This window comes from Leptodactylus fuscus, chromosome 3 (genome assembly GCF_031893055.1).
Source record: "Leptodactylus fuscus isolate aLepFus1 chromosome 3, aLepFus1.hap2, whole genome shotgun sequence".
Taxonomy (NCBI): domain Eukaryota; kingdom Metazoa; phylum Chordata; class Amphibia; order Anura; family Leptodactylidae; genus Leptodactylus; species Leptodactylus fuscus.
Genome location: NC_134267.1, coordinates 181228263 through 181372441, shown reverse-complemented (window position 1 = coordinate 181372441; position 144179 = coordinate 181228263). Strand labels below are relative to the sequence as shown.

Below are 144179 nucleotides of genomic sequence, written 5' to 3'. Positions count from 1 at the left end.
CATTGTGGTCATAAAGAGATGGACATGGTCAGCAACAATACTCAGGTAGGCTTTGGCGTTGCAACGATGCTCAATTGGTACCAAGGGGCCCAAAGAGTGCCAAGAAAATATTCCCCACACCATGACACCACCACCACCAGCCTGAACCGTTGATACAAGGCAGGATGGATCCATGCTTTCATGTTGTTGACGCCAAATTCTGACCCTACCATCCGAATGTCGCAGTAGAAATTGAGACTCATCAGACCAGGCAACGTTTTTCCAATCTTCAATTGTCCAATTTCGATGAGCTTGTGCAAATTGTAGCCTCAGTTTCCTGTTCTTAGCTGAAAGGAGTGGCACCCGGTGTGGTCTTCTGCTGCTGTAGCCCATCTGCCTCAAAGTTCGACGTACTGTGCGTTCAGAGATGCTCTTCTGGCTACCTTGGTTGTAACGGGTGGCTATTTGAGTCACTGTTGCCTTTCTATCAGCTCGAACCAGTCTGGCCATTCTCCTCTGACCTCTGGCATCAACAACGCATTTCCGCCCACAGAACTGCCGCTCACTGGATGTTTTTTCTTTTTCGGACCATTCTCTGTAAACCCTAGAGATGGTTGTGCGTGAAAATCCCAGTAGATCAGCAGTTTCTGAAATACTCAGACCAGCCCTTCTGGCACCAACAACCATGCCACGTTCAAAGGCACTCAAATCACCTTTCTTCCCCATACTGATGCTCGGTTTGAACTGCAGGAGATTGTCTTGACCATGTCTACATGCCTAAATGCACTGAGTTGCCGCCATGTGATTGGCTGATTAGAAATTAAGTGTTAACGAGCAGTTGGACAGGTGTACCTAATAAAGTGGCCGGTGAGTGTATGTATTGCATTTTATGCAAAAATGCATAAAATCTGTAAATATTTACATGATGGCCATTATATAATGTGGCTTATGTGCTGTACATTCAGTCATCCTGCAACTATCAGTTGGATTTTGCTTTGCACATAAGCCTATGCACACTAGCTTTATTTTCTCACAATGCAATAAAGGGAATGATGTGTCTTTGGACAATTGCAGAAAATAGAGCACAAAGGCATCCCATGTGAACATGGTTAAAAGTGGAGATTGCTAATACCATCATTAGACTTGATCCCAAGGTAAGTGCACTGACAGATGGCAATACTAACCACTATGTGGCCAACCTCTGATAGACACGTATTCACAGGTATTGCCGTCTACCTGAAAACATGTAAGAATATTAAATAAGACTCCTACAATATATGGAAAAATCTAAGAGAACGTGTTATCTGTTCTATGTCTCCAAGTAGGAAGAGACATTTGTTCCCAAGGTGCTGTTACTAGAATAGAGACTTGGAAGTAATTGCTACACTAACCATTTTATGTGTCTCTGTTTGGCCACAGATAGAGCCGATGTCCCTACACTGGCGAGCAAGAGAGAGAAAGAGGCTGGAAGCAGCTGGAGAAATACAAAGAGAAACAAGTGAAGCTTGAAGCATCTGATGTGTTTCCCTGCATGCTGCCTGATGTCTTTCCTTCTATTAGAAAAGGAGGCAAACAGACAAAATGATGGGGGGAGGGGACAGTGATATCGGAAAGGGGATTAGGGAAAAGGATTATAACATAAGGTTATGGAAGGAAGAGAAAGAAAAGATATGGTAAGTTATGTCCGGATCAAGATGAAAAGAAGATTGGTAGATTGTACAAATGATAAGATGGGAAGAATATAGAAGTCAAATTGCAGATAAAACCACTGGAGAGACGATACGACGATGAAGCCACAAGATACAGCAAATCCCAAGAAGATAAACAAGATAAATAAAACCCAATCATTATTTTACACAAAGCTAAGGACACACTGTTTCCATTAAAGTGCAGACATGCTTTTCCCGTATTGTCTCATTGTCTTTGTTAGAACAGGAATGGAGGACAATAGGATAGTGTACATTAGGGGCTTCATGTCCATTATATGGATTCTATCAGGTCCAACCTGTCCAACCCAGCCTGTAATAAGAGCAGAAATATAACCCTTGTGGTCACAAACCGATGAAGCAATGCTGAGATCTTTTATGGGTATATAAGTCAGGCTGGAGGGATGGGCCAGATCTGGGTACAGACAGCCTGGAAACCGCAACACTACTAAATAGAGAGAGCAGGAACACTGGTGGAAATCTCAAGGCAAATCAGGCTGGTCCCAGATATACCAATATGCAGAGCCATAAAAACATGATTTTCTCTGTATTCCTTTGTCTGTTTGTGGCCACAAATATATATGTTTCTATTCTTATTAAAGTCCTCTACATGTCACTGTGTTTGGTTTGAGAGGCAATTTGGACCTGATAAGCTTCCTTTGATACTTCACGGGTCAAAAAAAAATCCTCAAGCCTCGTCCTTTCCTCCAATATTTTATGTTACGTTCTTTGCTACAAGAATGGTACGTACATATTTACATACAATGAGTTAGAAAACTTGTATATGAAAATGAAACTTAGACTCACCACTTGTATTTTACGCCTGGCAGGGGGTGCACGATCTTGTAATCCTCCGGACCCACGAGGTGGCGTTTTTTACTACTATGTACACCTTATACTTTTCCTAACTTTATTCACTGTATGGACTTTCTTTCTATGGAATATGTATTGGTCTTAAATTAATCATTAAAAGCTAAATTATAACGAGCTTGGAGGGCTGCGGATCTACTTCAAACAATGAGTTAGGCTGGTTGCACACAACCTTGTGCTAGCTGCTTGCCGTGATTGAACAACATGGCCGGTGCACAGCCATCACCCCGTTTATTCAATGAGCTGGAGCTGCAGAAGCACTGCCACAAAATCGAACAGGAACCTTGTCGGCCCGCACACATAATTCACGGTTGTGTGCATGGGCCAACACTGACGCACGCCACAATCATCTGCAATGGGCTTATCCATCATATTGTTCACAGTGCCTGTGAGTTTGTTACTGTAATTGGGCCTGAAAAACACTTTTTTAAAATTTATTTTAGGATATTTTGCTAATTCTGAGGTTTACCTCTTGGGATTCCAAATTAACTCACATTAGTCTTGAAATACCCAACAAAGTTATGTAACTCAAAAGCTATATATAGTTTATAGGATATTGTGTTATCTGTAAGATAAATTGCTGACGAGTGAAGTTTGACCCTCCGGTGTCCAATGTCGTATGACTTTTTTTCAGTAATCTATAGTAAAGTAGCTTGTGGTGACTTTCTCCCTTACAGTCTATATAGTCAAGTCCTCCATAGATTCCCAAAGTATGTTCCCTCTGGTAGTACATATTCCCTATACACAGGTCAATTCAGTTTAACTGCTTGAACATAACGGGATCATAGGAATGGTCCCATATATGAATGGAGTGGTCGTGCTCATGTGTGGTCAGTGCCATTCCTATATTCAGTTCTCTGGAAGTGACAGAACTTGTGATATCCATCAGTCCCACAAAATGGAATAGAATGGTGGTTTAGCACCACAAATCCATTCACACAGGGGGCTCGGGGCCTTCATGATCACTAAGTGCCTTAGAAATTGGACCCCAGTGATCAGACACTTATTCCTTATCCCCAGATAGGTGAATGTGTCATGAGTGGGAAACCATACTTATTCCAAAGAGTAGAACATATGTTTATACTGCATGCTCCTTCTCTTTTCCTCAGCCATTGTAAATGTCTTTCGATAGAATACTCCTTAAGGGTATGTTCACATGGCGGAAAATGGCTTCCACATGTGGACATACCGTGCGGCTAGCCGTGACTGAATGCCAATGCAGTGCACCCACATCCTGATGCAGCATTCCGCTCTATATTAGGCCTGAAGAATGGGCCTAATCGGGAGGGAGTCTCACGCCGCAAACTGAGTCAGCCGCAGAATCCGCAGCAAGATTGGGCAGCTTGCTTCTTTTTTCCGCTACTAGCTAGCAAAAAAGAAGCAAGCAGCTCCCATTGAAGTCAATGGGAGCCATTTTTGGCATCGGATTCCACGTCAATATCTGCTGCCAAAAAACACTGTGTGAACAGACCCTTAAGGTTCTAAAGGATCTAGTCAGGAACAACACATTTATGAGGAGAAGATAGAAAGAAGAAAAATAAAGAAAATTCCATACAGAAAATGTGGGATTCCTAATACACCTATGAACTTCACCTGTCAATGTTTCAGTCACAACTTCCTGAATATACAAGATGGTGTCTACTTTATTGGGTTTTTTTTCTATAAGCTGTGGATGCAGATTTTGTAAAAAGTAATAAATAGGAAATTTTGAGACAAAATGAGCATAACATAAAATCATCTATCGACCATAGAAAATTTCATTTCTATTTTTTGCTTCAATTTTCTTGATTTATTTTTGCTTCTTCAGTTTAGTATATCATATATTTATATAGATTCTCTTTAGTACATAGCATTGTTGCCAGCCAATATGATGAGATATGAGGGTTGAAAATAATTTGGTCTATTGATTTCAGATTCTAGTTGCAATTTCTGCTTGACAATGTCAGATTCAATGCTATGGGCAACAATGCAAGTTTTTAGTGCACTTGTCTTTATAACATATCTATGTCTGTATCCATACATTACCAACAAGGGTGTTCTGCGATGTGACGGTTGATGCCAGATGGATCAGGTTAATCATGGAATCCATGTATGGTTGTACAAAAATGTGTTAATCCTGATAGTAAACATCTTCACTCATAGTCAGAATTCCAGAAAAAAATGAGTTTATTACAAACATATGGGATTATTTTTCACTGACAGATCCAATCATGAGCTGCGATACTGCATTGTCTCATAATTTATGGAATATTTATAAAGGATTTTCTGGCCAATGGTAATTAAAATTCATAAATCATTTGTTTTCTGCCACAACCTTCCAGCTTTCAAATGAAAAATGAGAATTAAATTATATTTCTTCTGTGGTCCAGATCATGGATTTGGCAGTGTATTGATTTGGCAAATGAGAATAGAGATTGCTTAAAGCCAAGAAATTTGTTTAAAAGTTTTTTGATGCAATTTTCAATTTCACGTGATGCTGCAGAACTCTTCTAAATTATTTTTGGATATTTTGTGTTTCCAGAACTGTAATTTTGCACTGTGCAGCCTTTGTTTCTAGTGATAATCCCTCTGGGATTCAGGGACAGAATGGATCATTAATCCCTACAGTTTTCTTTGTCTACATATCACTTTTCAATTCCCCAAATGATGATATTCATTAACCACAGCATCTGCTTGAACTTGTCTATCAACTGATAAAGTGCTGATCTATGTAATAATAATGAACACAGCCGAACAAATCTATAAAATGCAACTCAAGGGTCTGTATTATACATTTGTTTTGTCACTAAGAAATCCTGACACTCTTCGTGGAAGGCGAGCATGAAGGCATGTAAGAAATCTACTGTATCCATTAGGGATGTTATTGCTTGAAATTCGTTATATAGACTCATTATATGTTCCAAAAATCAAATGTCAAGTGCAAAGTAATATCAATATATCATAGTAGAGACCAAGTCTGGAATATTATGATTTTTGTTCCATAAATTAGCAGTAGATACAGTATATAAAATACACAAATAAGAAGAATTCCGTAACAATTGAGTTCTAGGAATTTGGTCTGTTAACAAACTTGCAATGAAGGGATCTAGTTGTCTTTTCTAAGTGTTCCATATGCATTATTATGATACCTTCGTCATGGGGGACCAAGGACAAGACCCCCAATAATCACATTAATGGCCTGTCCTAGGAGTAGACCGTCAATGTGTTTTCCTGGAAGAGACATGTTAAAAGATTTGGTAAATGTATTCTTACAGAGATTTTGACCATTTCCTGTATATTTTCACAATAGAAAACTGGCTTGAGATAGAATAAGTACTCAGTCCAGTCAAATTAATGTGACCACCTGTCAAAATCCAGAGTAACCACCTTTGGCAGAGCGGACCACTGTGAGATGTGCAGGAAGAGAGGGGATGTTGTGATGATGTTCACTGGGATGTTAAGCCATGCCAACTCCAGTGCCGTGGCCAGTTGTGCTAGGTTACGCAGTTGAGCATCCATGGCGCAAATAACACGATCTGGTCCCACGGATTCTCGATTGGGTTCAAGTCTGGGGAATTTGCTGGGCAAGGGAATATGATAAACTCATCCTAGTGCTCCTCGAACCACACACGTACACTGCGAGCTTTATGACACGTCGCATTGTCCTGCTGGTAGATGCCATCATCCTGAGGAAAAACAATTTGCATGTAGGGGTGAACATGGTCCGCAAGGATAGATGCATACTTGTATTGACCCATCGTGCCTTCCACAATGATGAGTGCACCCAGATGGCTGATGACACGTGCCTTCTGCGATTGGTTATTTAACATTGACGTCAAATGTAGGCAGTGGTCACATTAATGTGACTGGACTGTGTATGTTGGGACAAGATTAACCCGTCCCGCCTTCAAAAAAAATGTGCACCACAGAAAACTGGTGTAGATGGGATAATGAATTCCCCCATTATGGTTGTGCTTCATGTTACCCAAAAATGGTCGCCAAAGCCATAGTAGAAAATTGTCAATACATCTGTAATTTAAAAAATGAATAATATATTACTCATTGTTCTAAACAATTAATATATAGCAATGACTCATATGGAAAGTTTACACACGACGTACACACTGTGGTTCAGGGCTCGTTCACATCTGCTTTGTGAACTCCGTTCTGCAGGTTTCCGTTTCCTGCCTAAAACAGAGGCAGGAGACGGAAACCTGCAGGAGCTCTCTCACCCATTCATTTGAATGGGTGAGAGAGATGTCCGGCCGTGAGCGGCAGTGAGCGTTTTATGCTCTCCGCCGCGAAACCGGGTTTTATAATCCGGACACAGAGTCGGACATGCAGTACTCTGTGTCCGGATAAAAAAATCCGGTTTCGCGGCGGAGAGCATAAAACGCTCACCGCCGCTCACGGCCGGACCCGGTCTGAGCTTTCCGTTCTGAGCTGAAGACGGAAAGCTCAGAACGGAAAGGTGAACGCTAGTGTGAACCTAGCGTTACACTCTGCAGACTTGCCATTGGTTACATACACATCTCATCCATGAACAAATTGATTCTCAGATCAGAAAACTAGCAGCAATCATGAGTCCTTAATGTTATAAAATGCATCTTCTCTGTATAATACTGATCTGGGCACATGCAAGGTGTATATAGATATATCTATGTCTTCCTGGTTCACACAAAAGCATACAACCATTTCTTGGTTTCAGCAATGCTATAAATACATTACCACGCTCTTAAGTGAATTCAATTAATGAATATTATTGTTTTCATAATAATAACAAAGCTATAAATATAAATGAAAACAAACACCTTCTGAATTAAATGAAAAGTGGAGAGGGTTTAGGAGGAGAGAAGAGATGGGGCATTGGGTATAGGGGTGGGGGAGGCCGGGTAAAGAGCAAAGCAGTTTATAGACCCATCAGTCCTTGGAGGGGGGCAAACCATGCATGTCTGTTGGGTTTTTAACTGCAATATCAGAGAGTTCAGGAAGGGAGGTTATTCCAGCAATCCCAAGAAACATTTTTTTTTAAGAAGTCCATAAGGTACAAACATCAACTCCATGCCATATCTTATCTTCAAGATATAGCTATGGATCTAATATAAGAGTAAGGGGAGCATAATGTGGGAAGATAAGGAAAGGGAGGGAGGGGACTTGAGGACATGCAGGCCAACAACCTCCAAAGCCGCCTTGAGTTCCATACACATGCTGGGGAGAATCATAGGCTTAGGGGTTCCTGCCTCATAAGATTCTGTTCCAAATTCCACGTAGTGGATCAGAAGCAGTCTTTAATTTTCTGTTTAATATGAACAGGTAGCAGCCTATCTTTTTCTCCCTTGCTTCCTTTTGTCGTAAAGTGTCTACCCAGTCCATTTGCAGACAAAAAAATAGCTTTTCCAACAACAATTTGTAGCTGTCTTTGGTGCCAACCAGATGTGTAGGATGATGGTGTTACATATAGTGGCACATATACAATAAGATAGTCTTTTGATTTGTGAAGGAACATGTGGATCCACTTGCAGAAAGGTAGTTAAAGTGGGCCCACGCAGGAGTAAGTAGTGGGTGTAGAGCTGTGAATCAGCGGAGGAAAGTTGCCAAAACAGTTGTATTTTGTGGGCACTCCCAAAGGCAATGCTAGTGATCCGCAATCAGCTCGCTACATCTGGAACATCCTGGGTCAGTTACCTCTGCCATGAAGAAAGTAATGTGGAGTTATGTATCCGCTGTAAGCAATTTTTAAGCATATCTCCTAGTAGGAGACTGCAGGTATATATTTGAAGGAATTGTGTATAATAGATGAGATATCTGTCATTAAATCTGTATTGTTATGTGTCCCGTTAGTAATTTCCGAGGTCATGGGTTGTAGGTTTAATTCTGGATACAGAAACAAGTAGTAATTACAACTCTGTCTCCATGTGTCAGTCAAGGTCAATAGTCTTTGGCATAAATTGTCATCCCAATCACCCTCCCCCAGGGCCCTAAGGACCACAGTGCATACCCATGCAGATGCATATAATGGAACGAGTGACTATAATAAAGGGATATCAAGGTCAAGCTTTGTTAAAGGTGAAAACTCATCATGAGATATTTACAATATCAGCTACTACGGCCAGATCACCTGATCTCCACTTAGCGAAGATCTGATGGTGTTAACCATGTTGAAACTCCGAGTTGGCACAGAATGTCTTATATAGAGAGAGGTGGAGGAGTGATACCGACAGTTGATGCCAAACAGTGTACCATGAGTACCATATAGCCATCAAGAAAGGCTTGACCATTGTGTTTCTGTAAGCGCAGAGTACAGGGAATATAAAAAGTTCTGCCAAGATTGGCCCAAGTTTATAAAGGATTCTAAATGAAAAGGGGTGTATTATATCACAGTTCTGAACCAGTGGCATAACTACTGGGATAGAAGCGGTAGCGGCTGCCACAGAGCCTGGGACATTAATTTTTTTTATTTTTTTTTTAATAGGCCCTATTTACTTACCAATTCTCACTCCTGCTCACGGCCACCTGCACTTCCCCTTCTGCAGAGGTTGCTGTGAACAGGAGCCGGGATTGGTAAGTGAGAGCGCGGGCCTACGAACCCCACAAACACTGCTACCATTATACTCTGGTGTCTTTTCAGGGAACAGGGTGAGGGAAGATAAAAAAAATCCACTGTTACTTACCTCTCCTGGTGCTTTGTGCCTACTTGGTGATATCACAGATGTCATGTGGGCCAGGCTTATAAGAGTATAATAATTGTACATGGGTAGTTCACAATGGGGCATAATACTGTGTGCAAGGGCCACTATGTGGCATAATACTGTGTGCAGGAGCCACTATGGGGCATAACACTGAGAGCAAGGACCACTATGCAGCATAATACTGTGTGCAAGGGCCACTATGTGGCAAAATACTATGTGCAGTAGCCACTATGTGGTATAAAACTGTGTGCAGGAGCCAGTCGGTGGTCTTCAGGAGGGGTCTGTTGGGGGGAAGTCAGTCAGTCGGGAGGGGGGGCATGTCAAATGTTTGTCTTGGGGCCCCGTCATTCCTAGTTATACCACTGTTCTGAACCTGTCTTGCATAGGTCATAAGTTGTGTACAAGATTATATATCCTGGAAATTTACCCCTATGTTAAATCTGTGCAGCATTAAAAGATGGGGGCCTATGTGGGGCTTCTTGCCCTGCCATATAAAAGATTGAAAAAGAACAGTAATTTCCTGCTCATCCTAAATACATGGAGAGACAAAACATTCAATAAATATAGCAAAAAGCAAAATATCATCTTCAGGAGGTTAGCCCATCCCAAAAATTATAACGGGAGCTTGACGGCATTAGTGCAAATTGGTATAGTTGGGTCTGTCAAAAGTTGAGCCTCTGATTTGCCTATGTTAATTTTAAAGCCCAGGACTGCCCCTTCTCTTCAATCTCCTGTAGAATTGTGGCCAAGATATTTTGTGGTTTGGAAATAAAAAAAAGTAGGTCATCTGCTAAGGTTTGTCCTCAGTTGGGCCAAAACCAATGCCTGGAGATAGCACAAAAACGGGCCAGGGCCGAATTAAATAGTATAGGGAAAAGAGGCCATATCTGTCTGGCGCAAATGAATTTTTTTTTCTAATCTGTTTTTATTTTCAGTTTATAGATGTATTATTTTACTACGCTTCTCTGCTACAATGTTAACAACATTTAGTGATTAAGCATACAGCTATTTCATGGTCATACACAGAAATGGGCTGGAACTCATTGAGTACTATGGAAGAGTGTTAAGCTTTGACATAATCTATTGACAGCAATGGATGTAATGATGAGTATTATATGATGTTATCTATAGCCCTGTTAACTTCTATTGTAATACTGTCTGTTTTGTCACTGATGTAAATGAAGTGACTATTACAAAGGAAATCCCTACAGAATTGCAAAATCTTAGTCTATTATCAGGCTTAGTGGTCAGAGTGATAATTGAAGGATATAGTGTTTAAAAAAAAAAAAAAAAAAAGATTAGTGATAAGGAAAATGCAAAAAAGATATCAAAAAATCATATAAAAAATTAAAAAATTCATATAAAAAGCAAGTAATAAAAAATTTTAAGTACCGACTATTATTCTTTAACCTTTAAGAAATAGTATTGTATTTGTGAGTTATCCACTCCTGTCTGGTCTTCAGCTGTATTACACGACTATAAATCGTTACATGACAAGATTCCCATGCACCCAAGAAGATTGGTCAGTCAAGGCAAATAGGATAGATAAGAGGCGTTTGACAGCCATAGCAATACATATGTGATGCAGCAAGGAATAAAATACTGTGCTTTAATTTTAGCACCTCATGACATCTTTACAACCCATAGATAAAGTGTTTCCCATATTTCAGCATTAAAATAGAATTGTGAGACAAATGTTCCACAATGAAAGAAAAGGCAACTCATCTATTGAAAGATAATGCCAATGCTCTGAAATAACAAATGAAATGAGTACAAGGAAAGGGCTTTCCCATCTAATAAAATATGTAAAGTTCTTAGAATTGATGAGTCCCCCCGAACATAATATTATCTTTGCAATATCCCATCACTTTATGAGCTGGAAATCTCCCTTTAACCAGTATATTATATCTCTATATTATAGTATTATAGTGTTATAGTATATTATACATTCAGGTTGAAACAGTAGGCTGGTTGTTACATAGTTACATATTTGATGAGGTTGGATAAAGACATCTGTCCATCAAGTCCAACCTATAACCCTACATTCCCTACAGTGTTGATCCAGGGGAAGGCAAAAAACCCCATGAGGCTCATGCCAATTGCCCTATTTCAGGGGAAAAAATTCCTTCCCGACTCCAAATCTGGCAGTCAGTATAGAAACCCTGGATCAATGGGTCCTTTAAATCTAGAGTCCATAACCTAATCTAGAGTCCATAATGTCACTGCGTGTTTGATGTTGGGCCACTCTTGAAGGCTTTGTCTATGCTTCCCTGGTCTTTACCCCTATACTGGGATCTAGACTTCACTGCAGAGAGATCACTGTTTGAGTGGTCCTGGTATAGGTGATTGCTGGCCTTGGACCATGAGACACCGGTGCAAAGCTCCAGGGGTCAGGAAAGAGAATGATCAGAAATGGGTCAAGGTCAGGAACTAACACATTTCATTCAGGGTTCTGTCATCAGGCAGTAGGATGGGATGTACGGCACAGATTTGTTGGTCAGATATAAGATAGATGCAAGGAGATGCAAGAAGAATAGATAGCAGAGATGAGATCTGGTAGAAAGCTGGAGTTAACACGCAGAAAAGAGAACAGTTGATACAGAGAACATCTTAGGGAGGTTTGCTCAGCTCCATGCTGAGGGCACAATAGAAAAAAAATAGGAGGGGAAGGCTAGAAATGGATGGGCACAGAATACCTGGTACGTGCACTAGCTCCTTGAAAAACATAAAGTGTCTGTAAGTACATTCTCTGGACAGATATTGAAGCAGAAGAAGAGGAGAGAAGATGTGGATGGCATTGGTGGAAGGAGTTGTATCAAAGGACATGGAGATAAACTGGCTGCTGTTGTCGCCATTGGAAGAGCAGAACTCAAGCGGCACAATGAAGCCACCATTACACTATCCTTATATAGTTATATAGATGGTAGAAATGATTAGGCAATGAATGTTTACCAGGCTTAGTTCACCAATTAATTACCAAGATTTTATTTCTTTTTTTACATCTAAACTTTATTGATTTACTGTCTAATGCATAATCGGAATGTGTTTATCATGTTAAAGGGAGACTGTCAGGTGGTTTTTATGTCTCTATCATGTGTAAGATTAAGTAATTTCTTTTCCATTGGTCTGCATTGTAATCTTTCTGTTGCAAAAAATTGAAGTTAGGGTGGGTTCACACAAGCAGGTTTCCATTTTCTGTCAGAAAATGACATTCAGTGTCCGCCCGGGAGCGCCTTCTGCTCTCCGTGGCGAAACCGTTTTTTTTTTAACCGGACACAAAGTTCTGCATATCTGACTTTGTGTCCAGTTAAAAAAAAAATGGTTTCACCGTGAAAAGCGGAAGATGCTCACAGATGCTCACGGGCGGACACTTTGCAAATGCATTCAAATGAATGAGTTTGAAAACTGCCTGCCAGTTTCTGTCCCCTGTCCAGTTTCTCAGGCAGGAAACGGAAACCTGTGAAATGGAGATCGGGTGCAGGTGTGAACCCACCATTATAAGTTTTTGAAAGCATAGTCACAGTGGGCGGGGTGAAGCTTCAGCCTAGTCATGCCATCCGCTTGCTAATCATAACTTGTGGGTATGACTTACAATATCCTGACTAGAAATACGGACATTGTGACTAGGCTGAAACTACCCCCCTTCCCCCACTACTTAGGGTCATTCACATATGACTTTTCATGCTTCCAAACATTTATAACTTAATTTTTCTACAACAAAAATATTACAGAGGGAACCAATGGAAAGAGAATTACAGCATCTGTAAATCATGGCAGTGCACAGAATATCAACTGCTCATGCATGTGGTCTAAAGCCCCTTGCAGACGACAATATGAATGGTCAGTGTGCTGTCCACGTTTTCCCCAGATAGTACACTGACCCCTTCATTTCTATGGGCCCTTACATATTACCGTGAATTACATGGTCCTATGTGCAGGCTAACAATGTGGACTACAAAATATGGAACAGGTCCTATTCCTGTCCAATTTTGCAGTCCTCCTTCCATGGCTCCTATTCACTGAATGAAAGAGGTCGTGAAAGCATGATGCATGGGTGGCAGACAGATGACATCCTTGTGTCACCCGTGCACCGTCCGTGCCATTCATTCACAGCCGCTAACTCATAGAAATTACTAGGATTCTTTGACAGATCTGTAAGGGCATGTTTGTTTTCTTTACATGTAAAAAAACATAAAACACTCACCGCTGCTCACGGCGGGACAGCTTTCTCACCCATTCAAATGAATGGGTGAGAAAGAGTCCTGCAGGTTTCCGTATCCTGCCTCTGTTTTGTGCAGGAAACAGAAACCTGCAGAACGGAGACCGGGCGCAGATGTGAACGAGCCCTTACACAGTTCCGTACACTGAAATATAAAAAAGTTACAGATTTCCGAATATGGTAATTGAAATAATTTTTTCCTCAAAATTTTGAATTTTAGTAAAGTTATTAAAACATAAAAAACTATATAAGGGGGAATTCACACGTAGTGTTAAGCGCAATCTGGCACATTTACAGCGTGTCAGCAGTTTGCGCGCTCAAAAACATCCCATTGATTTCAATGGGAGTTACGAGCATATAAGCCGCGTAATTTTGCGCCCGTAATTTTTCGGGCAAAATTACGCGCCGTATACGCTCATAACTCCCATTGAAATCAAGGGGATCTTTTTGAGCGTGCAAACTCAAACACGCCGTATACGTGCCAGATCGCGCTCCACTTTACTACGTGTGAATTCCCCCTAAATTTGGTATCACTGCAATCATATAGACCTTTTTTTTTTTTTTCAATTCCACCTCATTCTGAATTCTTTTCCCACTTTCCAGTACATTGTACAGAATATAAATGGTACTCTTTTGGAGTACAACTTGTCATGCAAAAATCAAGCCCTACGTAAACAGAAAAATGAAAAGATTTGGCTTTTGGTATGCAGGGAATAAAAAACAATTAAATGTGTGTGTCGCTTAAGGGTTAAAAATGCCAGACTGACTGATACCAACAAAAGACTTTCCTTTGACATCCATCATCATTGACTTCAAAGGTTAAATAAAAATGGAAGTTATTAGAATTAAAAATTCTTTTATCTGCTCTTTGCTTTATTAGATGATATAAAAGTGCATTGTGGGTTTTTTCATCCATCAAAAAAGAAAATCCACCAATGGCAACTCTGTGTTTTTATCTATGACGTAAGATGGGCTCTGGTATGCACTCAATACAGTAACTTTTGTTCTGGTGGTTCTGGTACGTATCCAGGCAGCGTCAGATCATCTTAATAAGATTAAAGTGCCTTGGGCCCATGATAGTGCCCCTTCCCCCACCTATCAGGTATCATTTATTACATCAGTGTCTTCTTCTGTAGTAGATGGTCTTTTAAGTTCCATCAAGCATCAGGGCCTGGATGTGACTTCTACATCTGCCACCCTTTAGCTATGTCCCAGGCTTGTTAAATATGTCAAAGTGTTTTTACTTGTACTTCCTTGAAAACTGGTTTACAATATAAATTGGACTAGTCTTTGTACCGGCTGTAGCTCTAGCTAATAGTACAAAGTCTTTTATATTTCTCTGCTTCTTGATAGTAGTCCCACGGGATTCTGTCACTCAACTTCTATTTGTCTACAGTTGTAACTTCTGCTGAATAGAGATCAATAGAATAATTTAACTCTCTTACAACCATTTTCACACATTTGACCTCGAATAGGATGTATTGGGCGCCGTTTATGCATCTAATAAACCTAAGGTCACTCAATGGGTTCTCGATATATAAGCATAACCCGTTTCAGACACATGACTGATCCCACTCATGTATATGAGCTTTTGTTCATCATACGATCTGAACCGAGAAATACTCTAGGTGATTGTACCAAAGAGTTTTATCCATATAAAAGTTCTGTCTCACTTTTATAATAAGTCAATAAAAAGAACAAAGCCGTAGATGCATAGAACTTCTGCACAAGGAAAAAAAATAAATTTTTATATTCCGTCATATGTTCACAGTAAAAAAAATAAAAAAAATCCTTAAAAATATTGGCAGTTATGTAAAACGCAAACAGAAAAATATTGTCTATTGCATTTGTGATTTTCATGAATATTTTTCACACAATGCCCAAGCACTACAGAGAGATGGGATATGCTTCAGATTTCACTGCAATTCCCTAGAGGAAATACCAGTAAAATACAAGTAACAGCCTGGGATTGTGCTGGAAATGAATAAATGCTTCATATAAGATGCTGTCTTACTGTTGCAACTTTATTCAACATCAACTTCCAGATGGGAACTATTTTCCATGCTTCATAAAGCTAAATCCAGCTGTTACATTTGGACCTACATAAGGAATCCACATTTTATTGCTTTAACAGTGCATACACGACAATTGCTATTGTTTGACTTGGTTGCTCACCTCCAAGCACTCGACGCATTCAGAAACGAGGGCTGATTTTGAGAGTCGATTAATAAGCTCTGTTCTGTAACAGGACTCTAGTTTTTACAACATTTACCAGATAGCTCACATAACTGGCAGATAAACTCTCCACAAACAAAGACGCTCTATGCCTTCAGCACGGAGCTGCTAATTCGACCACAGCCTGAACAATGTCCCATGTTCAGAGCACAATGGAAAGTTTCAGAGTTAGGCAATGACTGTAATAATATTAAAATCAGAAGCGTTATTATGAAGCTCACGTTTCTATTGCCATTGACACAAAATGAGCTTTATGTAGCAATTATATGTTTATTACTCGAGTCCCTACAAGTGGGTGCATTTGGATAATTGAATATTTAGGCTCAATGCAGTATCCTTGGGGTTTCCCAATCAGCTACTCATAGGCAAGTTATACAGTATCTCTCCCTGAATGGGGGGCCTCAGATTTAGTAACATCAGTGATAAGGTTGGATAAAGACACAAGTCCAGTCTTTAGACCTACCATGTGGATCCAGAGGAAGGTAAAAAAAAAAATACAATTGCCCCATTAGGGTAAAAAAATTCCTTCCCAACTCTAAATATGGCAATAAGAATACATTTTCTTGTGTTTTTTTCCCTCAAAAGCTCGAAACCTGGGGTGTACCCTGATATACACTGGCACAGCTTCCTGCCACAGCCCCAGTGGCGCAACTACCGTGGTAGCAGTGGTAGCGGCTGTCACAGGGCCCGGGACATTAGGGGGCCCAGTGACAGCCACTACCGCTGCGCTTTTTTGTTTGTTTTGGTTTTTTTAATAGGCCTGTGTCCCGGGTCATGTGACGTTCAACATCATTGAAGAAGGAGACGGGGGACAGGTAAGTAACAGTAGTTTTTTATGTTTTTATTCCCCTGGGTCTCTGATTATTATATTCTGGGGTCTGAAAAGACCCCAGAGTATAATAATTGTTTATGGGTGTCCACAGTGGGACATAATAGTGTGTGCAGGGGCAACTATGGGACATAAAACTGTGTGCAGGGGCCAATAAGGGAAATAATACTGTGTGCAGGGGCTACTAAGGGACATAATAGAGCACGCAGGAATGCGTAGGAGGGGGTCGGTCGAGGTCTTCGGCGTCGGTGTCGGTTGGGGGGGCTATGTCAAAAGTTTGCCACGGGCCCCGCCATTCCTAGTTACGCCACTGCACAGCCCGTTTTGTCCTAATGATTTGTCAACTTCGGGGGGTTTGTTTTCACAGCAATATGAGGGCTTGTTTTTTTGGGGGTTGAGATACATTTTGTAATGATATTATTTTGGGGTGCCTATAAATTATTGCATATTATTTATTAACTATCTCTTGGTGGATTAAAAAAACAAAACAAAACATGACATTGCTTTTTTGCAGCGTACACCATAAGTACCATGTTATCTTTATTCAATAGCTTGGTACGATTACAGCGATATCTAAATTTCATAGTTTTTTCTACTTTACTAATTCTGCAGAATAAAAATATTCTTGCAATGCCATCTTCTCAGGCGGATAATATTTTTATTTTTCTGTTGACAGAGATGATTGAGCACTTATTTTTTGCTTTCACTTTTTGTGATACGTATGACTTGTTGATCACTTTTTATGCCATATTTTGTGAGATGAAATAGTAATAAATCGTTACTTCCAGCATTTTATGTTTGGGGGGGAGGGGTTTACAATGTATACCGTGCAGGTTAAATAATGTTTCGGATTTTTTCTATGGTTTGTTAAATAGAAGGCAATACCAAATATGTATTGATTTTGTTATTTTTTTGTTTCTTTTTGCATAACTCATTTTATATAGGAAAGGGGCATTTTTGTGGCTTTATTCATGTACTTTATTATACCTTTTCATTTAGTTTTTTTACATTGTTTTACATTTTGTTTTATGTCCCACTAGGGTACTTGAACTAGTGATCTTCTGATTGCTACTTCAGTAGTATACACTAATCCACAAGTATTGCAGGTGTATATAGGAAGTCAGCCTAGACAGACACATAGGCTGACTTCCTCACTTCCAGGCAGGATCAAGCAGGTATGTGGCTGTAGCAGTACCTGGTCACTGAACAGACCCGAAGCTGCCAAAAAATGCATAATGACACCCCTGAAAAATGCCACAGGGGCAGCATAATAACAAAGCCCCATATGACTGCAGCATCCAAGGAGTTAAAACCCCTAAATGGAGCTCAGCATTGCTCAAAGCTAGTACACTATACATGGTGAGAAGCAGGGTGCAGCTCTTATTAGAGAAGTAAGGAAAAAAAAAAAAAAAAGAAATTCAGTATTTCACAGAAATAAGCCTAAATTTGTTACTAAAGTGTATTAAAAAATTATTAATGACAGAAATGCTGCCAGAAAATCAAAATATATTCCTTTAGGTTAAGGCCCCAATGGACGATTTGCAGCAATAAAGCGCTGCAGGAAAAACCGCAGTGGCAACGCATCGTGACTCTTCCTGCAGCGCTTTAAACAGAAAGTTTGCAGAGTTTTTGTTAATATTATACCTATGGGGAAACCGCTGGCATTTCCTTAGGTATAATTGACATGCTGTGATTTCCAAAACCGCGCGTGTCCACACGGCAGTTTTTACCACAAAGTGGGCACGGGATTTGTTAGAATACCATCCACTTTTCCAGTATTATAAAACGACGCGGCGTTTCCGTCCCGTTGGGCCCCAGTCCTACAGAAGCAAATTTCTGCACCAAGACATCAATATTGAAAGAAGCAATGGGGGTTAGGTTGAACAAGATGGAGTACCCATAGAAAATGGGCCAGCTCCAGCCACCAGTCTAATCTGCAGGCACAGAAGTCTACAGGGTCAAAGTTATATGCCAGAGTAAACAGTCAAAGTATGACTGTACCTGGTTGTACCTAGTTGTGCACAAATGGGCTGCACAAAGGGGATGGAGTCAGTACTAGCACCTGGCCTTGTTGCACTTGTGGACTACGACCATTGTCACTATGATTAACCCTTATGTTGTTCTCACTGCATGATAATGTCCTCCAAACTACTAATGTTATGCATCTGGAGAAAATGTTTAAACCGATGAAACCACTACTGGAATCTTTAGATCTGAATGACAAAACTAGAAGCTGAAGCTGAATCTGCACTAGTTTTCACAATGGGCCTGCACAATAGATTCACAGTAGCCACCTTTAAATGAGTTCACACACTGATCTTATCACAAATCCAAGCCAATCCTACAACAAAGTCTACGTGTTAAGCTCCCTTCACACGGAGTAATGGCGGGCTTGTAAAAATCCTCATTCACAGTCGTACACGCGAGCGCTGCGGACGGCTCCCGAACACTTTCCATTCACTTCAATGGGAGTGCTCGTAACGCCGGCTTTACGAGCGCTCCCATTGAAGTGAATGGGAAGTGTTCAGGAGCCTTCCGCAGCGCTCGCGTGTACGGCTGTGAATGAGGATTTTTACAAGCCCGGCGTTACTCCGTGTGAAGGCAGCCTTACATTTGGAATTTGCAATTTCAATTTTCACACTGTAGATTTCCACAACATATTATTGTGTATGTTTATTTATCTACTTGTGTATTTTTTTTTATTTTTTTTTTTGCGACATGTGGATTGGGTTTTAAAAAACTTTATTCAGGCCTATTATACTGTAAATTGTTATGTATTTGTGTATTTCTAAGCTTCTATGGGACTAGAAAAAGTGTAAAAAAGGTTCTCATTCTTAAGATCATTTTTAAAATCCAAAAATAGACTGAACTGCTTTTTTTTTTCTTCCTTAGAAATCAAGGGACTTGAAAATTTAAATATTTTTGCTGCTTTTCTGATCCTACAAGGATAAATTATGAGATGGTGTCAAGGTCAAACAATCCTCACCTTAAAAAAATTGTGTGAAAGTAGGCACAACTCTAATGCTTATAAATAATAGAAGATGTAACCAATTTCAATCCCTCAGTGCTCAGGTGTCAACCTTGGAGGTGGAATTCCTTAGGACAGATAAAACAAACATTTGTTGTTCCCGCCATTCGCCCAGGAAAAATCAGCATTTTACAGTACAGGTAGAGTGGATGGGATTCAAGTGAATCCCATGCCTACTGTGCGGTAAAAACCGCGGTGTGGACAATCTGCGATTTCAAAAAACAGCACGGTTTTGGAAATCACAGCAAATGCCAGCGGTTATCCCATAAATATAATTGTAACATGCAGTCTGTGAAGGAAAACTCTGCAAACTTTCTATTTAAAGCACTGCGGGAAGAACCGCAAAGCATTGCCGCCGCTGTTTTTCCCGTAGCGTTATTTGGCTGCGGGTTATCCCGTGGGGCCTTAGCCTAACGATGGAAATCTGTATCTTCAGAAACTCGTTGTCCTATGAGACTATCTATACAGTAAAGATTTATTCAACCCCTTCCCGACATCCGCCGTAATAGTACGGCGCTGTCGGGAAGGACTTCTCGCAAACTGCCGTAGTACTACAGCGGCTGCATGGTCCGCACACAGAAACTGTGGGCGCACCATGCCCTGCTTGTGTTAGCCGTAACATACGGCTGGCACTGCCTACATACGGCTGGCACTGCCTTGTAACACCCGCAGTCAGAACAGGGTCCGATCGCGGGTGTTAACCCCTGAGATGCCAAACATGATCAAACATGACTGCCGGCATCTCAGTGGTTTCGGTTTTGATCGGTCCCAATCGGCAGCCCCCGCGGCTGTTCCAAAAATAGGTTTTGGAAATTTCTTGAAAATTTTGAATATTGTTGTTTCACTTGTAAACCTTATAATGTCCGTAAAAAATAAAAGGGTGACTAAAGTTTGATGCCGACATAAAGCAGAGATCTGGGACATGAGATTTATGATATAATTTTGGCGGTCTGACTATCTGTATGCAATGCATATCATTTCAAACTTTATAAAATGCATATTTTTCAAAATTTCCACCAAATTTCCTATTTTTTCATAATTAAACACAAAACATATCAACCAAAATTTACCACTAACATGAAGTACAATGTGTTACGAAAAAACAATCTCAAAATCGCTTTGGTAAGTTAAAGCATTCCAAAGTTATTGCCACATAAAGTGACACATGTCAGTTTTGAAAAATCGAGCTTGGTCAGGAAGTCAAAAAGTGCCATCGGCAGGAAGCGGTTAGTATCTTTGTCTGGTGATGGTGTTGTGCCTGGATGGTGCCTTTAGGTGGAGTCCTGTTTTGTTTTATTGTTAGGTTTATAGGCATTCATCAGAAAACGGACATAATTTTTTGGCATCAGCATCGCTATATAAGGTCTTGTTTTTTGCAAGACAGGCTGTACTTTTAAGTACTTTTTTCTATACATAAATAAGTATTTTGTTAAATCTTAAACAGAAGCAATTGCACCATATCTTTTAAGACTGTTTACCAATCACAATACGTAAGGTGTTCTCTGTATTGTACTAGATGTTATGATTATGTAGCTGTAAAATGTTTAACATTTACTATTTTTTTTATGTTTATTTAACCCCTTTTTACTTTTCCATTCACATAGCTGTTTGAGGGCTTGTTTTCTGAGGGAGAACTTGAATTTTATAATCACATAATTACATTTTTCTTATAATGTTTTATGAAATAGTAAAAAATTATTTGTGGAGGTGGAATTGAAAAAAAAACTGCAATTATGCAGTTTTACAGGTCTCATTTTTACAGTATTCATTATAATTCACGCTGGTTTCGGCCTCAGATCCTCCTCATAAATCACTCATTCTGTACACCAGCCAGGCCCTTTATTAAAACTGATGTATTGTACACCAATCTAAATAAATCTTCCCCATTTTGTCTAATATATTTAGTTAGTTAGTTACGTGAAATTGAGGTGCATAGAATTCTTAATCCTTTTCTTATTTAAATATTTTTTAAAAACCTTTTATTATTTAATTCTATTTAAGTTTCTCTAGGGGACTTAAATGTTCAACAATTTTACTGCTTTAAAGAAGTTGTCCAGGATAAAAGATTTTTCTTTTATATTAGAGAAGGTGAAAATACCCATACTCACCTGTTCTCGGTACTCCCGTGTCTCCTAGCGTGGTCCACTCCTGTTGATCCATTGTTTCCCTGTGGCACAAGTCTCTTTTCTTAGGCCATTGATTGGATTTAGTGGTCACATGACCACTAAGGACGATCAGCAACCTAAGGAAAAGACATGAAGAAGACACCAGAGCACCAGGGACAGGTGAATATGTTTATTTGTTTTTTTCCATCTTCCCCAGTGTAATAGATTAAAAAAATAAAAAATATCTTGGACAACCCATTTAAGAAGATTCTACACTACTTTGGAGTATCTACTGTGTAATATAATCAATAGGGTTGAGCAGATCTTGAGATTGCAGGATCGTTTTTAAAATCCGATTTGCTATCATTTTCACGTCTCCCCTCCCAGTACCCGCCCACACTCTGCTAAGCCACAAGCCCTGCCTGCTTCCTAGGTCTGTAACACCAACCTGGGAGGCAGGGGCGCTCACGGCGCTCTGAAAGCCTGTAAATGAGAGAGAACCGGACCGAGAAGAATAGGGAGTGACAGCGGCAGCGGATCTGTGCAGGTAAGTTGAGCGATCGGGATCGGAATTCCGTTCCCGATCTATTTTAGGCAGGATCGGAACCCGATCGCGATCGTGAAATTTACTCAATCGCCGATCAGGATCCGATCTTTTCCGATCCGATCACTTAACCATAATAATCAACACTAAGATGTTGTGAAGGGGATAATAACGTGTATTATAAATGTATTTGTTGTAATTGTTTCTGTGCAATTATTTTAGTATCTTTTCAGATCTAAGTTTTATTTGTTTATCTTCCCTTCTACCTATAATGTACTGGTATATGGAGATGTGCAATTGCTTACTAGGAGAAATTCCATTCAGGCACCTCAGCCTGTGATGTACTGCTTGCATTTCCACCTTCCATACACTTTGTAGTAAGTTTTGGTTTTGAGACCCAGGGCCAGGTAGAATTTGGTGATAGAAGATATTTAATAAAAGTTAATATATAAAGGCAGAGAGAGGGCCCCTTTTCCAATAACTGTGCGGCAGAAGCCATACAGGACCTACGAGAATGCAGCATTGTTCTGTGCAGTTATTCATACTAGTTTGTAAAAGAGAAACCAAATATGCAGATATGAAGAAGAAAGCAGAAATCTGTCGTCCTCCCTCCCCATGAAGCCTGGTTTTAATAGATACAAAGCAAACATAGAGCAAGTGAATTAACTTGTGTTCTTTTACTGCACTTACGGAACACAATAAATTAGCTATGGTAAGCAGCAAATATTCATCTTAAATATTTATAGAAATCATAAAAATCTCAAGTCAATGTCAGTCATATTAATTATTTTTACTTTAGACTTTTTAGGATGTAAACGCTTTAAACTCTTTACGCGCCAGACCTTTAATTTTCTATGTTTGTTTCTTCTTTTTGGTCATATCTTCAATAACTAAAACATAATATCCTATTATTAATAATACAATGAATCTGGAAATGAAAGATATACCGTAAAAGTATGGTGTGGTATGTGTGTGACATAATCACTTTATTAAGTGACATATAGGTGAAAAATAGAGATGAGCAAATACTATTTGATCAAATACCTCCATTTGCATGGTTATTGGTGTACTCTGTCGAATACCACGCGCAAATGCGGGAAATATTCGATTCCCCTCCAACCTCCCCTGGCGCTTTTTTTTTTACACCAATATCTATGAAGGGGAGGTATTCGATCGAATATATTCACTCATCTCTAGTGAAGCTGGTAGGAAGACAAAAAAGAAAGTGGGCTCAGCCTTACATTTCAAGGATTTCAATATTAAGGACTTTAGTTATCTTGCCTATATAAACTAACATTAGGGGAAAATACATACGGTGGAATTTGGCAAATTCTGCCTTAAAACTGGTTCCAAATTACACCCTCATTTTGTCTCCCATTGTTTTCAGTGAGGGGAAAAAAATCAAAGCAGGATGATGATGTTGCATACTACTCCACTGGTTAGGCTCATTCAGCAAAACCTAATCTACATGGACAAGCCATCATGAAAGGCCAAAACTCTACTGTAGCAAGAGAGGTGGAAATGAAGGAGGTGAAAGTCTGCCTCAAGCTGTTCTTCCATGTCTGCCGTCTGCATACTCTAATAGTACTAGTACGCTAATTGAGTTTATTAGGAAATATAATCCAAAAAAGGGTAGGTTTGTATGGGAACTTTGGCACATCTCAGCTTCTGTAGACGGTGGGTGGGGCGGGCATATAGGTGGGCTGGGGCAGGGATGCTCGAGTCCGCCAGATTTACTATAACTCTAGTAATAAAATTGGTGAGACTGCATGCGGGCACCGGCGGTTACCTTCAAAAACCCATTCAAATGAATCGGTTTTAAAGCTGATCACCGGGAAGCCATCCTCTGTCCAGTTTCGCCTGGGCTGAGGACGGAAACCCGGTGGAATGACACAGGGTGGACACGGGCGCAAGTGTAAACACCCTCTGAGTTGTATCACAAATCTAGGCCAGTTTCTGACTGGTGTACAATTGTGATTAGGCTCTTATATATGCACTAGAATTACTAAGAAGCCGTAGCCTATTAGTAATTGTGTCAATTTATACAGGAACAAATTAAAATAGAAAACTAAGACCTACATTAAGTTTTGTCTTGTGCTGTACATCGACCAACAAAGAATTGAAAAAGCACAATATTATATACTGTAAAAATGAGGGTACATCTACAATAAGGTAGAATGGCCACTAAATAAGACAAAAACATTGTTAAAAGGAGTTGAAAAAAGACCAGTTTTCATCAGAGCACTGCCATGTGTGAGCTCAATTCATTTGCATTTCTAACTCTTTTAAGGGCTAGTTCCCATAGGGGTTCTGTGTGTGCACATATTGACGCGGCTGCCGTGACGGGATGCCAGTGCAGTGCGCCGGCATCCCATCGCAGCTTTCCGCTCTGGATTAGGCCCAAATGAATGGGCCTAGTCCGGAGGGTGCTGTCACAAGACAGACGCCTGAAGAAAGGGTAACTTCTTTATTCTGTGAGCGGAAACCAACCGCTAGCGGAAAAAAGAACGCTGTCTACATAGACCTCTATTGTGAGGGGGTGGGTTTTGATGTGGATTCTGCGCCAAAATCCGCCCCCTCTTGCCCCGTGTGAACTAGCCCTAAAGGCAGAAGTATTGAAAGACTACTGACTAAAGTTTGTGACTACTTACTTTCTATGTGTATAACAAACACTGCTCAGCTTACCAATTAGGCTTTCTTGTCATGTTGCAAATAGCGTTCACACTGAGTATTTTGGCCAGGAATTTGGTCAGGAAACTGACTCAAATTCCTCCTCCTAAAAATGCCTCACCATAGGACTGTATGGTGAGACGTTTTTTGAAGGAGGAATTTGATTCAGTTTCCTGACCAAAAAACTTCATGTGAATGCATTATAGTTGCAACATAAGGGCCCCCTCACACGGCATAAGCGCTCGACTCATTCCGAGCCATACACGCGAGCGCTTCTAAACACTTCCCATTCACTTCAATGGGAGCGTGCGTAAAGCCGGCTTTACGAGCGCTCCCGTTGAAGTGAATGGGAAGTGTTTAGAAGAGCTCGTGTGTACGGCTCGGAATAAGCTGAGCACTTACGCCATGTGAAGGGGCCCTAACAAGAAAGGTTGTGTGATGAAGATGTGTCCACATTTCCAGGTGAAAACAATTCTGAATCTAAACCCTCTTTCAGTACGTGTTTAACAAAATTGAATTTCATTGAACTTCTTCTTAAAAAGCACCTAAGGCAACTGAGCAGATGATTAAGGAATTATGCACAATATGCATATTATACAGATATAACATGACTACAGGGCAGTGAGGACTTTCTGAATTAAGTGCAAAAGAAGGAAATCTGTTCTAGTATAGACAAAATTTTTATGGTGGTAGCAGATCTAATAATGGATGGGAACGTATGTATTCATTACATATGTAGAATATGTATACATGGATATTATTTCTTCATCAAGAACTAGACACTCAAAAACATTTTCTCAAAATAATAGCTGAGCAGTTCACCTTATGAACCTCATCCACAATATATGGTCAGTTCATACCCTAAGGCCGGGTTCACACAGGGTATTTTGGACCGGAATTTGATGTGGAGGCCACCTCAGATTCCGTTCCAAAAAACGGGTAGCCACGATTGGATGCTGGTGCAGTGCAGTACTCCGCTTCGGATTAGGCCCAAATGAATAGGCCTAGTTAAGTAGGAGTGTCTTCAGGCGGACGTCCGGCCATGGCATCCACCTGAAGAATGAATATGCCGCTTCTTTTCTCCAGGAGCGGCAACAAACCGCTTGCGGAAAAAAGAAATGACCAGCTCCCATTGATTTCAATGGGAGATGTTTTTTTGGTCAGGATTTTGAGGCGGATTCCACCTCAAAATCCTGACCAAAAAAACCCCGTCTGAACTCAGCCTTACACCCAGCCACAATCAGGTATTTTTGCTCATAGATATATATCTGAATGCAGTGGCATAAATACTGGGGTTGCAGCGGTAGCAGCTGTCACAGGGCCTGGGTCATTAGGGGTCCTGCGGGTCCCTGATGTTTTTTGTTTTTTGTTTTTTTTTAATAGGCCGTTACCTGCTGGGGTTACTCCAGCAGGTAAAAGGCCCTATTTACTTACCGATCCCGGCTCCTGCTCACGGCCCCCCTGAATCCGGGATTTTTTTGGTCAGGATTTTGACACGGAATTCGCACCAAATCCACCTCTAAAACCGCCTCACAATAGAGTCCTATGGAATCCGCTAGTGTTTTTATTTTCCGCTAGCAGAAAAAAGAAGCGACATGACCTTTCTTCAAGCGGATTCCACCTGAAAAAAACAACGGGAGCCAATGGGAGACATAAAACCGCTAGCGGTTATTGAAGTGGTTTTTGACGCAAAAAACGCTACAAAAAACGCCTCATGTAAAAAACGGCTTCAAAAAACCATTTCCTAATTCCTGAAGCGGATTTTTTCCTCTCCAAAATCTTCTCCAAAAAACTCTGTGTGAACTCAGCCTTAGCGTAACTTACTCTTAGATGAGATTTAACACCCGAGTTTCACTCATGAAATTCGGTCTGTTTGTGTGCCAGGTATACCAGCCTGAACCCCATGCCTGAGAGGGACTCCTAGCATAATAGATATGATTTTGTGGTCATGTTGTATCAATGGTTCATCTGTTTTTCATGTCAATGAAAGAGATCAACTATTTTTTAAAAAATATGTTATACTTTGTATTGAGTTTGATCTGTGAATAAAGGACAGGACAATTTTTTTTTTCATTCCTTTTATTATTTACCACTGCTTGTTCTTCAGCCCTCTCATTAACCTCTTCTCGCCACAGGCTTTTTTTTTTATTTTCTTTTTTGACTCTCCTTCCCCTTTTAACCCCATAACACTTTTATTTTTCCATTCACAGAGTCATATGAGGGCTTAATATTTGCGGGATAAATTGTATTTTATTATTCTGTACGATGTAAACAAAATTCAGATTGGGGTGGATTTGAAGAAAACTGCATTTGTGCAACTTTTTTATAGGCTTTGTTTTCGCGGCATTTGCTATACAGCCAAAATGTCACCTGTATTCTATGGGTCAGTACGATTCCAGGGATACCATTTAGTTTAATTTATGTTTTAACCCCTTAAAAAAATCCAGTACTTTGCGAAAAAATGTTTACCTTGGAGTCACCATATTCTGACACCTGTAACTTGTTTCTATTTCTGTGTAAAGGGATGCATAAGGCGTAGTTTTTTTGGCAGGGCCAGATGTACATTTTAGCGATATCTCTTTGGGGAATGTCTATTTCTTTGATCACTTTTCGTTCAAATTTTGACAGATTAAACAGCAAAAAAAAGAATGTTAGTTCTGCTTGATTTTTTTTCCGACTATGGCATTCACCATATGGGAAAAATATCTTTAGATGTTTGTAAACTGGGTGTTTTCAGACAAAGGGATACCTAACTTGTTTCATAGTATTTTGTTTAGTTTTATATATGTTATAGGCAGATTACTGATCTGTGACTAACAAGCTGTTCACCTGTGTGTTCATCACATGACCATAGACTGTATATCACATGACCATGGACTGTATAGCCCATGACCATAGACTGTATATCACATGACCATAGACTGTATATCACATGACCATAGACTGTATAGCACATGACCTTGGTCTGAATTTTATCCTTTGGATGTAAACAACGTATGACAAAAAGCAGAGACCTAGAAAGCCGTGAGGAATTCATATAGAAAATATATTGAAAAAATATACAACTTTTCATTATACAAACAATAACATTTATTTACTGAAACTAAACCACCATCTTATTACCATTATTGATGAGGTCTAAAAAGTGCATAGAGAAGAGACTCTTATATTTTATCATTAATAACTCAAATACCTCAAATATATCTTCAGTAGAAAAGGTTAAAGGGGTTGGCCACTTTCAGACCAATATTGACAAACAAATGTACAATAAAAAGATGCACAATTTTCCAATATACTTTCTGTATCAATTCCTCACGGTTTTCTAGATCTCTGCTCGCTGTCATTCATTCTGTTATTACAGAGGATAAAACTCTGACCATGGTCATGTGATTAGCACACAGGTGCACAGCTGATTACCAGGCAGATGTCTAATTTCTGTGCTGTGACTGTAACGAGTAGTTTAGTATGCTAACGGAACAAGAATATTAGATATTAGTAGAGATGGTGTGTATATGGGGATAGCTATTAGTACAGACACTAGGTGTATATGGGGATAGCTATTAGTAGAGATGCTGTGTATATGGGGATAGCTATTAGTACAGACACTGTGTATATGGGGATAGCTATTAGTAGAGATGGTGTGTATATGGGGATAGCTATTAGTACAGACACTAGGTGTATATGGGGATAGCTATTAGTAGAGATGCTGTGTATATGGGGATAGCTATTAGTACAGACACTGTGTATATGGGGATAGCTATTAGTACAGACACTGTGTATATGGGGATAGCTATTAGTACAGACACTAGGTGTATATCGGGATAGCTATTAGTAGAGATACTGTGTATATGGGGATAGCTATTAGTACAGACACTGTGTGTATATGGGGATAGCTATTAGTACAGACACTAGGTGTATATGGGGATAGCTATTAGTACAGACACTGTGTATATGGGGATAGCTATTAGTACAGACACTAGGTGTATATGGGGATAGCTATTAGTACAGACACTGTGTATATGGGGATAGCTGTTAGTACAGACACTAGGTGTATATGGGGATAGCTATTAGTAGAGATACTGTGTATATGGGAATAGCTATTAGTACAGACACTGTGTATATGGGGATAGCTATTAGTACAGACACTGTGTATATGGGGATAGCTATTAGTACAGACACTGTGTATATGGGGATAGCTATTAGTAGAGATGGTGTGTATATGGGGATAGCTATTAGTACAGACACTAGCTGTATATGGGGATAGCTATTAGTAGAGATACTGTGTATATGGGGATAGCTGTTAGTACAGACACTGTGTATATGGGGATAGCTATTAGTACAGACACTGTGTATATGGGGATAGCTATTAGTACAGACACTGTGTATATGGGGATAGCTATTAGTAGAGATGGTGTGTATATGGGGATAGCTATTAGTACAGACACTAGGTGTATATGGGGATAGCTATTAGTAGAGATGCTGTGTATATGGGGATAGCTATTAGTACAGACACTGTGTATATGGGGATAGCTATTAGTACAGACACTAGGTGTATATGGGGATAGCTATTAGTACAGACACTGTGTATATGAGGATAGCTATTAGTACAGATACTGTGTATATGGGGATAGCTATTAGTAGAGATGCTGTGTATATGGGGATAGCTATTAGTACAGACACTAGGTGTATATGGGGATAGCTATTAGTAGAGATGCTGTGTATATGGGGATAGCTATTAGTACAGACACTGTGTATATGGGGCTAGCTATTAGTACAGACACTGTGTATATGGGGATAGCTATTAGTACAGACACTGGGTGTATATGGGGATAGCTATTAGTAGAGATGCTGTGTATATGGGGATAGCTATTAGTACAGACACTGTGTATATGGGGATAGCTATTAGTACAGACACTGTGTATATGGGGATAGCTATTAGTACAGACATTAGGTGTATATGGGGATAGCTATTAGTACAGACACTGTGTATATGGGGATAGCTATTAGTACAGACACTAGGTGTATATGGGAATAGCTATTAATACAGACACTGTGTACATGGGGATAGCTATTAGTACAAACACTGTGTATATGGGGATAGCTATTAGTAGAGATGCTGTGTATATGGGGATAGCTATTAGTACAGACACTGTGTATATGGGGATAGCTATTAGTACAGACACTAGGTGTATATGGGGATAGCTATTAGTAGAGATGCTGTGTATATGGGGATAGCTATTAGTACAGACACTGTGTATATGGGGATAGCTATTAGTACAGACACTGTGTATATGGGGATAGCTATTAGTACAGACACTAGGTATATATGGGGATAGCTATTAGTACAGACACTGTGTATATGAGGATAGCTATTAGTACAGATACTGTGTATATGGGGATAGCTATTAGTACAGACACTAGGTGTATATGGGGATAGCTATTAGTAGAGATGCTGTGTATATGGGGATAGCTATTAGTACAGACACTGTGTATATGGGGATAGCTATTAGTACAGACACTAGGTGTATATGGGGATAGCTATTAGTACAGACACTGTGTATATGGGGATAGCTATTAGTACAGACACTAGGTGTATATGGGGATAGCTATTAGTACAGACACTGTGTATATGGGGATAGCTGTTAGTACAGACACTAGGTGTATATGGGGATAGCTATTAGTAGAGATACTGTGTATATGGGAATAGCTATTAGTACAGACACTGTGTATATGGGGATAGCTATTAGTACAGACACTGTGTATATGGGGATAGCTATTAGTACAGACACTGTGTATATGGGGATAGCTATTAGTAGAGATGGTGTGTATATGGGGATAGCTATTAGTACAGACACTAGGTGTATATGGGGATAGCTATTAGTAGAGATACTGTGTATATGGGGATAGCTGTTAGTACAGACACTGTGTATATGGGGATAGCTATTAGTACAGACACTGTGTATATGGGGATAGCTATTAGTACAGACACTGTGTATATGGGGATAGCTATTAGTAGAGATGGTGTGTATATGGGGATAGCTATTAGTACAGACACTAGGTGTATATGGGGATAGCTATTAGTAGAGATGCTGTGTATATGGGGATAGCTATTAGTACAGACACTGTGTATATGGGGATAGCTATTAGTACAGACACTGTGGATATGGGGATAGCTATTAGTACAGACACTAGGTGTATATGGGGATAGCTATTAGTACAGACACTGTGTATATGAGGATAGCTATTAGTACAGATACTGTGTATATGGGGATAGCTATTAGTAGAGATGCTGTGTATATGGGGATAGCTATTAGTACAGACACTAGGTGTATATGGGGATAGCTATTAGTAGAGATGCTGTGTATATGGGGATAGCTATTAGTACAGACACTGTGTATATGGGGCTAGCTATTACTACAGACACTGTGTATATGGGGATAGCTATTAGTACAGACACTGTGTATATGGGGATAGCTATTAGTACAGACACTGGGTGTATATGGGGATAGCTATTAGTAGAGATGCTGTGTATATGGGGATAGCTATTAGTACAGACACTGTGTATATGGGGATAGCTATTAGTACAGACACTGTGTATATGGGGATAGCTATTAGTACAGACACTGTGTATATGGGGATAGCTATTAGTACAGACATTAGGTGTATATGGGGATAGCTATTAGTACAGACACTGTGTATATGGGGATAGCTATTAGTACAGACACTAGGTGTATATGGGAATAGCTATTAATACAGACACTGTGTACATGGGGATAGCTATTAGTACAAACACTGTGTATATGGGGATAGCTATTAGTACAGACACTATGTGTATATGGGGATAGCTATTAGTAAAGACACTGTGTATATGGGGATAGCTATTAGTACAGACACTGTGTATATGGGGATAGCTATTAGTACAGACACTAGGTGTATATGGGGATAGCTATTAGTACAGATACCGTGTATATGGGGATAGCTATTAATACAGACACTGTGTATATGGGGATAGCTATTAGTACAGATACCGTGTATATGGGGATAGCTATTAGTACAGACACTAGGTGTATATGGGGGTAGCTATTAGTACAGACACTGTGTATATGGGGATAGCTATTAGTACAGACACTGTGTATATGGGGATAGCTATTAGTACAGACACTGTGTATATGGGGATAGCTATTAGTACAGACACTGTGTATATGGGGATAGCTATTAGTACAGACACTAGGTGTATATCAGGATAGCTATTAGTACAGACACTGTGTATATGGGAATAGCTATTAGTACAGACACTAGGTGTATATCGGGATAGCTATTAGTACAGACACCGTGTATATGGGGATAGCTATTAGTACAGACTCTGTGTATATGGGGATAGCTATTAGTACAGACACTGTGTATATGGGAATAGCTATTAATACAGACACTAGGTGTATATCGGGACAGCTATTAGTACAGACACTGTGTATATGGGGATAGCTATTAGTACAGACACTATGTGTATATGGGGATAGCTATTAGTACAGACACTGTGTATATGGGGATAGCTATTAGTACAGACACTGTGTATATGGGGATAGCTATTAGTACAGACAGTAGGTGTATATGGGGATAGCTATTAGTACAGATACCATGTATATGGGGATAGCTATTAATACAGACACTGTGTATATGGGGATAGCTATTAGTACAGATACCGTGTATATGGGGATAGCTATTAGTACAGACACTAGGTGTATATGGGGATAGCTATTAGTACAGACACTGTTTATATGGGGATAGCTATTAGTACAGACACTAGGTGTATATGGGGGTAGCTATTAGTACAGACACTGTGTATATGGGGATAGCTATTAGTACAGACACCGTGTATATGGGGATAGCTATTAGTACAGACATCGTGTATATGGGGATAGCTATTAGTACAGACACTGTGTATATGGGGATAGCTATTAGTACAGACACTGTGTATATGGGGATAGCTATTAGTACAGACACTGTGTATATGGGAATAGCTATTAGTACAGACACTAGGTGTATATCGGGATAGCTATTAGTACACACACCGTGTATATGGGGATAGCTATTAGTACAGACACCGTGTATATGGGGATAGCTATTAGTACAGACACTAGGTGTATATGGGAATAGCTATTAATACAGACACTGTGTATATGGGGATAGCTATTAATACAGACACTGTGTATATGGGGATAGCTATTAGTACAGACACTATGTGTATATGGGGATAGCTATTAGTACAGACACTGTGTATATGGGGATAGCTATTAGTACAGACACTGTGTATATGGGGTTAGGTATTAGTACAGACACTAGGTGTATATGGGGATAGCTATTAGTACAGATACCGTGTATATGGGGATAGCTATTAGTACAGACACTGTGTTTATGGGGGTAGCTATTAATACAGACACTGTGTATATGGGGATAGCTATTAGTACAGATACCGTGTATATGGGGATAGCTATTAGTACAGACACTAGGTGTATATGGGGATAGCTATTAGTACAGACACTGTTTATATGGGGATAGCTATTAGTACAGACACTAGGTGTATATGGGGGTAGCTATTAGTACAGACACTGTTTATATGGGGATAGCTATTAGTACAGACACTAGGTGTATATGGGGATAGCTATTAGTACAGACACTGTGTATATGGGGATAGCTATTAGTACAGACACTGTGTATATGGGAATAGCTATTAGTACAGACACCGTGTATATGGGGATAGCTATTAGTACAGACACCGTGTATATGGGGATAGCTATTAGTACAGACACCATGTATATGGGGATAGCTATTAGTACAGACACTGTGTATATGGGGATAGCTATTAGTACAGACATTAGGTGTATATGGGGATAGCTATTAGTACAGACACTGTGTATATGGGGATAGCTATTAGTACAGACACTAGGTGTATATGGGAATAGCTATTAATACAGAGACTGTGTATATGGGGATAGCTATTAGTACAGACACTATGTGTATATGGGGATAGCTATTAGTACAGACATTGTGTATATGGGGATAGCTATTAGTACAGACACCGTGTATATGGGGATAGCTATTAGTACAGACACTGTGTATATGGGGATAGCTATTAGTACAGACACTGTGTATATGGGGATAGCTATTAGTACAGACACTGTGTATATGGGGATAGCTATTAGTACAGACACCGTGTATATGGGGATAGCTATTAGTACAGACACTGTGTATATGGGGATAGCTATTAGTACAGACACTGTGTATATGGGGATAGCTATTAGTACAGACACTGTGTATATGGGAATAGCTATTAGTACAGACACTAGGTGTATATCGGGATAGCTATTAGTACAGACACCGTGTATATGGGGATAGCTATTAGTACAGACACCGTGTATATGGGGATAGCTATTAGTACAGACACCGTGTATATGGGGATAGCTATTAGTACAGACACTGTGTATATGGGGATAGCTATTAGTACAGACACCATGTATATGGGGATAGCTATTAGTACAGACACTAGGTGTATATGGGGGTAGCTATTAGTACAGATACTGTGTATATGGGGATAGCTATTAGTACAGACATTAGGTGTATATGGGGATAGCTATTAGTACAGACACTGTGTATATGGGGATAGCTATTAGTACAGACACTAGGTGTATATGGGGGTAGCTATTAGTACAGATACTGTGTATATGGGGATAGCTATTAGTACAGACATTAGGTGTATATGGGGATAGCTATTAGTACAGACACTGTGTATATGGGGATAGCTATTAGTACAGACACTAGATGTATATGGGAATAGCTATTAATACAGACACTGTGTATATGGGGATAGCTATTAGTACAGACACTATGTGTATATGGGGATAGCTATTAGTACAGACACTAGGTGTATATGGGGATAGCTATTAGTACAGATACCGTGTATATGGGGATAGCTATTAATACAGACACTGTGTATATGGGGATAGCTATTAGTACAGATACCGTGTATATGGGGATAGCTATTAGTACAGACACTAGGTGTATATGGGGATAGCTATTAGTACAGACACTGTTTATATGGGGATAGCTATTAGTACAGACACTAGGTGTATATGGGGGTAGCTATTAGTACAGACACCGTGTATATGGGGATAGCTATTAGTACAGACACTGTGTTTATGGGGGTAGCTATTAGTACAGACACTGTGTATATGGAGATAGCTATTAGTACAGACACCGTGTATATGGTGGGGCGGGTGTATTGGGATAAATATAATAGTCCATGGAGTCTCATCTTCCTCTTATTTGGTGACAGCTGGACACGTATTGGGCAGCGATCTCCACAGTGGCCTCTTCTTCTCCCAGTAGGATGTAGAGTTTCCTCTTCTCGTCTGCAGATATGAAGTCTGGGATGTGGGCAGAGAGTCTTTGGTAGTAGACGGCCCTCACAGCTGAGTATTTGGTGCAGTGTAGCAGGAAGTGGGTCTCGTCTTCTAGGGCCCCCTGGTCACAGTGCTGGCACAGTCTGTTCTCCCGTGGCTTGTACGTCTGCCTGTATCGCCCCGTCTCTATCTCTAGGTTGTGGGCGCTCAGTCTGTACCGGCTCAGGGACTGTCTGTGCTTGGGGTGGCGTATTCTCTCTCGACACTGTGTATATGTGGGGAGCTATTAGTATAGACACCGTGTATATGGGGATAGCTATTAGTACAGACACTGTGTATATGGGGATAGTTATGAGAACAGACACTGTGTATATGGGGATAGCTATTAGTACAGACACTGTGTATATGGGGATAGCTATTAGTACAGACACTGTGTATATGGGGATAGTTATGAGAACAGACACTGTGTATATGGGGATAGCTATTAGTACAGACACTGTGTATATGGGGATAGCTATTAGTACAGACACTGTGTATATGGGGATAGCTGTTCCGGGAATGTAGCAGCACTGGTTAGTTCAAACACATTGGGTGTATAATGCTAGCTTTTCCTAAAATCTAGCAGCAGTTCAGCCAAAGCTAATTGTAAAGCTCAGATCCTGATAGAAATAAAAGATATTGAGTCTAGCAGGCTAAAGCAGCTCAAATACATAGCTCATTAGCTCAACACGTTAACACGTTTCCTCTCCCTATTATCTGGTAGATTCATCAGGAGCCATAAAGGAATGAGGATAGGAGAAGGCTAAGTATATACTTAATGCCGATAATCAATCCTCTAAAGCCTTTCATGTATGGACATAAATGAATATATGCAGTTCCCGGGGCCCTAATAGTGATCCCCGATACTTCAGAATAGCCGACAGTGGTGACCCTGGAGCATATGACATCAGCAAGGAGGCCAGAAGAGGACGCAGAGGGAATGCTGCCTTCTAGGAGAATGCCTAGGAGAGGTGATACAAGGTTTACTATGCTACTACCCCTCCCCCCGGGGCCTCTACTTATTGTAATCTAAGGTCTTAATAGAACCCAGAGTATAATAATAGCCATTCTGGTTCGTGATGAACAAATTCAGTTTCAAACAAACAAGAGGGCTGAACCTCACAAATATTTGTTGAAATAAATCTCATGGGGTTCATCCATATTTACTAATGAGATGTACCCGGGGTAAATAGCACAGATTACTTCTGTCCTCTATTAAAAACACATGTAGGCCCATCTGAGCCAAGTGTGCCTGTCTGTAGGATGTTCAATAGGAGTAACTGTCTGCAGATTGCATTGGACAACACATATCCAACGTATATGACCATCTTTAGTGGATCAATTTGGTATTATCAATGCCAAACCAAAGACATAGACATGCTGAATCTCCTTCAGGTCCTTGGATAATAAGAAACCTCTTCTTTCCCTCTCCAATAAGACTGACAAAGTTGAACAGCATTTCCAGTCATAGTATATATCCCAAAGGCCTGTTTTCTTGCAGAACATTACCTACTGTATACAGTAAGACAATAATAAGAAACCACTGGCTTAGTAACCGAGCTCTCAGAGCATCTACATCCTGACATATGTTGTAAAGTGATAGATTAAGCGCCAGCAGTTCAGAACTTCATTTGTTTTGTCGTTTAACCCATTACTTCCTCCAATCTGACTGTGACAGACTAGGCTTAAGCACAAACCACCCAGTCTCGGTTCTGGGTTGCATAATCGTGCAGCACTTGAACACAGCTCAGGGAGCTTAAGTGCTTTGGCTTCACATATAGATTAAATGTACAGTATATTAAAAATCGAGGTTATCTCTTGTTGGAAAAATAAAACTGTACAAGTGTAACACAATAAATGTAATATAAAGCACTGTTAATGCATGACTCGGCAGTGGAGTTTGTAAAGAACTGGGAGGCACTTGCTAAAGTGAACCACTGGATAATCCCCATCCTGCTGAGGGCTTCCCTAGAGGTCTGATACAGTGCCAAAGCCTCTTACGCATATTGAGACAAAGCTTATTTTAACCCGAATTCAGCGCTCACATCCACCATACTGCTTCCTGACAGCCTCCAATTGCCGTGCCTGTGTATTTGTGTTTCCTGCTGTTTGTATTTACTTCTTCCCAAAGCCACAACAGCTACAAAAACAAATAGTTCTTATTGCATTTCTTTTGTATCAATTCAGGTAACGCGTTTCATTTCCCTTGTTGGTTTGCGTACATGGTACAAATAGGCTGCTTATACCTCGGAGAGACTAATTTGATGATTATAACTGTTCAGAGTCACATGTTTAACAACTGGTCACATAATTCCTTTTATTTATCTCGGTACACAAGCGCTAGTCTATAAATTCCCTCAATGCATTCACTGTGACAATACCGTAAATTTTACAAAGGCGCGTTCACCGAGCACTGGAGGAGTGTGGCGCCTATTTAAGAGAACTCAACAAGCTGCTAGTGGATGGAAAGGGACAAAACTATGATGTAAATTCAAATTATTTTTATAAGTTTGCTCTGCTTAAAACTAAAGTCACATAGGGAGTAGAGATGAGCGAGTAGTATTCGATCGAATATCGAATAACATTATAGTCTATGGGAAAAAACAGGAATGTTGTTCCGATTTCCATGGAATCCAAAGTTCGACACATTGTATCCTCCAAGTTCTGGAAGTAGCAGGACGAGGAGCACGAGGAGGTTTTTGCATTGAATTCAATGGAATTTTCCCGCTTGGTATTTGACCAATACGAGTATGTGATCGAATAGTCGTATTCGATCGAATACTCCTTGCTCATCTCTAATAGGGAGTAATGGCAGCGGGTTAGCGAATGAGAACTCACGTACCGAGATCTACTCTAGCAGCATAGTGAATGAAATTTAAACACATCGCATCCACATGTGGCAAGTTTCCAAAAATCTTGGGTTTGGTGGGACCTGACATTTTTAGGGTTCAATACCCATTTTATTATTACACTTGAGGGTCTTTTTAGACCCCAGAGTATAATAAGTGAAGGCCCAGAGGAGGGATGGAAAATGAATAAACCTAATCTCCCTCTATCACCTTCCTGGGCTTTCTCACAGCATCCTACATTCCTTCATGGGTATCTTTAGTCCTCTACCTCCCTCCTGAGTGACCCCAAACGCTGAAGTCATCATAGGGCTCAGCAATCGTGTGGGACACATCAGTGTTATGATATTTTGAGAGAAACCTTTACAACATCAAAGATGCCTACGAAGGAGCCCAATCGAGGCTGCTGTGCTGCTGTGAACCCAGCATCAGCATCAGTTAGTGTCCGTTTTTTTTATACTGTCCGTTTTTTTTTTTTGCTGTTTACGCTTTTTGAGCATGCACAGAAAATAAACGGACACAAAATAATAGACAGTAACTGATGGCTTTCAGTTACTGTCCGTTATAAGTCCATTGCCCATAGACCTCAACGTTAAAAAAATAACGGACTCTCGCTGTCTGTTTTTTCAAACGGACAGAAAAGTCCCACATGTAGGATTTTTTTGTCCGCTTGAAAAAACGGACATGGTGTAAATAGACACAAACGGACACAAGATAAATTCCCATTGAAATGAATGGAAATTTCAGACGGCCCAGCTAGTGTCCGTTGCTAATATCTTGTAACGGACAATAGCCACAGATGCTGCTGACGGAATCCAAAAGTAGTGTGAATGCCCCCTAATAATGGTTTACTATAAGAAATAGTTTACTGTATATTCATCCAATAGCTCTCATTCGCTCGAGCCCTCCAGTTGTCCTGCAGTCATGATGCCACATACATCATTCACATTAACATTGCAGCCTGTCGAAGGCTTCAGCAATCACACGCCATTCATGCAAGCATTATTTCAGAGGACATTGATTGAGGTGACCCCCAAAGCAAAGTAGATACATTGGGGTAGACTTACTAATTCTATCTAATATTTAGGCAGCATAAGCTTAGTCCAGGCAGTCTACATGGCTCATGCTGAATCATAAATCTTGCCCAACTTTGATATTTTTGTCTAACTTTACATCCCCTATTGGTTGGTTTAATTTTCACCACCATTTTGATCCATTACATTTCCTGCTAAGCTTCGCCACCTTATCAAAGAGGAACACAAATTGTCTAAAACTCATAACCAAGAAAGTGTAAAGCAGGTCCTGCAGTTTTTATTGGTGTATGTGGTATATTTAGCTTGGTAAATAGACCCCATCCTTTTTAAAAGAACATCCAGTACACACCTTTATCAATGAACGAAGCAATGGCATACATAATAATGGCATAATGTGTTTTTATTTAAGAAAACAAAAAACCTTCCTGATCTTCTCACTAAAGGTAACAGCACTGCATAACTGCAGGTGCTTCAGCAGCCTACAAGATACTATTTATGGCAGCCTTCATTCATTTAAAGATGACAGGACCTGTCAACACATCAGAACACCCTCTACCAACTTCACATTATGGGTGCAGACTGGCTTCAACATATGAGTATTCTGCTGACAGTGGAGAATTTACCAACGGCTTTAGTTGCTATTTACCGAATATACTCGAGTATAAGCCGATCCGAGTATAAGACAAGGCCCCTAATTTTACCTAAAAAAAACTAGGAAAACTTATTGACTCGAGTATAAGCCTGGGGGGGGGGGGGGAATGCAGCAGCTACTGGAAAATTTCAAGAATTAAAATGGCCGGAGTTTTTGGGTACAGTAGATGCTGGGTGCTGGGGAAGGGGAGGGGGTGTTTTGGTTGTCTGTCTGCCCCTTCCCTGAGCTTGAGGACTGGGTTTTTTTCCTCCACTTGGAATTCAGCCTGGCTGAATATAGGGTATCTGCAGTGCTCCTATTAACCCCTTCTCGACGGAATTGGAGCACTGCACATACCCTATATTCAGCCTGGATGTAGTCCGGCTGAATTCCAAGTGGGGGGGGGGGGACCCAGTCCCAGGGAAGGGGCAGTTAGACAACTTTTTTACCTGCTACAGTGTTTACCGTACAGGAAAAATGTTTTTATAGATTTGTAGAGTGGGTGTTTTCGGACACAGGGATACCTAACGTCTATGTGTTTTACAGTATTAGTTATTAATTATATGTGTTCTAGGGAAAGGGGGAGGATTTGAATTTTTAATACTTTATTTTTTTATTTTTTACTTTAAAAAAAAAATTTGTATTTATTAGATCCCCTAGGGGTCGTGAACCCCAGGGGGTTTGATTACTAATGCAATGCATTGCAATGCTAATGCATTGCAATACATTGCAAAAATCGTCAGAAGCGCTGAGGGAAATGCCCGGCAGGAGTGCTGAGGGGCGGACCTGAATGAGAACCTCGGCTGGATGGACCTGAAGGGGAACTGCAGCTGGCCGCTGGCAGAAGCGCTGAGGGGAATCCCTGGCAGGAGTGCTGAGAGGATTCCCCAGCTGCCAGGGATTCCCCTCCAGCCAGCCACAGTTCCCCTTCAGGTCCGGCGGCCGAGGTCTTTTATTCATATGCTAATTAGCATATCAATAAAAAAGGGCTCGTTCAAAAACCACTGAGGCAATTTACATACTAAAGGTAGGTGTGGAATAGCCTTTCTAAAGGCTCTGCAAGTGTGTGCTTAGTTAAAAATGACTTTTCCCAATGATAGAGCCCCTTTAAGATGCATGCACCTCTTACTAAATGTGGCACATTAAACTACAGCTCGTTTCAGTTTGATACCCATCTATGAAACACCAGTCCACCAACTGGGTGTTAGTAGATGGAGATATGTCCCTCTTCAGTTTAACACTGTCCAAACAGTGCAGGGACAAGTCCCCTTTGCCAGAAGAATGAGAATATCCAGTTGTCAACATATTCGTATATTTCAGGAGGAATAACAGAGGAACAGCACAAAACACAATTCTAACAAAGAATGCTTTGCATCTTAAAGACAATATCAGTACTGCAGGTGATGGGAAGAAGCCGTGCACAATAGCTACTTAAATAGATGTTGACATCTAGGAAAGTTTCTTGAATGTATAGCATCACTATAGGTACATTTATTAAACTAGGGTCAAGGGAGAACATTTAACCTTCAGGGTCAATGTACTGACACTTGCTGGGTAATAGAGGTATTTACTAATGGAGACATGCCAGCAGAGGTGATGAGTCCTGCCTAATGCTGTAAAGGCAGGTAACCAGCATAACTAGTGAGAGCACAGCCATTGGTATAAGAGCTAGACAGATCAGCCCGGCTAATATCACTTATTAGAGAGTTACAGTATTCCAGGTGAGAAATTATTAGAACAAATTACTGCAGACATCGCAATTGTTATGCAACACCAACAAATGCAAATAAGAACCAATGTATCTGTGTATCAATCTTAATCGTTCCTTTAGGTCCTTAAAAGTGACTGTGTTTCTGTTAAGATCTTCTGTTTTTAATTTTTATTAATAAGATAAGCAAATAACTTTCAGCTTCCTCAGCAGGAGACACAGTTTGTAGCGACATGGGAAGGAAATTCACTGTTAGGGATGTAATCAATGCATTAATTATTGAGGAGGAGAATTACAGACAACGGGCGATAGAGGCATTCTGCATCTTAAAGACAATATCAGTACTGCAGGTGATGGGAAGAGGCCGTGCACAATAGCTACTTAAATAGATGTTGACATCTAGGAAAGTTTCATGAATGTATAGCATCACTATAGGAACATTTATTAAACTAGGGTCAAGGGAGAACATTTAACCTTCAGGGTCAATGTATTGACACTTTCATTTTTCATTTTGGAATGCAATACTTTAGTGCATTAAAGCAACACTTAAGATTTTTTTTTCTCTCATTCTATATTTATTGCCTCAAAATATATACTGTATAAGTCAACTATTCATTTAGTTATTTGTTTTAATGTCTGTGCATTATGGGGTTGGAGGGCAAGTAAGTGGTCTTATCAGTGATTCTCAGTCTTCATTGTATGGCTAAGGGTACATGGTGAACTTGGTCGATACTCCAATCCAAAGATCACTGGGACACCTACACTATGTAAGTAAATGGAGTCGGATTGTAACACTGAGGGTGTATGAATTTTGAATACTAGTAGGAATAAATGAACGATCTCCAATCTTTTTGCAACTAGAGGTCTCCTGCTGTCACACCCTTGGGGTTGCAGTCAAAGATGCAGCCCCAGTGTATAAGTGTGCATGTAGAAATATCTCTTAAGCACTGAGTAAGACGACCCACTGGACTCCTAAGCCCAGGATGTAAATGAATGTATAATGAATAGAGATGAGCGAACAGTAAAATGTTCGAGATTCGAGATTCGAGATTCGTTTCGAGTAGCCCCTGAATATTCGACTACTCGAATCGAATATCGAACCCTATTATAGTCTATGGGGGGAAAATGCTCGTTTCAGGGGTAGGCAACATTCGATCAAATTATACTTACCAAGTCCATGAGTGAGGGTCGGGCTGGATCCTCCGAGAAGTCTTCTCCGTGCAGCGTCCCCGCGGCATCTTCCGGCTCTGAATTCACTCTGCCAGCCATCGGGCCTGGGCAGAGCTGACTGCGCATGCCCGCACTACAAGCGGTTTGCGCAGTCGGCTCTGCCCAGGCCCTATGCCTGGCAGAGTGAATGAAGAGCCGGAAGACGCCGCGGGGAAGCTGCACGGAGAAGACTTCTAAAGGTAGGAGAAGAATCAGCGTTGATTGGCCGACAGTATAGCATTCAGCCAATCAATGCTGGTTCTGCACCGAACTTTTCCATTCGAATAGCGAGTGGTACTCGATCGAGTGTGAGTATTTCGAATACCTTAGTATTCGATCAAATACTCGCTTATCTCTAATAATGAAATAAATCTATATATCCATTTGCTCCGCTCCTCCTGCTCTATAGCAAGTTGTCTACATATTAGGCTGCATTTCCAATGTGACAGGTTCCTAATAATAGTCCATTCCCACATATCCCACTAATAATACAATCCAGAGACTTTATGGCTGTCCTCCACTGTCTGCTCTATTACTGCACAGGGATCCTACCAACATAAAGAAAATGTGAACATTTCTTGTGATATCAGATCCTCAGTTATTGTCTTAACCTTACTCCAGATCTAAAATTATGATGGGTTAAAACAAAGGACAAAAACATGTTTTTAATGTAATTCATACTTTTGCCTGGGAAAGTGTTGGATAGAAATGCAAAACCAGTCTTGTTATTTCAGATAATAAAGTTACAGTGGAACAATCCCATATTATGTTATCTTGTACATGCTTAGGAAGAACAACATTTTAACAGATGTATATTACATGTACATGACCATGTTCTAATTCGATGGTGCCCAAGTGAGGCCTAAGATGGTTTTAGCTAAATGAAATATGTGGTGAGAATACCACATACATATATAGCTATATAAATATATAGCTATATATAATCACATTTGTGTGGCCATCCTTATCTTCCTGTGTAGTGTCAAAGACTGGGTCAGGTTAAGGAGGTATTCATGCAGAATATCTGGTTGTAATTAAATAATGTAAGTCATTACTACAATTAATAAAGCTTTGCTAGTTCTGGGCAAAATTTGCAAAAAACTAAACATCTGATCTCATGAAAACCTCTGGGATACTTTGGAGAGGAGTTTAGGTGCATAGTTAGATTTAAGAGAGCCTACCACCTCCCCAAACATATTCAGCTCTCACCCCATGTTAGAGAGATGATACACAATATATATCTGTTATCTATGCCACTTTGGTAGATTTGGAGAAAAAAACTTTGAAGTCTTATGCAAAAGAGGCAGTTAATGCACTGGAGGCAAAAGCAGTGCTCTAGGAAGCTAAAGGCCCACCCCCAGTGCACCAATTGCCTCATTTGGATAAGACTTGAAAGTTTTTTTTTTCTCCAAATCTACAAAAGTGACATACACAATAAAGGTATGTAGGTTATCACTGTAATGTGCTCTGTAACACAGTGATGACAATATGTTTGGGGGAGGTGGTCTATTGCCTTTAAATAGGTTGTGTCCTGAAGACAACTTCTTCTTTGTTTGATCCTGCTGTTGTAGGGAAGTTGCAGCCAGCTATACAATTTTTCTCACAGAAACCTGTGCCAAATATAATATTGGACCACCCGGGCAATATCAGCTCTAAGTGAGTTCCATCAATCCATATGCCCTAAAGTTGGATATACACTATAAAATATCTGTTGGCCATATTCATCTGACAGATCTTCCTCTCAAATTCTCCCATACACTAGGTCAATCATACAGAGATATCTTTGGCACCAGTTTTTTTTTTCCCTTGAGAACAAAAGATGAAGTGGGTTAAAATTCAACATGCCAATTCCACTTTACCCCCAACATGTGACAATGGGGAAAGTTGAGAAAGTAACCATACACATTAGATGGTCAGGTTGAGTGGTGTAATTTGAGAGGGCGGAGAGGAAACAGTCACACTGGGGCCCAGGAGTCTTAAGAGGCCCATAAGCACTGGCATCAGTATTGAGATTACAGCTTCCATCTGGCCCATAAGCCAAGGAGACCCACAGATTACCCTAACCACACTAAGGGCAATTAAACTCCTTAGCACCCGTTTCTAAGCAACCATCAAGAATTTGCTTTAGGGATAAGGTAGGGGGCCCCTGACAAAAGATTGTACCCAGGCCCACATTACTTTAGTTGCGCAACTGGTCAGACTGTCTTGCGAAAATCAAAGGGTTCAGCTGACAGTCGTGTAATGTGTATGGCTACCTTAAAGGGGGTTGTCCAGGAAAAATGGATGCCCAAATAACTTTTTTAATATGCCCAGGGGTGGTGAAACAAATACAGAAAAATCATACTCACCTGCAGCTCCGTTATTGTCTTCCCTGGATGTACCTGCCGCACGTGACTGCTGAGGCCAATCAGCGGCCTCAGTGGAAGGGAAGCGGTATGTGACAGACACCGAAAATTCCACAGCTACAAGACAGCCGAGCTGTAGGACAAGACTGCCTTGGGAGGACATTAGAGGACTGGGGACAGGCGAATATGATTTTTTTTTTTCACCTCTTCGGCCTATTTTAAAAATAATTGATTGCCCGGACAACCTCTTTAATAGGATACTGACAGCTAATAGGCTAAGGCTCCACATTGTGGATTCCATCCACAAGGCAGAAAAGCTGTGTTTTTCTTCATGGGGACTTAGCCTTATAGTTCATATTTTGGCTTTTGCCTGTCATTTAAAAAGCAAAAAGCAACAACATTTTATCAGAAACTAGCTGAATGTCAAATAACTATCTATGACTCTTTTAATAACATTTAAACTTATTTTTGTGTATTTCTAAATGATAAATAAGGATTTCGTTTTTTCTAACTTTTGCAAAAAGTATTTATTTTAATTTATTTTATTATTTTGGTAGCATTTTTAGAAAATATTTTATTATAAATTTTATTGTATACATTTATATTTGTTTGTCAGCTTTAATTTTTGTCAAAAATTGTATAGTGAATATTATCATCATATATTTGCACACTCCAGTTATCAGAGAGAATTATGTCAAAAACACAGTTGACACAGTCAAAACTGTGCTAGGTCTAGTTATATCCCCCCGGTTCCATTACATCATCACTGCCCTAGGATCACATGGAAGATTTAGAAAAAAGACTTGTAGCAAAACTCTAATATCTACTGTATGGGTATCCCAGTACAAGAGATGTAATTCTGTGCCACGTGTCTGAAATGCAATTGTCTTTGGGAGCCTCAGGTGCTAAGCATCTACAGTCACTATCTGAAAAACTGTTATATGTTACAGCAACAGAACGCTGCAATGTGATATATTGGAATCTGACCTAACAATATCTCATGTCACTATTCTTGTATTAATATTAACACATTCTGAAGCTACTTCTGCTGTTCTGGAGACTCTCAAAGCATTTCACACCTTTCTCCCTACCAGAGAAATAATCTAACACAGGACATTTTTCCAGTGAACAAGCCTAGGTGAGGGTTTGCTTCGTGAGCCTAGCTAGCCTGCATTCTCTGTGATATACTTCACTATTTCTATGTAAAGCCTCATGGAATTAAACAGCATATATAGTAAGGATATAATATATATATAGAGAGAGAGAGAGAGGGGAAGTTAGCTCAGTAGAAGCAGTAGTGCAGACCTAAACAGTCAAGACAGGGACACAAAATATGCAGCAAACTGGTATATTAAAAAAAAAAAAGAAGAAGAAAATAAATAAACCTTGATTTGAAGCACAAAATGAGCAAAACACAATACAGTCCTTAACTTCAGGCAAAAGCAAATAAAAAAACCCCTGCTTATCTGAGCAACTAACTAAACAGAACTGATAACCTAACTATCTTCCAGCTTACTTCCAGCCACACGAACAAAACAAGCTCAATATAGTCTCACCAGACTCAGGGTTACAGGACAGAACCACACACCTCCTTTCACCTCATGGAACTGCACTGCAATGCAGGATCTGCAGCCTTTTCTGGCCCAGTAATGATCCCAGGATCTACTCAAGATCCGCCCTGGACTACACATATATCAGAAACCTGGGGCTGATATATCTAGACTCCAGAACCCTGCCTGTCACCTTCTCGCAATATATATATATATATATATAATCATTTACTGGTCAAATACCAACAGAAGAATAGCTTAGTACTGTAGGATCGAAAGGCAAATACACCATAACTATAACAGAGAGTATTGTGGGCCCCTAATGTACCAGGTCCCAGGTGCTACGGTGATCTCTGCTCCGGTTTAATTTTGCCTCTGGGCTTCAGAATAGAGACAGGCACTCTCTAATGCCCAGAAAAACTAAATCTGTTGGGATTTATATTGTTTTAGATCTCAAGGTATTATTTTGGCAATGTCAATGGTCTATTGTACCAAATGTCTGCGAACATGCTTTATGTTGTCAAACAATAAAAAAAAATCCAGCTCCAAGCAAATATCCAAGAAATTTAACTTTTAATGATCCTCATAAAAAAATCAAGCAAAGGGAAGAAATGGTTCGTGTTTCAAGGAAAAAATCCTCTTAGTCTTAGATTTTTTTCCTCAAAACACGTAAGCATTTCTTCCCCTTGTATTTTTAAGGTATCATTTAGAGATGAGCGAACAGTAAAATGTTCGAGGTTCGATATTCGTTTTGAATAGCCCCTCAATATTTGACTACTCGAATCGAATATCGAACCCTATTATAGTCTATGGGGGGAAAATGTTCGTTTCAGGGGTAGGCAACATTCGATCAAATTGTACTTACCAAGTCTAAGAGTGAGGGTCGGGCTAGATCCGCCGAGAAGTCTTCTCCGTGCAGCGTCCCCGCGGCGATATCCGGCTCTTCATTCACTCTGTCAGGCATCGGGCCTGGGCACTACAAGTGGACATGCGCAGTCGGCTCTGCCCAGGCCCGATGCCTGGCAGAGTGAATGAAGAGCCAAAAGAGCCGGAAGACGCCGCGGGGAGGCTGCACGGAGAAGACTTCTAAAGGTAGGAGAAGAACCAGCGTTGATTGGCCGACTGTATAGCATTCGGCCAATCAATGCTGGTTCTGCACCGAACTTTTACATTCGAACAGCAAGTGGTACTCGATCGAGTACGAGTATTTTGAATACCGTAGTATTCGATCGAATACCTACTCGATTGAGTATTACTCGCTCATCTCTAGTATCATTAAAAGTAAAATTTTGTGGATATTCACTTGGAGTTGGAATTTTTTTTCTTTTTTATTGTTTGGCAACTTCAGCTGATCGCTGTCTCAGAGTCCAAGGCCGGGGCAGCACGAGCCGGAAATGCAGCATTTTGCCCATGGCAGAAACACCATGGGGAAAAATTGCAGTGTTTTACAATACAGGCAAATTGTGGTAAATTTGTAGTAAAAACTGCCGCGTGGACACACGGTTTTGGAAATTGCAGCATGTCAATTATATCTATGGAAATGCCAGCGGTTTCCCCATAGATATTATTTGAACAGAAAGTCTGCAAGGGAAAACTCAGCGAACTTTTATGTAAAGCGCTGCGGGGAGAACCGCAATGCATTGCCTCCGTGGTTTTTCCCACAGTGCCTTATTGCTGCAGATCTCCCCATGGGGCCTTAGCCCAAGACACACTTCTTTTTTTTCTTTAGATTGTGAGCCCCATATAGGGATCACAACATACATATTTTTTTTTTCTATCAATATTTCTTTGTAGAATGGAAGGAAATCCACACAAACATGGGGAGAACATACAAACGCCTTGCAGATGTTGCTCCTGGTGGTATTCAAACCCAGGACTCCAGTACTGCAAGGCTGCAGTATTAACCACTGAGCCACCGTGTTGCCCTGCACAAGACACTTTTCTGTGCACCAAGCAAGGTGTAACCCCACTATGGGCTTGTATAGCTATACATATGTAAAAGAAATCCAAGCAGTAGCATAAGCAGTATTATAACATACAAACAGACATATTGACTTGACATGTATTGTAAGTACAAATAGGAGGCCCCATATGGGATAAAGTGTATACTTGTGACAGTTCTTTTAGTTAAACAAAACACCAAATTATAGTTTCAAAAATTTGCAGTTACTGGCAGATGGCTGCCTATTTGTGGCAATGAATTTAGCTAATGGCAGGGCAATAATAGGACATTTCGTTCTGCAAACTAAGCATTTCATGGAAGAGTTCCCTGGTAGGAAACATGCAGTTAAAAGAAAGCCTAGAGTCACCCAGCATTAGTCATGTGAGTATAAGATAACATATGGCATCTGTATTACCGGCAATGGCTGCTTCAGCGTTTAGTGCTTGGGATTAGGTAACTTTATTTCTACATCTCTCCATTGTAGTCCATAGTAAAACTAGAGGTTACTGCAAGCTATGATTTCTGGTCTATGACATATTCATTTGGGTTTTGGCACCAATATAGATCCCCTGCACTGTATCATAGCAGCCTTGTTATTGTTTAGGGGGGGTTTGGGTGAGACCTTAATTTAGGTAAATGTGTATGACCCATAAAATCAATATTATGAATGACCTTATGTTGTTGTTGCTGTGTTTTTTGGTTTTTGTTGTTTTTTTAACTTTTATTACATGTTATTCCCCCTTGAAATACATAGAGGGAATGTCAGAAAAATACATATTTTTTTTAAGCTTCTGTTATAAACTCACAAAGATGCAAACACAGTTCAATTTTCCCAGTAACCTTCGGAGCACGGACAATGGGCTGATGTTTTCTGTATAACAATAATGTTTAACTTTTGTACCAAACAAGCCTGGGGGCCGAACCACACGAATAGGGTTGAGCGATCGGGATTGGAAAAGATCAGATTTCGATCGGCGATCGAGTAAATTTCACGATTGCGATCGGAATTCCGACCCGATCTTTCCCAGCGGGATCGAGATCGGGGGTTATCTCAAGATCGGCTCAACCCCAAAAGTGACTTTTCCCATAGAAAAGCATTGACTAGGGTTGAGGATCGGGATCGGAAAAGATCGGATTCCAATCGGCGATCGAGCAAATTTCACGATCAAGATCGGGATCGAGATCGGCTGGAAAATGATCGAAAATCGGATTTTAAAATCGATCTTGAAATCTCAAGATCGGCTCAACCCTACTCACGAACATTCATAAAATGAATCTCGTGAGGTTGGCCCATCTCTAGATATAATACAGATTATACTAACGCTATTATTCCCTAGAGACTTTGCCATCTGACCCCGCAGCTGAAATACAATGCAGAGGAAATAAGGAAGATACTGTAGGAAGGCCAATGGAATGACAATTGGATCAAACTGCGAACTTGGATGATTTTCATAGTAACCGTATACACAAAGCTGGCATATTTTAATAAAGGTTATCTGCAGTTACCCATTCACATCACAATTTTTACAACAATTTAACAGATGCGAAAAACTGATTAAGGCTGAAGCCCCACATTGCAGAAATGCAGTTTTTTTTGTTGCAGATTTTGTTGCGATTTTTGTAAGCCAAAACCAAGTATGACTGCAAAAACAATGGGAAATATATAGGAAGCTCTTATACTTCTGCTCAATTCAATCTTGGCTTTGGCTCAAAATAAAACGCAACAAATCTGTAACAAAAAAGCTGCATTTCTGCAATGTGGGGCTTTAGCCTAAAAAAAGGACACAAGAACGTATGCAAACAGATGGCATTTTTTTAGACGGACGCAAAAGTAGGATAAAAGTGGCGTTTACACTTGCGCCTGTGTCCACCTGCCGAATCTCCATTCTATTCTCCGGGGATAGGGGACAGCTTTCCAGTGGTCAGTTTTAAAACCCATTATTTGAATGGGTTTTTAAAGTAAGCCTCTGATGTGCGTATGCAGCCTCTCTGCGGGGAAACCGTTTTCTGTTTGTTTGTTTTTTGCACAGAAACAAAGTTCTGTATGTCCGACTTTGTGTCTGTGCAAAAAAAAAAAAAAACGGTTTCCCCGCAGAGAGGCTGCATACGGACACTGGCAATTTGCTTTAAAAACCTATTCAAGTGAATGAGCTTTAAAACTGACCCCCAGAAAGCCGTCCCCTATCCAGTTTTCCTGGGGAAAAGGACAGTGGACTGACATGGGCACAAGTGTAAACGCCCCCATACTACGTTTTTGTGTCCTTTAAAAGAATTTTAAAAAATGGACAGTGATGGATCTGTTTTTTTTAACCTTGATGTCTATGGAAATGGATGGTCATCTGTTTGTATCTATTTGCGTTTGTTTTTGTGTCCATTTTTTAATTTGTTTTTTTGGCATGTAAAAAATGTGATCTGGATGGACCCTAATACATTATAGAAATATTATTATTATATTGTGTTAAAGTTTGTTTTAAGTTAAAAATATCTACCGCCATACATTTTGCTTTCCATAATTAAAGTTTTACAATTTTACCAAATTACAAATAAAATTTACTGAAAAAAAATCTGCTTGTCAATTCTAAAATTTTAGCAAATAAAGTTCCATTGAAAATACTGAAAAATCTAGTCTCTTTGTCGAACTGAACTTTCTTTACACGTATGCAACAATGTTATATTATCCAGCAACTCTTTTACGCTCCCGCCCCCAAATTTGTTTTATGAAAGAATACATCAATTTAACTTCAATGAACACATTGTTTCTGTTTTTCTGTGTTTATTCCTCACAATAGATAATTACCAGTGTAATCATTATTGGTCATTGGCCATTAATTTGTTTTAGAGTATATACCTCGGTGGGCAGTAATTACTTCACAGCCTTTGATAAGATATCATTAACAAAATGAGAAGACCAGAGAAAATATGTTAATTACTCTAAGTGCTCCATTGCTTTCTCTATGGAATAAACAAGTTGAACAATTAAGATTTCACATACTTTGTGCCAGGCTAACTGCACAGCTAAATAGAAAAAAAACATCTCCATAATGACATTCATAAAGCTAATAAATACACATCAGAATTGTAAACAGATGTGCAATGGATCTTTCCAAAAAAAGACATGAATAAATAAGTCTAGTCAAAAATCAAAGAAGGGAATATATCCACTTAGAAATGACATCTATTGATTTTGTATACACATGTACATGTTTACAATAAGAGCTCTCTGGTGCATCGTACCATCGCGCCAAACATAATGAGTTATTTGTATACATGTTACCAATGGGTATTTTAATGGAACGTGTTGTAATATTTACAATCGATAGAAAATTAATTATGTTATTATTACTGCTTTTTTGGAAGTAATAAGCATCACATTTTTCTCAGCCACTTTCTAGCCATATAGCCAAAGGCACAACCATAACGTGTCAAGCCAGGGTAGTGATGTTGTTATCACATTTTATTGCAATTGTAAAGTTGTAGAGATGGGCAAACCTCAGAAGATTCGTTTTGATGAATATTTCTTAGGTTTGGTGTTCTGGTTCACTTTGGACCAAAATTGTACAAACCCTATTTTGACTCTAGAGTATAATAAGTGGACACCCAAAGGTGGCACAGTGCCACCTTTTACCCTACATATATGGTCACAGCACAGTGCCACCTTTTACCCTACATATATGGTCATGGCACAGTGCCACCTTTTACCCTACATATATGGTCACAGCACAGTGCCACCTTTTACCCTACATATATGGTCACAGCACAGTGCCACCTTTTATCCTACATATATGGTCACGGCACAGTGCCACCTTTTACCCTACATATATGGTCACGGCACAGTGCCACCTTTTACCCTACATATATGGTCACAGCACAGTGCCACCTTTTACCCTACATATATGGTCACAGCACAGTGCCACCTTTTATCCTACATATATGCTCACGGCACAGTGCCACCTTTTACCCTACATATATGGTCACGGCACAGTGCCATCTTTTACCCTACATATATGGTAGTAGTAATAGTCATAGATACTATCAACTTGCATGTGGTAAGTACCAAATTACAGATCCAGAATGAAGTATAGTGGGGTAAGAAAGATTGGACTGGGAGAGAAGAGTTGATATTGGACAATGGAGTATTATGGTCCATTCACACAGAGTAAATGTGCGCTCATTTTGGTAAAATACACGTGTAAAGAATACACGTGTAAAAATAAGACTCCCATTGACTTCAATTACATTTTTTACACGTGTAAAAAAAAAGTGCCAAAAAATGCGTCAAAAATGCGCATTTTTTTGCACGTGTAAAAAATGTCATTGAGGGCCCGTGCACAAGGAGTTAACGCTAGCGCATTTTAGCATAATACACGTGTATAGAATACACGTGTAAAAATAACACTCTCATTAACTTTAATGAAATTTTTACACGTGTAAAAAATTTCATTGAAGTCAATGGGAGTGTTACAGTATTTTTACAAGTGTATTCTATACACGTGTATTATGCTAAAATGCGCTTGCATTAACTCCGTGTGTACGGGCCCGAAGTCAATGGGAGTCTTATTTTTACACGTGTTTTCTTTACAAGTGTATTTTGCCAAAATGAGCATGTTTACTCTGTGTGAATGGACTCTAAGAAGTAAAAAAACATGGAAACATGTTCTGCCATTCTAAGACATGAATAAACAATTTTAATGTTCCACCCAAATTCCATTATGTTTTATGGTCAGTGGTTCTTGTTTTGTGGTTCTGAAACCACAAGTGAAACATTGTAATCATGCGGTCATTGGCCGTGGTGGATTGTATTCACTTTCTTTAGATGTTGCCAACTGTGCCTGTTTACGCAACCCTTTTGTGAATTGACATATTTTATATTTGCTTTTTTATATCTTTAAAGGAAATCCATGATTTCAATTAAACCACCGAACCACTACCAGACCTCATAGGACATCTGGGGTTCGGGAAGGGGGAGTTCATTTGAGCTGATAAATGTGATGCAAAAGCTTTAGAATCGAATAAAGAAATAAAAGAAGCAATATTCACTTCACAGCTTCCGTATCACAGTGCTCATGCATCTCGCAACTCCACTACCTGACACCTTTAAACTAGAAGTAAATGCTTCATTTCCTGTGTGTCAAAGTGGTCAGGAAGTAGAGACCATGTGGAACCCAGACAGTGGATTCGGGAGGTGAATGTTTGTAGCCAATCCTTTTGTAAAAAGATCAAATGGAAAACTTATTTAGGCTAAGGCCACACGGGCCGTAATCACAGTGCTAAAGTGCTGCAGAAAGAACCGCGGCGTGAATCCCACCGCGGCATGAATCCCATCCACTTTGCCTGCACTGTACAACGCCGCAATATTTCCCGTAGCATCTCCTCTGCGGGCAAATCGCGGCGTTTACATCCCGTGGGGCCCTGACCTTAAAGAGAATCTTTCATATCCTTGGGCACATGTGGATTTATATACCGCTAGAAAGGCGACAGCAACTTTCGTCTTTCCCATTATGTGCAGCAGGACAAGACATGTTGGTGCCATTAACCGATACCTCTTCACTGTCAGAAGGGCATTCCTGACAGTCTAGCTGGGCTGTGAGGAACGCCCCTCCTGACAGTACTTGTCCATATCCCTGTACTGTCAGAGGGGGCGTTCCTTACTGCCCCACTATGACACTAAGCAATGAGGAACGCCCCTTCCCTCTCCTGACCGTACTCATCCATAGACACACCGATGCACAGCTCCTTATAGTCACAGCACAGTAATCAGATATCTGCCTGGTAATGAGCTGTGCACCTAATACCTCTACTACCTCCTAAAGTGGAGTAAATCCCCCCTAAAAAGTTAACAGATTTTTCTGGATTACAAAGGACCGGACTGAGAAATAGCTTACATTTTAGGATCCGTCGGCGCTCCTGAAATGTCTGCTTTAACAAAATGTATTCCATATGAAAGAACAATTCTAAGGCACCTTTTCTCATTACTTTGAGCTGTGCATTTCCTCTGAATTTCTCCTGGGATTGTATGAATAATTTGACAATTGTGAGTTACCATTCCATTTGTAATAGGGGTGTAGCCTTCACAGTTTGACATCGCTGATTCGATAGTGAAACAGGGTAGAGACCGATCCTAAACTAGTAATACCCATCTAACAATTTACTACAAACTTTCCCGTGTCTAGAAATAACAGAGGGATTGCGTAATACAGTGATCTAAGAAAAGACGCTCCTGAAATGTCTTATTACATGTGTTTCCTAAAAATAACATGTTAGTAGAGGCGAAATAAAAAGATATCAGCACTCAACATAAGGTATGATGGTAAAACCAATATAAGAGGGCTGAATACTTTTGCAAGACACTGTATATCTTTGATGATTTATTGCATTTGGGTGAATTATTCAGATTAATTAATAAGATTGTAGTGCTAATCAATGAAACGTTGTGATACTATGTTGTAGCACTTCTCTATGACATAATCTGATATTAATATTTGCAGATATACTGAAATGTTATTGTGATACCACAATAGTGTATGGAAACAATTATAGATCAATGTGCTAAAAATAACCCGCAAGTATTCTGCATGTGTCTATCAGTAAAATTACACATTGCATCAAGACTGAGAGTTATTGTTCATAGTCACAGAACATTGTATTGGAAAATGTGCATAATGGAGGCTCTGGCATTTATACAAAGAAAAAGTTTTATAGAGGGCAGAGTAATAACTAACTACAATGACCACATCAGAATAATGCACAATAAAGCCAAATAACTACAATCACTGGTAGAAGTGGTTTTAATAATACATACCCTTAATACGTACAAATTGCATTTAGACACAAATAAGAAAAATACTATGTTATGCGGTATACCACTTATTTGCCATTGTGAAACAACCTGTTCCTCGCTGCATGTGCAAAACCTGAACCAGATTTCCTGCTATATAGAAGCAAAACGTGGTGTCAATATTCCAAAAAACAATAAAAGTTCAGAAATCTCATGTGCAGGAGTTATAATGGCAAGAAATAGAGAATAAAGAGAATTAAATAGAATAAAGGAGAGAAAAAGGGGAAAGAGGGAGCAAAAGCAAGAAATTACAGGTCATACAGAGTAAAGGAGATTCTGCTCCCTGTCTCTCCCCTAACTCAGCTCCAGAAGCAGTGAGATAAAAGGTAGTGATTAGAGATGAGCGAACACTGTTCGGATCAGCCGTTCCGAACAGCACGCTCCCATAGAAATGAATGGAAGCACCTGGCACGGCGACCGGCCGCCGGCAAAGTGTACGTGCCAGGTGCTTCCATTCATTTCTATGGGAGCGTGCTGTTCGGAACGGCTGATCCGAACAGTGTTCGCTCATCTCTAGTAGTGATCAGAGCAGGAGGCAAAAGGATGGGGGTTTGGAGTGAGGGGATTCATTCATTGTCTTGGACAAAAAAAATCCAATAAAATGTGTGAATGTAATAATGACGTATATAAGTGATTACAATGTCAGAAAAAGTTTGTTGGAGAAAACTGCACATTTAAAATGAGGCTCTATCACCCTCGAGCCAGGATACAAGAGGAGACACAGTTGGGAATGAAGACACGCCGGTTCTCTATGCTATTCTCTGGCATTCTTTCCCACAAATATTGTAGGTGGGCCTGTAGCTCATGTGGAAGAAAAGGACCAGCTTCCAAAGGAATAGCCAAGGACCAAGTGCTTAATAAAGTTTATTGTATTGTGAATGGGTCCTTGGCTATTCCTTTGGAGGCTGGTCCTTTTCTTCCACATGTCCTGACGTCCCAATGACGGTTACCTGCAGCTGCCCTCTACACATATTTGGTTGATGTTCAGTGGTTGTTGTGCAATACACAACCATACCAGGTGAGCAATTGGCAATTGGCAATAAGTCTGGTAAACAGGCAGACCAAAGAAGTCAATGATATTCCTAGAAAACCCTTGCTGTGTGTGTGAGCATTATACTCCTGAAGAATGCCAGTTGGGAGCCCGCCATGACAGGCCACACATGGTCACAGGCTCCATGCACATATCATTGAGCTATTAGTGCCCCTAGTGACCAACTGTTGTGTGCAATAGCTCTCCAGATCATCATAAAAGCAGTTGGAACAGTATGTCCCCCCCACAGCAAAAGCCGGATATCGGCGTACACTATGGGGTCTCCATACTCAAACTCAACTATCGTCAGATCACTGACCCTGGATTCATCACTAAAGACGATATGGTTCTAGTCCATCATAGCAGTCCAGGCTTCTCATTCATAACACCAATGAAAACAAAGGCAACGATGGCAGGTTATTAGTGGCAGGAGACAGAATGGTCACTTTAGCACCAAATTTCTTTCTTCTAAGTGCCTTAAAATGGTCCAGGCAGAGAAAGGGATATTTAATGACAGTGCCACCTGTGGACATGGAGAAGTAAACTATGGAAGCTGCTCATGCATGTTGGCAGATCAAGCAATCCTCTCTGCTGGTGATCTGTCTGGGCCTTCTGAGCTTTTCACTGTGTCTGTGTAACTCGACATGTGTTACCACTACACCCAACAACTACTGCTATTATTCTCTAGGTCAGAATGACATAGATATAGGACAATTCATCAAAACTACCAACCTGCTTTTCTCAGTCAGTAACGTACTGCAGTGTTTTCGCTTCTAAGGCCCCTCACTGCAGAAATGCAGCTTCTTTGGTTGCAGTTTTTGCTGCGGTTTTTTGAGCCAAAGTCAAGAGTCGCTTCAAAAATGAATGGGAAATATAATGGAAATATTTTTCCCTTCTGTTAAAAAAATCAGCTAGAGGAAAAAATCTGCCAAACTCCCATTGAAGTGAATGGGAGATTTGGGAGATGTTTTTTATGAGGTGGATTGCATCAATTTACATGCAAAAAACTTCATGTGAACTTACCCTTTGCTAGACTATCGGCAGAAATAAATAAATATAAATAATATAACTCCATATATTTAATAATTGCAAATCAAATATTTTAAATGTAGAATCAATTCATGAGAGGTAAAAATATACTCAGCAAAAGTAAATAAGAAAATCATGAAAAATTATATAAAATTTGGAGAATATTACCGTATTTTTCAGACTATAAGACGCACTTTTTTTCCCCAAAATTTCGGAGGAAAATGAGGGTGCGTCTTATAGTCCGAATGTGGAATTTGCAGCATGGCCGCGCTACTGCCACCGCTGGTTTTCTTCAGCGGCAGGAGTGTGACAATACTGCAGGCCCCGGCAGCTAAGACACTCCCCAGCATCCGCCGGTCTATTACAGCAGATGCCGGGGACTGTCTTAGCTGCCGGGGCCTGCAGATTGCCACGCTCCTGCCGCTGAAGAAAACCAGCGGTGGCAGTAGCGCGGCCATGCTGCAAATCTGCTCCTCCTCCACAGGTCCCGGCAGTCAGTTAGCCCCGGGGCCGGTCCCCACCGTCCACATACCTTTAGTGATGCAGGCCGGCTCCTGCACGGCGAGGCCGCAGGAGCCGACCTGTTCCGATGACAGCTGGGAGCCTAATGAAGGCTCCCAGGCCTGTCATAGATATATATTACTATCGCGGCTGGTCTATGACACTCCGCGATAGTAATGTATAGAATCTCCCATAGACGGCAATACAATTGTATTGCCGTCTATGGGACTTGCAATCAAATGATTGCAGGTTCAAGCCCCCTAGGCGGGGGATAATAAAATAGTAAAAAAAAAAAAAACACTTAAAAAAAATATAATAAAAAATAAAATAAATAAAAGTTCACCTCCTTTCCCTAGAATACATATAAAAGTATAACATTACTGTGAAACATACACATTAGGTATCCCTGTGTCTGAAAATGCCCGGTCTACTAATATTTTTATGTACAGTGAACGTCAAAATCAAGAGTACTAAACCGCCGGGTTTTTCTCTCTATTTTGCCTCTGAATTAAATAAAAGGTGATCTAAGCAATAAACATTTCCCAAAATGGTATATCTAAAAAGTACACCTGGCCCCACAAAAAAAACGCCCTATACATCCCCGTACAGCTGCAGGGTCACCTGTCAATGTGGCCTTGCAGCTGTTCCAAAACTACAACTCCCATATATTAAATATTTTACCATTTTTTGCCTGAAATTTTTTTTCCCTATTTTTCTCCTCTAAAACCTGGGTGCGTCTTATAGTCCGAAAAATACGGTAATTTATTCTGCTTTATATATTTTATGTGTATTTATTAAATATCGGGTGTTACATTATTTTGATTTATTTATTTCAAGATTGTTTTTATTTATACCAACAGTCTAGAGGGCAAGCCAAGAGAATACATTGGCACAACAATATTTGTTATCCCGTAAGTATGGGATTAGTTACAGCGCTCGGTTCTCTAGTCAGTTGTAGCAGTTTGCATTACAATTATTATCTAGTTTTACACTTTACACAGTGGCCTTATGTAAAGTAATAGTGCCAATTATTTTGTAGAATGTTTTTGAATTGTAAAGAATTAAATCATATTTCTTCCTTACCCTTGGTTCACATCTTTGGTAATCTGTTCAGGGAGTCCACATTGGGACCCCCCTAACGGACTACCGAATGCATTTGCAATCGGTGTGCAGTGAAAGCACACATATCTCATAGACTACAATGGGAACATACATGCTTGCCACGGAATATGCGGACAGGATAGTAGATTGTGAAGTACTTTCCTGTCCACATGTTCCCTGCGGAGATCTAGCGGCAAGCACACGGACCCCATTATAGTCTATAGGTCCATGTGCTTTCACTAGCTTTCACCTTGCTTTAGTATTCCATTCGAGGGGTCCCCATGCGGACTCCCCTTAACGGATTACCAACGCAGATATGAACGAGACCCTAGGTAGCTGTAGGTGTATATTAGATGTAGTTCCGCCAGAAATGGTAGAGAAGAAGCCAACTTCTAATAAAATATATTACAAAGTTTCATTTAGTTACATGTACTGTTTATACGACAATGGCAGAGTACAAGTAACACACTAATCCAAGGAGTAATTAAATTTATGAAATATTTTCTGCAGTTCGGTCACACTTTCCAGTATTTAATAGAATAAGGGCTAGTTCACACGTGAGTGTAAGGGGAGGTTTTTGACAGCGGATTTCGCGTCCAAAACCTCCCCTTATAATGGTGGTCTATGGAGACCACCAGGCTTCTGTTCTCCGCTAGCGGCGAGCTGCTGCTAGCGGAGAAAAGAAAGGACATGTCCTTTCTTCAGGCGGAAGCCGCGCTGTCTCAGTTGCGCGGCTTCCGCCCCCCGCAGCTCCCTCCTATGTCGGCTCATTCATTTGAGCCAACAGCAGAGGGTTAAGCCGCGACAGCGATGGTCGGCCCGCCGCGTCTCTCTCTGTGTCAAAACCCGCGCGGGCAGTTCACGTGTGAACTAGCCCTAAAGTAGCAGGAGAAGTGTCTGTACTTCCAGGAGGACAGAATCTCAAAACTTCATGCCTTCTCGTCTGACTCCTATGCAGCGCTCATAATAGCACAATTCAGTTTAGGAGCGGCTAAATATAAATATGTTATGAAGTGTGAACGCTCAGTATTAGATAAACACCACTGTGTAGTAAATCTCTAGTAATTCATTCCTCACAAGCACACACGCTAGTTTGAGTTGTGTATTTTAATATAGGCAAAGTAGCAAAGTTAGAGGCAAAAATAAATCTGGAATTGTGTCCATGGGGTACAACCTACAGGGAAATATAGTTCCTTTTCTTGATTCATTCTAATTGTTACATAAAATTTTTTTACTAGAAAAAGCTAAACAACAAATATGCTTCATGGTGTCCATATGGAATGATGATAGCTTTGCATGAGGGTATTGACATACATGGAAAAATAAAAAAAATAATTTAAAATGAATCGTATAGTTTTAACATCTGTCAAGGATCTCCATGAAAAACAAGTGTTGCATAGATAGAGGATTGAACCTACCACCTGTACACAATAGGACGATGTTGACAGCAAATGTCAATGTAGTGCAGGGAGATGGACAGAGCATAGAAGACACTCTACATACTACTATTCCCTCCTCAGACTTCAAAGGACTTCAGAGAACCTTCTAGTCATTTGGCGTCTGACATGAAGAGGAAAGAATTCAAAGCTGCAAAAACAAAATCATGACTGTAAATTGCAATATAAAGTGTACGGTAAGCATCTGGGAAAGCAAAAGGCACTGGAGATAGAATGGACTGTTTACAGAAGAACGCAGCCAAATATTAGTGAATAGAGTACAATATGGTAACTATGTTCCTGAAGATACTGGAATTTTGGCAATAAGATGAATGTAACTGCAACCATATTGGTTGTCACTAGAGATGAGCGAGTAGTGAAATATTCGAGATTCGATATTCGTTTCGAGTAGACCCTCAATATTCGTCTACTCAATCGAATATCGAATCCCATTGTAGTCTAAGGGAAAAAATGCTCGTTTCAGGGGAAAACCACTATTCGACTAAAGGAGAGTCACCAAGTCCACGAGTAGCAGGAGAAGAGTGTTTAGGAGGAGCGCTGTGCAGCTAAAGCACCTCATACACTATAGCGGGTCCGTGTGCTTGCAGCGCACTGCCCACATGAATGATTTGTGCGGGCAGTGTGCGGCAAGCACAAGGACCCCATTATAGTCTATGGGGTCCGTGCGCTTTAACTGCACAGCGCTTGCAGTTTCTCTGATATTCCGTTCAGGGGGGGGTCCTCCTGCGGACTCCTTCTGGACGGGAGGCAAGCGCTAATGTGAACCGGCCCTTACTCGTCCTGCAGAACCATCATTGATTGGCCGAATGCTATACATATATATATACGAGGCGGAGTCTAAGATTGGACCACAGCAGTCTTCATTGTGGTCCAATCTTAGACTCCGCCTTGTCACAGACGAGCCTCCGGCAGAACCAGCGTTGATTAGCCGAATGCTGCACACTGTATAGCATTCGGCCAATCAACGCTGGTCAATGTATTCCTATGATAAAAAGTAAGTTCCCACATAACAACAAGCTTCCAGCTCTCCCGACTAGCAAAGAAGAGCCTGCTGCAGAACCAGCGTTGACTTGCTGAATGCTATACTGTATAGCATTCAGCCAATCAACGCTGGTTCTGAATTGAATCTTTACTGCGAATAGCGAGTAGTATTCAAACAAGTACGAGTATTTCAAATAACATAGTATTTTATCGAATACCTACTTGATTGAATACTACTTGTTCATCTCTAGTTGTCACATTTGATCAACTGATTACATGGTGACTTTTTTAAAACCAATATTGATGCACTACTGACATGTTTTGAAAAAAAAATAGCTGTAAATTCTAATTAAAATACAGTACCGTGCAAAAGTTTTAGCAAATGTGGGAAAATTCCGCAAAAACTGTTTTCAAAAACAAAAATGAATGAACAAAACAGAAATTTAAATCAATAGCTTGTGTAACCGCCCTTTGGAGGAGGAGTCCTAGAAGGGATGATATGGCCCCCACAGAGCCATCATCTCAATATTATCCAGTCTGTCTGGGATTTGAATGTTTGATGACACCTTTCACATACTGTTGTGGAGACTCTGATTGGATAAACTATATATTACATTAAATGGGAGTTTTTGATACATGCTATTGGCCAGTTGATGCTATAGGCCTCTACTGGCCGTTTACGTGAGCGTACTGTGCAAGTGGCCACAAGAAATTGGCCACAGGCATGTGCAGTTGGTTCTGCCCAATGGCAGAGCCGAATGCGCACGTGTGCCATCTAAAGCCATAAAAAGCTATTGGAAGAACACGTAGCAGAGAGAGGCATTCCAGAGGAAGAAGAGGTCGTCGCTGGAAAGTTTGCGCTAGGGACCGCCCGCAGTGCTGCGAGAAAACTCAATTGCATACCGATGAAAACCCGGATATCTACAGAACGGCGGCGCAGAGAAGACTTCTAAAGGCATGAGAAGAATAGCCTTTCTTAAAGGTATTCCTACGTGTTAGGGAGAAAAATTCAGTTTTAATGATTGAATCCCTTTAAAACATTGGCACAATGCTGTATATATTTTATGCTTTGAGCTGAAATCCACTTAACATCTTATTGATCAGCAAACTGAAGTGGACTAGACAGTCTAGGAAGCTTCAGCCAAAAAAATATTTTGCCTACAATCCAGGTCATGAATGTTGTCGGCTGAATAGTTGGAATACTAACAAGATGTGCCAAATACATCACACAGTATTGTCTCAGTATAAGCCATTGTGATGTATTAGATGTATCTTCTGACTGTCTCATTTAGGTTTATGCAGTCTAAAATTTGGATGGGATTAGGAAATCTACTCTACTCTTGAAGGTGAACATCAAAAATCCAAGTCAAAGATGACACAGTAAAACCGTAGAAAATAGTTGAATACATATAGCATTAACAGCTTTCAATATGAAGCCTGAGAGTAGCCCAAATAATATTTCAGTTTCAGCAAATAAATGTAATTCATAATTTAACTGAAGTTACTCAATATACGTTATTGTATAGTATAATGCAAAATTGGATGACTTCTCGTCAAGGCACTACATCTATTTTCTGAGCCTTTATTTCTAGGCATTTCCTGTGAATTGAGGTGATATGCAGAAAATAGAGACGAGCCGAAGAGCGGACAGTGGCAGAGAGTGTGAGTATCCATTTCTTTATTTTATTCTCATGATGAGCCTGCTTTTATCAGTTACACAGTTATATGCCATCCAGTTTCTCATCGGTTATACTTTCTTCCACGTTATCACTGTAGGTTGCTTGTCCAAATTGGCTGCTGTGTTGTAGAGAGCCATCCTCAATGTTATGACTCCAACTTCATTTCCTGATGAAAAAAGCATAGTAAGATAGATAGATAGATAGATAGATCGATAGATTGTGTCTGATCTTTGCCATACGCTATGCATGTATAATGTAATGCGGGTATCGTGGTTTTGGAAACACTTAGCTGTGGTTTAGAGCTGTTTACAAGATTGTCTTTCAAGGAACACAGGAAAACACCTATGAGCAACATGTAGAACATCCCATGTTTGATGGCACATTGGTGCAGAGAGAGTCTCACTCACCTCCCACACATGGTCTCCTGGGATTACCTAGATAATTCTTCGGAGACAGCATATATGGCTAAGGTTACTTAACTGAACAGCTTAACTGACCTTGTCATTCAACAGTACACAACAGTAGTCCTTGGCTAAGCAGTTATACAGTCTCTGGTTTCACAATAATGTACATGGATGCTTTGCACACAATGTATCAACGTTAAGGTTAGACTTGTTACTGACTCTCTTAACTCCTCTCTGCTCATGGTATGCAAAGTCCCTAACACACCGAAAGAGCTACCTTAGGTCAGGGAGGAACCTAGCCTCTCTGCTCCCTAAGGTGAACTATAGAAAGTCGCCCCCCCCCCCAAAAAAAAAGAAAAAAAAAATAGATACCCACCCCGGCTATCCCTGGTTATGCGATGAGGCCCTCCTAATTAGGACATGCCCACATTAGTAGATCAAAAAATCCCCTTATTTGGCTACCATAACACCCCCATTCTTTGGACTCCCACACCATATACAACCCCCTTTTCAGATACACCATACAGTTTATGCCCCCCCTTTTTTAGCCCAACACATGGTATATGACATCCTTTTTTTGCCACACACACACACACACACACACACACACACTATATGATCCTACTTTTTATGGCTCCATACAGTATTTAACCCCTTTTTATGGCCCCACACAATATATGACCCCTTTTTATGTGCCAACATAGTATATGACAATTGCAATAACACAATAAGTAGCGGCTGATTAAAAAAAAAATGCTATCCCCAGTTGATTCCATGAGGTGCCGCCTGAGGCCATGACTTTAGGTCACCTCATGGAAGGTGCAATCTTGCCTCAGGTTCCCTGAGTTCAATTGTGTGGGATATTCATTGGTTACTTTCTTTGTAGTACTCAAAATCTGATCTCTGAAGACTACTCAATTCTTGGGGAGCTCTGTAGCTCTGACCCACTGACCACTCTATCGTCCTTCTCTATCAAGAATCAAGAATTCACTGTAGTGATGAGGTAGGGGGTAAAAGATTGCACCAGGGCCAACAAGTCTTTAGTTACACCACTGCATGTCCATGGTTAAAAGGCACTGCACATAGGTGATATCTGTGTGTCACCCATGCCCATTCATTCTTGTAGTGAGCCCAGCCAGAGATAAGACCTGTCCTAAGTTTTGTGCCCAGGCTCACGGCCCCATGATAAGACATGGGTGTGAGTATGGAGCCATAGGCAATAATGGGCCAGTGTTCTAGCTGTTAAGAATACGTCTAGCACATTGACATCTGGAGCCTAAGGGTCTAATTAACATATTATCACATTTACATATAAATACACACTACATTTACTTATAGGTTTCTGGCTCTGTTGACAAGGCCTCACTGGCATTCCAGAGGGCTCAAGAATTTTTTTTGTGGGAATGATCTCTAGTCCCAGTCACATCAGAACCTATGGGGCTAACAGTGGGGCCTATTGCTGATACCATATATTATGCCTTTTACTTACTTCATATATGAGTTATTAGTCTTTGATATGGACTATCGGTGTACATAGAATCTAATTAAGAGGCGACCTGCTCTGTTCAGCTTAGTGGTGTGCCAAGGGTCTGATATGGCCTGTGTACCTATATTTCGATTTCTATATTATCTATCTCTTTATCCAATCTTTGTGTCCATAATAATTGTTTTTGCTACGTTTTTTAGTCCTCAGCATAGCACCGCTTAGCGAACTGCGCCAATAATCTTAAGCAGCGGAATTTCTAAAAACCATTACAGCAAATGTCGATAAACTTCAAACATGTACATTTCTTGTCAGCACAAAAGATTCCTTTATTTTAATTTTTGTTTTTAATTAAGCTACATTTTCTCAAGTTTTTTCTTCTTCCACTGCACGGAGCGAGCATATGGAAATATAAAGTCTGAAGGCTTCCTGATTTATTTTGATGTTGGGGCATTTTGCTCTTGCGTAAACACTTTCAGTGACAAGAATATGGATATTTTTACATTTCAGAAGTGCTCATTACAAAAGGTAGCATATGTTTTTGACTCCTGAACCATGAGTGAAATGAGAACACCCAGCTTGCCAAACAGTAAATTATAAACAGTTGGTACAGCCCTAAGCAAAGACGGAAATAATCACTGTATCTATTCTTTTAAGTAGCCAGTTCTGTCTCTGGTTTCTCATGTTAGTTTTTGTTGGGGGGAGGGGGTTGCTTTTTTTCTGTTCTCTGATTTAATGGATTTCTGCATGGTTGCAAAGTATATATGTGTTTGGGCCTGCAGCATAACAATTTTGGAAGAACAGATGTCACCTGTGATGTATATGGCATCTGTAGGACTGAAGCACTTGCGCTGAGCATTACGTAGTCGGAATATAGGCAGCCAATTTGATCAGGAGTCAATAACCGTAGTATTCGGATAGATTACTGAGCCAAAATGTAATCACTTCTTATGTTAAAGCTTTGAAGAATACTTTATTGAGAGGCTAAATGAGCAAATGTTATTACCTCATCTGTTTTCTATTGCTGTTCATGTGCAGCATTAAAAAATGATCCTCGCCATTTTAAAGTCCTGTAAAACTGGTACTGACCCATATGATTCCAATATCACTCCCGAGTGCCTTCATAATAAGCCATTGTAAGGAGAATGTCTGCTCTGCTACATGCAACACAATATTATCTGCAATAAAAAGTACTGAACATAAGACTAAATCTGCATACAGTACAGAGTGCCATCTTGTGCATACACTACCCAGTTCTGAAAACACACAGATATTATTCTTATCTTACATAGGCTCTGTTCACATCACATGATGTGCTATATTAGCCTGCCACGCTATACCATGCAATAAACTTGACAACAGTAGCAAAATTGCCAAGATTGTCCCAACAATCCTGAAAAATTCCTGTCTTTTAAAGGTGAGGGGCCTACAAGAAACCTGCAAAGTAGATGGGATTCTGGCTATTCCCATCCACACTTTGCAGAAAAAACTGCAATGGGAAAGCATTTTTGAAAATTGGCACATGTCCATGATATCTGCAGAAACAATGTATATTAGGCATAATGGGGGCAGAGTGAGGGAAAATAGCAAACACATATACTAACGCTAGGTTCACACCTGCGTTCAGCAGTCCGTTCTGTGGTTTCTGTCTTCTGCATGCAAGAAGACGGAAACCACAGACCGGGTCCGGCCGTGAGCGGTGGTGAGCGTTTTATGCTCTCCGCCGCGAAACAGTTTTTTTTTAATCCGGACACAGAGTACTGCATGTCCGACTCTGTGTCCGGATTAAAAAACCCGGTTTCGCGGCGGAGAGCATAAAACGCTCACCGCTGCTCACGGCCGGACATCTTTCTCACCCACTCAAATTAATGGGTGATGAAGAATCCTGCAGGTTTCCGACTCCTGCTCTGTTTTATGCAGGAAACGGAAACCTGCAGAACGGAGTGCCAGGCGCAGATGTGAACGAGCCCTTAGGGCTCATTCACACGGTGTAACGTGCCGCGTGATGTGGCACGTGTACGCCGCGTGACCCTATGCGTGCCGTACACGCTCCCATTCATTTCAATGGGAGCGGGGATCGTATGCGCCACGCTAGTTTGCGGGCGTGAATAAATGCACGGCCGCAAACTGGCGCGGCGCATACGATCCCCGCTCCCATTGAAATGAATGGGAGCGTGTACGGCACGCAAAGGGTCACACGGCGTACACGTGCCACATCACGCGGCACGTTACACCGTGTGAACGAGCCCTTACTTTGCTTCACCTCTCCTAGGTTGTGCTTCTGCAGCCTATTCAGGCCTCTTCCAGCCTCCAGCTGACATCATGTGTCCCATGGTAATGGCTGAGGCCTCAGTGGTCATATGAGCAGTCAAGCAGCATGATGTCAAACAGAGGCTGGAAGAGGCCTGAAGCGGACACAGGTATCAGCATCCAGTTGCAAAATAGAAATTGGTTTATTTTTTTCTTATGATTTCTGCTACGTGTCCTAAAATAAGATGTCTGGTCTGGTTACAAATTCTCAGTGTTTGTGAAACAGGGCCTGGGTATATTTTGGCTAGCAACAAGCAAAGGTGACTCCACTGGGCCTGTATGCTCTGTCACATATGTAGAATGAAATACTAAAAGGGGAAAACCAAGTGCCGATATAGTGTAATAATTTAAATAGTAGGATGGAGTAAGGGCTCATTCACATCTGTGCCCGGTCTCCATTCTGCAGGTTTCCGTTTCCTGCACAAAACAGAGGCAGGAGACGGAAACCTGCAGGACTCTTTCATTTGAATGGGTTTGAAAGATGTCCGGCCGTGAGCGGCTGTGAGCGTTTTATGCTCTCCGCCGCAAAACGTTTTTTTTTAAATCGGACACAGAGTCGGACATGCAGTATTTTGTGCCCGATTTTTTAAAAAATGGTTTCGCGGCGGAGAGCAAAAAACGCTCACCACCGCTCATGGCCGGACCCAGTCTGACAGCTTTCCGTCTTCTGCATGCAGAAGACGGAAAGCTGAGAACGGAGATCGAACGCTAGTGTGAACCTAGCGTAAGTCTTGACATAAATGGCCTCCTACCTTTTGGTGTTGTGATAGGTCACAACACCACAACAGCATATAATGAGCCTAAGAATGGTGGCAGCAACTTTCCCCTTAACACTAACCAAGAGAGGTGTGATTGTCAATGTAAAGAGCCTTCAGGGTGCTGGACCAATCGGCTAGGGAGGACTATGGGTAAAGCAAGCACAAATCTAATCTTTCTCAGGAATACTTCAAAAACTTTAATGTGTTTCGAGCACAATGCGTTTAGGGTCGAGTCTTTTGTCCAGTGCATTTTAAAACTGGCTGGTAATTGCACTTGACAAAGGACTCAGTCCGAAATGTGTTGTGATCAATATACATTAAAGTTTTTGAAAGATTCCTGAGAAAGATTGGATTTGTACGCGCTTTACCCATAGTCCTCCCTACTCAATCGGTCCAGTACCCTGAAGACTCTTTACATATGTAGAATGGTCAAGTTCTTACAGTACTTCTTGTGCTCTGAGTAATGGAAGATGACTGTGGGGCCCTAGCAGGGAAGGGTTTTAGTATATTATGGATTGCATTTAATGTCGTGTCAATCAACACTTTCAATTTAGAATCAAAGTTTTCCAGATTGAAAAGGGTGGCATAAGGTTGGGTAGCCACAGCTCATATCAGATGTTATGTTGTCCTCTTTGGCATGGCATGTTGAGCTGCTTTCTGATGTAGCCGGCTGAGGCTGCCAAATACTGTGGTGTGATTAGCTATAATGTAGTAATAAGACACAGTAGCACTTAAAGCAAACTAATATTTCCAGGTCTGCACGTAGCGTGTCCTGTGGGCTAGGGGTTGGGAAGATTATACTAGAGCAGCTATTATTTATATTATATGAAGTTACATTGTGAGTCCACAAACAGATTTCTGAACATGTTTGCAACATTTAGAAATTGCATATGTTTGGAAAACCAAGACTTCAGGGCAAAATGCGCCTCCTGACACTGATAAAGCATCTGTAATGTTATTCTTCTGCAGCACAAGTTTTCTGGCATCACTATCAGTCTAACTAAACAATTAAAGGTACTAAATAAAAGATGCTCATTATGCCTCTACAATATCTAATTGATTTGTTTCTATGGACATTCTGAGAGTCGATATTTACAGATTGTGCAATTTAGAGACATGCCTTTTGCCATAAAATTTGGTAAATATGTATGATATGGCCATACACAGCCACATTTAGTTTCTCAGACCATAAACTCTGCTTATGATGTGGAACCAGGCAGGGCCACCCATTGAGTTTCTGGACCCATGATATGATAATTCATTCTCATCCATTCTCCTTCCTTAATACTAGGAGACAAATGAAAAAAATATATATTTGGCAAGTCCAGTAAGGCTTTATATATGGGGAAAAAAAGCAAGGTACGGGTTTTCTGTGCCACCAAGCTTTGTATACTTTATTTTGCATTCTGAACAAAAAAATAAAATGAATAGCAATTTAATGATGCTTTATATCGACTAGGCCCTAACACAGTGCCAAAAAAATTACAACTCATCTCACAAAACACAAGCACTCTAAGGCTGAGGTCTCATGTTGCGGAAACGCAGCCTTTATTTGTTGCAGATTTTGCTGCATTTTTTGAGCCAAAGCCAAGAATGGCCATAAAACGAACGGAAATGATATAGGAAGCTCTTACACTTCTCCCTTCTTCTCAATCTACTCCTGGCTTTGGCTTAAAAAAAACTACAACAAAATATGCCACAAAGAAAGATGGGGTTTTAGGCCTACAATAACATCAACAGAACTTTGATAATGGGGTGAGTCAAGAATGGAAATCCTTGGCACTATGCACGTGATGTTAAAGGGGTTTCCTGGGCTTCAACTTTTTATAACCTATCAATAAATACCTGATCAGTGGGGGACTTGCAGCCAGCCCCCCCCCCCCCCCCCTTGGAAGATAAGCCTCTAGCGCACATCCTATTTTCTATACAGGACCAGAAGTAGAAAGCTTCACTGCATCTCCCCTCCCCCTGACTTCAATGGGAGGTGAGCTGCAATTATTGTGTCCAGAGACTATATAGGGGAACTTTCTATTTACAGCCCTTTGTAGTGTATAGGATGGGCACTGGAAGTGGCTACTTACAGCTGATCAGTCTAGGGGCTGGCTGTCCACCACCCCACCTATAAAGTATATGTGGCCTATCCTGAAGCTAGACCATAAAAAGATTAAGCTCTGACAACCCCTTTAATGGTTAGAGGTGTTTTCCAATTGAATACATTATTTTAGAAACCATGTAGAATGAGCTTAGACAAAACTAAAAAAAAAAAAATAACATTACTTACCAATTCTCCACTACTGTGATTCCAATTTTTCCATGATCCCTCACTGCTTTCTATTTCCTGTTCCCTCTTGATACACAGGAAGTTGCTGCTTAGCCAATCACTGATCACACTGGTAATGTATCTCAGGCACTGATTGGCTGAGCAGTATTTAGTAAATGTCTAGAGGGACATTTTGGCGAGGAGTTGGTGAAGTGAATAATGCTTATTTCATTCTGCCCTTTTTCTAAAAAACTATATTATATATACCCATTTCATGCATATTACAGCCAATGGACCATATTGTCCTGAATTGTTCTATGCTCTGTTTTGATATGAGTGGCCAACAACAAATAAGACAGAAGATCACAGATGGTTTGTGTTCTAGAAGAGTTGTAGGACTCCAGGATGTCCCACTGAATTTGAGACATTTGATTTGCTTAACATGTGGTTATTCAGCCAGGAGCCATGGAAAATAGCCCTGAAATCTATATGTGGATATGTATTATAGTGAGTGACACCGCTGTATGTCGACCAGCCAATGGAGGAAACATGTTACTTGATGGCAGTAGTGCCGAGTCGTATCTAGGCATTGAGTAGGAACTAGAGTACTTTTACAATGTATCTTTAAGAAATGAACAACAATAACAGAGCAACAAGCAACAAAACATTACGGTAAATTCCATGTGGTTACTTCCCATTGATTAATGGATGTTGCCCTGTTGTACGTTGTTGTACATAGTAAGATTTATTGTATATTATGACAAATTAGAGTTTTTGGACTAAACAGAGCGAAAGCTTTCCATCATTCCAAGACTTTTCCAGCCACGTCTGAGAACGATATTTATGGAGAAGAACTGTCATAAAGTGGAATAATTATAATGAAGTGGAAGTGTGACAGTGGAATGTAACACAGAAGAAAGGACCTTCCTGTTTCAGAATACATACTTATATTTTTCCCATCTGGAGTTGATGTGAAACCACGCAGCTTTGGATCCTACAAAGGAAGTCATTTATGAAGGTTAAGAAATGATCGATGAGTCAACTTATGCAACATTCTTTTGTCATATTTTATTCATTTACAGCTAGAGAGCATAGCACTTTTGGATCATCTCAAGTCCTCAATTAGGTCACAGTAGTATTTATGCAAATCCAGAATATTTATGTTAGCACACATCTTCCATGCACACAGTATGTTCAGTGTATTAACACATAAACACGGTTGGATACATATTTATAAACATACCCTGGATATTATAGATTTATTTGTATATAATGATTACTTTCTTTGCTTTGTTTTCATGTGTACTAAGCAGTCTCAGTCTATGCCTTGGTTAGGTTGTAAATCGGTAGATGGCTTCGATGACAATTGAAGATCAATGGATTTGTGCTGCTGAATGTTGAGTTGCATTCATACGATTTGCACACCTCTAGTTAAAGTCCATGTTTTACTATTCTTTGCACAACACTCTCATGAAAGTTGCATGTACAATATAGCATGTATACCTACTTGTCTATGACCTAGCTATAGACTGTGACTGCTACATGTGTTGCTCTATTACAATTCTATATGCAGCCTCAGACTATGCATGAGCTAATGATCTGCTCATTACAAACTCATTACAGTAAGAAGAAATATGGATTAAATTAAGGAAAGAGGGAGAAACTGAGAACCCTGATGAATCAGAAAACATTATGCCCTTCCCCACCTCCATATACCATCATCAATGGTAAGACTAGCTTTAATGGTGTCCATGTCACCCATACTCAGGGCTGTAGCTATAGAGGGATGAAGAGGTAACAATTACTATCAGGCCCTGGAATCTGTGAGGGCCCCAAAGGTACTTCTACCACATAAAATATACCACAATTCTAAATAGCCCAAAATATGTACAAGCCCCATTACAGATTTTACATTGGGTCCCAGAAGTTTCAGGTTACACCTCTGTCCATACTTGTCAACAATTCCAGAAAAATGATTTCAAAGAAGCTAGTTTTATTCAAATCTAGTCCAAAGTGGTCATTTTGGGGTTTTCTGGCTTCTCCGAGAGCAGTTATGGAGGTAGGTGTTGAATGTCATGAATTTGGAGTTCTAAATGTTAGTAAGTATGGATACTAAATCATGTAGTCCATGTAACTGCAGAAGACCACAGCTCAGAGCCTATACTTCTGATTTATTTATTTATTTGTTTGTTTGTTTGTTTGTTTTGGTAGGGGGCTATAAATTATTATAGCAATTGAAGTCCTAAGTTCAAGTCTGGATATTTTGGTTTCCTCCAAACTCAAAAAAAGTTAATTATCTTTCTATGACATTGGCCTTCCATTGAATATGCACATTAGAATTAGATAGTTGTCCTTCCCGACATGCATGCTGTACTTGACTGAGCATATATGTTCTCATTACAGAAGAAAAGTAATTTCCAGACACATCCATTGGCATCTTAATTTAAAAAGCAATGTTGAAACCAACTTCCCAAACCTTCACTCTACCGAATTCTATAGTCGGTATATGTCCAGACACAAAGTCCTGCCAATATCAGGTAGCTCACCCAACAATATTGTGTACGGCAACTTTAGTGTATGGTATAGGACTTAGATTATGAGAAGTGATGAGCCAGTAGTATTCGATGGATTAGGTATTCGATTGAATATTATGGTATTCGAAATATTCATACTCGATCGAATACCACTCTGTAAAAGCAGTAAAAATTTGTTTCCCCTCCCACCTTCCCTGGCACTTTTTTTTACACCAAAAACTATGCAGGGGAGGTGGGATAGGAAGCCGGAAAACGTAGGCATCTAAAAATAATGGGAAAAGGTCTGGCTAAATCATCTGACTTTGAATTTATAAGAATAGTGGGTGTCAGATCGATTGTGAATTAGACAGGGATAGATTTTCTGGCAGGGTTAGCTAGTAATTAGTATTATTTAGGTAGGAATCTTACTCCAACAGCAATTATAAGAGCTAAACTTAGATCTACCACTGCTTGTAGATTGTATATACAGCTTTTGTATATATACACCATCTGTATATACAATCTTTTTGCAACTAATTTTACCAAAAGCCCTTGTTAGGGCTCCAATTGCGTACCACCTTTCCCCCCCAATATACCTTGCCCATCTCCTGTTATATACCTGTTTTGAGCTCAGTATATACTTCTAACATACAGAGAATTTTGGGCTCTATATACCTTGCCTGTTATATACCTGTTTTGAGCTCAGTATATACTTCTAACATACAGAGATTTCCCCCTTGCCTGTCGTCTGTGGTTGTCATGGGCAACGTGATTTAAAGGGGTGCATGCTAATGTTTCTTTAGCTTAAAATTTGTCTTTCTGTCCATATTAATGTAGAGGAAAGAAGGTTTCCAAGAATTTTTTCACTTTCCATAGAGGTTATATTGAGTTTGGAGTGTCCAGTTGATAGGCTGTGATAGTGGGGTAATACTGGGACTTGGGCATTTTAGATGCCCCCAGACATGCTTCCCCTGCTGTCCCAGTTGCATTCCAAGGTGTTGGCATTTCCTGAGGTGTCATTGTGGACTTGGTGACTCCAATTGGTCGAAGTTTGGTTTCCCTGAAGCAAGCATTGTTTCCCCATAGACTATAATGGGATTCGATATTCGATCGTATAGGTCTACTCGATTCGAATTTTGAATTTTCAACTATTTCACTACTCGCTCATCTCTAATTATGATCCCCATTCAGATAGGGAATGATGTGAGCCATGACAATCTCTCTACAGTGCGGCAGAATAAAAACAAGTAAAAAGGTATTTCTCAAGATGGAGGAAGAAAAAGGCCACGACTTGGTTAATTTACGTATATATACCATTATTAGTAATCCTGCTCCTATGGCATTGTCATCAAACATTCATCTTAGGATCTGAGCTCTTTATGGTTAAACACTCAAAAGGCCTGTCATGTACATTGTACCCTCGCCTGTGACAGCTCCTGCAACTTTATCACTGTTCACTTTATTTCAGAGCCGATACAAGGGAGAGAAAGAAGATTTTTTTTACGTTTTACTGAAGCTTAAGAAATGTGATAAAGGTTGATGTATTCATTTCAGTAGACTGCATTACAATATATAATGGATGAGTCTCTTTGATGTCTGAATGAATTCATTGGAGAAATGTAAAAAATAGTGATAGAACTGTGCATTCAACCGCAGTGATGTTGACAGACTGAATGTGGCTTGGTGATGGGTAAAGGAAGGTATAAGAAAAGGACATCATACAGTATCATCGAATTTGGGTAATATAAGAAGCTAGTCTCTCAAGACTTTAATCATATTGGTTGTTTTGTCTTAAGGAAACTTTTGTGGAAAAACACAGGCTAAGGCCCCATGTAGCAGGCCGCAGCACAAACGCGCTGCAGGAAAAACTACAGCGCCGACGCATTGCGGTTTTTCACACAGCACTATGGACAGAACGTTTGCAGGGGTCTCCTATGTGGACTTTCTGCTTGAATTATACCTATAGGGAAACAGCCGGAGTTTTCGTAGGTATAATTGGCATGCTGCAATTTCCAAAATTACAACAGTTTTGGAAATCGCCGCAGGTCCGCAGCGCAGTTTTTACCACAAAGTGGGAAAGAATTCACTAGAATCCCATCAACTTTGCTCTGACTGCAAATATGTTGGGCCCCGGACTAAAGATTTTCTGACAGTTTTCAATTTAGATTTTTTTGACCCAAAGTCAGAAAAGGATTGAAATGGGGGACATATAGAGGAAGGGTAGTCAGGGTCCATTCACACGGAGTAAATGTGCGCTCATTTTGTAATGTGTAAAGAATACACGTGTAAAAATAAGACTCGTACTGACTTCAATGACATTTTTTACACGTGTAAAAAACCGCGCCAAAATACGCAATGTGTTTTTAGACGTGTTTTTTACACATGTAAAAAATGTCATTGAAGCCAATGGGAGTCTTATTTTTACACGTGTATTGTGCCAAAATGAGCGCGCGTTTACTCCATGTGAATGGACCCTTACATGTCTTCTTCCTGCTGCACACACTTCTGGCTTTGACTGAAAAACTGTATCAAAATCTGCCTTGGTACTTTTCCAAAAAATGCTGTGTGGGAGGTCACCATCACAAAGTTTTCCAGAACTAGATAAAGGGTTTTTGCGAGGCTGTACTATTGATAGTCTTTCCTTATGATCACTGCAGTGCTTCATTGGTTATCCAAACAAGGGCTGGGAGGTTGATACACCATACCACACCAACTCTGACTCCAGCTCCTAATCTGACTCCTTCATAAATGGCTGACAGCCGTGGTCTGTCAGAAACAGTAAAGATCCTCTAATACAAACTAGTGATTGGATTCATATGGAAATAAATATGTAACAAACTGTACATCGAATTAATTCTGCAATAATGAAAAATAATTATTCATTTTATTTTGAAGAAATTCCCTTTCCGATTCCAGCTCCACCCTAAAATTAGGCCAGACTCCAACTCCACTACTCCAACTCTGACTCTACAGCCATGACCTAAACAGCATCTAACATTGGGTTGTGGCTGTACCTGGTGCTTGACTTGTGTGCAGAAAAAAAAGCTAGCAGAACCCATAGAACTCTATGGGGAGGCTTTTTTTCCACGTGAATTCTGACACGGATTCAGCGCCAAAATCCTCGCCCAAAAACTTAGTGTGAATGTACCCTAATGGGAGACTTTTTTGGAGGCTGATTTTGAGGTGGATTCAGTGTCAAAATCAGTGCCATAAAACTCTGTGTGCACTGACCCTTATACTTCTGCTCAATCCACCCGTCTTTAGCTCAATGAACAAAAAAAAGCTGTGTTTCTGTAGTGTGGGGCCTCAGCCTAAAATGACTTTCCCAGATAAGTGTCTGATCATCGGGGGTTGCACTTCTGAGACCTCAACCAATTATGAGAATAGGAGTTCCAGGTAACCCGTTTTAGTAAACCTCCATTCAGACTCTATACAACTGACATGGCGAGGAGGGTGCTGTACTCATCTGTCTTCTGCAGTACCATAGAGATTGAAAGGAGTGGCTGCAAGCTTGTACACTGGTCTGTTCAAAAAGAGGATATGGGATTCCTGTTCGTCTTATCATCGATCTCCTATCTTACTACTTGGGGTAATGGATTACACATCAATCTGTTCTTTTAATGCATATGGTCATTTACTGCATATGGTCAGTTATTGCATATGGTGTGTGGTCTCTTCTATTATGTGTGCAAGTATTCAATTCTAAGCATGCAGATTTATATATACATGTCTGACATCTTTTGTATCTTGTATTTGTAGTAAGACGTCCTGTTATACAAACCTTTTACGCCTATCCTTGGTCTAATAATTGTTACAGTCTCGGGGCCTTTGCAAGGCTTAGATGTAGCATTTAAAGATTCAGTAAACTATACATTAGCATATATAATAAGAAAATCTTACTAGTAAATAATTATACTAAATCATTCCATTAGTAAATGTATAAATATACAGCTGTGAGCATGTAAATATATCACCAGCCACAACTTCATCAGATGGATTTCATTTCAGAAAGCCGCCTCATATTTACTTGGACCTCATTTGAACTTGGAGTATTTGGCTGCGCCTCATGATAGTAACAGGTGTTACTGCTACTGCACGGATCCTGATATAAAGCCATAGTGTTGTCACGTGCTAAGGTATTACCCTGTATAAATATAGAATACTCCTTATTATAACATAGCCGCTGTCAGAATGCCTCCGCTAACACAGTTGTCAACTGTCACTTTACTGGTTGTCAGACAGACAATATAAATCAAGCTCACCGAGACGTATAACCTTCTCCTTGGCTACTGTACTCCCTCCTGTTCACATACATGGCTCAGTACAGATTGCTGATTTACTATTATTTACAACCTATTTTAGGAATATTCTGCTTATCAGAAACCTTCTCACATCTAGTATTAAACTTACATCACATATAGGCCATTTACTATTGAGTTCTGACATATTGGAGTCATTCATTACAACAGGTGTTTTAGGTTGGGTTTACACAATGCAGTTTATAACGGCAGTAATGGCTAGAATTTGATACTATACATATCACCTGTATACTAAAAGACATTCCATTGAAAATCTCTGGTTTATTGGCTGTTTGCATATAGGAGTTAGGTGATCAGGGTCCAAAATGGGCATGAAAAATGTCCATTTTTATAACAGCCGTCTTGCACCCGAGCGACACCTGTTTTCACCGATCCTTCATACATTTGAGTATATGGAGAAATCTGTTTAAAACAGACAAATAACAGTCATAATAATGGTTATGTGAATAGCCCCCATTCACTGATGTTAAATTTAATGCTGCCATGTGACGTTAAAAAAAACAAATGTCACACCAACATTATTCCCTGTCATGTAAATGTAACTTAACTTACAAAACCAGAAAACACCCTTAAGTCCTATCATGGTGTCTATCATACACCACTATCATACACATATCATTATGATAGACACCATGGTAGTACTTAAGGGATAAATAGTCTCAGATGTATCCAACTATGAAGACCCCGCTTCTCCTCATTTAGTCCCACCCATGCTCTTTGTAAGAAAGTGCCAGGATTACCAAAAAAAAGGTGCAACTGTAGGTGCCAATCTGTGTGCCATTACATATCGTATGACAGACAGTCACCACTAGTAGGGATACGAGGGACATCCTGCGGTCACAAAGTGTTGCCTCTCATGGAAGGGCTTCCAACTGGAATTTTTAGCAGCATAATGCTTGCCCACATACTGCAAATATTTCCCAGGAATGTTTCTGTCAGATTTCCGCCTCCTTGGGGCAACATGGTGGCTCAGTGGTTAGCCTTGCAGCGCTGGAGTCCTGGGTTCGAATCCCACCAGGAACAACATCTGCAAGGAGTTAGTATGTTCTCCCCGTGTTTGTGTGGATTTCCTCCCAATCTACAGAAAAAACATACAGATAGGGGAAAAATGTACATTGTGAACACTATATGGGGCTCACAAGCTACATTAAAAAAGAAAAAAAAGATTTCTGTCTCCTTGGCCCACCTCGTTGCCAGATTTATCACCAATCAAGCATTCATGGGACAGCTGGGACGTAGCTTCAGCAGAATCTGTGGGCAAATGTGCCAGATATGGAAGCTATATGTCTCCATAGCCAAATGTATCTCATCTTCTTTCAAGGCTAAAGGGGGGCCCAACAAGGTACTAAAGCTTTTCTTTCAATTGTACAGTTTTCCAGAATAAATCTATCCTTTCTCTGCTAATATTGTAATCAATTACATACATCACCATATATTCACACATAGAAAGCTTTATTCAATTCCAACAATTTTCTTGTTGGTGCGTTATATTTTTTGTCAATGAGTGTATAAGGGGCCTGTCACCCAGCAGAAAATGAAGAGGAATTCCTCTTCTATTTCTACTGCCAATTTCCTGCCGGCGGCTACCGGCGACAGTATGGCGAAGTCCTGTATTGGCATTTAGTTGAGACTTTCCGCTATCAATAGGCCCAGATGAATGGGAGTGGAGGAGTGGTTTGAGCAAAAGGGAGAAGTATAAGAGCTTCCTACGTATTTTCCATATCTAGCCCTCTTGACTATGGCTCAAAAAATGCAGCAAAATCTGCAACAACAAAAAAACTGGGTTTCCGCAACATGGGGCCTTAGTCTAACATTGGAAATGCTTGGCTTTTTTACAAGCATTTAAAATGAGAAAAGGCAATGTGAAGGTAGCCTAAAAATGATGGAAAAGAATTAGGATAAAACAGTTCTTTTAATCGACTACTATCTATTGGTCTGAATATATATAAGGGTCTGCTCGGGGAACTGTATTAGATAATGAGTCTAGTCTGGGTTGTGATTAATTTGGGAGTCTGGTCTTTGGTCTAAATTAAATTAGTGGTCTGGTCTAGGGTCTCAGTTAATTTGGGAGTCTGGTTTGTGGTCTGAATTACTTTGGGGTCTGTCCTGGGGTCTAAATTAATTTTGAGGTCTGCTCTGATTTTAATATTTTGTATTGGGGTCTGAATTCATTCGAGAGTCTGGTTTAGAATCTGAATTTAATGAGGGGTTTGTCCTGGTGACAGTTAATTTTGGGGACTAGTCTGCTGTCTGCAATAATTAAGGGGTTGGCTCTGGGGTCTGAATGATTCTAGTGGTTTCTATTGAGGTCTGAATTCATTTGTGGTGCTATGTATGCTGGGGTAGATGGCACGAGTGAGGGGTCAGCTGTCACACATGATTAGGATCGGTTTTTGGGTGTATATAAATAATGTATATTTGCTTACTAAAGATTCCAGTGTCTTCCATTTCCTTCTATGCCGCTGTGGCTCAGGATGTCTGCTATATTGACTGCTACTGAGACCCACACAGGAAGAGAAACTAGTTTCCTCCTCCCTCCCTGTTATCACTATTAAACTATAGTTTCCAGCGTTCCATGTTCTCCATGGTGCAGGTCTATCTGACACATCCCTGGTGGACAAATTTAGTTACTGATACAAAGACCATGTTTCTCATTTTGCAAATAGAAATGCAATCCATCATCATGTCTCTGCAAAGTGAAGGGATTTGGATTCTCTTATTCTGATTGACTGCCATGGAAATCTTAGAGGAAGATGGGAAAACACAGCCTCATGGGATCCAATATGTCAGCTGTCAGACATCTACTACCTGTCCCAGAAACTGAAGGGAGGAGAAGCCTGGGGACAGTCATCTGACCTTACAAGAGAAAGGCTACATAATATTATTGCACATAATAGGATTTGAGTGTACAGTGAAGTGTACAGTAACTTTACAGCTGAAGGAATAGGCAATAAATCTTCTATGATCTTATCACGTTATGAATGTTGCAATGTGAGCATATTATAAAGAAGACCTTTCATGTCCTCAGGGATATGCAGTATTATACACCGCTAGAACAGGGCACTCAATTCAGCTTTCCTAGTATGTGCCCCAGTGCCAGAGATATCATGGATTTTAGTTCTGAATGGAAGAGTACTGCCAGGGGGGTATTCCTCACAACCAAAAGATAATGCTAAGCTGTGAGTAATAGTTATATTGGTACCTAAACTAATGGCAGTGAGAACTGGCACTGGGGCGCAAAGTGTGCAGAATTCAATGTACTGTCATCTTTCTACCAGTATAATACCACAAATGTCAGTGCGCATGAAAAGTCCTCTTTAATTCTATGAAAAAAATATTCACATAAATAATAAAAAGTGAAATTATTTGATGGGGTGCAATAATTCCCTAAGACTAAGGTCACATATAGCGAGCCACAGCCTATAAGGGTTGCAGAACCGCATCATGTTTTTCCCGTAGTACTTTTCACAGAAAGTCCACAGAGTTTTCCTCTACAGACTTTCTGCTTCAATTATACCTGTACAGAAAATGCCAGAGTTTGCGTAGGCATGATTGTAATTTACAGTCACAGCAAAGCAAATGAGTTTTTATGTAACTGCATCCCCACATTGGAAAAAGAGCAGCATATTGGGCCTAAAAATTACATGGTGATACAAGTTGGGGATGTTTTGTATTATCTGTGCTGTTATCATTCCTGGAAATGAAATACTCAGGATGTGGCACACGCTTGTAAAAAGTTGTATTAAAATTATAATGACATATATGGTTCTGCTGGAAAGCTCAGTCACCCGTATCTGTAATATATCATAGGAGCAGACACATGTGATTCAGTGCAGAGGACTATTCACACAGACAGCTGCCAGGGCTGCAAGCCTTACATAGCATAGCAATGACATGTAAAACAACCTGATGTTCTGCCCTTATACCTGTCGACCTCCTGTCTCTCAATGAAGGAGTCCTGCCATTCACGGATACTTAACCCCTCTTTATTAATGCATACTTTCATATAAACAACTCCATAATTCTTCCATGACTAGCATCGCTTCATCTGTCCACAGCCGTCCGTTTTCTTGCAGTTTCTTCTCTTCTCCCCTCGCCAGCCCGGAGATACAAGTTACCAATTATCACATACTCCTGCACAGTCTATTCTCCAGAACATATGTCGCTGCTCTATGCTGTGCATGCAAAGGAATCATTTGTTAAACTTGCAGCTGAAATTCACAGGATGCTCTATGAATGATGACAGGCGGTTTTATGGATTATACATTTGCTGATTTGCTCTTTCCATGAGGATCTGATATCAGAAAGTTTAGCAGCGAAGTGTAAAGAGATCATTTAGGTTTAGGTAATAATCAAAAACACCTTCTAAATACAATATAGTGCTTCCGTAATAGTTCTCACTGAGCACAAAGCAGTAAAGAGGTTGTCCAATCTCAAGGATTCTATCTGTACTGTTAGCCTATATGGATTTAAGCCTATTCCTAAATACATTGCTTCATCAAAACTGCTTTGTTTGGCCGCCATCTGAGATTATTCACTTCATTGTTTACACTGTGTTTCTATAACCACAGACCTGGGGATGATCTTATCTCAGGACAAGTGATGTAGCTCCCTGCTCTCAGGAGGGGGGAGGGGGCTGAGTTCTCGGAGCAGCTTGTATTTCTGAGCTGTTTATCTCCCAGTTATCAGGTCTGCTAATTGAATTTTGCTGATAAGGGCTGAGACAGGGAGTCTGTTACCTCTGTATGTAAAGACAGACCTAAAATGGAGTTTATTGCAAGCTGAATCTTGGTCCTGTAGCGTGTAAATTTGGGATTCTCATCACCTATCAAATCCAGCTCTGCTACATCAGCTTCATATTGTGCATCTTCCAGTGATACTGTGCTAATTTATTTACAACCATCCCTCATTACTGACTGCAAACATGTACTGCTATGAAGAGAGATAGCAGAGCTGGCTTTGCCTGTGAGACAGCAAGTGAAACCCCACCCACCAATTCACCAAGAAAACCAGGAAGTGAACAGAGCAAACAGCCTGCAAGTTGGTGAATACCCCTTTAATTCAGCTGTGTAAAGACCATTTCCATTGCAGAGTGAAATATATCAAAATAATCAGAGTGTAGCTAGGGCTGGGGCCCCACGTGCCCGCAGTTTGTAATCGGTGGAAATGCCATGGCAAAAAAATGCATTTTACAGTCCCTACAAAGTGAATGGCTTTCTAGTGAACCTCATCCAAACACTGTGGAATAATATGTGCAGCAAAACCATCATGGTTTGGAAATTGCAGCATGTCAATTATACCTACAGAAACTCTGGTGGTTTCCTTATAGGTAAAAAGAAGAAGAAAGTCCACAGTGAAAACCTCAGGCGTTCTGTGAAAAGCGCTGCTGGGAAAACTGCAATGCGTTGCTGTCACAATTTTTCCTACTGTGGCCCGCCACATGAGACCTTAGCCTTAAACAGGACTTGTCTAGAGAGAAGTATACCCCCAAAAACTCGTTCGGGTTCAGATGGTTTAGCCTAAAGATTCATTATGGCGTGAGCATGTTCAGATAGAACCAAAAGTGAAATTATTGTACTCTTGGGTCTCTTCACTTTCAGTTTGCAAGTTACAAACCCCCAGTTCTGGGTTCAGGTTGTAACTGGTTCTCTCAGCTCTGGACTTTTTTGGTGGTTTTTCTACATTAAACTGGTCCCAGCATAAAGTAATTACCGTATTTTTTGGACTATAAGACGCACTGGACTATAAGATGCACCTAGGTTTTAGAGGAGGAAAATAGGGGAAAAAAATTTTGAAGAAAAAAAATGGTAAAATATTTAATATATGGGAGTTGTAGTTTTGCAACAGCTGCAAGGCCACATTGACAGGTAACCCTGCAGCTGTACGGAAAGCGTTTTTTTTTTTGCGGGACCAGATGTACTTTTTAGTTATACCATTTTGGGGAATGTCTATTGCTTAGATCACCTTTTATTTAAATCAGAGGCAAAACGGTGGAAAAAAAAACATGGTGGTTTGAAAAATATCAGTAGACCGGGCATTTTCGGACACAGGGATTCCTAATGTGTATGTGTTTCACAGTAATTTTCTACTTTTATATGTAATCTAGGGAAAGGAGGTGATTTAGAAGTTTTATTTATTTTATTTTATATTTTTAAAGCTTTTTTTTCTTCTTCACTATTTTATTGCCCCTTCCTCCTAGGTGGCTTGAACCTGAAATCATTTGATTGCAAGTCCCATAGATGGCAATAGAAGTGTATTGCCGTCTATGGAAGATTTTCTACATTACTATTACAGCTGGTCATAGTAATATAGCTATGACAGGCCTGGGAGCCTTCAGTAGGCTCCCGGTTGTCATCGGAACAGGTCGGCTCCTGCGACCTCGCCGCACAGGAGCCGGCCTGCAACTTTAAAGGTATGGGGGTGTATTCTACATACACCTTGGGGGGAAGGGGGGGTTAAGTTTTAATGCCCACAATTAGAATGCATTCTAATTGCGGGCATTAGCTTTGGGCCTCCGCGTATAGCAGAGACCCGGTTGCTATGGAAACCACTCTGCAGAAGAGTGGCCACCATTATTCTTACAGAAAAAAAAAATCAAAAAAGAAAGCTCAGCTCACCCATATATATCTTGGTTCCATAGGCTGTATAATATGTTCGGGGTGCACGGCACAGACACTCTATTCCGAAAGTGTCTAGTAATCCAATAAACATGAAGAAAAAGATGTCCGACAGCTCTCCGATAAAATATAACTTTTAATGAAAAAATGTCATAAAATAACAAAAAATTGACATAGCACAGAAAAAAAGGAAAATGAAAACCCCCTAAAAACGCAGACGCGTTTCGGAACGAGATGTTCCTTCCTCAGAGCCGTTCATTCTTACAGACCCGGCATCCTGGCAACAGAACGGCGGATGCCGGGAAGGGGGCTTTAGACGCCGGCACAGGTGCCGGGGCCTGCAGCATTGCAGGCCCCAGCATCCGCCGTTCTATTGCTGGGATGCCGGGTCCACATTCAGACTATAAGACGCACCCCCATTTTCCCCCCAGATTTGGGGGGGGGAAGTGCGTCTTATAGTCTGAAAAATATGGTGCCGCCCAAAATCAATAAATCGATATTTGGTGTGACCATTATTTCCTTTAAAGAAAGCAGCAATTCTTCTCTTGCAGACAGGTTTTGAAAGAACTCTGCAGTGAACAGACAAACATCTTGGAGAACTAAGAAGAGATCCACTGTAGATGGAGGCTTGCTCAAATCCTTCTGTCTCATCATGTATAACCAGACAGACTAGATCCAGGACTCCTCCTACAAAGGCAATCACACCAAATATTGATGTAATTTAGATTTCTGTTTGTTCATTTCATTTTGTTAAAGGGGTTGTCCCATTTCAAGGATTCTATCTATACTGGTAGCATGTGTAAACTAAAGACCTTTACTAAATATATTGCTTTAGAAATTCTGCTTTGTTTGCCTGCTATGTAAACTTATTCCTCCCATTGTTTACACAGTGTTACCATAACCACAAACCTGTGAGATAGGACAAGTGACATCACTCACTGCTCTGCTGGAAAAACAATCAGTTCAGCTAATTGCAATTTGCAAAGCGGAATCTGTTATCTCTGTATGTAAACACAGATAAACTCTGAATGTTCTCTACATTTACATCTACACTCACCGGCCACTTTATTAGGTACACCTGTCCAACTGCTCGTTAACACTTAATTTCTAATCAGCCAATCACATGGCGGCAACTCAGTGCATTTAGGCATGTAGACATGGTCAAGACAATCTCCTGCAGTTCAAACCGAGCATCAGTATGGGGAAGAAAGGTGATTTGAGTGCCTTTGAACGTGGCATGGTTGTTGGTGCCAGAAGGGCTGGTCTGAGTATTTCAGAAACTGCTGATCTACTGGGATTTTCACGCACAACCATCTCTAGGGTTTACAGAGAATGGTCCGAAAAAGAAAAAACATCCAGTGAGCGGCAGTTCTGTGGGCGGAAATGCGTTGTTGATGCCAGAGGTCAGAGGAGAATGGCCAGACTGGTTCGAGCTGATAGAAAGGCAACAGTGACTCAAATAGCCACCCGTTACAACCAAGGTAGCCAGAAGAGCATCTCTGAACACACAGTACGTCGAACTTTGAGGCAGATGGGCTACAGCAGCAGAAGACCACACCGGGTGCCACTCCTTTCAGCTAAGAACAGGATACTGAGGCTACAATTTGCACAAGCTCATCGAAATTGGACAATTGAAGATTGGAAAAACGTTGCCTGGTCTGATGAGTCTCGATTTCTGCTGCGACATTTGGATGGTAGGGTCAGAATTTGGCGTCAACAACATGAAAGCATGGATCCATCCTGCCTTGTATCAACGGTTCAGGCTGGTGGTGGTGGTGTCATGGTGTGGGGAATATTTTCTTGGCACTCTTTGGGCCCCTTGGTACCAATTGAGCATTGTTGCAACGCCAAAGCCTACCTGAGTATTGTTGCTGACCATGTCCATCCCTTTATGACCACAATGTACCCAACATCTGATGGCTACTTTCAGCAGGATAATGCGCCATGTCATAAAGCTGGAATCATCTCAGACTGGTTTCTTGAACATGACAATGAGTTCACTGTACTCCAATGGCCTCCACAGTCACCAGATCTCAATCCAATAGAGCATCTTTGGGATGTGGTGGAACGGGAGATTCGCATCATGGATGTGCAGCCAACAAATCTGCGGCAACTGTGTGATGCCATCATGTCAATATGGACCAAAATCTCTGAAGAATGCTTCCAGCACCTTGTTGAATCTATGCCACGAAGAATTGAGGCAGTTCTGAAGGCAAAAGGGGGTCCAACCCGTTACTAGCATGGTGTACCTAATAAAGTGGCCGGTGAGTGTATATCTCATCTGTATAAGTATTGTGATACCTCATAGTATCATTCAGCAAGAGGGAGGAGGGGTTCTTCAACTGGCCAGACCCACTTAGTTTGCCACCCTGCTTCTACCCACTGTCTAAAAAAAGCTGAATTGTATTGCAGATGCTGAGATACACCGTGTTGCGCCAAAAATGGACCATGTTGACTTTTGCTCATTTTCTTGCCGCACCTTATATAGTAAATCTGGGTCACTGTTACAGAAAAGGAGCACCAATATGCGCAATAATATTGTGAATTGACTATAGAAATAGTTTTTTTTTTAATAAAAAGGGCAGCTCTACATAGAGGTACAGTTTATTCAGTTGTATATGTTATTTCTCATGTGTTAATTACTATGATGAATTGGGTGCCATTTTTTGGCAGATCCCTTACTCATGTTAATACGGCAGCTTACGATTCCTAGGTAATTGCTTTAGACAACCAGAGTGGACGGGATTCTACTAAAGAAAGATGCCAAAAGGAAGAATTCTAGGTGAGATTAAGGGAGAATGGGGACACAGGCCTTTAGTGAATGCCAGACGGTATGGATCTGACAGTCTATTACACTTACAAATTTGCTGCATGAGACCTTTGTCTTGAACAGGTGTTGGTTAAACAGATTGCTCTGATATTCTGAAACAAGGCTGTAGAAGACGTGAAATATGTCTTAAAAGCCTGTATACAGTACAGCGAGTCTGGTAGTGACATAAGCTTTCCCAGGGTTATGTAAAACCATGCTCAATGTTATTTTAGTAAGTACAAGAGCCAGGCCAGCCCCAGACCAAGCACATGTAGAACATCTGTACCTCACAAAGCAAAAAGGCAGTGAAATAATCCTATACATCTTATCTACTGCCAAAAATCCTCTTAACAGAGAAATGACTTAAATACGCAGTACCCTACAACATATGGCAAATATAAGCACATGTGAGCAAAATAACCCGAAATAATAAATATTCCTCAAGAGATATAGAAGAGATGTTGCAGCATTCTGACATAAAGAAGTACAGGGGAGACGCCGACTCTTGAAGAATGGGAAAGGGACGGTCAGGATCAATTCATAGTTACTGAATCAACCTAAAGAGACAGCAACAAGATTATGTTTCCACTCTATCATGGATATAAGTCAAATATATATATATATATATATATATATATATATATATATATATATATGTTTATCATAAGGATTTTTATAGATCCATATATTTCCATTTTATTTACTAGCAGGCAATATATAGCCTATGATGCATTAGGGAGGAAGGTGCTATGGCATTGATCTATAATCTATGATGGGAGTTGGTTTTTCAGCATTGAAGAGACATGTGTTACAGACCACTGTCTTACAGCTGAGCAGATAAAACTGATGTTTCTCATTGAGATCCCTTAAAGCAAACCTCCGGTTATAAACAGCTTTTCACAAATCAATAGTACAGGTTAATATAGAAAACCTTGTAATATAGTTTATTAAAGAAATATGTTTTCTTCTCCACTTATCAGCCAGAGTTACTTTCTATATATTAATCTATGAAGAGGGGAGGGGGATAAAAGAGACACTGAAATAATTGCTGCTTTTACATTCTGCTTTTCTATGTGCTTTTTAAACCGCTAGGTTTGTAGAGGCTAACAGTGCACAGAATAAGGCAATAAATCAATTAACCAGCCTGAGAATCCTACTCAAACTTTCCCTGCTCCATAAAGTTGTATGTATGAAGCTGAATACAGAGACAGATATAGCGAAATCAAGTAGTCAGATTGAAGATGAAGAGCAGTGCCCCATAATAACTTGGCGCAATTTTATAAGCGCTGAGGCCTGTGATTAGGCTACCAGCGGTCACAAGGAAACGCAGAGTATCATGACTGTCGTCACTGAGGAGGCCGAGAAAGAGCTCCAGACATCATGTGGAGGACAAAAAGAGGTAAGGGAATATGAGTATAAATTATGTTTATTTTTATCTCCTTTCCTGGGCCTCAATCTATTATACTCTGGGATCTGAATAGAATTTGATAGATAGGTTCCCAGTATTATACACTATGTTTTATAGATAGGTTTCCAGGAGCCCTGACAGTATTCTGCACTATGTTTTAAGCAAATTTAAGGTGTGATTCACACCAAAATTGTTCGAACCGGAAGAAATGTGGGACCCAAGCTGCCCGTACTCAAATGAAATGAGTCCTGAGAGAGGTTGCCCATCTCTAGTGACAGATCTTTCTAGCAATGCTTAGTTATTGTGCAGCTAGGGAGAACGTTATAACTTGTTTTCTACTAAAAGAAAGAACAATAGGTTAATAAAGTATATTGCAAAAATGTTCAGCAAAATCCTCCCTATACAATAGCAAAAAAAAAAAAGTCACACTTTAAAATACAAGAATTGGAAGTTGCAGTGTGGCCACAGAGAAACCTTCAGGATAGCTACAGCCAGTCCTGGCAAGGTCTGGCTAATGCCTGGGCCCACCAGTCCGCTCTGCTCTCTATATCATGCAGCAGAATGTGCACAGCTGCTATATTCTTACATACCATGTAGATTCATTTCCGACACAGGGCAGCGGGGGAGGGGTCCTTTCCGACACTCAGGCTGTGTTTAGAGAGGACTCGATATTTATAAATAATTCTCAAAAAGTTCTTGTATCTTGTCCCTACCGAGACTCAAACCCTACTGATTGAGAGGCAAGAGCATTAAAAGTGACCTATAGACTCGATTTTCTCAATGTAAGACTTCAATTATACTCTTCGCTGCAGACCTAATGTACTGGTATACTGAGATATTCCTATCTACCCACACGTTATCTGTAGGGGAAAAAAAAGAAAGTTTTTATTTGGTAAATTGTTTTAAAAAATAACTTATACTTATGCATACATACAGATTTTACAGTAAATAACATACATATACAGAATTTGTGATCCTCATAACCAGATCAATCTGTGAAATACAGTAACCATCTTATTTCTGGTGATCATACTTTACGTAAATAAAAATGGTGCAACTTTTTTCTGCTATTTTTTTTTTATTATTAAAAATGACTGAAAATATACATTTATGTCATTCACATCATTATTGGTGCAAATTAGGCTGGGGTTACACAATGAATTTGCAATGTGAGCCAAGGTTTCTGAGGTCAGTAGTACAGAAATCAATCAGTGCTCAAGTAGAAGTTGCACCGGCCTGATCATTTACAAAACTAGCATGCTGCAGGGTGTCAATTCAACATGCAGCTAATATAGACATGTACCCCTGCCTTATACTAAGTGGATCAAGTTGAGGCACGAAGGGGTCCTCTGTAACTCTGTCACCCAAGGACTCACATACAGATATTGTGGGTGCTCTATGAAGTTGCAGCTTGCAAGAAAATATAAGTCACAAATTTCCCGCGGAAATTTTGCAGCATATTTGCAGTGTGTGACTTTAGACTTATTAGTAAATTTTCCCCAAAGACTCTTTATGTGGTGCAATGGAGTCTCAGAGCCTTACGTTAGGTTTCACACCTGTGTTTGGGTTTCCATTCTGGAAATTTCCATACTTGGATACCTCTCAAATGGAAACCTACAGTATTTCGCTTAAAAAAAAGCAGTTACCCTTGGAAACCCATGGACCCCATGGACTATAATGGGGACCGCCACATTTCTACCCAGTTTCCACCCGAAATGCAAAGAGAAAGGCACTGCTTGCAGAGGAATTGGGAACAGAATCCCCCAGTGGAGACCATGTGCAGGTGTGAACCCAGCCTTAGACATGCCATTGTTATACTTTCTACATTGAAATATTTAAAGGAATTCTATCATTAAATTGCTATTTTTTTCTCACTAAGACGTAAGAAAAGCCTTAAGAAAGGCTATTCTTGTCCTACCTTTAGATGTCTTCTCCGCGCCGCCGTTCAGTAGAAATCCTGGTTTTCCTGGGTATGTAAATGAGTTCACTCGCAGCCCTGGGGGCGGTCCCCAGCACTCAAATAGCATTGGGGGCGTCCCCAAGGCTGCAAGAGAAATCTCCAGTGGTGCCTCCATCTTCGTCTGGAACAGCCTCTCTCCGCATCTTCTTCCTGCGCAAGCACAAAAAAATGGCTGCGGGCATGTGCAGTCGGCCCGAGGTTATAAGTTTGAAGCTTGCATCGGAAGAAGACGCAAAGAGAGGCCGTTCCAGACGAAGACAGAGGCCATTGCTGTAGATTTCTCTCGCAGCATTACCGACGACCTCAGTGCTGTTTGAGTGCTGAGGACCGCTCCCAGTGCTGCGATAGAACTCATTTGCATACTGAGGAAAACCAGGATTTCTACTTAACGGCGGCGCAGAGAAGTTTGAAGCTTGCACCGGAAGAAGACACAAAGAGAGGCCGTTCCAGACGAAGACAGAGGCCATTGCTGTAGATTTCTCTCGCAGCATTGGGGACGCCCCCAATGCTGTTTGAGGGCTGAGGACCACCCCCAGTGCTGCAATAGAACTCATCTGCATACTGAGAAAAACCGGGATTTCTACTTAACGGTGGCACAAACGTAGGAGAAGAATAGCCTTTCTTAATGTGTTGGTGAGAAAATTATTGGTCATTTATTTCTCAGTTTTTGTCATATGTCATTACATTATATCTGGATAAAATGTTTCCATATCGCTGTATAAATTGTTAGTTATCTAAGTCATAGACATATATTCTAATAACTGGTTTTCCATCCCAATACATTCACAATTCCTTTACAAACTAATGTGTGTATCTAAACGCTGTGCATTTTTTTTTTGTGGGACTGGACATTACGATATCCTACAGTAAATTTACGTTAGATTTTCTATACTCCACAGACATAAAGTATAGATAAAGTTCTCCCATATCATTCCTATAAATATATTTTCTCGTTACTGAATGTTTGATGCACGAGTGAGATTAGTGGGTTCAGATTCTGCGTTCTGGTGATAGACAGTATCTAGGGATCATCCACAGCCAATGCAAGATGAAAACAAACACGGATTTGTTGACTCTTATCACATGCTAGGATGACATCAGAGAGGAGCAAGACCTAGGCAGGAGATTAGAAAGAAAATTACAGTCTCCTATACCTCGACAGACTCAGATCAGATGTGCTGGTTCAGTCCATATCTTTAATAGCCATGTCCACTAGGAGTTATTATTTTGTAATTATTTTCTGTGTGACAAAGAATCAAATCATTATATAGTATATTGATTCATGATACCATCAACTTTTAATGTGCAGTCCAGGTATATCCTTCTTAAGACATAGTTTAATACAGATTTATCTAATGTTATTTAGCCAACAACTGTATCCTACTTATGTAACACATTGTTATGCTTGGATATACAATTTCTTCCTTATTGATATTGATATGTTCTATATGAATATTTTGTGGATTAGTCGTCAGACTATTTACAACTATTATACTAGCAAGTATGTGGACAATGATGTGGCCAATGTTTACACAGGGATTTAACAGAAGGGAGTCATCTAAATACTTCCTTTATATTTTCCATTCTTATTAAAGGGATTCAATTATTAAAAAGCTGTTTTTTTTCTCCCTAACACATAGGAATAGCCTTAAGAAAAGCTATTCTTCTCCTACCTTTAGATGTGTTCTCTGCGCCGACATTCTGTAGAAATCCCGGTTTTCTTCTATATGCAAATGATTTCTGTCACAGCACTGGGGGCGGGCCCCAGCACTCAAACAGCACTGGGGGCGTACCCAATGCTGCGAGAGAAATCTCCAGCACCGCCTCTATCTTCTCTTTGTGTCTTCTTACGGTGTGAGGTTTTAGCCTTGATGTCCTCAAAAATCAACAGTATTTTATACTGCTAGAAAGGTGACAGTGCACTGTCAGCTTTGCCAGTATGTTTCCAGCATACTCTTCCATAGCCTAACAGTATAAGGCTATGGAAGAATACTGTCAGGTGGGCGTTCCTCAGTGATGAGACTGAGCAGTAAGGCCCGCCCTTCTGACAGTGGAGGGATATCTGTGCAAAAACTAATGGCACCCAAGCACCAGAATTCAGTGCAATGTCAGCTTTTTAGTGATATATAATACTGCCAATCTCCAAGGACATGATAGCTCCTTTTTAAATGAAAGGGATTCTACCACCACCAACATTTCTTCCAAACCGCTTATATGATGTTATAGATGTGGTTAGTGACATATTGAACATACCTTTTTGGTGGCAAAGTGTGATATGGCAGGACTTTGTAACCAGTCGAAAAACTGATTTCCCCACGGAGAGGCCACAGGCTGACACCGGGAATCAAATGAGTTTTAAAACTGACCGCCGGGTAGCCATCCCCTGTCCAGTTTCTCAGGGCTGAGGATGGAAACCCGGTGGAGTGACACAGGGCAGACACCAGGCGCAAGTGTGAACGCCCCCTCAGTTGTTTTTTTTATTTTCTTCTCAAATAAAAAATAATATTATGAAACTAAAATACTCCTGTAAAATAACTTAGGGTCAGTTCACACGTGAAAACCGCCTAGCTTATTTGTGCGAGGTAAAAAACCTCGAGGAGTTTTTTTGACGCTGTTTTTTGCATTCCACGCGGTTTTTGACGAGGTTTTTGACGCGGTTTTCGCTAGCGGTTTTCGCTAGGGTTTTTTTTTCCTATATGTGCTATAGAAACTGCAGGCGAAAACCGCGCGGTTTTTTGCAAAAAACCGCGCGGTTTTGTGTGCAAAAAACCGCGCGGTTTTTTACCGCGCGGTTTTCGCCTCCCATTCACTTCTATGCAATTCTTCAGGCGTTTTCCGCCTGAAGAAAGGTCATGTCGCTTCTTCAGGCGGAAAACGCTAGGAGGAAAAAAAAAGCTAGTGGTCTACATAGACCACCATGTTAAAGGAGAGGTTTTTGAAGCGAATTCCGCTGTCAAAAACCTCCCCTTTGCCCACGTGTGAACTAGCCCTTACTCCACTGCAGTGTTGGTATGGCCACCAGTTCTTAGCCACATTTTTGACATTAGTGTAGTAACTACATATGACCAGTGCAGAATAGCGGACCTCTGACAGGTACATCAGCGACATTATCCTAGATAGTAGATCAATAATGATGATGGTACTTATCACTTATGTATTGGAATGTGATGCCCTAACCTTTAAGTGTTAGCGCTTTCACGTGTGCCCTCATTGAAGATATCTGTAGACATCTCAGCTTGGTCAGTATTGCAGAGGTCAGGCTTTTCAAATGACAGCAATGCACTGAAAACTACAAATCTTGTCAAGAACAAAATCTATATCTACAAGTGTTTGTCATTTCTATAAGCAATCACACAGACTAGAAAAGCTACCATCATGGTCATAAAAGATGGCCTAAAACTATATGCAAATGACTCTGTGCTCTATATAGCTCCATAGAAAACACGATGGACAGTACATGGATGGTATCTTTGTCCATGTTCTCCACAAACCCATGGACTTCAATCAATGAGCCTAGAAGGCAAAATGGACAGAAATAAGACATGTCCTGAGTTTTTAGAATTTGTTAGAAAACAAAGCAGATTGAAAGAGGTTGTGCAATTTAGAAGCCCCATTTCCATACGCCCACAGTAGAGAGTGGTTACAATGGTATTACCCTGTAGGGTCTGTCTTATTCTAAGTTGTACAGACCATTGAGTTGCGTGACTTCTCCTGTGGTGAGGTTACAGGGAAATTGACTTTTAAGTTTTCCCTACATATAACAGCTGGAAATCCCAGAAAGGGAAAGCTTTGTGATTCTCTGCTTTCAAGGGTTTTTTCAAGCAAGTAGATAACATAAGATAAGATAAGATAGGATAATATAATCCTTTAGTTCCACCATGGGGAAATTTAGTGTGTTATAGCATCATGGATAATATATATTACAAGAAAGAACACATACAAGCTCATACCAGATAGAAAGATACCAGAAGTCATAGAAATTAAACAGAAACAAAGACTTCAGGATCATTTAGTTCTCTGTGCGGAGTGATCTCCACTTAGCCTGATGTTGGGATACTAGGGATAGTCCAAAGAGATTCTAGTAGAAAAGCAAGAAATTATCTTTTGTACAACAGTATTTTTTAGCTCTGTTTTTCTATGTGTGACCTTAGCCTAAAGTGGTTTTCCCACTAATAAGAATTACAGGATTGGTGATAAGTGTCTGATAACTGGAAGTCCAACCCTAGAAATCCCAGTAATGCAATTCTCAGTGTTCCCTGTGTGAATAGAGCAGCGGTACATACAATCAACCATATTTCTTTGGCAGTGGATAGAGCAGAAGTCAAGCATGTGCGTTACTGTTCACATTGGGGTACTTGGGCACACTCATTCTAATGACAGTTAGGGTTTCAGCACTCAGCCCCACAACCATGGGACACTTACATGACATTAGTGGAAATCCTTTTAAATAAGACCTGTCAACTCTCCTGACATATCTGCTTGGTAAATATGTATATTTTCCATGATATATCAATTTTGGAGCATCTCTTCTCATAATTCTGGGTTGTTCAATTTCTCCATATTTCCCTCTGACATTTATGAGAAAATTGAGAACAAGGTGTTGCAAGTTGCATCCCTACATTCTGACACTGTACAATTGGTGCTGACTGTATAGGGATACACCAATTTGATAAGGAAAATAACAACACCCAGTTGTCAATCCTACTAATATTATAAATGTGAAAGCATGGATGTTTGTGTGTTTGGATGTTTATGTGTTTGTTCCTCAATCACACAAAAATGGCTGAATGGATTTTAATGAAATTTGACACATAGATAGTTTGTCACCTCGATAAAAACATAGGCAACTTTTTATCCTGGTAAAAGACATGGCTTCATGACTGTTATGAATTTATGTTCACATACTATATTACACTGCTCCTGCAGCAGCCTTATCTAAGGTCTCAGGGCTGTTATCTCTCTGTGTAAACACACGCTAACCCTCAGTGTACACTCATTTGCATATTATCTGATCTGCTCCAGGCAGTGCAGACAAACTGACATGGGCAAACACCTTTCATCCAAATTAGCAGTTTGTCAATTTTAAACATGCCTGGAAAAAGAGAATCTAATTTGTCACTAACAAAGAGAGCTATGAAGGTTAGCCAGAAGTCACAGACTTCTCCTCAAGTGGGGCTGAGGGGGATCATCAACGCCAACAATACGCTCTTTATATGGCGTCCCAGCAAGCTGCTGAGATGCTGCAACAATCACAGGCACAGTGCAAGGAAAGAGCTCAACAGCAGGCCAAATTGAGAGTTGCCAAAAAACTGGAGCATGCGGATCATCAACTCCAACAACACGCTCATTATATGGCTTCCCAGCGAGCTGCTGAGATGCCCGAACAGTCCCGGGAACAGCACAAGGAACGCATTCAGCGACAGGCCAACTTGACAGGTGTCAAAACGCCGGAGCAGGCAGATCTCATCAACGCCAACAACACGCTCATTATATGGCGTCCCAGCGAGCTGCTGAGATGCCTGAACAATCACAGGCATGCTGCAAGGAACAAGTTCAGCAGCAGGACAGCTTGAGAGCTGCCAAAACGCCGGAGCAGGCAAACCATCAACGGCAGCAATTTGCTGAATATAGGTGAATCATCAACGCCAACAACAGGCAGACGAAGTCGCGGGCAGAGGCTAGTGTATTCATAAATTTCAAAGGAGGAAAAGAAAAGGAATTGCACAACAAAGTTGTAAAGAAAGATGTTCCAGCATTGTTACTTTATGGGAGATACACATATTTGCTAAAATATACAGTAAGGAGGGCGGATAGAACCTCTTTATGCAGATGCAATTAAAGTATAATAATTTCTACAATTTACATCAGTAAGATCGCTGCTTGCTGTTATTGGCTAATATGTATAGTAAAACCTGTACAGACCTATAAAGTGGCTACAAAACTGAATCTGTCTGCAGAACGTACAATCATTTGTTATGCTGACTCTATCAATTTCTGTGGGTCAGTTCCAAAGACTGCTGTTTTCACGTTTCTAAGAGATTTAGTTACATTTGAATTGAAGATCTACAAATTTTCTCCAATATGAGGCTGTAGAATATGACGGCTCTCAGATAAGGGGACTTGATTTCAGCATCGATTTAATGGAATGAACCTGTTTTGCTTGCTTGATGCCACAAATCCCTAGATCTCTATTTCCTGCATGACTGTGGCCTCAGCATTACATTCTAGATATACAAAAGCAGCATTGTTTCTGTGAATTTTATAAGGGAATTTATTGGATTCAACTGTGGTTGTTCTTTTTATGCATATAGCCAAATTGTTCCAGATGTACTTAGAACTCCACACGGATTCAGTTTACACAGTTCCACTATTTTTACAATTCATTGAAAACTGAAGATTAATATAAGTAGAACAATAAGCTTCAAGCTTTTCAAGTGTTTTGCGGTACAAAGTATTGTATTGACATGTCATTCCGATTTTACTTGCATTGCGGAGACAAGTTGTGGGTTTGGACAATTCCTTTTCTTGCAGGATATGTCTTCTAGTTCTGCTGGGAGCTTGTAAGACTCAAGAGACAAATTATCCTTGATTCATGGTTGTGTACATTGCTATTGTTTGTATAGATTGTACGATACTTACTGACTAATGGCAACAGCGTTAAAATGGCCCACTAAAGGACCAGAGGATCTTCTTATGGGCCCAGGCTCTAACACATTAATGGTCAACTGGAAGAAAACCAAGGATACTATGGTCTATTCCTATTACTTATGGGCTCAAGGAGTCCCTGACACTAAGGCTGAGGCCCCACATTGCAGAAACTCAGCTTTTTAAGTTGCAGATTTTGCTGCAGTTTTTTGAGCCAAAGCCAGGAGTGGATTGAGCAGAAGTTAGAAGTATATGAGCTTCCTATATATTTCCCATTACTTTTGTAGCCTTTCCTAGATTTGACTAAAAAATCTGCAACAAAATCTGCAACAAAAAAAGCTGCATTTCCACTATGTGGGGCCTTAACCTAAATGGCAATCCAGTCCATTCCGGTGCTCTATATGCAGAATACAATTGTTTATAATGGTGGTCTGACAGATTTTCAGGGTAAATGTGAATTATTTGAAGTCAAGCTTATTTTCAGATCACTGCTACTGGTAAAGAGAGCAATTGCAAAACTAGATAGATCGATAGATGATAGATAGATAGATAGATAGATAGATAGATAGATAGATAGATAAATAGATAATAGATCGATAGATGATAGATAGATAGATAGATAGATAGATAGATAGATAGATGATAGATAGATAGATAGATAGATAGATAGATAGATGATACAAAAAATAGGCAGCACTCCAAAAATACGAATCAAAACGGTGAAGATTTATTTCAATGCATTGGAATAAATCTTCACTCATTTGATTCATATTTTTCGAGCATTGTCCATTTTTTGCATTACTTACCTGGGATCATATGCTGGATCTTTTAGGATTAGAACCCACCTGCCGATTCAGGTTATTTTTGGTGCTGCTCTGTTTTTAGAATTTGTAGATAGATAGATAGATAGATAGATAGATAGATAGATAGATAGATAGATGAAAAAATCCACATCAGCACCACATAAGGATTGGGGCAAGCCTGAAGTCCGTCTTGTTATAAATTTAAAGTACGACAGCAAAATAAGTTGAAACAAAAGGTTGATAATTTTATTTTAACACACTCATCCTTTTTCATCTTTCTTTTTGCTATGATGATAGATATTATCTGTATTATCACTATTAGAATTATTCCAGAAATAGCTCCACAGGTTGTAAGTTGTATTGTAACTCAAGCACATTCACCTCAGAGATAAGCTGCAATACCAGATACAAACTGATTACAAGTGTGGTGCTGTTGCTGAACAAACAAAGTATGTTTTTCTAGGTTTAATTGAATTTAAAATAGAAAACGCAATGTTCAGGATACGTGTCTAAAGCCAAAGCACAGAGATGTGTCAGATTACATGGGCATGAGATCTGTGTAATGCTGCTTTCATCCTGTGGTGGTGCTGTAGTGAACTTTAGAGCTTGCTGGAAGGTTGCTGCACAAATTAAGAAAAACAGGATTGCTATTTTAATAGCTTCCCGCTTGTATAATTTCTGACATAAGCAAATCCATGATCTAACAAGTTTATTATTGTGGTGATATATGAACCTGAAATGATGACCACTTCCAAATTGTATGGAACAATAGCAACAGCATCTGTACACCAGACCACAACTGCTTGTGATCTCATATATTGAAACTCCTACCCATAGCACATCAAGTTTTTGGAAGGTGTCCCCATCTTCATTCTGCTGGACAATCCTTTCCAATGTAATTTCTATTCATACCAGAACTTCAGTGGTGCCAGATATCTACTAGTGATTTCAGGTTTTCCATCTCTAGATGGGTTGGTCTGTTATTTATGGGATTATTTGTTCAGATGGCTTCATATAATACCAGCAGATCATCCAAATATCTAATGTTGTGAACCCTTTACAGCCCTAAGACATCAATAATCCTGGACATACACATAAAAGTTATCTAAACTTCCTAATGTTTGCAGATATCTAGTCTAAAAAGAATCAAGTCTATTGAATCTCAGAATGACCAATATTTTTGCTCTGGAGGGTTCTCAGGAGGGATAGGTATCATCTAGTAGTTCCAGATTAAAAAATTATCTATGTGAAGCATTATTAAGAGATAATATTGAACTGGCACAAGGAGAAAGTGGAGGATAAACTCATAGGAACCAATGAGAACTGGGGTGTGACTTGTTTCTATGGACAGCTCTTCCACTTTTAGGTTAAGGCCCCATGAAGTGGGCTGCGGCCAAAAAACGCTACAGAAAAGACTTCAGCGAAAACATGGCTTTTTACCACTGTTTTTCACAGAAAGTCTGCAGAGTTTTCCTCTGTTGACTTTCTGCCTCTATTATACCTATTGTGAGTAAGGTAGTTCGGTAGCAGCAGTGGTGCAGACTCAACCAGTCAGAGACAGGGTCAAAAAATATGCAGGAAACAAATGTATTTAGGAAAAAAAACAGGAAAATAAATAAACTTGGACTTCAGGCACAAAATGACCAAAACAAAATACAGCCTTAACTTTAGTCATAGCAATAAGAAGCAAAATCCTGCTCGTCTGAGCAACTAACTAAACAGTAAAAATAAACTAATGTGTGGCTGTAAATAGCAAACCAATAATTGCAATACAGTCTCACTGGACTCAGAGCAACAGGATAAACCCAAACGCCTCCACTCATTCCCTGGATCTGCCCTGAAATGCAGGTTATATAGGCTTTTATGGTACAGTAATGAGTCTAGGACCCACACTTGGGGGCTGAGACCTATTCCACACCCACCCTGGACCACACATATGTCAGAAACCTGGGGCTGATATAGCGGGACTCCCGCACTTTACCTGTCACCTTCTCACATATAGAAAACGCCAGTATTTCCATAGGTGTAATTGACATGCTGCAATTATTATTTTTTTTTGCAACTTGGAGCCCAGAACTTACATTTGTTTTGATTAATTACCTCCCATTGTGACTGCACCTCCTCCAAGGTCACCAGAAAGTGCAGGCCACATACCCCAAGGCTAGGGTTGAGCGATCAGGATTTTTTCGGGCAGGATTGAGATCGGAGGTTATTTCCCACAATGCTTGGCTACTGGCCAATCATTGTGGGAAAAGCTTAGCACTCATAGGAATGAATGGAAGCGGCCGGCCGCTTAACCCCCTGCGTGCCGGCTGTGTCCATTCATTCCTATGGATTTACTGCAGCCTGCCACTCTTCTGCTTCGTTCCTGTTTTACAGTATACTCAGCTGAATATACGGTAAAACAGGGACAAAGCAGAAGAGTGGCAGGCTGTGGTAAGTCACTGTGTGCTGCTGTGAGAACGACTAGGCAAGTTCCCGAGTAGATAGATACTACTGTACATTGACTTTTCTATCTAGTAGATAGACAAGACAATGTACATTAGTATCTATCTACTCGCGAACTTCGCTCAACTTACCTGCACAGAAGTGCTGCCGCTGTCCTCTTCTGGTCCAGTCCTCTGTCCTTCACATACCTTCAGAGCGCCCTGCACACACCCCCCCCCCCCCCCCGCCTCCCTAGACTAGTATTTTAGAGATGCTGGGAGAAGACGGGGCTTGTGGCTTAGGAGAGTGTGGGCGGGTACTGGGAGGGGAGATGTGAGTGATGCATTTACATCTCCCTGCCCACACTCTTCTAAGCCACAACAAGCCCCGCCTACTCCCATCACCTATAACACTAGCCTAAGGAGGTGGCGGTGCTCTAAAGACCTGTGAAGGAGAGACCAAGACCGGACTGCACCGGACCAAGAAAAACTGGGAACGGCAGCGGATCTGTGCAGGTAAGCGGACACCAGGGGGGATTTTTTTTTAATCACTACATAGCATGGAGTCCAAAAATTGTTTGTGTAGTGAATAGGATCGTTTTTAAAATCCGATCTCGATTATTAAAAAAATCCCATTGACTTGCATTGGGATCGGAATAGGGATCGGGTTCAAATGGAAAATGATCAGAAATCAGATTTTAAAAATGATCCTGAAATTCCAAGATCAGCTCAACCCTACCCAAGCCAAGGTGTTAATTAAAAGCATTGGATTAAGGTTGACAATTCCACATGTCGACAGTTACAGTACAATAAAATAATAGTGCATTGTGCATTGGTTCATATGTACACATTTTGAAAGTCTTTTCCTGAACCGTGGCACGTCTGCAATATATTTAATAAAACATTTGGACTTTATAAAAGTGCAAATGTAAAATATGAAGAGGTTTTTTTTTTCCAATATGACAAACCTAGTTGTAATAATTAGGAGAAAAAAAACAGCATGTGGCCAGCCTTGCATTTCTTTACCACCATCTATAGGTTTGGATCCCATATGTCCTGGTTTTCTCAAAGCACTGTCATTTGTTACAACAGGAAATCTTCGAATGCTTACAAGAATACAGAGTTGTGACGCACCTGGAATAACAAAGCTCTTGAGATAAACTTGCTTTGCTTTATTCTGTGCTTTTAAAAGGAAGCATACTGTAAGGTGACCTTCAGAATAGGTATAGAGGCCATCTGTGTACAGAGTTCCTCCTGTGTAGAACATTAATCGCATTGGACATAGCAAGGAGATAAAACAAAAAATCGTGTGGTTAAAACCATGGTAAGGTATGGTTGGTATGGTTCTCTTTCGATCCAGTTGCTGAAAGCAATACACCAATCCATGGACCAGGATAACATCAATACCCTAAGTAGGTAAATGGTATAGGAATGTAATATAACAATATCGTAGACATAAACTGCTCTGCAAGAAATAAAAAATCGTATTCTGACATGTCACAGTCACCTGAAGGTGTTATCTTTCTCGATCCATGACCTTTATCCACTACATATTCTCCAGTCATAGTCAGATATACATGACTGGAGATGTCCAACACAATTCCTGAGTCAATTCTCCACTGTGTCAGAAACAGATTTAAAGAGAATATATGATAAGTATAGTAGTTTGACCATCAATCCATAGGTTTTGGTGTTCTGATCGTCGATAAAAAAAACTTCAGTGGTCTGGTCATCTGTCCATAAAGTTTATTGGTCTTACCATCTGTCCTTAAGCTTCAGTGGTCTGATCATCTCTCCATGGGCTTTGGTGGTCTATTCATCTATCCAGAGTCTAATAATCTGTTTATAAGCTATGATGACTTTTCATCATGTCTCCATAATCTGGTGGTAGTGCAGGAGTGGCATGTTGAATATCTTTCATTTCACACCCTTTTAACAAAAAGCCACATTCCATTTTTGAGCATCCCTCTCAAGAGACCCTCCTGTCCCCCACACTAATTTTCTCCTTACATACATTATTTTGTCTTATATTAACACTCTCCCCTAATACAATTAAATGTCTCCTTCAGTGCCGCACACAATTTAATGACCCCTACAGTGCCCCTACACTCCTGGGAGGGAACACTCTACTCCCCAGCCATGGGCTATCTATAAGCTTTAGTGGTCTGTTCATCTGTCTACCTGCTTCAGTAACCTGATCATCTGTCCACAGACTTCAGTAACCTGATCATTTGTCCATAGACTTCAGTAACCTGATCGTTTGTCTATAGACTTCAGTAACCTGATCGTTTGTCTATAGACTTCAGTAACCTGATCATCTGTCTATAGACTTCAGTAACCTGATCATCTGTCCATAATCATTCATGTTCTGATGGGCTGTATATAAGCTTTAGTGGTCTGTTCATCTGTCTACCTGCTTCAGTAACCTGATCATTTGTCCATAGACTTCAGTAACCTGATCATTTGTCTATAGACTTCAGTAACCTGATCGATTGTCTATAGGCTTCAGTAACCTGATCATATGTCTATAGACTTCAGTAACCTGATCATCTGTCCATAATTTTTCATGTTCTGATGGGCTGTCTATAAGCTTTAGTGGTCTGTTCATCTGTCTACCTGCTTCAGTAACCTGATCATCTGTCCATAGACTTCAGTAACCTGATCATTTGTCTATAGGCTTCAGTAACCTGATCATCTATCTATAGACTTCAGTAACTTGATCATCTGTCCATAAGCTTTCATGTTCTGGTGGGATGTCTATAAGCTTTAGTGGTCTCTTCATCTGTCTATAGGCTTCAGTAACCTGATCATCTGTCCATAGTCTTTGGTGGTCTGGTCATCTGTCTATACATTTCAGTGGTCTGAAGATCTGTCCATCAGCTTTGGTAACCTGATCATCTGTCTATAGAGTTCAGTAGCCTGAACATCTGTCTATAGACTTCAGTAACCTGATCATTTGTCCATAATCCTTCATGTTCTGATGGGCTGTCTATAAGCTTTAGTGGTCTGTTCATCTGTCTAGAAGCTTTAGTGGTCTGTTCATCTGTCTATAGGCTTCAGTAACCTGATCATCTGTCTATAGACTTCAGTAACCTGATCATCTGTCTATAGATTTCAGTAACCTGATCATCTGTCTATAGACTTCAGTAACCTGATCATCTGTCTATAGACTTCAGTAACCTGATCATCTGTCTATAGACTTCAGTAACCTGATCATCCGTCTATAGACTTCAGTAACCTGATCATCTGTCTATAGATTTCAGTAACCTGATCATCTGTCTATAGACTTCAGTAACCTGATCATCTGTCTATAGACTTCAGTAACCTGATCATCTGTCTATAGACTTCAGTAACCTGATCATCCGTCTATAGACTTCAGTAACCTGATCATCTGTCTATAGACTTCAGTAACCTGATCATCTGTCTATAGATTTCAGTAACCTGATCATCTGTCCATAATCCTTCATTTTCTGATGGTCTGTCTAGAAACTTTAGTGGTCTGTTCATCTGTCTATAGGCTTCAGTAACCTGATCATCTGTCCATAATCTCTCGTGGCCTGATAGACTTCAGTGGTCTAAGAATTTGTGTATAAACTTTTGTGGTTGAAGAAGAAAAATCAAATCAACAAGCCAAAAGCAAGAAATAAAGCTAACTGTTGTGAGCGGCCTAGTAAAATTCTGGACTGGAACCCAACAATAATATGGTAGGACCTAAAATTAGGAGTTCAGCCCCAAACACCTTATGACGAAGGCTAAAATGCTTGAAACAATAGTAAGAAAATTGGGATAAATGGATCTGTATACGTAGTATACGTGATAAGTGGTTCTGCATACAGAGTTGGCCACTAAGGTTAGAAGGGATTGATCTGCATGAGTTGTATTATTGTGTAATCTATATGTCTACCTTGTGTACATATGTTTTATTATGTAATAGAGAATGGAGGAAACACATAACATAGATCATAAATCCCATAATGTCATAATATATGTAACGGGGGATATGTTTTCACTATTCTTGGAATTAAACATATTCAGTAATGAATTACAGAACTTATATGTACAATATCAGTCAGCGGTTGTTGTTTATTAGTATTTCTATATTTTTTATTCAGATAAGGAAGATGACATTTTATCTTCATCAATCTGATTGGACAATTGAAGAAGAGCACAGATCGGGGTGGGGGGTAGATTTGGCCTTTGGTTAACCACAGCTAATAAAGTATTTGCTGCCACAGTTGAAATAGAATTAATGTTCTACAATTTATAAAATCCTGAATTTCTTGTACAAATATGTAATCCCCCAGCATTTTGTTAGAGCAGATTTGAAAGTCATACGTAATCCTATAGAGTGCCACTGGGACCTGTAACACATTGTGCTGTAGTGCATGTAAAGGCTCAATGGCACTAAAGGGTTTAGTTACCTGCCATCTGATACAATTTTACAAGCACTGTAGCCAGGGGAGCCTTTGCTATAATAATTAAGTTATCATAATAATGCATTCAGTACATTCACGTGATGGGATTTATCAAGCTTTCTGCTACATTCATTCCTCTGAGATATAAAATGAAAACATAGATTTCACTATAAACTTTGCACTCTGGTAAAGTTACACAAGCCCCCACCTCCCTTAATATACATTTGTTCAAGGTATCATATATATGCAGCTAATGTCCTCATATCATCATATTACTATGAAATTATGTCTTATATAAACCTCCTAGTGTACAAGTATAAACCAATGGGGACAATGAAACAAAAATTTATAAAAAAAAAATAAAAATAAAAAATTCAGTAGGATATTATGTGTGAGTCTGTGTGTATGCAGATATTATGCGTGTGTCTGTGTATGTGTGTGTCTATGTGTATGTAGATATTATGAGTGAGTCTGTGTGTATGCCGATACTATGCCTGTGTCTGTGTGCGTCTATGTGTATGTAGATATTATGCGTGTCTGTATATGTGCGTCTATGTGTATGTAGATATTATGCGTGTGTCTGTGTATGTGTGTGTCTATGTGTATGTAGATATTATGAGTGAGTCTGTGTGTATGCCGATACTATGCCTGTCTCTGTGTGTGTCTATGTGTATGTACAGGTATATATTATGTGTGTCTGTATATGTGTCTCTATGTGTATGCAGATATTATGTGTATGTCTGTGTATGTGTGTCTATGTGTATGTAGATATTATGCGTGTGTCTGTGTATGTGTGTTTTTATGTGTATGTAGATATTATGTGTATGTCTGTGTATTTGTGTTTCTATGTGTATGTAGATATTATGCGTATGTCTGTGTATGAGTGTGTCTATGTGTATGTAGATATTATGAGTGAGTCTGTGTGTGTCTATATGTATGTAGATATTATGCGTATGTCTGTGTATGTCTATGTGTATGTAGATATTATGTGTGTGTATGTGTGTGTCTAAGTGTATGTAGATATGATGCGTATGTCTGTGTATGTGTGTCTCTATGTGTATACAGATGTTATGTGTATGTCTGTGTATGTGTGTGTCTATGTGTATGTAGATATTATGTGTGTGTATGTGTGTGTCTATGTGTATACAGATATGAAGCGTATGTCTGTGTATGTGTGTGTCTATGTGTATGTAGATATTATATGTGTGTCTATGTGTATGTAGATATTATGCGTGTGTCTGTGTATGTGTGTGTCTATGTGTGCACAGATGTGTTACACTTGTAATAACAAAAGTAACATTGTGCCACCCAAGTGTATAGACTGAACATAAAAATACCATTTTCCATGTTATCCTCTTATCTGGTTATCTACATTTATTTAGTATTTATCTATCAACTATAAATCTATGTAGCTATCTGTCTTTCCCTCATCTGTTAATTTACAGCATCTATCTATCTATCTTATCTATCTATCTATCTATCTATCTTATCTATCTATCCATCTACCTGGTTTTGTGATTTCTCCCTTTACTAGTAATAGTGATCTGAAATAAAATTTGCAGGGCTGCAAATAATTCACATTCACCACTGATATCCTGCAAATTTATCAGGCTGGGTTCATACCTGTGCCGAAGTCTCCATTGGAGACTCCATTGTAGAAGCATGCATGGAAGACATTTCTCTCTGTCACTTTCAGTTTGAAAATGGTGAACACCCAACAGACACCCGGCAGACCCTATTATAGTCAATGGGGTCCACTGTTGTCCATGTATAACCTCTCTTTTAGCAGTCTGGCTCTCCATCATTCGGGCCTCTCAGCGGACCCAAACTTCAGAAAGCTAGTGGGAACCTGGCATCTGCAGAATACAGACCATCCTGCTCAACACTTGTATTCTACCTATGGAGCAGACAAAGACTGGAAAACCATGGGGGCCGATACTGCTGATGTCTATCTATCTATCTATCTATCTATCTATCTATCTATCTATCTATCTATCATCTTTCATATTGTAGCCAGATACAATAGTGCATAGCTTTAGGGTTTGATTTCAGGTCAGTCCTTGCTTGTGCTCCTCTAGGATAAAGGAGTGAGTCCACTTATATTCAAGTTTTACCAATGGATTCTAGATGTAATCCTTCCAAAAAGAAACAGTGGATGACCTAATGGTATGGAAATCAATTATGAAGCAGATATGAAGTTTTACTTTATGCAGTGAACCTATCTATACTTCAGTAGTATTGTACAAGATGTCACATGCAATGTACGAAATTCAGTGTGCCATGATACCCAGCTAGGATTGTACTGGAGGTCATTGCCTTCACTTTACAATCCCTTCCTACTGCAAGTATAGTATCACTATGCTTCAATATTATCTATAGAGCAAAAGAGTAATGTGGTCTTATGGCTTTTTTATGAATTTTGTTGTATTTGGAGTTTTATGATTTCTTTTTATTATAGTAGAATGTAAAATATTGCTGTCCCTAAACTGTGAATAGTCTTACCCTCCCTAAAATGTGCTGCGGAGGATTTACAGTAACTGAGAGAGTCATTTAAGAACAATAATGTCATGGTGACATTGTTCAACCCCTAAATCAAAGCAATGAAGAAATAATTGCAGAATTAATATGGTTTTACCTGACACTCGTAACCTGTCCAGCTAGACTATGAGACACTGCTGCTATGGTTAGATAGTAGGGAAGAATTCTTGTTATTGCTGATACCAAAGCTGAGCTACCAATATATCCATAGAAGGGCTGAGAAACCTCCCAGTCACAGGCAGTAGCCACCTAGTGGCAAATGTGCAGCACTAGAGAAAATCACATTGTGCTACAATCTATTCAATAAATAGCTGAATCATACTAGGCCTGTCTGCTGTACACTACATGCTCACTTGGTATACACGCTTGATGTGCTTAAGATTTTGTGTGCAAAAAAGCACATATAATAAATGTTTATATTAATGGATTTATTTGCTTATATATTACGAACAAAGAATTCATGTGATAGATGGATAGATAGATGAATAGATAGATAGATAGATAGATAGATATATTAGATAGATAGATAGATAGATAGATAGATAGATAGATAGATAGATAGTATCTGATATATCTATATATAGTATCATTTTATTATATTACTTATTAGAAGTTATATATCACATAAAATCACTGAGCTACATGAAATAGATATAGCAAGTAAATAATTTCAGTAATCAAATATTAAAATATACTGAAATATATAATGTGCAAATGCTTTGAGAGTAACAATGTATTAATCTATCTCTTCAGAATATTAACAAAAATTATTAAAAATGTCATTTATTATTATTTGTATTATTTATTATTTTTATTATTTCAGGGCATTCACTCCAGTTTTTTTTTTTTTTTTTTTGTAGTTTATATATGTGGATGAAATTGCACATTTGCATCATTTCAGTTCACATCTATGCAAAAATTGGACTAAAAATAGATCAGTTGTGCAATATCACCCAAACATAAAACCATTCAGTACAAAGGCTAGAAATAATACTGTTACAATTCATTCATTTCCACTTAGTCGCAACAGCAAAAGAATAAAATCCTATATGATAAATCTACTTCTTATTATTGATTGGGATTTATTGTGTACGTATATAAAAATTATTCTATATGTTCTTGTTTATCATTCCAACTTTTACTGTTAAGCAAATTGCAATTATATTAAAGATATTGCAATCTTATGCTATTAGGGCCAGTCATTCATTACTTGCTTGAAGAATAGTAACATGTGAGCAATCTCTCAGGCTGGTTTTATATGTGCATTGTATTGCAGGTTTTTTTTGTAACTGATTGAAAAACTCCTCAAAAAGAAGCCAATTTGCTTTTCAGTTTGCTTCTGGATTGTGACGTGTTTTAAGGGGATTTGCAACTTTTTCCTTAATTTCACCAAATTTATTTTGGGCATGCACCATTTGTATAGTGTCATGTGCCTGCTGCGCCTTATGTCAAAACTGTCTTGCACTTCTAAGTGGGCTAAGAAAATGCTCCAAAAAATCCTTAGTGAGCTCTGGTGCCCTCCCTTTAGAGACTTGTGACAAATTTATGAACCATTGTGAGGCATATTGATAAATGTGTCACAAAAGAAAACAAGCCATGGCAGGAATGTGGCAGAAAAAATCCCCTAGTGATACATTGGCCCCAAATTGTTTCCATCATACTTAACACTGACCCTTTGATAATGTATATAGATACAGATATAGATTGTATCTATTAGCACATTCTGTAAGAAAGATTAGTCCATGATGGATCTAAAGGAAACTTATGAGACTTATAGAAATTATCAGAATCTGTGAACTAATCCATCATAATTATATTATCCAAAACATGAATAAGACCCAGGAAAAATATCAGGAAAAATATGGCAGTTTGAACACTTGTAGCCTACATTGCTTGTCCTATATGCCCAGTGTAGCTGATGGGTGTACTGTCCCTTTAACTTAATAAAATCATCATATGTCCATTTGTGAAGTGCAGTCAGAGATATGTTAAAATGACTTCATCATGTTTTTGCCAATATGTGAACTTGATTTGCAAATCTCATGTGTCTTGTTCCAAATTAACCTGAATAAACCTTCCCTGTCCTTATGTAAATCAGAGCTGCCAAACATGTTCCCTAGCAGTGCAGGCTCCTGTGTGCCACTTCCTAAAGTGCAGGCAATCCAATGGTAGGGTAAATGTGTTATTAATTATTCAGGGTCCTGGTGAAGGCTCTGCTGATTGCCTCCCTTATATGATGATGCTGACCACTGAATACAAGCCAGGCCACTCTTTAAATCAGCAGCTTGATGAATAAAAGCCATTAAATGAATATAACAGTATCATACAGGTCTTCTCAGTAGGATCCCAGCACTGCATATGACAGATGACATCATGCCACTGAATAGACCATAAGATGTCTGGACTGTGCATTTTATGTCTGTCAATGTACAGTAGTTACAGCAAGAATAGGGAGTCAATCTACATTTGGACAATTGTGTTTTTATTGTTATTATTAATAATATTCTTAGTACTAGTATATATATTTTTTCTTAATTTAAATGCTATACTATAAATCCTAAATCCATGTCCCTACCATCCTGATAAAATCACTACATAGTTACATAGTAGATGAGGTTGGATAGTGTCATGCCTATTGAGTTGATAAAATAATGTGACAACTTTTTTGACTCAGACTTTATATCTAGATAAAATGTTCAATAAAAAAAATTCAGCAAGGGCAATATAAGCAAATCTCAGCACATTAGTATAGAAGGCCAGATATGAAGGGGTGTTTGTACATTGAATGGCGTTAGGTTAGTGTTAAAGACAAGCCCTGTTCTGAGGCTACTGGTGACAATACAGGCTCTGAAGCCTTGGAGACACCTGCAGAGTTACTGTATAGATTTCTAAGATGCAAAGAGCACTATACAGGCATTAAAGTGGGAAATGCTGCCATGCAATATACTGCAATTATAAAGAACACTTACAAAGGGATTAGATCATCTAGAGAAGGAGGAATATTCGCGAGAAAACGAATATCTGGAATAACAGCAATGAGGGTTATGTCTGTGTGCTCTGAAAATTGTATATCAAATCAGAGGAACAAATAATAAGCTAAATATCACTAGTGCTCTATTCATAAACGCCATTGTGTGTACTGGCAGCAAGGTGTAGAATGTCACAATACCAGGAATAAAGCGACTTCATCCTATTCAATAGCATAAGTAATCATTCTAAAACCTGCAATCTATAGAAGGACACATCACCTAACTATCTGGACATGCTGAGACTTCTAGTTCCATGACTGCACGTCCGAACACCAGCTCTATAGATATGTAACAGGTTACAAAATAGTCCAAAGACGCAAAACACAATGCAAACAATTACCGCACCTGCAGTTCTAGATAACTATATTACAGAACATCTCTGGCGTTTTTCTCATCTGTTAATTGATGTAGAATAATATTAATAAAAGTTGATTGTGAGCAGAGACAAGGAGGGCGCAGAGCTGAGCACAATGTAGTAATGTTATGTGTGTAATGGCCAGTGTTCTGCTCAGAAAGGAGCAGTGTACATGTGCTTGACATTGTGCCCTTGTCACCCCTCCCCCAGCCCCAAACACACCCACCCTGCCCCAGCCTCCCTGTGCCCTACCAAGGCTGGCTTTAACCCTCATTATTACCAAGAATGATTAACCCCTCTCCTCCCAACACCATTCTATGTATGGCTGCTCCACATGGGGCACTTTACAGTTAAACCTAGCCTGTGTCCCCTCTGTCTCTGCTGTCTCCGGCTCTGTCTATCTCTTTATCCCTCTCTCTCTCTGCTCCCCCCTTCTCTTTTTTCACTGTCTCTTCTCTCTCTATTTCCCTCTGGCATTCTCTCTCTCTCTCTCTCTCTCTCTCTCTCTTTTCTTTTTTTTCTCTCTCTTTTCTATCTTTTTTTTTCTCCAAGTCTCTTTCTCTACTGTTCTCTTCTATTCTCTTTCTCTAGTTCTCTTTTTTCACTTTCTTTTCTTTTTGTTTCTCTCTTAAATACTTTATTTCTTCCTATCATATTTTGTTGTGGTTTTTTTCCTCTATCGATTTTCTATTTATTCTTTCTTTCTTTCTTTCTTTCTTTCTTTCCTTCTTTCTTTCTTTCTTTCTCCATTTTTTTTGCCAAACTTATGTTTTCTCTCTACCCCTGTCTCTTTCTTTCTTTCTTTCTTTCTTTCTTTCTTTCTTTCTTTCTTTCTTTCTTTCTTTCCTTCCTTCTTTCTTTCTTTCTTTCTTTCTTTCTTTCTTTCTCTCTCTCTCTCTCTATCTGTCTCTCCATCTCTCTCTCTCTGTCTATCGCTCTCTCTCTCTCTCTCTCTCTCTCTCTCTCTATATATATATATATATATATATGTGTGTGTGTGTGTGTTTCTCTCTCTGTGTAGCTGTCTCGCCATCTCTCCCTCTCTCTCTCTCTCTCCATCTCTCTCTGTCTCGCTTTCTCACTATCTCTCTCTCTCTCTCTCTCTCTCTCTCTCTCTCTGTATCTCTCCATCTCTCTCTCTCGCACATTCTTCCTTTCTTTCAGTCAATTTTTAATCACTTCTTTAATCTAGAAGATGTCCTACAGCCCTAAATAACATCTATGTAAACCTGTTCGCCAGCACATGGATGGTTAAATGGAAGGGGGGTGCGTCTAATAATCTGATAATTAAGATTCCTGATTTTCACAAGAGGTCAGTAGGTGGACAAATATTTATCCAGCCCTTAGTTTCAGTAACTGCTTCTGCAATGACGCATGTATTAGAGACCCCCTTTCCAAAACCCCACAGTACTGAAAGATTTGCTTATGGGTTTTTGCTGCCAAATTCCTACAATCAAATGTCACTCAAAATCCCCTTTCCCCATACAAAGTGTATCTTGTTACAAGATAATTAAATCTGCACTTTGCACATTATACACTTGCTCTCAATGTGACTTTGTCTGTTTCCAAAATAAATATCATCATCTCAGTAAACAAGGTTTACAATTGGGGTCAAGGGGCTTCTTGCCAGATATGAAACTGTCTAGAAGTTTGTGCCCCCACCCCCCTCCATGCAGTAGACCTCAGGGCTAACAACACCAAACATTTCTTGTAGAACTATTCCTCTGAAATGCAGCTGCTCAATATGTATCCATATGTGATGGTGCACATGAAGTGTCTTCTGCTAGAGGTGTGCAATAACCTGGAGGAAATCTGAAGCTACATAGTGATCCTATAAGTAAGGATGAAGTTGTAGGAGTGCAGGAGGAGAGCTGGGCGGCTGCACTTGTTCCCAGGCTCCTTGCATTCTGCACTCACATAAAGACCTGTAGCTGTTGCCTGTATCACTTACCCAGCCCGAAGAAAGGCCATCACGGTGCAAAAGCCGAGAGCACAAAATAAAGGAACTCTCCCAGACTGGAAGTGGAAGCTGGGCTCCTGGAGAACTTGTGTTGGAAGAGGGTGGGTACTTGGGGGGGGGATCACAGCGTTCCCATCCTTCACTCCGGCTACCTTGTACTCAGATTATTACCAAGCAGCAGTGCCAGACCAGTCACAGGCAGCCCTGGCCTAAGCCTATGGGACAGCACAGCAGCTGCAGGACAAAGCCAGCCTGCAACAACCCAACACTGCTAGTGGATTATTATTATTATTATTATTATTATTATTATTATTATTATTATCATCGTTATTCCTGTTAGGTTTTTTATTACATAAAAAATGCCTTTTTTTTAAATATATATGCATTTTATGTTTGTTTGTTTTTTATTTAACCCTTTAACTGTTCAATCTTCATCTGAGTTTCAATGTAACTACATTTCATATTACTTTCTATATTCACAAAATAAAAACGTATTGTCTAAACTATTGCAACACATCCAGAAACTTTACTATATTGATTTTCTGCATATATATATATATATATATGTGTGTGTGTGTGTGTGTGTGTGTGTGTGTGTGTATTATGTAGTTGTAAATGTCTAAATGTATATATAGCATCTCGTTGTAAATGTAATTATTACTTATAGGGCCCCTACAATAATGTAATAATATATATAGTGTATGTAGAATAAAATTAAATATTTGAATATTTGCTATTTAATATGTAGTATGTAGTGTGTAGCATATATATGCACTGTATAATATGTTCTAATATATATATATACACACATATATATATATATATGTGTTTGTGTGTGTGTGTGTGTGTGTGTGTGTGTGTGTGTATAATGCTAAGAATATAAAGTACGTAGACTACAATGTAATATTTGCAATATAATATATGTTCTGTAATATGTACCATGTATATATTATATATGTTGTATATATTAGAATTTAATATGTAACATATCCTAAAATATATATTGTGTAATAACACTATGATAGAACGAGAATCAACCTACTGAATTGCATCGATAATGTCACCAATCTGCTGTGCTGCTTACAGATTATGCTTTTTACTAACATTCACCCTATAGGATCTTATACTATGTATTATGTGTAATGTCCACCGTCTGCACACTAGATATAGTCTATACTGATATATTCATTCATTTCTTCTATACACGGATGGCTGCAGTCTCACCAGTCTGCTGTACCTGTGAACAGAATATGTGTTTGTGTTTGCCACGATTATACATACTATACCATAGACTTGAATGTAGACGATGACATGTGAGCTGGATATACATGTGAATATTCACATAGTAAATGATACGGGTGATCTGTAGCATGGAGAATACATTGCAGGGCTGCAGGCTTGCAGGGTTTCTCGTGGGAACGAAGTTCGCAGAATAATCGTCCTGTTGTGTCCAAGATGCACAATAAATGACACAATGCTGATCACTGCTCTATGATAACAGGTCACACAGTGCTGCATCTGAGCGGCAATGCCAAGCACGGCCACGTCTTTATTGTATATGCCCATGTTTACTCACAAGATGCTGCTAATTACCAAGACTGCAGATGATAGGCATTAACAAAGTGGCAAGATGTGCAAGAAACCTGCTATACACAGCATACAAGCACAGCAGAAGAAACATGTAGCCTGCAAACAATTGTATGCCATGAGCCCTGGAATAGAGTGGTCGTGTTATTATAGAGAGGAGATATTATAATATTATTATATTATACTATAGTATATAGTAGTGTTATTATATTATATAAAGTAGTGTTATTATAGAGAGGAGTTATTATATTATTTATAATAGTGTTATTGTAATAATAACAATGGTGTTATATCAGTGTTGTTGTTGTTGTTTTATTATTGTAGCAGTAGTAATATTCTTCTTATTACTAATAGTCCTAGTAGTATTGCTGTTGCTAAGTTTATTACTGCTAGTGAAAGAAATTGCTATTACTGGAAGCAATATTGTTGCTATTTGTGGCAGTGCTGGCATCGATGTCTTTATTACAGTAACTGGTATTAATATTCTTCTTATTGTTGTTGTAGTGTTGCTGTTGCTATGTATATTCCTGCTAGTGAAAGGTATTGCTATTACTTACTAAAAGTAATGCTGCTATTTGTGGAAATACTAGTATCATTGTAATGCAGACGTAGTAGTATTCTTATTACTATTAGATGTGGGGTTGCTATGTTTATGACTGCTAGTAGATTGTGTTGCTATTACTTATTATTTACTTTACTGGATTTATTATAGTAGTAGTAGTGGCATTCTTATTACTAAGAGTGGTAAGGTTGCTGTTCCTATGTTTATTACTGCTAGTACAATGTGCTATTACAGTTCTTTTGTAGTGGTAGTAGCATTCTTATTACTATTAGTTATTACTATTAGATGTGGGGTTGCTATGCTGGTAGAACGCGATGCTATTACTTTCTATGTACTTTACTGTTTCTAATATAGTAGTAGTAGTAGTAGTAGTAGTAGTAGTGACATTCTTATTACTATTAGTGGAAATGTTCTTGTTCCTGTTATATTATACTATAGTATATAGTACTGTTATACTGCTAGTACAATGTGCTGTTGTTATACTGCTGTTATACTGCTAGTACAATGTGTTGTTGGCAGTAGTATTCTTATTACTATTAGTAGTAGTGTTGCTGTTGCTGACCTTATTCCTGTAGTAGAATGTGTTACTATTACTAGAAGTAGTGTCGTTGTTCTTTTACTAGTATCGTTGTTGTTATTATTATGGTAGTACTAGTAGCTGTATTCTTTGTATCACTATTAGTTGTAGTGTTGCTGTGGCTGTCCATATTACTGCTAGTAGAATGTGTTCCTATTACTAGATACGTTATTGTTGCTTTTAGAAGTACTAATATGATTGTTGTTATGCTTACTATTAGTATGCATACTATGTTGTGTTAAGATTCATGATACATTTGTGTATGCTTTATTGACAATATTTATTCCTCTCTAATGAAGGATATTTTATCTTATTCACTGCAATAAATTGTATTTATGATCACAATTAGCTAATATGAAAATAAACGCATTAAAGATGAGCCACATACCTATGAACTTTATAAAAAAAAAAATAAAGGACACTTTATATACTTCAATTAAAAAAAATGATTCTAGTAAAAACAGATTTGTGTTACTATAGGCCAATTAAGGCTTAGATACGTACAGGTCAGCACACGTCTCCGTCAGATGGAAGCTCTCCAACCTTTCATGGCAGGCTTGTTTGTGACGATTCTGAGGACACTCATCCATATTCATAAACACTTGAAGTTAGGGTACCAGATGCCCTGCATGACGCATGCTCAGCATTGACCAGGGCCCAAGTTATAGTATATCAGGCAACCGAGCGGCCCTGAGCTCTGAGCGTGTATGGAGTGATCGAAGGCATTGTGCATACGGTAGGTGTGATAGTGTGCGTGCTGTCAAATACACACACACAGATATATACACTCCTGTTTGTATGTGTATATATATATATATATATATATATATATATATATATATATATACACACACACACAGGAGTGTGCACGCATGTGTTTAAGTGTATAGTAGTAATCATATTGTTGTAGTATTTGCATATCACTGGGGCAGACCACAAGATCGCAATGTGTGTACATGTGTCATGTTATTATAGTAAAATTACATTTATATCGCTATTTCATCTACAAAAAGACATTAATGTTGTAAAATTTCGAGGTACAAACTTAAATCAAGAAAAAAACAGATGATACCGGTTATACATTGTGTGGATAGATTGTATTACACACTAGATATGTTCATATATCTACAGACAAAATATACTCCCATGTTAGACTCAGTATGATCGCTGGATGTCTCGTATTCTCTATGGAAATTCATTTTATTGTGACTTTTTTATTTACGGTATAAGACATTGAGATAGAGATAGATAGATAGATAGATAGATAGATAGATAGATAGATAATGAGATGCAATAGAAATGTAATAGATGGATAGATAGATAGAAGATAGATAGATAGATAGATAGATAGATAGATAGATAGATAGATAGATAGATAATGAGATGCAATAGAAATGTAATAGATAGATAGATAGATAAATAGATAGATAGATAGATAGATAGATAGATAGATAGATGATAGATAGATAGATAGATAGATAGATAGATAGATAGATAGATATGACATGCAGTGGCTAAATACGTGATATACAAATGGATGGATAAATAGGTAGATGATAGATAGCTATATGTGATATACATAAATAGATCTATCGATAAATATGGTATATAACGATCGATCCATAGGTATGCTCTATATATAAAATATAAACACAGTGGGTAAAACAGATGGATGGAAGAAGAAAGAAAGAAAGAAAGAAAGAAAGAAAGAAAGAAAGAAAGAAAGAAAGAAAGAAAGAAAGAAAGAAAGAAAGAAAGAAAGAAGTAGCGAGATGTGTCTGATAATGTATATATTAAATAGATACTTCATATTATTGGGGATCTTTTGTGTGTGTGTGATTACAAGGCAGTAGACACACAGACACACACACACAGCGCACACAATAACCACAACCAGAGCTCTCTGCATTGTAGCAGCCATTTGTAACACAATCTTGGGTTCCTGCTAAATAGAGTTGAACAACATATTTCACTGATAACATTCATGTATTTCAAAAGCTAATAGCCCGTGAAGTAAAGTATGAAATATACATCTCAAGAAGCAGACATTAAAGGTAGGAAGAAAGTAATAGACTACATTTAAGTTAAAAAGGCCATTTCATCTAACCTCCATCATTAATATCGGTCTGAGGATACAGCAGTGTGCGGACACAAGCCTAATGTATCTAGATAATTAGATCACAGGATGACTGAGAGTACACAACATAGGAGAGGGGCCAGGGGACCACAAAGGGGCTGCTATCTATCTATCTATCTATCTATCTATCTATCTATCTATCTATCATCTATCTCCTATCTATATATCTATCTATCTCCTATCTATCTATCTATCTATCTATCTATCTATCTCAATGTATTTATCCTATTTATCGTTCTATCAATCTATCTATCTATCTATCTATCTATCTATCTATATATCTATATATCTCAATGTATCTATCATATCTATCGTTCTATTTATCTATGAATCTCAATGTATCTAACCTATCTATCTATCTATCTATCTATCTATCTATCTTTCTACTGTATATCTATCAATGTATCGATCCAGCTCACATGCATCTATCTATCTATCTATCTATCTATCTATCTATCTATCTATGATCTGTCGGTTTACAGTATTTATCTATCTGGTATTCTATCTATCTATCTATCTATCTATCTATCTATCTATCTGTCTGTCTTTGTATCATCTGTCGGTTTACAATATTTATCTAGTATCCCCATGTAGTTATCTAACAATCAATACATATAATTTCCGAAATGTAAAACATCATAAAATAAAACATCTAAAAATATTAAAATGTATGTACTGACAGAAATTATTATTATTATTATTATTATTATTATTATTATTATTATTATTATTATTATTATTACTACTACTACTACTCAGCTTTTCTGTATTCCAAAGTTCCCTTAGCCAGGTTATAGTGCAGTATATAGTGCCCCAGCACTACTCTATTGCATTGATTTACCATAATGAAGTGGCTGAGCTGTATTACATTACTGACGTCTGGTATTGTTCGCAAAGTTGTGTGTTAGTAAATACAAGGTGGCGCTCTTCTCTTCTTCTCTTCTCCTCTGCTGCCATTATTCCCTGCTCCCTCTCTATCTCTCCCCTGCCTGCTATAATATATGACTGCAGGACTAAACCCGGAATTCCATGCTGGAATGTCAATAATTCTTCTCTGAAAATGTGGAATAAATCAGAATGAAGAGTAGATGGAGCAAGCATCACATCCTGTGTGTGTAGTGAGGGTGCCAAGTCATGGCTGCTCCCTATCCCACAACTTCCTAGGTAGTGGGTGCCTCTCTGGGTATTCTGTGTGCCTGGTAGAGCTGGCAGCCATCAGGACAATAGAGACCACTCATAGCATAGCCCCCAAATCTATCAAACTAATCTGCAACAAAGACAATTTGATTTCCAGAAAAGACATCCTGCAACACTCATTAAGCACAAGTCATTTCCATTTTTTATATCGCCTTGCCATTTCCAAATCTACTGTATCAACGCCAGTCAATGGAACGAATTTCTTAAGTAAATTAGGAATAAATAAAAGACATAGATAATCAACTTACAGACAATTAGTGCGCCTTGATTTATTTGGGATGAGTCTGTTAATAAGCAAGAAAAAAAACTGCAACCTAAGTAATTGATTTCGATAAAAATCAACACTTAAGGCGGTGACAATGTACTGTATAATATACACTGGGAGTAAATATATTATATTAGGAGGAGCTGTACTATATATAATATATATACTGGGAGTACATGTATTATATTAGGAGGAGCTGTACTATATATATAATATATACTGGGAGTACATATATTGTATTAGGAGGAGCTGTACTATATATAATATATACTGGGAGTAAATCTATTATATATATGCTATATGTATAATATACACTGGGGGTATGTGCTATATGTATAATATACACTGGGGTAAATACACTGGGGTAAATATACACTGGGGTAAATCTATTATATATGTGCTATATGTATAATTTACACTGGGAGGAAATATATAAGGAGGAGCTGTGCTATATGTATAATATACACTGGGGGAAAAAAATCTATAATATATGTTCTATATGTATAATATACACTAGGAGTAAATCTACAATATATGTACTATATATATAATATACACTGGGAATAAATCTATAATATATGTGCTATATGTTTAATATCCACTGGGAGTAAATCTATATGTGCTATATATATAATGTACACTGGGAATATATCTATTATATATGTGCTATATATATAATATACACTGGAAATAAATATATTATATAAGGAGGAGCTGTGCTATATGAACAATATACTCTGGGAATAAATCTATTATATATGTGCTATATTTATAAAATACACTAGGAATAAATCTATTATATATGTGCTATATTTATAATATACACTGGGAGAAAATCTATGATAAATGTGTTATGTGTATAATATACATTGGGAATAAATATATGATATAAGGAGGAGCTGTGCTATATGTGCAATATACACTATTATATAAGCAGGAGCTGTGCTATATGTATACACTATTATATTAGGGGGGGAGCTGTGCTATAGACATGAATAGATGATACAATACAGCAGAACATGTAAATAGACCTCATTATTCCCAACTATTAATGTGGCTAATGTGGTTCATAAAGTCATCTTCTGATCTTCATGACATTTCATAGGATTCTAGGAATATACAAATTCAATTTTCTAAAGTGCTTCGTCTGTCAATGCAGCTAATAAAGAGGATTTCTATGTAGTAAGGGTTCCTCCATATATCACAATGGTACCCTGTGACCCTAGCTTGGGCGGGGGGTTGGGGGTAATTTATTAAATAAGGATGCCTCCCACAAAGGACTGAGATTTTCATAGTCTTTAATCGTGTACGAAATATTACGAAACAGCTTTGCGAACTAAAATTTTACATACGAATTTTTTTTTCTATCCATAAATATTGAATATTCTGTTAATTACATGTATAAGCCGGCCTTTTACATGCGGATAAATAGGAAAAGGATGAACTCTATATACATTAATGGTGCAAAAGCAACGGACAGATATATCATTTTTTTTTATCTTTTAATATCACTTTACATAAACAAAAAGATGTAACAGACTGTATAACACGTAAAGTTCCAGGCTTGCACTGAACGAATTCATTGACATGACGTGTAATAAGAACAACATATCACTGCACTAAATAAACCGGACTGGACTTTGGGACGAAGAGCTTGCACTTTATACAGAGAAGCACATTGAAACCAGTAAAGAGTCTGTTAGGTGGACGCTTTAGACTGTCAGAATACAATGGAGTTCACATTTTGGTACACATTTACTAGAACATCCTTGCTGTCCTTCCCCTCCCCAACACACATAGATGCAGTGATCACAATTCCACATATCCCTTGTTATACAACTATTTACAAAATCAACAGTACATTTCTTCTTCAACTAATAATTCTGTATTTACAACCAAAAAAAAAAGGCCGCCATAGAGACATGCAGATTGAGACCTCTAATTAGTGGTTCATTAAACCCTACACAGTTGGCTTTTGGCCTGGGAACTCTTCTCATGCATCCTACAATCCCCTTATATTTAGTTCTACCAAAGCCTGTAGACATTGCAATACAAGGTCTCATTCTTCATTGTTATTCCATCCTGGGTCTATGTGGCAGCTTTAGGATTAGACTGGAAGTGTTCATCATTAATGTGGAAGTCTTTTTTGTTAAATATGTGTTTATTTAAACGTACCATTCGTTAAAATTTGATGAGAGCGTGCTGTGACTGGACGTGTGATGTACTGCTGAGGAGGAAGGGGATAAGGAACTTGTGCTCTGGTTTTCTGAAGTAGGAGACACAATTGTTGGGGGCGTTGAAGATTCATAGCCTGAGCTGGCTGCTGGGGAAGGCTGGGACCCCTGGGAAGAAGATTCGTGGACCTATACAAGAGAAAAAAGGGGAGAAAAGAAAGCTATATAGATATACGTACAGAAAAGCCAGTCACATACACAATCCCTATAGACCTCTTATATACTATAATAACAAGCAAGTGGCACAACGTTGTCAAGTTCTGCAGAGTTCCCTCCATCTTTTATTATCTAACACACAATCCTTATTTATTCCTGGAAGAATACAAGAGATTGGATGCGGGGTGTAGACTGTCACAAAGCTTTTTGTTGGTTGCCAGGGGAAAAGGGTTTCAACCACAAAGTGGGCAGCACTGGGTCAAGAAATATAGACCCTGACTGTATATACTGTAGCAAGAAATAAACTTACTGATGTATACATTGTTACAACGGGACTGTATATACTGTAGCAAGAAATAAACTTACTGCTGTATACATTGTTTCAACCTGACTGTATATACTGTAGCAAGAAATAAACTTACAACTGTATACATTGTTACAACGGGACTGTATACAATGCAATGCTGAAACAGTATAGGCAGAATGCAGGGTAAATAGTATAAAAGGAATTAAACATTAGGAGTAGTAGTAACATAGATAGATAGATAGATAGATAGATAGATCGATAGATGATAGATAGATAGAAAGTTAGATACATAGAACGATAGATAGATAGATAGATAGATAGATAGATAGATAGATAGATAGATAGATAGATAGACAGCTCGATAGATAGATAGATAGATAGATAGATAGATAGATAGATAGATAGATAGATAGAGTATGCAAAGACTGTAATAGTTTATACAATTTAGCCATAGTATTTTGGGAGGACGAATATTCTAAAACAATATATAGCTCAATACTGCAGTAATAAAATATATTGTAATTTTATACTCGGTAACATTTAGAATTCTAAACATTGCAAATAAATAAATAAATGTATATATATATATATATATATATATATATATATATATATATATATATATATAATACAGCATGGAGTAACAATATTCAGCCTATGAATAAGTCAGTGTTTTATAACTATAAGCATCTCTGACTTGCAGCCATATAATAAATGCAGCACAAACTCCATATATAATAGGGCACACATGAGTAAGGCTGACTACTGGCTTGAATTGGAATAAATAAAACCCAGAGCCCTCCACCAAGTCTATGTGAGACCCTGGGCTGGGGGCTGCTAGTCCCTGTGCTGTCAGGGCACAATGCACACAGTACAGTTTCTTTACCTTCATGTGTTTTCTGAGGGAGCTTGGGTGGGTGTAGGACTTGTCACACATCTTACACAGATAGGGCTTGTCTGAAGTATGGACGTGCATGTGTTTTTTACGGTCGCTGCTATTTGCAAATCGTCTGTCACAGCCTTCAAACTCACACTTAAAGGGTTTCTCTCCTATTATAAAATGCACAAGAAAAACAAATGTAATACAATCCATTAACCCAGTGAAATATTCATGAAATGAATGTATAATGAACAGCTGAACAGATTTGATTTTCTATTATATAGACTCATTTCTTGGGCTAATTTGCACCTCTTACAAATGAAATTTGATCTAACAGTAAATTAAATTTCTCGCATTAAAAATAGTTCATTTCTATTTAATTCTATACTGTCTCTTGTAGCCACAAATATTAAAAACTAGACAGATGCCCCCCTCTCGCCCACCCCCTTTTCTTCACATTTGTTTCCCGGTCACTGCTATGGCTTGGCTTTGATTGATGGCAATGACTACATAACTCGATTTTTAACAAATATTTGTCAATTCCAAATGAAAATTGGATAATTGAATATTTAGCACGAATTTCCTCGGTAACACAATTAAGCTTATCCGGCTCTGAGACAGATTTGACAGGTCGACAAGTTTATTTCTGTTCTGCTGGAAGACATCAATACATAAACATAGGCTAAGCCGAACGAATATATCGCCAAAAATACAGGGCGAATATTCATCAGATTTTATTTAGGTTACAAAGATACAAAATAATGCAAAATAGATCATCAAATTTATTGGGTTTTCTAATAATATTAGAAATAAATCCTATAGTATGAGGATCTAAGACGATATGGATACGGATCAAGTGAGTACGGATAAATCGCAAAATAATACAATAGACATAAATACCTGTATGAGTTCTCTTGTGGATTTTAAGGTTCTCCGACCTGGCAAAGACTTTCCCGCAGCCAGGGAAGGGGCAGGGGAAGGGTTTTTCACCTGTGTGGACTCGGATATGGTTGACCAGTTTATATTTGGCCTTAAAGGGTTTCCCTTCTCTGGAGCACTCTTCCCAGAAGCAGACATGGTTGGACTGCTCGGGTCCCCCAACGTGCTCCACTGTGACATGTGTGACCAGCTCATGCATGGTGCTGAAAGTTTTATTGCAGGACTTTTTGGGGTTTGACAATTGTTCTGGTTCAATCCATTTACAAATCAGTTCTTGCTTGATGGGCTGCCTCATGTAACGGAAGAAGGCCCCTGCCCCATGGTGGGCAGCCATATTCATGTTCATAGGGCCGTAGCCATGGAGTTGGGTGGATGCATAGTGCTCAGATCTGGGGCTGGTCACCTGGCCATACTGGTCTGGTCGCCCATACATGTCTCCAGAGAAGCCCAGCCTCATCTGCCCGTTGACCACGTTAGGGGAGCCATGGCTGGCGGCTTGCTCATGTAGTCCTGGAAAGATCAAGTGTCCTGCCGCATCGGTGTGGCCGTGGGGTCCGCCAAAGCCCCCTGCGGCGGAGGCGAAGAGACTGTGCTGGGCACTGGCCGCCTCCCCGAAGCCCCGGTTACGGAATAGAAAGTCCCGGGTGGAGTTGAAGGCTGCGCTGGAGTAAGAGCTGACATGTCCGGGGTGGTGGTGATGCCCCAGAGCCGCGGCCGCAGCGTAGCCCGGAGCCTGGGACGTGAAGGCAGTCTGACCAGAGGCCAACTCGTGGCTGCTGGGGTTAATCTTGAAGGCGCCCATTCCATCTGCAAAAGGGTTGATGCCCAGCCCGACTTCCCGATCCGTCACGTCGCCCGTGGAGTGATGATGTCGGGAAGAGCCGAAGGTAGTGACTCCTATGGCTGGGTACTGGGGTCCCGCGTCCAGCAGCATCGCTTCTTCTTATCCGATCGCCCAAGAACAAGACTGTGCACGCCAAGCGCCGCTCAGGAGGAGATCGATCGTGATCGCGCTGCTTTACATCGATGAGATCTCAGCGATGGAGCCAAGCTAGAGCAGTGTGTGCGCCCGGATTGCAGCACAGACTGGACAGAGGATCGTGCATGGGAATGTTGTTATTATTCGGGGAGATTTCTTCTTTCTCTTGTTTTATTTTTTTTTTTTCTCTCTCTCTCTCTCTCTGTCTCTGCGATCAAATCATGCACAATATTGTCTTTTGCGGTTTATCTTCCTGGGGAGAAACTTTCACCTCCTCAGCCGGGCGTTGAGCTGGAGACTGATAGCGGCAATCATTCCTGCAGATAAATGAATTGAAAGGACGACTCAGTCCCCCCTTGATGAATGGGAGGAGGGGGCGGAGTCACGTCTGCTCCGACGTCATCGCCCATTGGTGGTCGCCCTCTCCCCCCTGCACCCCTGCCTCTCCTCCCAAGGCCTCCCAGAGGCCCAGCCTTGCTGCCATTGGCTGCCTGCACTCATCCATCCCAGGTATTGTGTCAGGGAGGCTGACACTGCTCAGGACAAACAATGTTTTTAGGAGTAGCAACTTTTTTTTTTCCTGCCCAAATTCTACAGGAGGGAAAAAAAATCTTGCAAAACCCCCGTTACTACTTCATTTCTCCACATCTTATTCCTAGAACAACAAGCCTTCTTTATTTTCTCAATATACATCTCCACTGCAGTCTCCTCTTATCCCCCCATCACCTAAACATAACATTACAAGGGAGGTGAATTTTCTGCATGTCTTCCCTTTTTTTCAGAATTATTCCTTGTATTCTGTACCCATCACAACACAGGTGGGTGACATTTTTTTATTTGATTGATTTCTTTTGATTTTTCTTTATTTTTTCCTAATCTGTCATGATTGAACTTGTTTGTTAACTCTTTGTGGACTGTATTCTCATTTCCTCGGTTGCCAGGGTCTCTCTCTATTCCTTTCCCCCCCTTTTAGTTTGTAAATGGAGCAGTATAAATTTGGTGACATGGACAACCTCCCCTTTTTTTATAGTTCACAAATCAGTCACCCTTGTCACAGTTATTGAAATTCCCCCATAGCCACCCCAGGATGGTGGATAAAGCAGGCACAGCCATTGTTACTGACCGCCAGGGAGAATGGACTTACCTTCAGATGAGTGAGCAGGAAAGGACTACACTGCCTTTGACTTGCTCAGAGCTTTGGATTCAGTGCAAACATACAACACTTGCTTGTTTGATTTTAGAAGCAAATCACGATGAACCTGTCTGTCCCCTCACAGCAAAGTCTATAGGAATAATGAGCATATATTGTGATGGTGCCCCCTACAATAGCAGCCAGGACCATATATTACACTGAGGGCTGAATAGCAGGGGGATGTGCTGTAAGAAGCTGCTTGTAATGCACTAAATACATCTGATATGAATTTTACACCATCAATTGTCCCTTTATTTACCCTGCCATTATTGCCTCTTGTGCATATTCATTAGCTATAATTATTTTCTAGTAATGGAGTCTGAGGCAGGATCGGAATCTTTCCATTTACTCTTTGTTACATGCCTCAATGACTCTTTCTAGCAACTCTGACTCCCTGACAAAGAAAACTTAGCTCATCCTTTTCAATGGCCAGAGCAGGTAACACTTTCCTTCCCATAGCAATAGTCTTATTTTACATCTAATTATACTAACAAAGAGACAACTTATCTTTCCAGTTATGGAAATCCACGCGAATATTCTAACACCCATCCTTATTATATGCATAGGACAGAGAAAAAATGGCAACCTTGGACTATTCCTATCCAGGTGCCCAGGGACAGGGAGCAAACATGGAAAGATACATCAAATATTCTGCAGATGATAGGGGTTGTAGTCACTAAGAGAGGCTTCAGATCATTAGAAAGTGTCTGTCATACACCTTTGCAATATTTCATTTATTTAGATTTCTGATCCATTACACATCATGTAGTTATTGGAAAAAAATGTGCAAAATTCCATCTAAAAAAGAAGTTGTAGTTGCAGAAGTTATCAAGAGGGATTTGCGGCTCTCTGCAGGGAAGGAGACTTGTGCTAGTTCAAAGCCACATGCACCAACGTGACAATATAAGCCATTAAAATATCTTCCTGACGGCTCATTTCTGCCTCATCATTATACTTTCCCCTAACTGCTTCTAGAAAACCAGGAAAGCAAGAAATAAACCTTGACAACATGAAGGAAATACTAAGTTTCTCCCAAGAAGATCTGAAGCCCATCCTGCAACAGGTGGAGTAGGTAAGCCAGAGCCCTGGAAGTATCACAGTATTACATAAGTCAGTCCTAGTAATATCCACCGATCTGAACTCTGTAGTCGGGAGAGATCTGCTCACAATCGGGAGAGATCTGCTCACACACGGGACAGATCTGTTCACAAACGGGATAAACCTACTCACAAGGATTGTTGGAGTGAGCAAACTTATTGTGTTGACCCTTTAAGGAGTGAGCATTAAGAATATTTTAGTGTAACAATAGACAGGAATTACCATGCCAATAGACTCAGGGACCTTCCGCTGCTGCTTTCTAAAGATCCCCTAGACTGGCTTTAGCATTGCCTCGGGATAGAAAATTAGGAGAGAAAAAAAGGGGAAATTAATTTCTTGGCTTCCATATTCCAATCCCAGCTCCACTGTCTGCTCAAATTAATACATATTATACACTGGTGAGCTCAGTCCCTAAAGTCTGACATCTATGGACAGAAATTCCCTCACATATCCACCTATGTATGTCATCTATGTGTATATATATATATATATATATATATATATATATATATATATATATATATATGTGTGTGTGTGTGTACGTGTGTGTGTGTCGCTATATTTATAGGGATGATAGATAGATAGATAGATAGATAGATAGATAGATAGATAGATAGATAGATAGATAGATAGATTAGATTAGATTAGATTAGATTGAGAGATGACATAGAAATGTAGATAGATGGAAAGATAAATAGACAGATGGTTGGATAGATCGATGGATGGATAGATAGATAGATAGATAGATAGATAGATAGATAGATAGATAGATAGATAGATAGATAGATAGATAGGTGTGTGACCATCTTAACAGAGAGTGATAAATATGCTTATAAGATTTATTCGGGTCCACGATCATTTTATTTCCTATGATGGGTAATCTGATTTTTCTCTGCTCTGTGTAGTGGAATTACACTGATATACAGAATACATTACAATAAAAGTAACTGATCAGGGTCTGAATATGGACGTAAATAATGACTGCAATGTATGTGAATTGGACTGAATGTGTTGGTTAATAATAATAATAATAATAATAATAATAATAATAATGTTGTTATCTCTGGGAATGTAATTAAATCAGTATTTAAGGACATATCCATTGAAGTCGCTGGCATTTGACATACCATAGAGTTTGACCTCTGACCTAAGACCAACCACATGCGCACATGGAGAGCCCTAATAATACATAAACACTTTGTATCTGAAATCCCCTTAATAATAGACAAAGTGTTTTTGGTTTGTTTTTTTTTTTGTTTGTTTTTTTTTTCTCGAATGGCACATAACCTGTTAAATTACATCATAGTTGTTCTACATTAGTGTATAGTCCTGCATAATACAGGGATGTCTTCTGAAGAGTGGCAATTTACATATGGATCTGTATTGTTTTACCAAACATTGCAACAAGTTTACCCAGGTGCTGATATATGAGACACGTCCACAAATGTTAGGACCAGGAGCTGCGACTATATATTATTGGATGTCTGTGGTAGTGTAGTTTGTGGTATATATATATATATATATATATATATATATATATATATATATATCTTATAGAGTGATAGATAAATAGATAGATAGGTAGCTATGAGATAGGCTCTTTATAGTACTGACAGACTTGCTGACTATTTTGGTAGGTGTGTATTTAGATAGATAGATAGATATGATATATATATATATATATATATATATATATATATATATATATATATATATATATATATGTGTGTGTGTGTGTGTGTGTGTGTGTGTGTGTGTGTGTGTGTGTGTGTGTGTGTGTGTGTGTGACAGATATTACAGCATTGCCAATATATTTTAACTATGTATAAAAATAATTTCATGTAAGATTTCACATCCTACACACATTCCATATATATTTTGTAATCTGAATATAGTGTAAGGCAGAGGTAGGGCACCTGAAATATTACAGGATACAGCAGTCAGGATTTACTCTTGTGTTGTACAGTCTGATATAAATGTGCAGAGCACACACATTATAGACTTTCTATAGGAGCTATACTTGGAGTCTTCTGATCAGTTTTACAGCTGAAGCTTTTTACTAGAAGAGCACAAAATCCATAGGAATGCAGGCAGGAATCCCTAGCTGTATGCCATCAATAAGTGGAAACATGACCGGTGCATTCACCATCATGCACAGAAATCTTCAGGGAACTGTACATGCAGAGCCTGGTCATGCTTTACATGTGTGTCATACCATCTAGACTTGGCAAAGTAGAAAGGGAATGAATATTGTGTATTACTTATGATTACCAATGTATCTATCTTTACATTTACATTGTAGGGTAGGGAGCAGCCTCTTATCCTAATCCCCACAATGTCCTAACATGGGGCTCGGCATAGTGACCACGTTAGGGAAGCTGTATACCATCATGAAGAACTCCAGTAAGTATAAAATATATCCTTGTTAAGGCTCAGGGGGGATCATATATTTTTAAGCTTTGTTTCCAAGTCTATTGGCTGAACACAAATCAGTGACAGAGCATCTGCTTAATCCTGCTCACTGGCCATTCATTTGGAGGTGCTAGAATTAATATTTGACGGCTCTCTCATTGTAACATGCACCCCTGACCCGGGCTGACTGCATTGTCACATTACTCTATGACATATTCATCTGGAATTCATTTACGGACGATTTGATTGGAATGAGCTTTGACATGTATTGGATCTTATTAAAAAAGAGGACTTTGATCTTGCTGATGGGGTTTACATGATATGTCCCATCCTTACTAGGGATACCATGCTCTGACAATGTGGTGGCTACCAGGTCTCCACAATGAGGACTGAGTAGTTAGAGCTGACTGACGCCTCCTGTGACAGAGATACTTTAATCTGGTGGCTGCTATGTCAAATACCCAATGCAGGGGACACTTAGCGCCCACTCACTCTATATACAACCATTTTACTACTCACACCAGAGAGGGATTCATTGAATTATCAACTAGGCTGGGATTTTCCAGTAGAGTATAATTTCCATACTTATATTACTGTTAATATATCTTTAGAATTTAGTGCTTTAGGCTTCATTAGAATATAAAGAGTATTTACAATGGGAACTTTTCCAACCAGTTGCAGATACAGTATATGTACTATGCTGCAGATATGATATGTTTACTATATTATGTACACCCAACTGTTTGCTATGTATTTAGGTGTGTGCATATATTTATTAGTTTATGTCTGTGAGTGTGTGTATATATTTATATGTATGCACACAACCACATGTTTGAGATCATCACAGCCCAGACATGTCGCATATGTTGACGCTGGATCATATGTCCCCATTTATTTGCATGGCATAAATGACGATGTTGTTTACATTACTTTTGGTGTTGGTGTAAATCAGATGCGCTCACTAAATGAATCCCCAGACCCCCCAGATGCCCTGTGCCCCTCCTGAGGCTGTGAGGATACAAGTGTGAACAGGAGCCTGCAGACAGACACATACATGAAGTCGGGTCGCGCCTGGAGGCCGCACTTGCATTAGGTAAGATTCCTGTCTGCATAAGCAACCTACAAGTTGGCTTTTCAAAGTTGACTAAACATTTTATTCCCTTGGTTCTAAGTTACTAATTGCCATGAAATAAAAAAGTGATCACACCAATAAAGACATGCTTGTATTTACTCCATGGATCTTGTCTCCAAAGACTATAAAGAGGAGAGCTAGTGCCATCTACTATCTGTAAAGTACTGAGGTCTCTGGGACTTACCTGGCACATCGCCCATACAACACAGTCTTCACAATAAAGAAATCATTTATATCTATTAAATAAAATTGGGAGGTGTTTTATTATTCCATAAGGTGTAACTCATGGTCTATCTGTCTACCTGTCTATCTATCTATCTATCTATCTATCTATCTATCTATCTACTGGATGTCAGTCTGTCAATCTGTATGCATTGGCATACGGTATGTATCTGTATCTCTCATATCTACCGGTCTGTATATTTATCTGTATGCAATGTATCTTCCAATAGAGCTATTTACATGTCTATAAATATGTACAATCCCATCTGTGTATACCATTATCTATCTAAAGATGTATTTGTATATACCACATACCTAATTGTTTGTATATACTTTATCTATCTATCTATCTATCTATCTATCTATCTATCTATCTATCTATCTATCTATCTATCTATCTATCTATCTAGTAAAGTGGTTATTTATCCAGCTAACAATACACAGCAACCAACAACAATACACCCAACAATGTACCTTAAAACTTTGAATTAAAATATTTAATAAAAGAGATGGGTCAGAGGTTACATTTATCAACGCTGTGCTGCATATTTTGCCTGAAATATAATGAACAGTGCAACATTTTTACAACATGGAGTAACGTTCATATATGAGAATGCAGACGGATTTCTGACAAAAATAACACATTTCTAGAGAGTCCCACCATATGTTCATATATTCAGGACCGTGACAATAAGAAAAAAGTCAGTAAATGGCAGTAAAGAGACAATATTTCGCTTTACGAGACATTACTGAAATGTTCATGACTATCTTATCAGTTAGAACATTCAGAATGTCAATTTAAGTGATTGTCTAGTAGATGATATTTTAAGACCATAAATGTATTTGGAATTAATATTTCAGGAGGTTTCCACAAAATCCCCTCTATTACACTAGGCGGCCGGACTGTAGAACTCGAGCAGTATATATGTGTACACACACACACACACACACACACACACACACACACACACACACACACTAACACACACACACACACACACACACACACACACACACACACACACACACACACACATATATATATATATATATATATAGTCAGATTGCGTCCACTTGCTATGTGTATTGTGAATTGTGGCACATCATTGCAGTGTACAGTTTCTCAACAGGCCAAAGTAACTTTAACACTTGCAAATAAATGATGAGGAGAACTGAGGAGTGTGAGAAGAGTTTATTGTGTAACTGAAAGGTGTGATCTGTAAATATTTCAGCTTTCAGGTAATGTATCCTAAGTACCCTTGTGTGCCTGCTTACATTTTGAGTATGAGTATGCAGTGCATATATATATATATATATATATATATATATATATATATATATATCTGCGTGAACTTGCAGTAGAGTTGCATTTAACATTTAACTATTTCCTGTGTGGATGATAATAATTCCTGAGTCTTTAACCCTCCAGTAGGAAGAAGCAAATACATAAATAAGTAAATAAAATGATGAAATGAGAGTACATTGCGCTAGATGACAAACCAATTTTTAGTGCACATTTCTTGTCTGTGTATATGTGCATAGCCAAATATCGCATATATGTCTGCAGCTTGCTGTAGATAATGTGCACAATGCCCCATGTGTATGTGATGTGTGAATATAATAAATAATATAATAATATGGAATAATCTCCTGATTGTAATAACATCACAGATAGCTTCTCACGTTATATTTCCTATTCTGCCATGCTTCATCTGTCTATCCAATGACTGGATTTCTAATCGCTCTTCATGATTTTAGATGCAACATAAAACACGATAAAAAGTTTGCACGATTTTTTTTCCTGCACGTTTTTATCTTCCAAGTTTGAATAATGCAAAAAAACAAAAAAACAACAAAAAAAACAAAAACCAAGAGGTGTCAGAAAGCACCGGGCAGCACAGCGCTGTGTATGCGGGGGGAGCAGAGCCAGAACCTGGCTGTGCGCAGGCGCAGTGCTCGCCTTTCAGCGGGACCTGTCAGCGGTGACGTCAATCATCCGAGGCCAGCCAATCAGAGCGCGGCGGTTATTGTGGAGCTCTCTGGGCAGTAGCAGTGTGTATGAAGCTCTATTCAGCGTCTCCATGCTTCCTGCTGCTGCTTCTCAGGCATAGGGGATTCCACTTTAGACATAAAAGAGAGAAACAAAAAAAAACTTGGAAAAACTTTTGGAACACACACAAAAAAAAGTTTTTCTTTTCTTCTTTCCCCCCACAGCCAGGTGACTGTGGCTATAGCTGCAATGAGTGTGGATGCTTTGGGGAACACAGTGATGGACCCAGCTTTTTCCAAACGGAACCCGGCGCTGAGAATAGTAGACTTGGCAGGGGCTCACCATCATCATCATCACCATCATCATCATCATCACCACCCCCCTCAGACTATGACAGGCTTCCCCGGGTACATGGCTCACTTGCACCCTGGGGAGTTTGCTGCTGCGGCTGATTCTCGCCTGGGGCCAAGTCCTGCTGCGGCATTCCGGCCAGAACACATGGGGCACCATCCAGCGGCCCTGAAAGTCAGCCCTGCCCATACCCCTCAGCACCACCACCATCACATGGCAGCAGGCCATGCTGAGGCTGCCTCCAGTCACACAGGAGCATTTGTCCCGGCTCCCTCAGCCACTGTGTCCTTCCCTACAATCCCCCATTCAGCTCAGGCTATCCCTGCAGGTAGGGACTTCTTAATAGGGAGAGATCTGACAGTACAAGTGATGCCAGGGCTGAGTGATCAGCACTCCTCAGCATCTTCTCACCATGGAATGTTTGTCTCAACAACAGGTAGCTACCCTGGGCAGCATGGCCACCACACGGATCCTGGAAGCCATCCCTACTTCTCTGGACCCCATCATGAGCAGCATTCCCATGTAACCCCAGGTGGCCACCAGCCTCTAAACGGACAGATAAGATTGGGGCTACCTGGAGACATGTACGCCAGGTCTGATCATTTCACTCAACCAGTGTCTAGGACGGATCCCTTCTCCTCTGCAGCTCTACACGGTGGCTACAGCACTGGCATGAATCTGAACATGAACCTAGCTCCCCACCACGGTCCTGGAGCCTTCTTCAGGTACATGAGGCAAACCATCAAGCAGGAGCTCATCTGCAAGTGGATAGAGGAGGACCAGCTTCCAAAAAAACTTTGCTCCAAAACTTTCAGCACCATGCATGAGCTGGTCACACATGTCACAGTGGAGCACGTTGGGGGACCCGAGCAGTCCAATCATATATGTTTCTGGGAAGAGTGCTCCAGAGAAGGGAAACCCTTTAAAGCCAAATACAAACTGGTCAACCACATCCGAGTCCACACAGGTGAAAAACCCTTCCCCTGCCCCTTCCCTGGCTGCGGGAAAGTCTTTGCCAGGTCGGAGAACCTTAAAATCCACAAGAGAACTCATACAGGTCAGTGCATTTCCAGCCCTTGAATGCTCTACTATTATTATTATGATAATGATGTTGTTTTACACTTACTACATAGATATTACTATTGACCATCACACATTTAATAGCCATAGAAAGAAATTGATTACAATCCCCAGAGATATTTTATGGCCACTTCCATCTTGTGATTTGATTGATTTAAAGCTCTGGGGATTAGAAATGAATCAGGCTACTAAAATAAAAGGGGAAATAGATTTCTACACGTGGTTGTAAACTTTCATTCTACCTAATTAATATTTATGAAAAATACCCAGCAATTCAGACGGGCTACACAAATGGGATTTTATGGTCAGGAAAGAGAAACTATTAAGTGTGGATTACTGTGGGCTGAATATATTCACTTGTAATTTCAGATGACATCTTCTTTTACCAAAAAGAAATCTGTTATGTATCTTTAAATGACACACAAAGATAGGTGGATGCATGGATAGATGGATAGAAAGATAGATAGATAGATAGATAGATACACAGACTGATTGATAGATGAAGGGATGATACATGGACATACAGATGGATAAAAAGATAAACAGATGCCAGATAAATTGATAGATAATACAGATGCTGCAGATTATTTTGTATACAGAGGCTGCAGATAATATATATATATAATTTAAATGTGATTATGCCTAGGTATGTAAACTACATATAACATCATATACTCCATATATAGCATTATATACTTTGTATGCATTGTTATATATATATAACAAGACATACAGAGGGATAGAAATTATCAAAATTTTTAGGGTATTGTAATGATTCCTCTTATTCCAATACTAATATAAGAAGTACACAAGTGTCTGTCTGCACCGCCTCCAGCATTTCTCACTTTGTTTTCCAGCACTGTCTGGTTGCTTTGCTTTCCATTCCATTTATAAAAAAAATGACAAATTCTCAGTTTTACTGGTAGTTGTGAACAGGTGCTACTGTGCATCTTGAAGAACATATTGCCTTTGATGACAGACTGCCTTCTAAGTAAACAAACTTTCCCCTTTTTCTTCGGAATTGCCTGGTCTACAAATATGGCATGCAGAAAATCCTCAGATTCTGAAATCTGCATTAAAACCCAAAGCCTAGAAAGAGAGAAAATACATTTTATATCTCTGGAGAATTAGAATAGATAGAAAAGTGAAGCTCCTTCTAGGATAATTAGGAAGTTTAGCATAAATTTGCAAAGGGAGTTTATAATAAAACATTCATGGGAGACAATGCCCCCTCCATACATAACCATGGGAGAGAACGGAGCAAAATAGTATCAGCAATATATCTAAATATTTATCTAAATCCTATTTCTCTATCTCTAATCTATCTATGTAGGTATGCATCTATCTATTTGTCTATCTATCTAGCATATATTTATTTATTTATCACACATCAGGTTAGATGCTCCGTTTATCACCTAAAGATTAATATCAATTAGGAATTATTCTTATTCCTCTGTATTTTCTTGTATTGAGCCTTTCAGCCCAGACAGTAATGAATGGCTGTATTTACTGTTACCGAGAGATATTAAACCACACTGCACAATCCCACACTTAATATGGACGATTTCCCATGAGATTCCTAAGTTAGTGCTCGGATATAATTTTATAATGTGCTTGACTGGTATTTAAGGACAACAGATGGAGAGCAGTTTAGTATTTAGCTGTTTAGACAGTGGCTTTAAGCTTTGTGGTAAGTGATGGGGAGAAACTATAGAGTGTGTGGGAAATTGTGCAGGTTCTAAAAGGAAATTCCAAATAGTAACCTGCCTGGTATTAGAGGCTTTTATTTATAGGAGAAATAGAAATTCTAGGCCCCAGTCGGAAATGACTGCAATCTCTGCCTTTATATATCATGCAATGATAGGATATGGGATATTTTTTTTTCCAAATTGGAATTCATCAGTTAAATGCAGTACAAGAAAACAAATAAATATATATTTCATATTACTGTATGTATAAAAGGTTAACATAATTAATAATGTATCTAGCACCCTTCATGAAAATGGGAATACCTGTTGGATCACTAGAGCTTTTTTTATTTAACCTCAGTCTATCTTATTATAGTTTCCACTGTGTATTATTATTTTTAATATTGTTATTTTAAAAAAAATAATAATAATAATAATTTGGAAACATAATGTCATGTAGCAATTTTTAATTTTCAGTTCTATAGAATAATATATAGGTGTCTGAGGCTCATTAAGACCTGCTTGTATTTATTTATTTTTATTAACTGGAGACCTATTAGTAATAGAACATAATAATAATAATAATAATAATAATAATAATAATAATAATAATAATAATAAATTATTATTATTATAATATCAATATGACCATTATTGTATTTTATAGGGCTAAATAATGTGTGTGTGTATATATATATATATATATATATATATATATGGTATATATAAAACCATTTTATTATATATTAATATTATGTGATTTTTTTTAATAAACATACATTTATATATTTAATTATTACTATTATTGTTGTTGTTAATAATAATAATATAATAATAATAATAATAATAATAATAATAATAATAATAATAATAACAACAACATAACATTAAAGTTATTATTTCCTTTAAGGATCTTGTAATCATTTGGTCTTGTTCTGATTTTAACTTCTAGGAGAAAAACCCTTTAAGTGTGAATTTGAAGGCTGCGACAGACGTTTTGCCAATAGCAGCGACAGAAAGAAGCACTCACATGTCCACACCAGCGACAAACCTTACAACTGTAAAGTAAGAGGTTGTGATAAGTCGTACACACACCCCAGCTCACTGAGAAAACACATGAAAGTGCACTGTAAATCTCCACCTCCAAGCTCAGGCTATGAGTCCTCCATACCTTCTCTAGTGTCCCCCTCCTCTGATTCTGGACAGGACCCTGCAGCTGCATCCTCTCATTCTGAGCCAATTTCTTCTTCACAAGCCAACCTGAGTGAGTGGTATGTATGCCAGAGCTCAGGAGCCAGTGGCATCCCCACTCCCCCCAGTCACACTCCTTCACCTGAGCACAGGAAAGCCTCCTACAACAACTGTGAAGCTAGGCCCAACTACTGACTACTCACAGCCCAGTGCAACTCTTCTATGGTTTACTGAGACTAAGTGCTGTATTTTATAGAGACTGCCGAAGAAAAGAGACTGCTGAAGAAAAGGGCCTTGCTTCTTGAGGACAACCCATGAGACTAAAGGTTCATGAGATATGATGACAAATAAACCCATTGTGTGTGCTATGTGAGTGAATGTGAGGTCATCATTGGACCAGGACCCCTAAGATCCCTCTCTGTATTAAACCTGAAAAGCACACCCAAAAATGTTTACCTTCACCTCCTGTCCACCTTTCAGGAAAGTCCTTCACCAATGAACCAAAGTGTTTTGTCAAGGATTTGTACACCAGTATTTCCAGCCATGCCCTCATTATGTGTCGCTTTTCTAAAGTGTTTGTTATTTTATGTTATTTTATTTTTTACTGGTTTGTATAAAATCTCAATAAAATATTTTAATAGTTGTCATGGTCAGCCAGATGTATATAAATGTATAAAAGGATTCTATAGTGTATGCTGGTATGTATATATTTTCATTCATGTAAAGGGACCAAGTTTGGCCATGTGGACTACACTATGGGAAGGTGTAATTATTTTATTAAAATTTGCCACTTTGTTTTCTTAAGAACCGTGGGTGTTCACAGTGTTCTTAAAATAATGTTATTGTACAGACAGGACAATGAAACATGTTTGTGAAGTGTCTTTTAATTATGACTTACAAGAGCTTATATCATGTTCTGTAAAATAAACTGTTTTTGTACCATGAACTTCAGAGTTTATCTGGTTTTCAATTCTCTTTAAGATGTAAGAAAAAATAGGGAATTGGTATTGGAGGGAACCACAACCCCTGATATACCCATTCCTATTCCTAAAGGGTTGCAGTGACATGTCCTCTACTGCTTAATGAAGTTTGGGATACAATGTATCTGTACTCTGTAACCTATTACCAGATGCAAAGAAGTGTTACATTGTAATAAAGCAGTGATAATGAGTGATGGATCAGTAAGTGCCATTAGGATGGATGGAAGCTAAGTACTAAGTAGCTCACTCAGGTCATCCAGACTTGACCATTTCTCTTCACAAGATGGTGGCTGGGAGTTCTCCATAGCTAGAAAATATATGCAGAGCATCTGCAGAGCACTTTGCATATGAGAGATAAGATCTGCTTCCCATTCTTGTCTTTGGGTGTGAATTTCTCAAACTGTTGGCTTCTATAGACTAATCACCTTTAATTTTTCATTTCCTTGTTACAGATGTCTGCCCTGTTGCTCTCAAGGTAATCTAGACAGTCACAGCTGAAAGCTTGAATATTATGCTTTAGACATCAAAGCCTCTCTCTACAAAGAAGTATTCTTCTCAACGGTGAATCTTCATGGTAAGTTAGGATTTCTATGGCAATAGGCAAGTCATACTTAATTCTTGAAAGGCTAAGTCTGGAGCCTGTGCACCCCTTTCATGGAGGACATAATATTTACGTCTAAAGAAGTCTTTCTCTTGTGTGTACACGTAGATATTTTTGTTTGACTCCAACTAAATCATTTAATTTCCAGTAAACAAAAAACACGCGAAGGGGCACTTGTTCCAGATCATAATAAAAATGGATAATAATGCCAGGGAAGAAAAGGGGCCTCCTGAATTGAGGCGTCAGGAAACTTTTGTTTCTGCTTTTCTTCAGTGATCAGAGAATTCATTTTGATTTGATGGCCAAGTTTCAAAAGGCAAGGAAATGGTTTTTAAGGAGAAGAATGGAAGAAAGGACTAATCAAGTTCGGGTTGTTCAAAGAGTCTGGTTTTGGGGTTGAAAGTGTGAGTTTTATGGTGCATCAGCATGCCACGTTAGGGTCTCTATGGTAATGAGCACAGCAATAGCAAGCTGCCTTCAAAGGAGGCACACTCCATTTGAGACACAGTCTATTAAGATACATTTGGGCTGACCTTTGCTTTCTTTTTTTGCTTAATACAGCAGATTTCCACTTTATACTACGGACCTTCCATCCATATATATATGTATAGTCTATGGGTACCTCATGCATGCATGCAATATATGTATCCTACCCATATCTGAATAAAGCGTATAGATAAATAGATATTAACTGACTGCCTATAGAAAAGGAATAGAATAATTCCAAGTATTCCCGGATACATATAATATAAACAAACATATCCGAACGTTCCAATTGTCAGGGAGTGTCCAGTGTCTATATACACTATGTACATTCCTCCACCAGGTGTATATAGTGACCATTGGAGCAGGCTTCTTTTAACCCTCTCACTACTGTGGCTGCTTCACCGGTCCCTGGCAGAAAATGGGATAAAGGCTATGTGCAAGTAATTGTCTTGTTGTTTATTTTATCCAAGTACCTCTATGAATGGGAGAAAAATAAACACGACGAAAAAAATCCAAACAGTTCACTCCCTTTAGTGCTAGTTCATGTGGCTGAATAAAAAGGATGGTCCGGCTTCTATTGAGCTGGCAGATCTTTGAAGTGGGAGTTATTATCTGGGACATACTTCCTTGTTGTCCTAACAACGTTGATGAAACGTTAAAGGTTCTTTGTCAGCGATTTGTGAAGTCCAAGCAGCCAGTTAGCTGAAAAGCCACTCAGCACCCCTGCAAAATAGATTATCTCAATGGGGACATGGTCACAAACAAGACTTATAGCATGTTTAATATTAGAATGCTAGAATGTGTGCAGCTGGACTGTATGACATATGTCATAGGATAAATGATAGGTGTGCACAGAAATATTAGAATGGATTATTACTTGTATTATTAACAATATCAATACTATTCCTAATAAAACTAACACTAAGCCAACTAGTATTAGACTAATAATAATAATAAATCTACTTCTACTACTGAAGTCAATATGTGTAACACTGTAATTATTATTCTTGATGATAATAATAATAATAATAATAACAACAATAATAATAGGATAACAGTAAATGTTACTATTTGTACTATCAGTATTGCTACCCCAGTATTATTAATAGCAACAGCTACTGCTGCTAATACTATCGTCATTGCTGCAACTACTATTACTGTAACTACTAATACTACTATTATTTTAATATAACTACTCCCACTAATAATATTATTATAATAATAATATAACTACTCCTACTATGCCTACTACTACTACTACTACTACTACTACTACTACTACTACTACTACTAATAATAATAATGCAGCTATTTGATTCAGTAGTGCAAGTCCTAGTTCTGATAAATATGATAAATCACATCAACTTTCCATGTATAAACTGCAAGTTGTTAATGTAAAACACCATAGTAAAACATAGAGGGCAGTAGTAGTTTGCACCATTTGAAATATATGATTTCTGTTTGTGCAGTGACACCATTAGATGGGAGTAACTCCAATTATCTTCCTGAGCCTGCTATATGCCTGCAGCACAGTATAGATGGGCACAGGATGTGAAGTGAACCTTCTATGTACAGAGCAGGTGTAGACTGTGTTGATAAAGTGCAAGTTTAATCCCTCTCTGCCCTGTGAACCTCTTCAGCACAGGGAGAGGGGCTATTTTGCAAATGCCCCCTTTGTAAGTGCCTGAAGTGGTGATGTCCCCCCCCCAGTCTTCTGTCCACAGGGAGCTGGGCTGTGATTACAAACTTACTTAGCATGGTCCATGGAAAGGTTTTAAGGTCACTAGTAACTTAAGAACTATTTAACTGACAAGATTAACTAGCCTCAACAAAGGAGCCAGCACTTTCTCCATTCCCTCATGCTACACAGTACTGAAATAGTCAGTAACATCACTACATCTTTCTGTCCTCTATACAACACCTAGAGTCATATTCATTCACTCTATCATTTCATATATCATTTCTATTCATATCATAAAAGGAGTGAAATGATATGGGTGACCATTTCAAATGGGGGCGCTGTTGCTATAGCGGATCATAAGGTATCTATGCATTGCATTAGTGATGTTCTACTATACCATATACATCAGCACATTGTACAAGATACACTATCACACCGAGTTGGCACGTTTGTATTTCTAATGTTATTTTATATTAGTCATATGTAGTTTTTTTTAAGTAAAAAATGGTCATCTCTGGGTTTGTACAATATCTGTGAGATCTGGCCATCTATGTAGCTGAGGGATATATCTATGACAACTGAAAAGGAATCGGTTCTGACCTCAGTCTTGAGAAAGGAGACTGGGTGTCAGGATGTATTATTACTCTATACATACAAACAGTTTGGCTTAGGGGTTTAGGTTTTTTTTAGCCGGAAATCTTACTATTTCCTTCGGAATTGTACTGATACATTGTATACCATGATCTGTAAACAGCCAAATACTGTAACCAATATGAAGCAGTCATGTCACAGATATTTATAGGAAGTCTGAGGGTCACAAGAGTCTACACAAGCAGCTGTAGAGACCACTCATGTCTGCAGCACCAGGAAGTCTGGATCCTTCAAGGATTTCAGCAGAGCTTCTATTGTATCCGATGAGACATTCCAGGGCATGAACCAATGTTGTAACGTGAATGTCCACATACCATACAATGTCCATAGTCCACTATACACCAGCACATGCTTGGTAAATTATAGGATTATTATATACACATTTGGGATGACATAACTGACAACACCACTGGTTAAATGTATATATTTACATTGACTGGTCCTGTATAGCTTATACTATAACCCTTATTAGTGTATTACCTCCAGCTATGATTTATTTAACCATTTGTTACCCTACATCCTTCTCAGGCACATTTTTTATGCTGGACAACATCAATTCTAAAATATAGGCAGCATTTTATACCTTCTGTAATGCAGACAGAGAGGCTGAATCTGGATGCTACCTTATATGTCTACAGTATATACTGTGCTTGGAGTGTAGGATGTAAGGCTAATAATAGCAAAAAACAAGGGGCTGAAATATTAAGAAACTGAGTTCAAACCTATAAGGACAACAGTATATACTGTGCTATAAGTGTAGGATATAAGGCTAATAATAGAAAAAAAATAGGGCTAAAATATTAAGGAACTGAGTTCAACCCCATAAGGACAGGGACAGTCTTTGGCCTTTAGTGTTCAGCAATTTTTTTTTCTATTTTTGTCACTTTCACATTCCAAAATCCATAACTTTCTCATGTTTCCATTAATGTAGATGTTTGAGCACTTGTTATTTGTAAGGTAAATTGTATTTTTTGGTAGAAACATTTTGAGATTACCTTATTTTATTGATTACATTTTATGAACTTTTTTGGGGGGGTAGGATAAAAAAGCACCAATTTTGATATGTTGAGTTGGTCACTGTCTGGCATGAATCCCATTACCTGTATTTGGTGGGTCAATATTATTAGGGTGATATTTCATTGATATAGTTTATAATTTTATGTTCTGAAAATTTTAAAAATAAAAACACTTCTTTCCAAAAAAAAAAAAATCATTTTGCAAAAAAAGAGCTATTGTTTGCAAGATGTGCTGTGTTATTCATTGGTACCATTATGGGGTACATATGACTATTAGATCACTTTTTTTAGGACAAGGTGACAGAAAACTAGCATTTTTTTAAATTTCTATCTTTTTACATAGATAATCCATGAAATGAATAGTACGAATTGTTATTGATGTATCACTTACTTACATCTTTCCTTAATATATTTGCTATTTTTACGCAATACAAACCTTCTAAAAATAATTTCCTTCTGTGTCACCATCCTCTAACTTTACTTTTTGGAACAATTTGGGTGCTTCTTTTTGCCAGAACTCTACTGACCATTGATATAATTCTGTAGAACATGCAACTTTTTGATTATTTTTACTTTTCTAAAATTGAGGTAAGAAAAAATACAACATTTCTGTTTTCTATGGTCACTTTTTAAATATTTATACATTTTTTGTCCATGGAAGGAATCTTCTGATTTCTCACTACAGGACCAAAAGCTGGGGGCAGAACCTAATGCATGGTTAATGGTGGCAGGTCCAGGTCCTTTATTGGGTCCCTGACTCCCATGTACATGCATTGTACCCCCAGTTTGTGTCACAGGGGAGCTGATGCAGGGGATTTCATTGTCGAGAAATCTTTGACTTTTGCAGTCTCTATGAACAGACCCATGAACAGAGTTATTTTGAATTATAAGTGTCAGCTGTAGCCTAGCTGCTGATGGAACCCGCTCAGCTACTGAGTCAGCGCCACGTCATGACATAACATGAAGTCATGGTGTGTCAAAATGTCACATGCCATGAGGTACTACTACATCACTATACAGCGTGTGCTTCACTAGTGTACCTTGCAGGTTTGTAACCTCTGTTCTATTTGATACTTACATTTTGAGTCGCTTGTTCAACTACACAGTCCAGTCACATTAATGTGACCACCTGTCAAAATCCAGAATAACCACCTTTGGCAGAGCGGACCGCTGTGAGATATGCAGGAAGAGAGGGGATATTGTGATGATGTTCACTGGGATGTCGAGCCGTGCCGACTCCAGTGCCGTGGCCAGTTGTGCTAGGTTACAGGGTTGAGCATCCATGGCGCGAACAACCTGATCAAGGTGGTCCATAGATTCTCAATTGGGTTCAAGTCCAGGGAATTTGCTGGCCAAGGGAGAACGGTAAACTCATCCTGGTGCTCCTCGAACCACACATGTACACTGCGAGCTTTATGACACGTCGCATTCTCCTGCTGGTAGATACCATCATCCTGAGGAAAAACATTTTGCATGTAGCGGCGAACATGGTCCACAAGGATAGATGCATACTTCTGTTGATCCATTGTGCCTTTCACAATGATGACTGCACCCAGATGGCTGATGACACGTGCCTTCTGCAACTGGTTATTTAACGTTGACGTCAAAAGTAGGCGGTGGTCATGTTAATAAGACTGGACTGAGTAAAATAATTTATAAAATTATCAACATTAGTAGATTAGTATTATTTGCTGCAATTTAATCTATCTATCTATCTATCTATCTATCTATCTATCTATCGCATTACATTGTCTCCTTAATTATATCTAATGCATATATTTGTCCACTAATGGCAGCAACAAAGGGGTGCAAGGGTTTTCTTGTGCAATTCTATGAGACGGGCAGATTGCTCCTTGCTGTGCTAGGCTAGGGCCATGTGTGATGCTAAAGTCCATTAGAGTCTTCACATTCTACAAAATACTTTGAATCAGTATAGAGGACAGCTGTGAAGGGAAAGGGGGTTGCAATACATTTATTCCCCCCCCCCCTTGAAAAAGGAAATATGCACAGTTTTATAGACCTACAAAAGTCTACAACTAAATAGAAATCTAACACTTATATGGCTGTTATACAATTCATCAAAAATCAGATATTTGGGTTCCAAGCGGAGTTGATGTGAAATGTCATTGTAGGTGACAGTCCTGAAAGGAGATGTCTCATGAATACAACTCTTGTATGTGCATGTACCCAATGGTGGCCACAGTACAGACTTCTTCTCTTTGCACCCATGCTAGAAAACGCAAGACGGCCCTATATTACATTTATATAGGTGGCCATCTCAAAAACTGCCGGATTACAGGCGAAATAATAGATGAAAAATGTCTGGCTGGCCATGGCTTTTCCTGGCCAAATCAGCTGTTTGCTAAGGATGATGGTTTCAATCTCATGGGGGTTTCTTCTGATAAATAA

The 144179-nt window shown here is 39.4% G+C and overlaps 2 protein-coding genes and 1 long non-coding RNA gene across 3 annotated transcripts; 1 reads left to right on the top strand and 2 right to left on the bottom strand.

Moving 5' to 3' along the window:
* Nucleotides 1–63163: 63163 nt before the first annotated feature.
* On the bottom strand, nucleotides 63164–112252 carry LOC142198059 (uncharacterized). Its single transcript, XR_012715340.1, has 3 exons — nucleotides 112171–112252; nucleotides 71328–71376; nucleotides 63164–63333 (listed from the first exon to the last, which is right to left on the bottom strand). It is a non-coding gene; the product is annotated as an uncharacterized LOC142198059 (long non-coding RNA).
* A 7401-nt stretch (nucleotides 112253–119653) lies between these two features.
* ZIC1 (Zic family zinc finger 1) lies at nucleotides 119654–124310 on the bottom strand. The gene is made up of 3 exons (XM_075268827.1): nucleotides 122982–124310; nucleotides 122088–122251; nucleotides 119654–120867 (listed from the first exon to the last, which is right to left on the bottom strand). Exons 1-3 carry the CDS (start codon nucleotides 123952–123954, stop codon nucleotides 120670–120672), a joined length of 1335 nt encoding a protein of 444 aa, XP_075124928.1. The 5' UTR covers nucleotides 123955–124310; the 3' UTR covers nucleotides 119654–120669.
* A 7984-nt stretch (nucleotides 124311–132294) lies between these two features.
* Nucleotides 132295–136769, top strand: LOC142196757 (zinc finger protein ZIC 4-like). Its single transcript, XM_075266730.1, has 2 exons — nucleotides 132295–133453; nucleotides 136117–136769. Exons 1-2 carry the CDS (start codon nucleotides 132295–132297, stop codon nucleotides 136548–136550), a joined length of 1593 nt encoding a protein of 530 aa, XP_075122831.1. The 3' UTR covers nucleotides 136551–136769.
* Nucleotides 136770–144179: the final 7410 nt, after the last annotated feature.

Bases quoted from the DNA above. Each gene is read 5' to 3' on its own strand.
- ZIC1 (XM_075268827.1), bottom strand. From the start codon at position 123,954: ATGCTGCTGGACGCGGGACCCCAGTACCCAGCCATAGGAGTCACTACC. The intron at 122,252-122,981 runs GTATTTATGTCT...ATTTTATAATAG, and splicing joins CCACAAGAGAACTCATACAG to GAGAGAAACCCTTTAAGTGT. The intron at 120,868-122,087 runs GTAAAGAAACTG...TCTCTTGTATAG, and splicing joins CCCTCAGAAAACACATGAAG to GTCCACGAATCTTCTTCCCA.
- LOC142196757 (XM_075266730.1), top strand. From the start codon at position 132,295: ATGAGTGTGGATGCTTTGGGGAACACAGTGATGGACCCAGCTTTTTCC. The intron at 133,454-136,116 runs GTCAGTGCATTT...TTTAACTTCTAG, and splicing joins CCACAAGAGAACTCATACAG to GAGAAAAACCCTTTAAGTGT.